The following is a 121,965-nucleotide window of genomic DNA, read 5'->3' as shown; positions in this document are numbered from 1 at the left end:
TCTCGAAATTCCCAAACTGTGTGACACAACGTTCTATTCAGTACAGTACAGTACTGAACAATACGTAACAGACATACAACAATGAAACTCCTGCCAGTTATATATTAAACACAGGCATGTGTAAGGATGCCAACTATATTTTGCTCCAACACCCCATTGCCACGAAATTACGAATGTTCTGGAATTTTTTTGAACAGATCTCGTATAATTGTATAACTGTTATAAAATAACCTGTAGAATAATCAGAAGTTCTTCCGGCTCTGTCACTGGTTTATGTGAGGCATGCTACATCAGAAATTATATTTAGGTGTCCTAATCACAATAAACAATAACCACCTCCACGATCAGATATAAGATAAGATAGATTTATATCTTACATCTCTACTTTCAATCGTTACACTAAACACTACATCTCTTACTAGTAAATACCTTAGGTCTATGTAATGTAGCATACCTATCCAATGTAACAACTTATGTAACACATATTCGTACCTTACTGTTCTATTAATATGAGGCGATAAAAACCTGGAATAATTTTTTAAAAGCTATATTTTTTCAAATTGTTTACAAAAAACCCTTATCCTCTTCAAAATACTGTCCATTACAACTAATGAATTTGTCCCACTAGTGCTTCCACTGTTTGAAACATTTTTTGTAGTTGTTTTTAGATATGGTTGACAGCTCCTCCCTCATTTTTTTTCCCCTTCAGTTCTTCAATGTTGTCAAATCAGTGTCCTTTCATGCTCCCCTTCATGCATGCAAATAAGAAAAAGTTGCACAGAGCCAGGTCAGGCAAGTAAGGTGCATGGAGCAGCTAAATACTGCCATTTTTAGCTAAAAACTAACAGAGATGGGTGTGTGTGCAGGTTTGTTGTCATGGTGGAAGAAATCTTCTGTTAAAATTTGCTGAACCAAGCCCCAAATAACTCAGTAATCTCTGACAGTTGGTCAATTGCCTGTCAACAGTCTGTGAGCACAAGTGCTCAATTTTTTTTTTTAATACTTTCATTGATTCAGGCAGTTGATAGATGTCCAGAACGAGGTTTATCATCAATCGACATGTTGCCATTTAAAAATCAAGCAAAGCACTAGTACACTTGAGTTCTGGCATAGTGTAATCTTGGTAAACTGATTTCAACATTAAAACAGTTGCAGCAGCATTTTTACTCAGCAGGAAACAGAATTTTGCAGCTGCACATTGTTCACTTAAACTTGCCATCATAAAAAATGAAACAAGACCAAAATGGTGCTAGCAAAAACAATCACTGCAGATAAACAAGCCAGGTCAGCAACACAGGTGACATTGAACTGGCAGTGAGTTGCGCTATACACATCTAGAGGCAGAAATGCATACTACACAAGCTCCACCCACGGCAATGTTATTCCAGCTCTTTTTGGGTACCCCGTCGTATGTTCATTCATATTCATACGCTTATTGCCCTCGCACTTAAAACCAGCCCAACAAGTCTGACACGCACTATGTTCTAAGCTTAAATGTTTTATTGAGTATTCATTAATGCTTAAATATTTTTCAAAGTGAGATTTATGAATGTTTTACACTCTAGTAAGCTCACTCCAACACACAAAATCCTATTGTTTGCTCGCAGTACCAGTATTGCCCAAAAATTTTGAGGTAATGATAGCAGACTCAACTTTTTCTTGTACTTTTTGTTCAATAGGTTCTTGTCAAGTTTTCTCTAAACTAGTCAAAGCATTTGGCGTAATTTGTTCTAATGGCTCTACCAAGCCTTCTATTTCTGAGATTTGATTGCATATGCTTGCAAATTCCTGTGCTGACTATTCCTCCAAATATTGCTTCTTATCATTTACTTCTTTAGATTGTCTTTACCCTGGTTCTGGACTAAATTGCTTTGTTTTTCTATTTTAGTCTGTAACTCCTTAGGTAACTATAGTAAGGTCACTTCTAAATAAGAAATTTTATCTACTCTCCTCCTCTACTGCTTCTACTTCATCTGTAATACTATTAGACAACCCATCTAATATTTTTAATTCCTCTCCTTGGATATCATTTCTTTCTGTTGTGCTTTTAATTCTTGCACTTATGTTTTTAAGTTGTACTTAAGTTATTAATTCCTCTCCTTCAGCCTTCATAAGATTTACTAATCCTTACAACTTTTCTCATTCTGTTACAATAATTTTTATAGTGTAAAACTACTTATGGATCTTTACTATTTCTTGCTGTCTCATACAGTTTTCTTTTTCTTTCTGAAGTCACTTTAATAATCCAAGGTTTCTTTGAAAAATGTGTGGTGTTACATTTAGTAATTTTCTTTGGGAAACAGTGCTCAAAAAGGGATATAAATTTATCAAGAAATATGATGCATTTATCATTAGCATTTGGCTCATTATTTACATCTCCCCAATTAACATTTCTTAAGCTTTCTCTGAAGTGCTCTATAGATACCGGGTTGAGCAACCTCACACTTTTACTTAAAGGTTTCTGAACTGTATGCCCTGTTAGGTTTTGTAAGTTAATCAGTTGTACATCATGGTCTGACAATCCATTTACCGCAGGGAAAGCATGTGCTTGTTTTACATCCTCTTTCTGTACAAATACATTATCTATTAGAGTGCTACTGTTTTGAGCTATATGCGTAGGGAAATTGACCACTGATTCTAAGTTATATGTTACTAATAACACCTTTTCTTTTTGTCTGACAGACAGCATAATAGGGAGTCAAATTTTTTTATGAAGAGCACCCAGTCTCCTAATGGGGACCTGTACACTGTTGCTAATATCAATACTACATTATCTAGCTGAAGTTCACATACACAAACCTCAAAGTGCTGATCAACACAAAATTCCCTTACTTCTACAGTTTTATATTTATACCCTTGTTTTATGAAAATGGCAATTCCTACTTTATCCATCCTAGATCTACAAGTGTAAGATGCTAAATTATACCCATTTGTACTTGACACTATCCATCCCCACAGTTACGTGGTGTTCAGGCAGACAGAGTAGTGTAAGAGAAAAAATTGGTGAGGACACTTCAAAAGAAAAAGCCAGGCATACATGGAAGAGTCATTTTTGAAAAATTTTAGTCAGATTAAGTATCACCTAACAACCTCTTGTGAAATAAGTAAAATTATTAAATCTTTGAAAAATAAATGTTCTGTTTGAGTAGGTGACATCTCTAATAAGATATTAAAACAATGTGGAGCAATTATAGCTGATGTTCTGAGTCACATATGTAATGCATCACCAACTCAAGGTATTTTCCCAGACAGGATAAAATATGCCATTGTCAGGCCTCTCTACAAAAAGGGGGACACCGCAGATGTCGATAATTATCGGCCAGTATCCTTGCTTACAGCATTTTCAAAAATCTTCGAGAAAGTAATGTACTCGAGAGTGGTCAGCCATCACAACAGTAATTGGACACTTAATAAATCACAGTTCGGAATTCAAAAATGCTGTTCCACTGAGACTGCAATATACAATTTCACTGACCATGTAATAGTCTTTAAATAGTAAAATGTCACAAATAGGAATTTTCTGTGACTTGTCCAAAGCATTTGATTCTGTGAACCGTGACATTATGTTACAGAAATTACAATTATATCGTATAAATGGAATAGCATGAGTGGTTTAAATCATACCTACAGAACAGGAAACAAAAAGTTTCTTTATATGGGTCAAGTTATTTAAATAAGTTTGCCCTTCATTTAACTGGGGTGAAATTACATTAGATATTCCACAGGGTTCAATCATGGGTCCCCATCTATTCTTGATATTTTGTGAACTACCTCCCTTCTTATCTGAAACAAGAAGCTTAACTGACATGGTTTGCTGCTGATACAAGCATCATTATTAATCCATTAATTGAAAATGATACAAATTTGGTCTTTGGAAAAGTCATTAATTGGTTTTCTGCAAATGGGCTTGCTCTAAACTCTGAAAAAAACAAAGTACATCCAATTTTCTGCTGCAAAAGGTACAGTTCCTTCAATAAATATAACACAAGTCAGTAGCCAGGGTAGAGCATACTAACTTTTTGTGTGTATATAGAGAATCTTACTTGGAAAATTCATATGTTGGATCTTCAAAAAGTGACTAGGTTCAGCAACTTTTGCACTCAGAATAATTGCTAATTTTGAGGATACAGAAATTAGTAAGCTAACATACTTTCACTCTCTGATGTCATACGAAATAATATTTTGGGATAACTCAACACTTAGACAAAAAGTATTCACTGCTCAAAAGAAAGTGGATACAATAATGTGGGCGGTTCATAGTTGCACATCTTGTAGGTATCTTTTTAAAAGATTGGGAATTCTTACTACAGTCTCACAGTACATTTACTCACTAATGAAATTTGTTCGCAACATCTTGGACCAGTTTAAAAACAACAGTGACATTCATGATTATAATACCAGAAAAAAGAAAGACTTACATTATCCTCTACTCAACCTATGTTTGGCATAGGAAGAGGTAAAATATGCTGCTATAAAAATTTTTGACAAATTACCAGACGAAATAAAATGTCTGCAGACAGCAGTAATAGTTTCAAAAATTAATTGAAATCATATCTCCTTCCATACCATAGATGAATTCTTGAATAGGAATAAATAAAGCTATAAATATAGTGTATGCATGTTGTGCCATTTAAGGGAATGGGGTAAATAATAGAAATATTAATTTTTAACACTGTAAAAAACCTGTTTCATATGTGCATTTCTTGTGCACTTGACACGTTCCCCATCGTAACGGCTACCGTACTGTGCGATTGATCAATAGAACACGCAACCAACTAACTCACCGTAGCACTTACGTGTTGTTCTACCCTTCCTGTAACGAATTTAACAAATGGTTCAAATGGCTCTAAGCACTATGGGACTTCACATCTGAGGTCATCAGTCCCCTAGACTTAGAACTACTTATACCTAAGGGCAACACACATCCATGCCAGAGGCAGGATTCGAACTTGCGACCATAGCAGCAGTGCGGTTCCGGACTGAAGTGCCTAGAACTGCTTGGCCACCAAATTTAACAACCTGGCTCTGAACTACTTCAATGTCTTCCTTCAATCCAACCCGGTACAGATCACAAACACTCAAGCAGTACTCAAGAATAGGTTGCACCAGAATCCTATATGTGGTCTCCTTTACATGTGAACCACTGTTTCCTAAATTTCTCCCAATAAACAGAAGCTGACCATTCACTTTCCCTACCACCATTCTCATATGCTCGTTCCATCTCATATTACTTTCTAGCATTACATCCAGGTATTTAAACAACTTCACTGTGTCATGCAGGACACTAGTAATACTGTAACCAAACATTACAGGTTTGATCTTCCTACTCATCTGCATTAACTTACATTTTTCTACAGTTAGGGCTAGCTGCCATTCATCAAATCAACTAGAAATTTTGTCTAAGTCATCCAGTAGGCCTGTCTTCCTACAGTCACTCAACTTCGTCACCTTACCATACAGCATGCCATCTCCAGCAAACAACCGCAGATCCCTGTACACCCTGTACGCCAAATCATTTATGCATATAGGGAACAGCAGCAGTCCTATCACACTTCCCTGGTGCACTCCTGACGATACCCTTGTCTCTGATGAACACTCACCATTGATGACAACATATTGGGTTCTAATAAATTAAAGCACCAGTTTGCTTTTGTCCTACAATATTACTTTTATTATGTTAACCGTTTTTTGGCTTACAGGGCCATAATCAGAAGCCGAAAACCGATTAACATAATAAAAGTAATATTGTAGAACAAAAGCAAACTGGTGCTTTTCATTTATTATGATGTCCTACCAAGAACCGCTGGAAGATTCTCTTAACGTACTGGGTTCTATTATTTAAGAAGTATTCGAGCCACTCGCATATCTGTGAACTTATTCCATATCCCCGTACCTTCATTAACATCCTGCAATGGAGTGCCTCGTTGAATACTTTCCCAAAATTTAGAAGTATCAAATCTGCCTGTTGCCCTTCATCCATAGTTTGCAATCATGTGAGAAAAGCACAAGCTGAGTTACAAATGAGTGATGCTTCTAAAACCATGCTGATTCATGGACATAAACTTCAGTCTCACGAAAATTTGTTATATTCAAACAGAGAATGTGTTCAAGGATTCTGCGACAAACAGAATTTAGGGACATTAGTCTGTGATTTTGCGGGTCCATTCTTTTAGCCTTCCTATTATATACTGGAGTCATCTGCACCTTTTTCCAGTCGTTTGGGAATTTGTGCCAGGTGAGAGATTCATGATAAATGCAAGCTAAGTAAGTGGCCAATGCTGTAGAGTACTTCTTGTAGTATCGAACGAATTCCATCTGGACCTGGTGGTTTATTTACTTTAAATCTTTCTGCTTTTTCCCTACGCTTGGGATGCTTATTACTATGTCGTCCATATGGGAGTCTGTCCGATGGTCAAATGATGGTATCTTTGTGCAACTCTCCTGGGTGAACGATTTCTTGAATGTGAATTTTAATACTTTGGCTTTCGTTTTGCTATTTTCAACTTCCACACCAGACTGGACAACAAAGGACTAAATGGAAGCCTTAGACCTGGGTAGCGATTTTACATAAGACCAGAATTTCCTCAGGTTCTCTGCCAGATCTTTTGCTAAGGTGTGGCGGTGCTAGCTGTTGTAAGCTTCACTCGTAGATCTTTCCGCAGATGCCCAAATCTCTACTAACCTTTGCTTGTTATCATTTGTGCGTTTTCTTTTGAACAGAGTGTGCAACATCCTCTGTAGATTAAAGTCGCCTCCAACTAGTATTGCATGATATGGATATTTACATGCTATTGACCCTAGACTTCCTTTGAATGAATGGCCCTAGAACTGTCACAGCAGAATCAGGTGGCTGGTAAAAACATACAACATTTAATTTGGTTTCACCTGCACCTGTTATATGCGACCAGATAACTTCACTGTCACACTCAACTTCGACTGCCCTACAGACAATATTTTTGCCAACTGCAATGGACTCTCGCACTCCTGTAGTCTCTAATCTGACTTTCTGATATATGTTCCACAACTCGCTAAATATCTCAAAGCTTTCCACTTTGGGTTCCAGCTAGCTCTTGGTCCCAAGAACAACTTGAATGTAAGAACTTCCCTGGAGGGCAGTAAATTTGGGAACTTTATTATGAATACTTCGACAACTTACTGATAAAATTATCACAGTCAAAGAGTCTTTATTCGGAGTGCCACGACTTCCCTTGCTGCATACTGACTGGAAGGTGTTCATGAAAGCATCTCAAACTACTGTATAGCCTAAAAAACACTCATGTGCACTCCACAAGTACTCTGCAACCCAAGTAGCTAGTTCCTTTGTAGTGCACCACTGACCTATCAAGGGGAGTCCTACAAATCCCCACATGATAACACAGGTCTAGAAATCTGCAGTCAAGACTATCACAGAGTTGACAAAGCCTTTGATTGAAACCCTCAATTTGGCTCCCAACCAAAGGACCCTGATCAACTCTGGGAACAATGCTGCAAAACTGTAAGCTCTGCTTGCACCCTGCATGTGAGGCCAGCAGTCTTAACCACCTCTGCCAGCCACCTGCGTGAAATGAGGATTGCCTCAGAAACCATGCGACAGGCATCATTGGTGGCAGCATGAGCAACAACTTGCAGATGACTGCACCCTGCACACTTGATAGCCACATGCAAAGCCACCCCCACATCTCGAATGCGCCCTCCCCGGCATATGTGCAGAGTGCACATTGGCTTTCCTTCCAGCCCTGAAGGCTATCTGTCTAAGAGGTTCCATAATGCACCTGACATTGTAGCTCCCAATAACTAACAACCCCCCCCCCCCTTTCCATGTGGCTACTTCGATCCTGCTGAAAGAGCGGCCACCTGTCCACTCACAGGGTGAATGGGTGACGTGAACGCGTTAACACCTGCCACTCTCCCTGCTGTGAGGGTGGATCCACCATGTTGGTTGCACTAGGAGGTGCATTGGAAGCAGAGCCCATGGGAAAAAAACAAGTGACACCTGTAGAGTCCCATGCGATACCCACAATCTGCATCACCTCTACACCCTAAGGCAGCAACCTGCAGATAAATTGACCATAGCCAAAACTGCATTCAGCTGTTCATGAACTGTGGCCAGCTCCTCCTGTGTCTGCACACAGCATGGACACATCCTAGCAAGACTAACTGAAGAAGTATACTATAATGACAGACAGAATTCTAGATATGAGCTATGTAGCTGGCTGTTCAGTGAGCAATAATTACACTACAGACTGAATGAATTTACACTTACAAAACTGCGAGATTAAACCTCTTAAACAGAAAAACACACATGAAATTTCATAAAAATACTACAATGAAAACACTGAAAAAGATAGACACGTCTTGCCGCTCTGTAGTCGTATGTCAGCTGAAAGCATGAGCCTGACTGAATATTAATTGTTTGTAAAATAACAACATTCTGGAATGTTCGATTAGTAGTTGCACTCTCTGTTGAAGAGGTTACTTTTGTTCTGGCCGTATGCTGGTATCAGTAATTAACTTGGGTTTGTTCTAAGTGTTGTACTTCACAGATGACCCTCTCTTCGGATCTGCACAAGAGTGTGGTTTCAATGTGACATAGTTTGGTGGAGATGCCAGGTACCTGAAAACATGTACATCACCACAGCTCCAATTAGGCAACGTAAAAGCTGTCGCCTACATGTCCAAGAACCGAAATACAAGCAGTACATCATTCCTTAGATCTGTATCCTCAGGAGACAGATGGCCTGCATAAGGCATTGTCATCCATCAATGTTTTCTGGAGATCCTGGTCAGGGCCCAACAAAAGACATCCATCAATTTTTTTCTGGAGATCCTGGTCAGGGCCCAACAAAAATCCTGAAAGGATTCAATTGAGTAGCCAAATACAGAATGATGGGAATCAATGCCCCAAAGGAAGGAGTGGTTTCATTGCTGCTCTTTCTGCAATCTCCTGACAGCTTTTAGTGGTGTTTCAGAGCAGTCATATGTTTGGCAAACGTGTACTTTTACTTGAACGGCAGAGCCCAGCAGTGGTTCAAGAACAACTAAAGAGAAGCTCAACAGCTGTGGCAAAATCCAGGCTGAATTGAAGATAACAGCAATCAGCAGCAAGTGTGCCTTGCGGAAGAACAATTCATGAACAGGGCCCAATGTCATGGGGAAATGACACTCATACATGCAGAATGCTTTGGCTTTATGTAACCTCATGAATCCTAACATAACAAGTCAACAAAATCTCCCACTTGATGAAAGGAGTTGCAGAAGATATGTACCAAGTTCTTCTGCTAAAGGATGTCACAATGTCACAGGAAGAGCAAAAATTATGGTCACATTACACTCCAAAGGGGTCAGGTGACATTCAGTGGGGTAGATGGCTGCCCCATGATGTCCTTGTGTTGTTGTGGTCTTCAGTCATGAGACTGGTTTGATGCAGATTCCACGCTACTCTATCCTGTGCGAGCTTCTTCATCTCCCAGTACTTACTGCAATACTTCTCAGTCTGCTTAGTGTATTAATCTCTTGGTCCCCCTCTACGATTTTTACCCTCCAATGCTAAATTTGTGATCCCTTGATGCCTCAGAACATGTCCTATCAACTGGTCCCTTCTTCTTGTCAAGTTGTGCCACAAACTCCTCGTCTCCAAAATTCTATTCAATACCTCCTCATTAGTTATGTGATCCACCCATCTAATCCTCAGCATTCTTCTGTAGCACCACATGTCAAAAGCTTCTATTCTCTTCTTGTCCAAACTATTTATCGTCCATGTTTCACTTCCGTACATGGCTACACTCCATACAAATACTTTCAGAAACGACTGCCTGACACTTAAATCTATACTCAATGTTAACAAATTTCTCTTCTTCAGAAACACTTTCCTTGCCATTACCGGTCTACATTTTATATCCTCTCTACTTCGACCATCATCAGTTATTTTGCTCCCCAAATAGCAAAACTCCTTTAATTGTCTCAGTTCCTAATCTAATTCCCTCAGCATCACCCAAGTTAACTAGACTACATTCCATTATCTTCGTTTTGTTTTTGTTGGTGTTCATCTTATATCCTCCTTTCAAGACACTGTCCATCTGTTCAACTGCTCTTCCAAGTCCTTTGCTGTCTCTGACAGAATTACAATGTCATCGGTGAACCTTAAAGTTTTTATTTCTTTTCCATGGATTTTAATTCCTACTCCGAATTTTTCTTTTGCTTCCTTTACTGCTTGCTCAATATACAGATTGAATAACATCAGGGACAGGCTCCAACCCTGTCTCACTCCCTTCTCAACCATTGCTTCCCTTTCATGTCCCTCGACTCTTATAACTGCCATCTGGTTTCATACAAATTGTAAATAGCCTTTTGCTCCCTGTATTTTACCCCTGCCACCTTCAGAATTTGAAAGAGAGTATTCCAGTCAACATTGTCAAAAGCTTTCTCTTAAGTCTACAAATGCTAGAAATGTAGGTTTGCCTTTTCTTAATCTTGCTTCTAAGATAAGTCTAGCTTCCTGACACTTAAATCTATACTCAGTGGGGTTGAATGGTTGAATTGCTCAGGCGGGTGGGGGGGGGGGGGGGGTGATGGCAGCCTTGTCAACATTTGTCCTGTTGCTCTTCGCACTGTGCACTGTTGATTTCAACCACAAAATGTGTGGTTATCAACACATGGGGAGGGAGGGTTTCACTGACACCCTTTATGCCATTTCCCGAGAGGGCTTCTCATGTCGATTCTGAGTAGCGTTGTGTCAAATGCTACCCATAATAAAACCATGTGATTTCAACACTGGGTAAAAGGGGGTGTGACGATCTTCCCATGATGTGATTCATTGACAATGGTGTTGACCAGAATTGTGGCTAAATTTGGTGCCACTGTGTCACCATTATAAAGCATAGTTCGGCCTGAGGCTGATGTCGCACTGCGCCACATTTTTGCACCATTACAGAGGAATGTTGTGGGCACCTTAGAGCCAAATTCTAAACTTTTGCATGGTAATGGGTGACAACTACTGTGTTTTGAAAAAGTGACCCTTTAATCAGGTTGTGCAGTGTAAACGGCTGGAGCTGCAATTCTCTTTGACAGGTATAATGACTGCCAGAGAGCATTAGTGATGTTCGCATTTAGTGTTACCAGACCTGGTATGATGTAAACAGCATCAGTTGTTCAGTGATCACTGAGAAACGCATGGAAATACCACATACCCATATGAGACATTATTATCAGCATCTGACAGTTTGAAAGGTGTCTCACTGTGAATCTCCATTTGGCTGGCTGGCTGAATCTTGCAATATCCAGATTTTTGGGGCATTTGGATGTGACAGTGGCCCAATGTTGGGCTACACACAAGTAGGAGGGCAGGCATACTTGTCGTCAGAGTTCTGGTTAACTATCACAAGGGAGGATCCCCATTTGTGCCCCAAGCACATTGTAATCCCTTCACATCTACGCCTGCCATCCAAGAACAAGTAACGGACTCCTGGCAACAGTCTGTATCATGCCAAACCATTGTCTGGGAGTAGCAGCAGCTGGAGTAGGGAATTAGTTCCATGTGTAGACTGTCGTTAAACACAACACAAATCTCAGTGTTTGGGGTGGTGGTATGATGAGGAAGCATGGACTGCTGATGAATAGTGTTTGCACTATGTTCATTGAGGAATTGCAATTGTCACTGACCATGGCAGCAACCTGGGGAGAGGTCCCACTCTTCCAATGTTTTCGAGAGGCACTGCAGTGATGTCATGGTGTGGGGAGCCATTGAGTACATCTTCAAGTACCGTATTTACTCGAATCTAAGCCGCACTTTTTTTTCTGGTTTTTGTAATCCAAAAAACTGCCTGCGGCTTAGAATCGAGTGCAAAGTAAGCGAAAGTTCTGAAAACTGTTGGTAGGTGCCGCCACAACTAACTTCTGCTGTCAAATGTATGTAGCGCTACACAGGCATGCTTTGCAGGCACAAAGATAAATACTGGCGCCAAAACCTCTGTGTCAGTAAATAAATTAAAAAAAAAAGGTGGAAGATGAGCTTTTTTTCTCTGCCCCGAGTTTCGACCACTGCATTTTCATACACTATCCAATGAAGTAAATACAAATTAAGTATTGTTCATCTTCGAATTTAGCAGCATTTCAATGTACTATGAAAATCCGACTGGCAAGACTGTTTGGGATGTTTGTCAATATGGCCAACTCTATGTTCTGAATTTTTTTCTTACCTGTGAGAAGAGATGGTTGCTAATAGGAACTTTTATGAATTGTGAAACACATGCAATATTCTCTTCACCATAAGAATAATACAAATATAAACATTTTACCATGTATTCTTTCGTGTTTGCTGTTATCTCATTTAAAACCTGTTTGCCTAATAAACTACGAAACTAGAGTGAGTCAACAGCAAATGCGGAAGAATATACATATCATAGCATGTCATGTTTATATTCGTATTATTCTGGTGCCTAATAGTGATACAGTCAGAAATGAAGCACGGCAATTGACTAGATTTTTAAATCTAAGATGACTCTAATTTCTGTGCAGAATGTAATGTACTAAAGAGGCGTCTGCAAAGATTTTCAAATGGAGAAAAATGTTCGCTAAACTCTCGTTCAGAACATCTTCTATCATACGCATTCTATTATTTGGTTCTTGTTGATCATTATCAAAGAAAGCAGCAGTGTAAGTAACAACAAATAGCAGTCTCTTGCCATTGTTTCGCTAATGAGACGATTCATTCCTCTCTCTCTCTCTCTCTCGGTGGTAGCACGCACAAAAGCAAGCCATGCCACTAGCGGCGACAGGCCGTAAACACAGAATGCAACAAACAATGCATGACACAGTACAGTAATGCATTTTCAGCTTAGAGTGACATAAACACCTATAACAAAGAGAACGGCACTTATCATATCAAAGAAAAATAAGCAATCAATTCAAACCAGACGAAGCACATGAAAAAGGAAGGGTACCCGTATAAATACGGACGGAGTGCCTGACGCATAGCAATGGCTACCTGGTATAGCTTAACTGCTAAGCTTACGACTCGAACCAAACTACTGTGGGTGTATCGTCATTCATTCGGCCTAAATTGTGTCTTATATTATAATGGACCAACATTGTTTCGATTTGGAGGTGTGCCTAAAACTTTTCTCTCCCCTTGAATTTCGAGTCTCAAATTTCAGGTGCGGCTTAGATTCGAGTAAATATGTAACTGTTGGTAGAGGTTCACGTAACTGATACTACAACAGTATGTCATGATCATCCTGTGTCCTTATCTTACTTCTCATGTGACAAAACTGTGCTATTTTTGAACAGGACAACGCTTGTCGGCACAACATGTGTGTCTATGAACTGTCGGTGAGACGTTGAGGTACTCCTGCGGCCAGCAACAACCCCAGATTTGTCCTCAAAAGAATGTGTGGAACCAACTCGGATGTCAACTCTGTCGCAGTGCCAGTACCCAGGACATCAAGGACATTTTACATCAACTGTCAACATTTGCCTCAGGAGAGGATACACCCTTGCCAATCAAATAACGGCATGCATACACAATAGAGGGAGTGCAATGTCATACTGATATGTGGGCTCACACTGCCAAGTTCTTTGTAAGTTAGACTCAATTTAATAATCTCTGAAATAAAACATCACATTCCCCATCCCATTCTGGGTGCTCCAATGTTTTTGTCAGGCAGTGTAAATTCTGATCTATAAGCCCTTACTCCGCAGAGCCACAGACACATGAAATAAACATGCTTGATAGACAGACAAACTGGCAGCAGACAATTAGCAATACTGCCACACAGTATTCATCGGACTGTTGGGTACCATAAGCGATCAGTGGTACATCACTGCAGTTTGTGATTTCCCTAAACACGCGTGATGTACAGACAGACTGCATGCTTGGCAGCGAACTGTTATGATCTGTCACTGGTGGATGGGCCCCTTAAGGTATGTGGTGAGAAAAGAATGTCTGAGCTTCAATAAATGCCAATTACATGTTACACCAGTCATCCATGATTACAACATCCTCAAAAACATGATACAAACATCGCAGGTGACTTATTTTACTCTCCCGACATGGTTTCCCAAATTAAATATAACTCTGGAGTGATAATCAACAAAAGGAAACAACAACCACACTTAGTCACTTTCTTAGTTGAGGAAATACTTCAAAAAAAACTTTAAAGAAGATTACTCTGAACAACACACAGAATTTCACTTTTTTTTCCCCAAACACACACTTTATAATTATTTAACTGACTGATAAGGTCAGTTTTGTTCATGAATCATTAAATCTTGATTACTACACAGTATTGCTTTGGATAGCATATCAAACAATGATTTAACACCTAAAAATCAAGACTAAAAGAAAAAATGAAACCACAAATGTTGTCACATCTTTAATAAAATAGATTTTATTCAGTGAAGATTCACAATAACTGGATACTACTGTACACAAAACACAAAAAAGTCACAAAAGAAACAAATACAATTTTGGTACAAAAAAGTTAGAACAGAAGATCAAAGTTGGTTTCTAAAAGTCTGTATTTATGAGCACCATTCTGGCAAGCACCATTCCTTAATTACATAATGGTTAAAAAGACATTGAACAACTAAACTGAAAACTCTGCATACTTACAAATGATAGGCAACTAGTTCATTTACATTTAGACAAGTATGGAAATGTGGAAGTTAATTGGCAGTTCAAACAGTACATAAAGTGAATGCTTTTGCACAAACTAGTCAGAATGGGCTGCTCTGCAAAAATGTACACACTTATTCTTCATATAACAGTAAACCATTTAAAATAGATAATCACACAGACAATATCTGTATCTTGGTAGCAATATTTCAGCAAAGCTACATGAGGGAGGGGGGGATTAAAAAAATCAAAACCTGTCTGTTGCTGAAATGCTAGCACAAAATAAGTCACTTCAGACTGCCAATCATTTTTAAAAACAGAAGCAGCTATAATCACAATAATTTCCTCTCTGCTATTTAATGAATTGCCCATGACTGTTCAAAATATTGATGCTGTTTTGTGAGACCAAATAATAAAGTTTCAGATGTAGACAAATAACTGCAACTTTGAAAGTATATTGTACACATTATTTATGACTCTTAGAAAAGCCCACAATCAGAGACATTCCGCACAACTGCTAAAATTTCAGATCACTATAATGTACACCAATTGGTAACACCAGGCATATCCTGTTAATATAACATGCTCCCATTACTTGTACAAGACTAGACGGCAGCAACATGCAGAATTGCTTGGACATTTTTTAATCAGGTATTATATTGAATCACAAATGAACAGAGTCAAAGGTATACCTGAAAGACGATAAATTTAATTAAAAATGTTTTATGTTTTTCTAACACATCAATCTACCACCAGGGATCCACAATATGAAAAGTATTTTTGTAATTGAATTATTAAGAGAAGCTTCTGAATTGTAACTATACTAAAAACAGAAGTGTTTTTACAGTTGTACTATTTAAATAAGGACAGGACACAACCTGTAAGTAGTTTTGTACCTATTAACACTATAAAACTGCCACAACACATTTCCATACTATATTTTTGTACAAAATCTTTGTACATCTACTTTGTTTAGTTTAGTTTCAAATAAAAACACAATTACTAGAAATATTTACATGTAAGAAGGTACCTCACAGTAATACTGGTTTCTATTGCAAGTTCTTAAAGACAGTTTGATACCGTTTGATATGTTTGCGGAACAACAGGAAGAAAGTTCCAAACAATAAACTTCAAAAAATTACTTTCTAATCACGTGTATTTTTTCTGTTTCTTATGGTAATACAAAGTCCTTGGTGGAATATCAACAATGGTAGGAGTAAGCGTAACAGTCTACCATATAGCTGTCAGTAAGTGCACACACAAGACAGAGAACATTGCTAGGCAGTCAGCATTGTTCCTACGACAGACACCATGAAAGCTTAGTACCATTGTCAGTCTTGATTATGTGCCAACTGACATCTCAACTAAATGGTGAGTTGCCTCCATTACTCCTCCCATTGATTTTGCTGGTCTACAGCTTCTCAACAGGTTTCAGTCTTAAATTTTATCTCTAAGCTCCATATTTTATAACTTTATGCTACTTGCAACACCACCGTTATCTTTTTACTTTAAGATAGTAACTGGCATCTGCTCTCTTTTTTTTTCTGACATGCAGTTTTATGTTTGTCACATAAAATTATTCTCCATATTCTTCCATAGTGTGAATTTCTCTGTTTCTCTTGTTAGTAGAAACTCAATGATTGTTTTGTATTGACACTTATCTTGTATTTAAATGAGTCATTAAAAAAATATGTGACTTTGTGTGTTATGACAGAAACAGTTTTCAGTCAGTAAAGATTCAAATATCATACTCACAAAAGCTACTGTAAGATATGGCACAAAGATATTCATTTGAAGCTTTTGGTCTACTGCTAACAATTCTTGGGTAACTTTTACTCAAAGGTTTTATCATGTTGACTCCTTTCTTCCAGAAATTTTTGAGTAAGTTCTTAAAATTACCTTCAGAAAGATGTCTTTTTATACCACAGAAGTTGCTGTGGAACACAAATATTTCTTTCTTGAATTTTAGAGAAGCTGCAGAATCTAATGTACAGAAACTATTGTTAAAATTCAGCAGTCCCGTGAAATAAAGTGGACAGTATGATTGGGCACAAATGATGAGCACTACACTAATAACAATGTTTGATTTTGATATTATGAAGTGTAAACAATGAGCACTAATGTTTTCTACCACGACTCAAAACAATGACATCCATATTTTTGTGTAACAATAATTATGTAAAAGAACACTGGATATGATCACAAAAATGAGTATTATTAAGTGCACACAAGATACCCATGGGATAATGTCTTTCCATTGTCACAGAAAGTGCAACTTATGAATGTCTGGGAGTAAAGGGTAAGTGCAAATATTTTTGCTAATATAATCAAGCAACAGAAGTGTCATCTTATGTGTTTGTTGTATGGATACTGGAAATCTACATGGAATAACAATTCACTACCTGGAGTTAAAAAATGTTCCTGCACAGTGTTTTGAGAAAGGAATAACAGTGTCACTTACCAGCAAGTCAACAAAGTAAGAATGACAAATCACCTATAATATTAAGTCAACAGTCACAAATCAGTTACTGTGACTGTTTTTCCAAAGCTCACATATGATTCATCATCTTACATAAATTGGAAGAAATAACGCACATTGGCCAATTTTCTCAAAAATCACACAGCAACAAACCCCTCCCAAATACTTCCCCATTATATACATGCACACACAAGCAAGCAGCCCTTTACAATTACCTATTCTGTAATATGCTTTACAATTAACATACTGAGATTTGGTCAACATTTACAAAAATAGTTTTGATTATAGAACGAGTTTTGTCCACCCATTCTTACTTTATGAGCTGCTTAAATTTATTCTTAGGCTCATCACAACAGATTTTTATTTTTTCAAACAACAAACAAATAAAGAGTTTACTTTAGCTGGTTTCAGTCTCTCATAAAAATTATCTTTACAGAATCGAGTGGGATACTTTATTTCACACTGGCACTGCGTGCTCTCTCTCTCTCTCTCTCTCTCTCTCTCTCTCTCTCTCTCTCTCTCTCTGAGTGTGTGTGTGTGTTTGCACTCTGTATTAATAATGGCCCATTTCCAGGTCAATAAGTGAGAGAGACTATATATTGTTCTGAGGCTTACTAGTTATGTAATATTTACAAGCATTATTCACATTTATGAAAATATAACAGCATACATTAATTTTGGCTAAGAGCCCAGAAACACACTAATACTCTAATTGTCTACCAACAGATGCAAAACTGATGGCAACAGATTTACTGGCCGAATGAAGTACATACTGCACATAGAAAAAGAGAGGAGGTGATTTCTTGTGATGTTACATGGTTCCATTACAGCAAATTGGCCTTTTATGTAAATGGTTATAGTACAATAGGCAACAATACTACCTAGAACATTTTCTGTATTTAAATGACTATTAGTATGATGTAGAATGAAACCACACATGAAATTAGACAGAATTCAATTCACTAAGCAAAAATCCAGTTTGTCGTTCCAAGAATTATGTAAATGTAGAAAAGAATAAAACGCAATTAACAACCTGTTCTAAAGCACTAAAGAATGAAGGAATTTCAAATTTAAATATAAAAAATGTTTGGGCCTATAACAGGCAGTTGGAAATCAGTAAGAGTGTCACAGGTGTAAAGAAGATTAACAAAGTTAACAGTCATTATAACTGAAGGTTATAGAATTCACTGAACTATACAGAACTATTAATAAATGAATGAAAGAAAATTATACAAGTGCCAATTGAAAACTAGATTCCAGATGAAACAACACAGGCATCACTTACGTTGGAAGGCATCACATATGATGAACGTCTCATCCACCTGGACCTCGCACAAAGCATTTATGTCCAGAACAAACGTATATGACACAAATTTAAACATTTCCTTAATACTTGTGTCTCTCCTAATCAAACTTGAAATTGTGATAGATTCTGAGTGCAAATATGTTCCTGAAATATTGTCCAAGGATGTGGTTAAATCCATTTAGTATACAAAAATACGCCCGGGACTGATGATAGCAATGATAAATATGGGAGCTGAGGGAGATATTTGTAAACATTTTAATTTAAAAATATGGGGACATAAGGATAGGCAACAACAATAGAGTGTAAAATTCAGAACTAAAAAGTGTGTTACAGATGATGTTTCTATTTCATCTGAGCTATTTTCTGTGGTCTTAAAAGAGTTTTTTAAATTACTAAACAGTGTTTGCAGAGTAAGTGACAACAAGAAGAGCTATCTGAATGACCACCAATTAGCACAAAAAAACTGATCCTTTGTTCCAACCTCAGAAAAAGTGCAACAAAAAACAGTGGTGCTCAATGGAGTTAGTAGCTCAAAATGACATGCTGGAGGGAAGCTAGAAAGGAGTGATAATGATGTCATTGATCCCGTTGCAGTATATGTCCACTCAAAGTGATTATGAACACTGAGTGTGAAGTACATCTACACCATGTCCTATTTCCCCCAGTTCATGTTAAAGAAATAAGAGTGCTTACAAGCTGTACAAACAACGCCACAATGCCACACATCACACAATCCCTCAACACAAGAAATCAAATCAACACTTTTTCATTCCAAACTGTGCTCTATTACAGCAATGAAATGTAAAACAAGATGGCATAATAAACACATATAGCAAAAAGGGCTTTCATTAAGGTCCTATTAACCAGCACAGTGTGTTTTGTACGAAGTTACAAATTTTATACTGAACAGAAAAACAGACAAGAATAGTTTTAGTGACCTTCAGGTGAATGGACAATAATTATAAAAACATTATAATAATTAAAACAGTCTATTACAGCATTGTAAGCTAAAACTATTGCAGAATCTGAATAAATAAAATATTTATTTGTACATAATCTTACGCAGCATTATTAGATGATGCATGATGGACACCATCCAGGTACATACTCAAGCTGTCAAAGACAGCAGAGAAAATATCATATCGTTACAGAGAGAAACACACATCCTGTTTCAATATGATTCACAGCAGCGAGATCCTGGTAATGTACCTCATGCAACTATGAATGAAAACAATGAAGCAACATCAACCACAATAACAACAACAGCTACAACAACCACAACAACTTAATGACATATATGAAAAAAGTAAACAGCCATCAAGACACACAGCAGGCAGATACTGTTTGTCAGTCTTGTCAATAAAACAATATCTGTCATTCCGCATAGTACATATTATCAGTATTTCTGCAGATGTTTTGATGGAGATGATATATGATGTGGCGACCCAGTCAGTGGACTGTTGCACATGAGTTTATGAACAGAGAGCTCCAGATCTTCAACTTCCCTACTACAGTTTCTGTCCATTTTATGAGTGGGGCTCTGCTGCTCTTTAGAGCAGTTCCTACTTTCTACACACTTGGCTGGTGAGGAATTACTACTCTGTTGTGGTGTGCCCTTGGCTGACATACATGTCTTTCCTGTGACAGAAGAATCATTTGTCCCCTTCTGAATGCTGTCAGTGTTGTTAGCTACATGGACATCATCATCTTTATGAACTAGAGACAGTCTATGAAGCCTGTGGACAGATTCTTTCAGTTCAGCCTCCCATGTTAATTCTTCTGTGTTGTTTCCACCTTCTACAGGGCGAGTTTGCAGCTCCTGCACACACTGCTTCAGTTTCTCCAAATCCTGAAATAGTAAACATCTATTACATACTCAATAGTTAACATAATGACAATTTATAATGATGACTTTAGTAACATGTGCAATAATGCAGCAAATTACTCCACAAACTGAGTAAACCACTTCATCAAAATAGACTTCCACTGTAACTTACAGCATATTAAGTGAGAAACAGCAATGGGAAGTAAAAACCAACAAGAGAAATACAGAATTTGTATGCAACAGAAGACCTGCTAATGATAGAATACTTATTGAAACTGAATTTACTGTTGTATTGAAAATAATGATAGTATTAATTTCCTAGATCTGTACATTAATAAGAAAACAACAAATACACCTTCAAAGTAAACCACTTCATCAAAATAGACTTCCACTGTAACTTACAGCATATTAAGTGAGAAACAGCAATGGGAAGTAAAAACCAACAAGAGAAATACAGAAACACAGCAACACATGAGCATGCCACATATAGAGCACTAATTAACAGAGCCTCTAATATAGACCACTTGATAAATATGTGAAGTATGATGAACAATCAAACAAATAGATGCAGCAAATAGCAGTGCTGAAACTTGGAAACAGCCTCATCAAAAAGAATTGCTACACAAAACTTAGAAAAGAAAAATCCACTACCTGTACACTGTTCATTAGTAACATTCCTACAAAATAGATTTTTATTCAGACTAGACATCAGCAAAATTGCTTTCACAACACAACACAAATTGCAAGAAACATCCAAACAAAATATTCACAACACATGCAGATAAACACAAATAATCAGCCATATTTGAAACTGTACATGTAAAACTTTTGTATAAGCCAAACTTGAAAAATTTTTCAAAAAAAGATACATATAAACAATTGTTTTAAATTGGAAACCCATGTTATAGACACTGGGCATCCATTCCCTGATACTACATAAAGTGGACAACAGTTATCACATGGATTTATACAAAGAACTTGAAATTTTAATCACTACATAGTACAAGGAAACAATTTGCTCAATGGCAGGTTAGAAAGTAACAGCGTAAATTTCTTTAAGAATTTCTCCAAAGGTGAATGCTGCTTCTATTAATTATTATTATTATTATTAAGCATTACAATCCATGAAGGCTTTTTGCTGCAGAATGGACAATGTTGAACCACTTTGCTCTGTCTTTACAAGTAATTTGCCACTGTCTGTCATGTCCTAGTTTTCTGAGATCGTCTTGAATATTGTCCAAGTATCTCATGCGTGGGCGTCCAAGAGGTCGTCTTCCGGTGGGAATCTCTTCAGTCACTTTCTTGATGGTCCTGTTTGGTGGTGCTCTGATGACATGCCCTATCCATTTCAGTCTTTTGGCTTTAATTTTGGCCACTATATCGGAGTCTTTATATAATTTGTAAATTTCATTGTTATTTAGCAATCTCCATTCATCACTGATCCTATCTCTTATGGGTCCAAATATTTTTCTCAAAATTTTTCGTTCAAATACTCTTAATCTGTTTTCCTCTTTTTTTGTGAGAGTCCAGGTTTCAGATCCATAGGTGAGTACTGGTATAATCAATGATTTGTATACTTGTAGTTTGGTGTTCCTAGAAATTAACTTGCTTTTGAAAACTGTCAAGAGACTATAGTAGCATTTGTTAGCCTTCTGAATTCGTGATTCTATTTCAATTTTTATGGAGTTGTCAGAGGTTACTATTGTACCAAGGTAATTAAATTCATTTGTCTGCTATTAATAGCAGAGATTTATGAAATGTTTGTCCAGTAAGAGCAAACATCTATTAATAGCAGAGATTTATGAAATGTTTGTCCAGTAAGAGCAAACATACTTTATGACTGTTTGTCCCATAAAAAATCATCTTTATACAATAAATACTGAAAATGAAATTGTATAACATGTGCCAAGATGTAAATACGATTGTACAAAAAATATCTGTACTCATAGTGTATCTATTACCTTAGCTACTGAAGAATCTTTGGCATTCTCCAGCCACTGATAAAGAGTGAAGCATGTCTCTGAGATTATTATAGGAATGTGTAATACAACAACTGTAGCCTACATAAAAGACAGCTGATGATGGCAGCATGATGCCGAAATTCTTCGTGCCAGTAAATATTGGAACAAAAATATGACAGAAGCTGAATGAGTGGTATTTAATCTCACAATCCAGTTGCCACCCTCAACCAATTCAATGCAACACAAACAAATTTAAGTACAGTGTATATTTGACCACAACAGAATCATGCCTCTTCCACTTATAATGAATCATACATAAAGATGATACTAGAGGTACTGGATGATAATAAGATGCTGATGATAGTGTAAAAATTAATCACCCTGTCCTGTACATGCTAAATGGTAATAGGTCTATTGGCAAAAGTAATTTAAGTCACATCTAGGTTAACAGAAGAATTGAATATACATACACTGTTCTACTGCAAGATGCAAATCTCCCCCTAAACTGTAGCAATGCCAACATACTAGCTTTCTGCCATTTGAAGGTTCCAGGTCTACATACCATGATAAAAAAAGAAGTTGGCCCCATACATTGATGCCTCATACATTCAGCAGCACAATTTGGAGTACAAATTTCACTGTAGTGCCTCTATTAGAACAGAAAGGGAAAAAAAATAAAAAGCAAACACACTTTGGAGTAAAAATTTTGCTGTAGTCTACAACATCAGCTTTTCTTAAATACATTGTACAGGAAGCTATCACAGTTTGAAAGTGAGATCTATTCAACAGTAATAGTAATGCAAGGATGCTCAATAATGCTGTTGTCAGTGACTGATAGAAGATCCAGGAGAAATTCTCCTTCCAGCATCCTCAAGTTCCCAAAATACACTGGCCTTAATTAGCCTTTACCACCACTCCTGTGTGACACCCCCCCCCCCCCCCCCCACCTTCCACACTCATGCCTTCAAGTAAGCCTCTCACTACCCCTGGGACATTTGTACTACACCACAGCCCACTCTACGATTTTCTAATATCTTTCTCTGACTCCAGATCCTCTGCATTTCCCTAGACTTATATCTGACTATCATCTTCATAGAACACATGCCACTGATCCTCCATCAACACACCTCTACATATTCAACATCTGCAGGATTTCTCCTAACACCTTTCCCTGATTGTCCTCCCTCTCCCACCCCATGGCTTTTTCATGCACCCACCACTCTTCCCCATCAAGATTGATACTCACCTCCAGTCTCCAAATCGGACAGAAGTGCCAGGAGAGTAGGGGCACTGATTTATACTCTACTGATAGTGACACTCATATGGAACTGGCTCTTCAACTTGTACTTAGCTCCCGCAATATAGCTGGTAGTTTTTATAGCTGACTGCTTTTCCACTTGGAATGTGGGCTTTCTTGGTGAATTGCACTAATAAATTATTCTTGGAACTAATGCTTTTCCGTTATTTTCTCTGACTCCATATTTCACTACATTTTACAGGGTGACAACTATTGAGGGGGAAAAAAACCAAACATAAATTACTTACAAACTATGGTGTGCACACATTTTATTCAACATGTATATGTCACTATAGATATTCGGGTTTAGATTACGACATGTTTGATACGCCTGCCATCATTTGTGAAATTCTGCATGACCCGCTGAAGTATGGAAACATCGATGCTGTCGATGACCACCTGAATGGCTGTTTTCAGCTCAGCAATGGTTTTGTGATTGCTGCTGTACACCTTGTCTTTAACCCATTAAGTACCAGTGTCCTATTTTGAGGACAGAGCACATATTTATTTACAAATACGCAATAAATTATTAATTTGCAACTATTACTGTTCTACGTCATTTGTTGATGCTTTTTATAACAAACGTATGCTTACCGGAAATTAAAAGCAATAAATCCTACCATTAATTGATTATTGAATACTGAGGCACACTTTTCGTTACTACAGCTATTTACTTCATCGACAATTTAGCAATATTTGAAATATGTGGCAAAGAACTTTTTGTGATTATTTATAGTCAACAATGTGTCTTTTAAACTACTTGCTTTGTTAGCTCAATTGGAGTTATATTCATTGTTTTCCATTGTTATAAAATTTGGTGTACTCGAAATAGGACACTGGGACTTGGTGTTATCACTTCAGTTATTTGTATAGCTGCACGTTCGAATATGAAACTGCTACTGCTGATGTATTTTCTTTTTAAAACGTGGCAATTTTACCAGATTTTGTTGCTGAGTTAACTAATGACCCCTCTAGACACACAAACAAACACAAAAATACACACAAAATTTAAGCTTTCGCAACCAACGGTTGCTTCATCAGGAAAGAGGGAAGGAGAGGGAAAGACGAAAAGATGTGGGTTTTAAGGGAGAGGGTAAGAAGTCATTCCAATCCCGGGAGTGAAAAGACTTACCTTAGGGGGAAAACAGGACAGGTATACACTCGCGCACACACACCCATATCCAACCGCACATACACAGGCACAAGCAGACATTTGTAAAGTCAAAGAGTTTCGACAGAGATATCCAATTTTGGTGAACTTGGGTTGGTAGACAACGATGTGCACAAAGGTTAGGTGGTTGTGTTGCCGCCAAAACACGTTCAAGGGTGGAGAAATTCAGGAAAATTTCGAAAAAACTGTGTGTAAATGTATTAAAAGGAGTGGTTTTGTGGTGGCAGATTATGAAAATGAGGCTAACAATTGTCTGATGAAGAAATAATGACGTTAAAACCTGTGGGAAGCGGCTAAAAATGATCAGTGATGTGGGAAAAACGGAAATGGAAATAAAGCGAAAGTTATTAGAACCGGCCGAAATGGTTGTTTAATAGGTGAAAGGAACTGTTTGTGAACTAGAAACGGTGGATTTTATAGCAGAGGTAGTGATGAAAGCGGAAAATGTTTTTTTGGTTATGGTTTGGAAGTGGGTTACGTATTATTGAGTATATATAGGCGGGATAAAATTGTATAGTAGATAACGGTAAAAAGGAGAAGGTGAATACAAAGTGAAATTAGTGGCAAAAACAGAGAGAGAAAATAATACGACACAAAAGATTTCGAAACGCAACAGTGACAATAACAAACGTAATTGTTGGGTTCAAATTAATGATATGGATATAATAGAAGGAAACATTCCACGTGGGAAAAATATATCTAAAAACAAAGATGATATGACTTACCAAACGAAAGCGCTGGCAGGTCGATAGACACACAAACAAACACAAACACACACACAAAATTCAAGCTTTCGCAACCAACGGTTGCTTCATCAGGGAAGAGGGAAGGAGAGGGAAAGACGAAAGGATGTGAGTTTTAAGGGAGAGGGTAAGGAGTCATTCCAATCCGGGGACCGGAAAGACTTACCTTAGGGGGAAAAAAGGACAGGTATACACTCGCACACACACCCATATCCAACCGCACATACACAGACACAAGCAGACATTTGTAAAGGCAAAGACATCTCTGTCGAAACTCTTTGCCTTTACAATTGTCTGCTTGTGTCTGTGTATAGGCTGGCCACCTCCTAGACCTAGTCCGCAGACAGATCTCCCATGCTATTTCCCCACTCACCCCCCAATCCTCCCACCGTCACAAAGGAGTGTGCCTCCTTCATCACCCATTACCATCCTGTACTGGAACAAATGAACCAAATGTCCTTCACCAGGGCTTTGATTACCTATCATAATGACCTGATGAGGGACATCCTTCCACCAACCCCTCCTAAAGTCATGGTTGGTCACCCACCCAATTTCCACAGCATCCTAGTCCATTATTATGCCACTCCCAATCCCAACCAGTTCCCACAAGGATCAAATCCCTGTCGAAGACCCAGGTGCAAGACCTGCCCAATCCACCCACTCAGCACTTTCAATTCCAAGCCAGTCACAAACTCATCCTACCCCATCAGGGGTGGGGCCACTTGTGAAAGCAGCCATGTCATTCACCAGCTCTCCTGTAATCACAGCACAGGTTTCTATATTGGTGTGACCACCAACCAGCTATTCATCAGCATGAACGGCCACTGCCAAACTGTGGCCAAGAGCAAAATAGACCACACTGTGGCACAACATGCAGCTGAATATAACATGCTTGATTTTAATGGCTGCCTCACTACCTGAGCCACCTGGATTCTCCCATCCCCGCACCACCAGCTTTTCTGAACTGCACAGATGGGAGTTATCCTTACACCACTTTCTCTGCTTCCATAATTTTTCCAGCTTCAACCTATGGTAACATACTGTCCCCACACCCACCACCCAACAGTTTCCATCTCCTCTCTCTTATCAGCTCCTCTCCATTCTCGTCTCCCAACTTCTTTGCTTGTCAACCTCTTCCAACACGCCCACCAATCTTTCATTGCTTCTCTCCTTTTTCCCCAACCTCATGACTTCCTGACGCTGCGCCTGTTGGCGTTCTAGTCCCTGCACACACTGCGTTCCTCTCTCACACTACCTGAACACTACTATGCCTTTCACTTAACTGCCCCCCCCCCCCCTCCAGATTGCTGCTTCCAACCCATGTGACAGTTGCATTCTGGCTCAAGCAGTCCTGTCAGTTTCTCTTTTTCTGATGAAGGCTGTGGCTGAAAGCTTTGTGTAAGAGTCTTAATTGTGCCTGTCTGCAACTTAACGTGCCATCTTTATGGTAAGTAGCAATCTAGCTTTCCCTACATTGCCGATACTCCGACATGGGGTTTCCATTGTTTGATACAGTAAACCTACAGTGATATGATACAATCACAACATGCTAAGGGGTTCTCCGCCTAGTAATGAAAGTCATGAGCTTAAGACCAAGATCTTCCCACAACTTACCTCCCAGTTACTAACCCTAATATCGGGTGTTCATTTTATTGTTATTAAAAAAGGGGACATTTAATTAATTTTAGAAAAATCCAAGACAAATAAGGAAAAAATGGGAGATAAATTGTACTGACAAAATTTAATGGACATAGTTTACCTTTACATCATGCACTCAGATGCTCCAATTAAATTTTTACAATTATTCTTCCACAGTAATACCACACGTTTCACTTATATGTATTTCATCAAGAAGTGCATTTTCTTTTGATATTGAGTCTTAAAAGTCAGCACATGATACACCATTAAAGCATGTTTCAAGAGTGAGCAAAGACTTCACTGTTTCAACTTTCACTCTTTTCTTTTTATTTACCTGACCACAAAGAGTTTACTAAGGAAAACCCATGTTCCACAGCAGCATTTGACCCAGGGAATTGCCAGGCACAACTCCATCAGATGAATTATGTTTTTCATGTTAATGTTTTTACTATTGAAACAGGCAAACATTTTAAACCATAATACACTAACACTTTCATTTTCTCATCCTTCACTTTTTATTAAGTTTTTTTTACACATGAAAATTCATCGAAGCGTTCATCTTCATCAACAGAAAAATTTGGTACATTACTTCTAAAGAAAGAACAATAGTACTGGATATCCTTCCACTTTAGTCACTCCTTTTCAATGACCACCCAATAATCAACAGCATTACTGTGAAATTCTTCAATAGTAATTTCACCCTCTTCTTCCCAGCTTTCTTAGCTAGCTGCTCATGTATAAAGGATGTAAGAAAACTTTCAGACTTTCTACACTGTAATTTATCCAATAATTTGTTTATTTCTTGATACACTTCCACTACTGTCCTTTCTTGTTTCTCAATACTTAATTGTTGTGGAGAAAGGTTTTAGCTGGCTAACAAGAAAATTTAGAAGAACAATAGACAGAGGGTTTTCAAAGAATTGTTTAAGGATAACAGGACACTTATCAAGGGAAGTCAAATAGGATTTTAAAGCAGGATATATCTCTCTAATCCTTTCCAAGGCTGGCAGCAGAGATAGCCATCTTGTCTTGCATCGCCTAAGTACATTTTTCACAAACTTACAGAATGATTTGAGATTCAACCCTCACTGTATATATGTAGAAATGCTGGTCTATTTTTGTTTGGGATATGTGAGCAATGAATTTCGTATGTGAATGTGTGTGTGTGTGTGTGTGTGTGTGTGTGTGTGTGTGTGTGTGTGTGTGTGTGTGTGTGTGCGTGCAGCACAGAGTATAACAGATTTCTATGACTGTCCTTTGTATACTCTGTGGCAGTACCTTAACGAAATCCTGTAATCCACAGTTCTATGTAATTATGGATGTTAAAATACAGCTTGCCCTATTCCTACATTTTTCGTATTCAGAATTACTTATATCACTGTGCGAATTCCAACAATTTTGTTCATAATTAACATTCACTGGGTAAGCAATCTGAGCCACTTTGCAAAGAATTATACACCACATGTGCTGTGCAGCTAACACCTATAATATTATTCACTGTCTTTGGTTGCAATTTATAGAACATGTTTTTTCCTGTCCTGTGATTGCCACCAAATTGGTGTTAGCGTTGTCTGCAGAAACAGCAACAATCTTTCCTCAACCTCACATTTCTTTAAAATCTCCAGCACATAATTCTGAAGTAAATCTGGAAATTCTCCAGACAAATTAACATATTAAGCACTGTCATCATGATTCTATTTTCAGGGTGAAAACACCTGAGAAGGAGAGGAAATAACTTCAAATCCAGATGATTTGATGTATCATCATTACAGAAATGAATCAAGCACTTTTCAGTTATTTAAAACCTGCTGAACTGCATTACACCTCCGAATTTAGGACTGAAGATGTTTTTTTTTAACAAATGCTGTAGTACAATCCATTGACTTACAACTATGGTTATGCATTGCCCTGTGGTAGACAAACATAGCTTCCCATTCTGCTAACTGCTTATCCATTTCAGTTACTGTTTTTAACTTTATGTAGTAGTCACTCACACTATTATTTGCACTTTTTGTTTGGACAGCCATTTAATGTTTCTTCATCTTAATATAATTCATAATGTCACTCCTTCCACAATGTCAAATAGCAAATTTTGATTTGCACACCGCATTTTCTACAATTTCTCCACTACCACTGCCCAGTGATATAAGGAAGCTCACTTTTCATATTGCTGTTAAAACTGCACTTTCATTTTGGCATAATGAAACAGTAGTGATGGCATAGGTTTAAAATTGTCACACCTCCACTATAATATTTTCAGACTGCTTAAAACAACAAATCTAAAGTACAACACAAATCACTACTACCAACTGTGCAAAACATTAACAGTGTGGTGACGAAAGCCAGTAGCAGTGGTGTAAAGTACCTCTGGACGGAAAAGACTGTTTAGAAGAGAATAACTTTTGTTGTTATTTGTAACCTAGTTTTATGTAATTGCTTTACTTGCACTATTGTTCTCTTGACTCCTTTCGAGTTAATGAGGAAGTAAAGCGCTAAAAGTCATAACAGCTTTAATTAACTGTAGAACATGGTACCCATAACAGTAAAAAAAATAAGTTTCAAACCAAGTTCTACAAGTGGCGTTTCACAGTGTGTATAGTTGCGCAGTTAACTGCAAATCAAACATCCAGTCAATTAAAATACTTTAGCCAAGTGGAATCACAAAAAAAGGAACATTTGAGCATCCTCCCAAAATACTTTCGGGATTGTATGACATTTTGGAAAAAAAATGGAACTGTACCGGGAAAACTCAGACTAATGGACATCTTACCCTAATATGTAATTTTTATCTGCAGCAGTGGGATAACGGTAAGAAAAATTGTTACACTTTTAGACAACAGTGTGCTACTTACAAGTTTTTCTGGGTGCTGAATAACCTGGAACATCTCTCTTCATTAACATTAGCTTCCAATATCAGAAGAAATTTCTAATTACTTCTATACTTTGAAGATTTTAGGTCTTGTAGTGTGTTAGCTTAATACCATAAGTAAATATGTTGTCAGAAATGAAAACCATCATCTACTGCCAGATACACAACCGCATATTGTAACGAGTCAGAGACGACAATCTACCAGACATTTGTTTTATGCAGTTATCACCCACCACCTGTAGCCAATGAGATTCTATTTGGTTTACAAATTAAAAGGCTCTGCTGTTTCTGAGTGACCTGCAGCAAATACAGCAATGTAAATATAAACAAAGGGAAAAGGGCTGTGAGGTAATGGGCGAGTTGTGGTACCCTGAATATATTCTAAGTTCGGAGTTGGCATGGCCACTCTGGGCCATTCAGCAAGCCGGGGCTCATCAGCAACCACGTGGTGCCAAACATTAGCCGGAGCAAGAGGGGTAGCCCCAGCATGTGGTCCAGGTCGACTGCATGGCTGGGAATTCCAAGTTGATGCTGTGTCGAGGAATGGGCTTTGTGTTGATGAAGGAGATTTGTATGCCAGGAGTTCCAAAGGTGGCGGACTTTGTGAAACCGTAATGGCAGGCACTTCACAGTTCATGTAGAAATTAATAATAGCCAGAGGAATCATGATACCTTAAAAAGAAACATGTACATTACCATTATTTACACGACGATTCTAATGGTGTAATCAGATTTTCAATATCTTTATTTGTTTAAAGTTTAGTATCTGGCTGTAAATTATACAAGTAACACCTGGCAACGAATTTCCAAAATCTAAATTGTTCATCTGATTTTGTTGATCGATGTGTCTTTAGAAAGCTACCGTATTTACTCGAATCTAAGCCACACTTTTTTCCGGTTTTTGTAATCCAAAAAACCGCCTGCGGCTTAGAATCGAGTGCAAAGTAAGCAAAAGTTCTGAAAAATGTTGGTAGGTGCTGCCACAACTAACTTCTGCCGTCGAATATATGTAGCGCTACACAGGCATGCTTTGCATGCACAAAGATAAATACTGGCGCCAAAATCTCTGTGTCAGTAAAAGACGAGCTTTTTTTCTCCGCCCCGAGTTTCGACCACTGCATTTTCATACATTATCCAACGAAGTAAATATAAATTCCGTATTGTTCATCTTCAAATGTAGCAGCATTTCAATGTACTACACAAATCCGACTGGCAAGACTGTTTGGGGTTTTTGTCAATATGGCCAACTCTACATTCTGAATTTTTTTCCTACCTGTGAGAAGAGAAGAGATGGTTGCTAATAGGAACTTTTATGAATTGTGAATCACATGCAGTATTCTCTTCACCATAAGAATAATACGAATACAAACATTTTGCCATGTATTCTTTCGTGTTTGCTGCTATCTCATTTAAATCCTGTCTGCCTAATAAACTACGAAACTAGAGTGAGACAACAGCAAACGCGGAAGAATATACATATCATGTCATGTTTATATTCGTATTATTCTTATGCCTAATAGTGATACAGTCAGAAATTAAGCACAGCAATTGACTAGATTTTTAAATCTAAGATGACTCAAATTTTTGTGCAGAATGTAATGTACTAAAGAGGCGTCTGCAAAGATTTTCAAACAGAGAAAAATGTTCACTAAACTCTCGTTCAGAACATCTTCTATCATACGCATTCTATTATCTGGTTCCTGTTGATCATTATCAAAGAAGGCAGCAGTGTAAGTAACAACAAACAGCAGTCTCTTGCCATTGTTTCGCTAATGAGACAATTCCTATCTTCTCTCTCTCTCTCTTTTTCCATTGTAAGCAGCGGTAGTGCGCACAAAACTCAAGCCATGCCGCGAGTGGCGACAGGCCGTAAACACTCATTATCAGAATGCGACAAACAATACATGACACAGTACAGTAATGCATTTTCAGCTTAGAGTGACAAACACCTATAACAAAGAGAACGGCACTTAACATATCAAAGAAAAATAAGCAATCAATTGAAACCAGATGAAGCACGTGAAAAAGGAAGGGTACCCGTATAAATATGGACGGAGCGCCTGACGTAGCAATGGCTACCTGGTAAAGCTTAACTTCTAAGCTTACAACTCGAACCAAACTACTGTAGCTGTATCGTCATTCATTCGATATAAATTGTGTCTCATATTAAAATGGACCACCTTTGTTTCAATTTGGAGGTGTGGACTAAAACTTTTCTATCCCCTTGAATTTCGAGTCTCAAATTTCAGGTGCGGCTTAGATTCGAGTAAATACGGTATTGGTGTAAACCTAAATTGGTCTGAATTACAGGCATGTAACTTGAATAGTACATGAATTACTGGAGGTCAAAGTGACCGATTACTATTGATCGCGTCAGGCCATAAGTACTCCACAGTGACACGAAAAAACGGTAGCAGTTTGCTTATAAATATATTTATTCATCTATGGCTTTGTTTATATCTGATATATACTATTCATGAAGAAAACGGGTCAAATATTTACCGTGTTTTAGAATGCACAGAGACATTAGGCTACTGGCCTACTTTTTCTTATATTCCTTCGATTTATGTTTATTTGATTTGCTTATGTATTTAATAATGTGTGTTAGAGTGTGTTTATGGTCCAGCCATAGGAATATTTATTTTTATTTCAAGTTATTTAAATGTAAATCCAGTATTTCGTATGTATTTTAATGTGTTTGTGAGTATGCGTTGGCTTGGAGACATGGCGGGAGTGCTCTAGCTAATCACAGCGCTCGTGAATGGGGAGACTGGATGGAAGTGAGTTCGAGTGAAGGGTCTGGGACAGTATGACGCGAGGGACGCACGGTGGCGAGAGAGACTTGGAGTGTGGAGCAGTTTGCGCATGGTCGCATGAGATAGAAATATTTTGTAGTGCTGGCCTGTGCACTTGTGAGATTTCTGTGGCTTCTGCATTGAAGACGTAGTTTGTGTTTAGAACTGAATATCTCGCGAGCTATGTTGTTGCTCATAACTAATTACGTGAAGTAGGAATCTATTGTTTCCCTGTTATTCAACTTATATTTCATTTAATTGCTGGACCAGTGGTACCTGCAGATTTTATTTAATTGCAATCTTTGATCTATACATTTCTATGTTACATTCAAAATTCACAACTGCTGAGTGATAGGAATCTTTTACCATTCGATTAATGTGTATATTCATATTGTACACTGTAGACTCAGCAGTATTTGGCATGTAACGCGGCAACTACTTATCATACCCCTAGACAATGAAACCAGCCAAAACTTTTAATATTTCAACTCTGAGTCTGAGGGTACGTAGTTGAGGGCCACCATTTTTTTTTTTTTTTTTTTTGAAAGCCCGCAGGGTGAAGCTATGATATGAATCTTACACCTTTCTTAAAAGACAAATTCCTGTTGAATTTGGTAAGTAATTGCCCAGATTATCTGCATAAGTTGGTGATATTTTATTTCTGGAAGCAGTTGAGGTTGACTTTACCCTCTTACACTGTACAACATGCACAATTAAGATAAAGAATTTTGTCAGGTACACTAACAGTAACAAGAAAAGGTTCCCAGGGCAAACTGGGGGAGGGGATCGACTGTTTGAAACCTTCAATATGATGATGTATGTTAGGATACCAGGTATCTCATCCTGCAGCCATTCAACTGGTAGGCCAACGATTTCAAGATAATTGATAAAAAAAATTGTAATTTTGTGTAATATTCTAGGGCCTTAAAATTGACAGCTAAACTCACAGTGACATTATAGCATAGAGTTTAATGTATGAGACTGGTGTGCAGAAAGTTATGGAGCTCACTCTCATCAAGTGCTTCAAAATTTTTATTTTTAAATGTTTATCAAAATGACTTTGATCAATATTTTTATTCAGTTAACTGATTTAAATGTAATTTTCTTAAATTTCAAATACTTTGTCACGTCACTTTAATCATCATCATCATCATCATCATCAACTTTTTCATCTGCTGTTATTTTTTCTTCCTATCCCTTTTTTCATTTGGAGTCTTTTTGCACACATGGTGTTAATAACTTTTTGTATTAATTTCGATTTAATTTCTTCCAATTAATCATCTTATATTTTTGCCCATTTTATTGCATTCAATATTTCTATCCCTCATTTTGCAAATTTATTTATAATCCGTTCTTTTGTTCAAATCTTCAAACATGTTATTGTGAAACAGGAACTGGTATTTTAAATGCTTCTAGGATACATCCTGCATGTCAAGAAATTTACATTTTTGACATTGTTGGACAGCCAATATAACTAGATTATTTTGTCTTTTGTTTTTTTACCCTAGATTTGCATTTTCCAAAATTAAAATACTGTGATGGATAAATAAAAATGATTAAAATCAAAAGCTCAAAGATTCGGAAGGAAAACAGAAAGATAAAAAGAAAAGATAGAACAAACGAAAAGTTAATATAATGATTAAAATGACATGACAAAGGATAAGAAATTTAAAAAAAGATACATTTCAACCAATCAACTGAATAAAAATAATGATCACAGTCATTTTGATAACTATTTAAAAATAAAAAAGTTGGAAGCACCTGGCGAGATTCAAATTCACAACCTTCCACATGCCAATCTCGCACGTTTACCACTATGCTTCAGTGCTCCTATGACTTTTTAACTGTCGATTTCAAGACCCTAGAACAGGGGCGGGCAGGAATTCTGCACGTGTGTGGTGCACATGCACGTGTGCAGTTAACAGGTGTTCTGCGTGCACACAGGGGCAAGCTGGCCACCCGCTTCTCACCCCTCCCCACCATACCGTCTCTCCGTTTCTTCCTCTGTAATGCATTTTGTTTCCTGGTCTGCTTTATTAAATGAAGGAATAAGGTTAGTAGGAGTGCTTGACAGAAATCATGGTTTGAAAGAGTACCTATTACCTACGATACGTTTTATTTAATTATCACAGTTTACAATACGTTTAATGTCTGGAACAAAATTTCTACATACAGACAAACGCAAACAGTTACGTAAATTTTCATTACTATGTTTGCTCTTAACCGAGACTTATTAATTTTCATAACAGAAAAAAAATCTCTCACAAAAGTATGTCAAGCCCAACATTGACTATCTTCATGGCTTCACGATGGAGTCGAGGAAACTCTTGCTGTGGAAAGTCGTGATAAAAATCTATTGCACGTCTTGCCAAAAGGAACTTGTCTCTCAGACGAGAATTACACTGTAGATCTATTAATTCCATTTGCAAACTGAGATGAATATCATCTACAGAAACCAGATTCTCTCGAGAACTATTCAAAACCTTGGGATAAGTAAGATATATCCCCAAATCGCTTGAGAAATTCCTCTTTTATTGCACTAAGAACGGCAACATACTGAAATTTATTATAATGGCGTTCAATATTAAACTTCCGCTCACCAGCGAGAATACTGTCACATATTATACATTTCCAATTTTCACGTTTTTCCACAGAGAACAAATGATTCTCCCATTCATTTTTAAAAGATAGCAAATCTCCAATTCTCCGTTTCCTTGATTCACTCTGCATTTTCCGGTTATTGAAATACAACGTTCACTACGTAGTGGTCGCTTCACTTCAACGTCCGCAGCTTAGCCTGGTACTACGCTGCCACAACCTGCAGGCTGTCGGCACTGTCCCGTTCGACGATTGCACGCGAGTAGCACACGTGCAGCACTGTGTGCTCACGAGCCGCGTGCAGCGTTTGTCCGCCCCTGCCCTAGAATGTTATCCAAAATTTCAAATTCACTAATGAGGGCCCAACAGAGCAAATGCCACAGTGTGATATCTGAGACCCTAACCTACATCGTCGTACAGATGGTTTCAAAAAATCGATCTGGGCACCTCTCCTTGTAAGAGGAATATCATTCTACTCAAATGAGGTGCAACAGAGAGACTATGCCAGCCCCTACAATGAATAGAAAAGTTTCATGATTCCCATAACTGGGATCTTGTTGTGCAATGTACATACTTTTGACATGACAGCCACAGAATATCAATACATTTTATTGCAACCACATCTGAGTTGCCCAAAATGTGGCACATGCCATCTCTAAGATCTTACACACACACACACACACACACACACACACACACTCTTGACTTCTTTTCACATACCACTTTATCAATGGTGTACCTCAAGCACTTTGATTCCAAAAAACCCACTGCCATCAGAGTCAAACAGCATCAGTAACAACCTTTCAGTTACACAGATCCAGTGGCGTATTTACTTATAGGCCCTCTAGGCATGGGCGTAGGAGTGGCACCTTAAGTGGGGCAGTATTTTTTGCTCTGTACTCATTTTAACCTTTTATGTTTTAATAACTGCACTTACAAACAACAAAATTTTTTAATATTGTTAAACAACTTGCTAGTAAGCCTTACGAACGAAATTCGACAATACAAGCTTTGAAATATACATAGTTTACTTGGTGACTGAATGGAAGTTTAATGTTGGGTTTCTGTCTGGTATCATCTTCATGATTGTTCAAAATATTTTGTAGTAAGCTGTCAGGATGGCAATCTACAATACAATGTTTGAAACGTTATTATTCCAAGACTGCTGTCGGCTTCTACGTAACCCTTGTGAGGTAACGGGCGAGTTGTGGCCCCCTGAAAATATTCTAATTTCAGAGTTGGCGGCCACTGCTTGAGCCGTTCGGTTAGCGAGGGCTCAGCAGGCCGGCCGCGAGGTGCCGGATATTGGCCGTTGCAAGAGAGGTAGCCCCAGCATGTGGTCCACTGGGCATGTGGCAGGGAATTCCGCTGTGATATGGACGGCACTTTGTGTCGATGAAGAAGATGTGTTGGCCGGGAGTGCCAAAGAAGGCAGTGCGGTATCGATAGCTACAAAGCCACAGTGTAGCTGCAAGTTCGCAGGTTGGCACTATGACACTGACAGATGACAGCGCCCTCTAGCCAGCGCTGTGCAGCTCTATGTGCTCCTCAGTTCAAAGTTATGCATTCATCTTCTTGTTAAAGTAAAGGTGATTTAAATTCACACTGTAGTACCGAGTGTTCTACCTCATTTGCTCCTCCTGGCTTCCTACAATTGGCCTACCCTTCAGTTTATAGCAGCAGACCCATGCGCCACCTTCCAGACGGGATACAAAAGGCAGACTGTGTGAAACCATAATGGCAGACATTTCACAGTTTGTATAGAAATTAATAGTAGTAAGTTGAATCATGATACCTCAAAAAGAAACATGTACATTACTATTATTTGCACGATGATTCTGATGGTGTAATCAGATTTTCAATATATTTATTAGCTGATGGTAAATTATACAAGTACCACCCAGCAACGAATTTCCAAAATATAAACACTACATCAGATTTTGTTGTTCGCCGTGTCTTTAGAAAGCTATTAGTATAAACCTAAATTGGTATGAATTACAGGCATGTAACTTGAATAGTACATGAGTTATTGGAGGTCACAATTGCCGATTACTATTGACTGCATCAGGCCATAAGTACTCCACAGTGACACGAAAAAACGGTAGCAGCATGCTTATAAATATATTTATTTGTCTATGTCTTTGAAACTTCCTGGCAGATTAAAACTGTGTGCCGGACTGAGACTGGAACTCGGGACCTTTGCCTTACGCGGGCAAGTGCTCTACCAACTGAGCTACCCAAGCACGATTCACGCCCCGTCCTCACAGCTTTACTTCTGCCAGTACCTCGTCTCCTACCTTCCAAACTTTACAGAAGCTCTCCTGCGAAGGCAAAGGTCCCGAGTTCGAGTCTCGGTCCGGCACACAGTTTTAATCTGCCAGGAAGTTTAATATCAGCACCCACTCGGCTGCAGAGTGAAAATCTCATTCTGGAAACAACCCCCAGGCTGTGGCTAAGCCACGTCTATGCAATATCCTTTCTTTCAGGAGTGCTAGTTCTGCATGGTTCGCAGGAGAGCTTCTGTAAAGTTTGGAAGATAGGAGACGAGGTACTGGCAGAAGTAAAGCTGTGAGGATGGGATGTAAGTCGTGCTTGGGTAGCTCAGTTGGGAGAGCATTTGCCCGCAAAAGGCAAAGGTCCCGAGTTCGAGTCTCAGTCCGGCACACAGTTTTAATCTGCCAGGAAGTTTCATATCAGCGCCCACTCCGCTGCAGAGTGAAAATCTCATTCTGTCTATGTCTTTGTTTATATCCGATGTATACTACTCATGACGAACTTGGTTGAATATTTACTGTGTTTTAGAAAGCACGGAGACATTACGCTACTGGCCTACCTTTTGTTCTATTCCTTTGATATATGTTTATTTGATCTGTTTACGTATTTAATAATGTGTGTTAGAGCGTGTTTATGGTCCAGCCGTAGGAATATTTATTTAATTTCAAGTTATTTAAATGTAAATCCAGTATTTAGAATATGTTTCATTATGTTTGTGTGGGAGTGTTGACATGAAGACATGTTGACATGAAGACATGGCACGAGCGCTCTAGCCAATCCCAGCGCTCGTGAATGGGGAGACTGGATGGAAGCAAGTTAGAGTGAAGGGTCTGGGACAGTAGGGCGCGAGGGACTCACGGAGGCGAGAGAGACTTGGAGTGTGGAGTTAAAAATTTTATGTATTTATTTATTTACTTAGTTACTGTTTCTGGCGAAAAAAGAAGAAGAAACCAAATTTCGTTTGTCTCATTTATTGTGCTGCAGCCTGCACGATATCAAAGTTCCCACTCTGTGCAATTGAATAGTACGTGGCATTGAAAATTTTATATTACACTTCTTAAATAAGCTTTTTTTCTTTGAGGAAAGGTTATTTTAATTTTATGTTGGAACAAAAGGTGCATTTGTATGTAGACATAACAGTAGTGTTCACATAAATGACAACACACCATATCAACTGCCAACAAGACTACTTAAACTTTGTAGTCTGTCTTCTCTGCCCACAGAAACCAGTAAAATGTTACAAGATTTGCAAAAATTATTTGCTTTTTAAATTAGAAAGACAGTGTCCAGAATATTTACGTCCCAACCAAAATTCCGGCAACACGAGAAACAGATGCAAAAAAGTGACTGTCCCGTTTTCTTTATGAGACGAATTCCAGCTGGCAGGTGTGCTTCTACTGTTCACTGACGACAGAGAAACCGGCGACAATGAAATTATATTATTCTGGGTTGTCATTCTTTCATAGCACATTTACGTTGAGTAATACGAGTTGGTCAGTTCATTGCTCTGTGTTTAAAGGAAAACTCTTTGTGCTTATGTGCCATGTTGAAAGTAAAAAGCTTTGTGCTTATGTGCGGTGCAGTACAATTGGAACTGGATACAGTCTTTCTTTCCTTTTACAATTTTTTTTTGTTTTGGTTTGACTGTTGGTTGACAATTTTGTAAGTACCTTAATATGAATAACAGTGAAAAAAGCAAACGAGCAAAGTTAAGTGTGGTGGCATACCGGAAATTATCGAAGGAAAGGCGAGAACGAGAAGCCAATGTTCTAAAAACGTTTGGCAGAGTAGATAAATTTTTCGCAAGAAACGTTGCTGGTTAGACTTCGAGTTCAAGTAGTACAGATTATATTTGTGGCACTGCAGCTGTTGTAAAAGAAGTAAATACAAACTAAACAAAAGTTAAAAATGAAGAAACGCAAACTGTTCCTGATTTTGAGTGTCAAGAAAAACTAAGTGTCGCGTCAGATATTACAAAAAGAAATAACATTGTTAGCATTGTTAGTGATAATCCAGCAGAATGGTGTGTCAATGAATCAACAATTGACATTCTCTTACAACATGGCATTAATTAAAGTTATAATGATGATTTTTTTTAATCCAAGAAGATCAATAGGAGATAAAACCAGATATTTGAACAAAAATGTATTTTACTGTAAACTTCTATGTGAATTGTTCAGAGGTAAGGCTGCGATTGCTACTAATGGTATTGCAGATTGGAAAAAATATTTTTAATATTTTATCTCTTCATGAGAATTCACTTGAACACAAAAATTCTGAGTTTTCACTTTTAACAAGAAAAAAGTCACTTGGAACAATAGATAACCATTTCGAGTCATATGCTGAGACAGAAAAAATGTACTGGTGCAGTGTGTTGAAAAGGGTGTTTGCAGTAGTGAAGAAGCCAACAAGTCGTGGGCTTCCCCTACGTGGACACATTGAAAGATTCCATTCATTACATAATGTTCAATTTATGATGTCTCTTGAACTTATAGCCAAGTTTGATCCTTTCCTCGCAGAGCACATTGAACGATATGGAAATCCAGGGCAGGGACATACAAGTTATCTTTATTCAACAATCTGTGATGAAATAATAGAGCTTCTTTCTGAATGAATAAAAAGAATGATCATAAGTGAAATAAAACAGGCAAAATATTTCTCTATAATAGTAGATTCTACTGTGGACATTTCACATAATTGATCAATTATCTTTCGTATTAAGACATATGAATGAGAATGGTGAACCGGTTAAACGTTTCCCTATGTTTTTAGCAAAACCGGGACTCGAGTCCAAAAACTTAGCTGAGGCCATACTAAAAGTCCTGTCTACAAATTCCACTGACATTACTGACTGTACAGGCCAGTCATATGACAACGCAAGCAATATACATATGACAATGCAAGCAATATTCAGGAATCTACACTGGTTTGCAGGCACGCATTAAAGAACGAAATCCAAAAGCCCATTATGTTCCTTATGCAGCACATTCATTGAATTTAGTCGGCACTAGTGCTGCCAGCTGTTGTAGAGAAGCATGTTCGTTCTTCAATGTAGTGCAAAACCTTTATAATTTTTTCTCTGCTTGTACACAGCGCTGGGATAAACTACTTTCTTTCACAAAACCAGGAAGCAAAACAGCAAAAAATTTATCAAAAACACGTTGGTTAGCAAGAGAGAAAGTGTATGCAAGTCTATATGAAGACTGGGAGGGTGTTATCAATGTCCTCACACATATTGCCAATAATACGTTTGAAAAACCACTTAAGCGAAATGAGGCTTCAGCTTTATTGAATCAATTCAGCAGACTACAAACAGTATTCATGATGACAGTTTGAAAGGACATACTCCAGAGATTGAATAGTGTAAATCTGAAACAGCAAAGTGTAAATATTGATACTAAAATAGTGCATGAATGATATGAATCACTTTAAGGATTTATTGCATCTATTCGTGGCATATTCGACTATTATGAAAATAAACCCATGGAGATTGTGACTGATATAGACTATGAATGCACCTATAAAAATATCACAAAAACGCAAACTTCATGATGACGAAGATGCGGACTCTGAAGAGGTTTTTCTGATGTTAAGGGAAAAATTTAGTGTAGAAACATTTCTCCCAGTACTTGACAACTTGTACACCAAATTAGTGAGGAGGAAGGGAAGTTATAGAAACCTGCTGGACTCCTTCACAGTTTTCAGTAACCTTAAGAACAGTTCACCTAATGATATTGCTGAACGTCAGCAAAGTGCCAGATTTAGAGCCTTCCTTCCCTAGTGAATGTGTAAATTTTGCGGAACTTTTGAAATCTTCTGAGATTAGTCGAAGTGAGTAAATTTTATGAAAAGAGAGGTTATAGTCCATGTTTCTGAATGTTGACATTGCTCTTAGAATATTTCTATGTATGGCCCTTACAAATTGTTCAGCAGAACGCTTGTTTTCGGCTCTTTGAAAGACTGAAATCGTACCTACATCCTACGATACCTTTCCTTTGCTAATACCGCTAGAAAGAGCTACGTGAGAGCAATGGCTGCAGTACAAAACTGTTCAGCCCTTACATGGATTAAAGATATTGTATACACTTATTATGCAGCACATCTAGCTACACAGACACTAATGGTTTACATGTTAACTATTAGATTATAAAACAAATTTGATTTTTCCACACTAATCTGTAAAATGATGTAACAGCAAATCCAGTTCTGTGTTTGTCTGTCTGTATTTAGTTATTAGTTCGTGCACCGAAATCTCTCTTTCATTTTAATTTCTTACGCTTTCCTATGGATTCACGTATTAATACCGAATATGTTTTTTTTTATCTGCTACGCATTCAAGTTATTAGGTAATAAATCAACAGTTTAATTTTAATTTTGAACGTATTACCGTAAAAATATTAATTTCTAATGTATGACACGTTCACTTCAATTTTTAGATCGTCACACAACTTTTTTATTTTCATTTTCAATGGTTACTTGTAAAAGAACATATTAAAAGTGAATGCATAACAAAAGTCCGCTGTCACCTACACACTCTGCTGAATTTTTAGGCCATAAAAGAAAAGTTATTTTCTTTGTGTTTGTTTCTGTTGTCTTTTGACAGAAGAATGTGTTAACACAACGCAGTTTTAAGTTTGTTTTATCTGCTGCCATACATCAAGTACAGTTCAAGAACCAAATTACAGTTTGATTGAGCGCGACTAGACCACTGGTGGTCCTTCAAAACAACGAATAGCACAGTACGAAAACAGCTCACAGTGCTCCCACCCAAAATGGAATTTGTGAAGTGACTGGGTAATAGTTATTATTTAAAACATGTTTTTTGTAGGGGGGGGGGGGGGGCATATAATATGGTGTGCCTAGGGCCGCAAAATTTTTAAATCCGCCACTATATAGTTCACTAATGATTATTATGAACACACCAACTGAAAGGTCGGCAGAAGAAACTGCTAACCTTCAATTTAGTAAAAGCAAGCTTGACACAGTATCTACTGTGTTTTCTAACACCACATGTTCGTGATAAGTAGTTCCAAAGGAACAACTAGAAAATGCTGTCTTCTATATAAATTATTTGTCTTACTTTACTTATGTTCCTGTCTTTGTATTTAGCCAAACATACACTATATGTGCCCAAGAACATCCCATGGCTGATTTTATTCCTGGCGTACAAGTAACATCAGTGCAGTGACTATGATGACAGCTCAAAGTAACAACTGTTAACAACAGATGAGCATTCCACCAGTCAGTTGTGAACAGGTGATGTTAAAACAGTGGATGTGCAGACCTAGTGTGTCAACACTGTTGTGTTACAAACATGGAGGTACAACAAGGATAGTCGTCATGATGTCACAAATCTAAGCTGATGACTGCCAAGTCAGTTGCCTCAAACATTAGCATCTGGTGAAAGCATTTTGATAAGGATTCACATTTCATTAATAAAGATTTCCTATCAATCCAACTTGAAAAGATTTCTGGGAGAACACTGTGGAAGAAAAGATTGGAAACTGACCAAACAGCAAAATACATTCTCAGTATTTTTGGGAAGCTAACATAGATATTTCCCTTATTAAACCTCCACGATCACGAATTGGAAAGGAGAGAGATTTCTGAATCAAGTATTCGAGACATACTCCAGAATATTTCGAAGAACAGAAAAATGTCTGAAAAACTTGGCCCCCACAGCTTGACTCTCGAACAAAAACAACAATGCACGGATGTCTGCTGTGACTTGGTTGAAATGAAAAATGATGTGGCCAATTCTTTTCTTGAAAAAATAATCACAGGTGATGAGACTTGGTGTTATCAATACGAACCTACCACAAAGTGCAGAAATTCATATGAATGTTCAACACTCTGATGACATAACTGACATTCAAGCAAATGTGATGCACAAGTTGAACAGTAACCCAAAGAAGACTTTTGGGTAAATCCGTATGAAGTGGTCCACTGATGGTTGCTTGACCATTTTTAAATATTTTAATTTTTTTTAATATGTGATTGCCGTACATTTGAGAAGTTAAAAACAGTTTTTTAAAATAATTAATCTTGCCCCTTTACTAGATGGCAGCCATTTTTATTTGCAGGCGCGTGATGATTTTTCAGTCTGGAGACATTAGCGACAATTTGAATATCTCTGCACTGCATTAAGTTACAACATTCCAATTGACATGATTGTCTATTACCCAAAATACCCTAAATTCAAAAATAACCAGTCAAAATGACCTCCAAAGTTTGGTATCAAAATTTTCAAAAATCCACTTTTTAGGCCCAAAAATAACAAACAAGGAGTGATTTATGAGAGTCTATTTTTTCGCTATAGTTAGATATCATACACTACTAACCTCATATACAGCAAGAACACTTACAAATGTTTCCGTAATTCTTTATGAATTTTTGGAATTTGAAAATTTTCATTTTTTGTAAAGTTTGGGGTTAGTTATCTCAGGTGGGACTGAATATAAAAATATGATTTTTGCATGGTTTGTAAACCTATATGATAGCAACGTACTGTAAGAATTTTTGATATCTGACTGAACAAAGATACGAATTTTTGAAAATGGGGAAATAATTCTCATTACTCTTCAACTGATCTTATGGCTGTTGCTTATTTAAATGATTTATTGTTTCACTGTAATAAAATTTAATTGTGACATATATTTAGTTAACACTATCACTCAATATTCGTTTAGTTTATAGTTAATAATGCAATATTAAGCAATAGGAGCTTTCGTTTTTGTTCTATGGTAATAAAAATGCCCATTTACATTTAGGTTTATTGTCAATAAAGATGTACATTATTGCTGGGTGTGGCATCGTTGTAATCAGTCTGTTCTGAAACCTCTGTTAAGAGTGGATGTACATACTTAATTGAGGGTGTAGAATGTAATTTGTAAATAATTTTGAGAGTTTAACTGGAATGCAGTAACACGGATGAACAGTGCTATGTTGGACAGATAGCAAGTGAGATGTGCCGTAAAAAAGTTTCAAAAAACTTGAAAAATACCAATGACTTTGATGAAGTTAGACAAACTTTGTTTAAATTTCGAGTAAGTTCTTCTGTAAAATCGCTGTGTGAGTATCATGAGAAGAAATATATTCTGAAGTACAACCACATTTTTGGAAGAAAGTGCTGTGATCCACTTAAAGTTCATAAAAAGCCCATTACTACAGGTTTGAGGAAAATAAAACTTGAACATTTGTCCTTGTTATGTGAGAGAGAAACAGCTTCCCAAGTGAAACGTAATGTGATTCCTGGAAATTCCCTGTGCAAAAATTGTTGTTGTTGTGGTCTTCAGTCCTGAGACTGGTTTGATGCAGCTCTCCATGCTACTCTATCCTGTGCAAGCTTCTTCATCTCCCAGTAACTACTGCAACCTACATCCTTAGTGTATTCATCTCTTGGTCTCCCTCTACGATTTTTACCCTCCACGCTGCCCTCCAATACTAAATTAGTGATCCCTTGATGCCTCAGAACATGTCCTACCAACCGATCCCTTCTTCTAGTCAAGTTGTGCCACAAATTTCTCTTCTCCCCAATCCTATTCAATACCTCCTCCTTAGTTATGTGATCCACCCATCTAATCTTCAGCATTCTTCTGTAGCACCACATTTCAAAAGCTTCTATTCTCTTCTTGTCCAAACTATTTATCGTCCATGTTTCACTTCCATACGTGGCTACACTCCATACAAATACTTTCAGAAACGACTTCCTAACACTTAAATCAATACTCGATGTTAACAAATTTCTCTTCTTCAGAAACGCTTTCCTTGCCATTGCCAGTCTACATTTTATATCCTCTCTACTCCGACCATCATCAGTTATTTTGCTCCCCAAATAGCAAAACTCCTTTACTACTTTAAGCCTCTCATTTCCTAGTCTAATTCCCGTAGCATCACCCGATTTAATTCGACTACATTGCATTATCCTCGTTTTGCTTTTGTTGATGTTCATCTGATATCCTCCTTTCAAGACACTATCCATTCCGTTCAACTGCTCTTCCAAGTCCTTTGCTGTCTCTGACAGAATTACAATGTCATCGGCGAACCTCAAAGTTTTTATTTCTTCTCCATGGATTTTAATACCTACTCCGAATTTTTCTTTTGTTTCCTTCACTGCTTGCTCAATACACAGATTGAATAACATCAGGGAGAGGCTACAACCCTGTCTCACTCCCTTCCCAACCACTGCTTCCCTTTCATGTCCCTCAACTCATAACTGCCACCTGGTTTCTGTACAAATTGGTAATAGCCTCTCGCTCCCTGTATTTTACCCCTGCTGCCTTCAGAATTGAAAGAGAGTATTCCAGTTAACATTGTCAAAAGCTTTCTCTAAGTCTACAAATGCTAGAAAAGTAGGTTTGCCTTTCCTTAATCTAGCTTCTAAGATAAGTTGTAGGGTCAGTATTGCCTCACGTGTTCCAATATTTCCACAGAATCCAAACTGATCTTCCCCGAGGTCGGCTTCTACTAGTTTTTCCATTCGTCTGTAAAGAATTCGCGTTAGTATTTTGCAGCCGTGACTTATTAAACTGATAGTTTGGTAATTTTCACATCTTTCAACAATTGCTTTCTTTGGGATTGGAATTATTATATTCTTCTTGAAGTCCGAGGGTATTTCGCCTGTCTCATATATCTTGCTCACTAGATGGTAGAGTTTTGTCAGGACTGGCTCTCCCAAGGCTAATGGAATGTTGTCTACTCCCGGGGCCTTGTTTCGACTCAGGTCTTTCAGTGCTCTGTCAAACTTTCACGCAGTATCATATCTCCCATTTCATCTTCGTCTACATCCTCTTCCATTTCCATAATATTGTCCTCAAGTACATCGCCCTTGTAGAGAGCCTCTATATACTCCTTCCACCTTTCTGCTTTCCCTTCTTTGCTTAGAACTGGGTTTCCATCTGAGCTCTTGATATTCATACAAGTGGTTCTCTTTTCTCCAAAGGTCTCTTTAATTTTCCTGTAGGCAGTATCTATCTTATCCCTCGTGAGATAAGCCTCTACATCCTTACATTTGTCCTCTAGCCATCCCTGCTTAGCCATTTTGCACTTCCTGTCGATCTCATTTTTGAGACGTTTGTATACTTTTTTTCCTGCTTCATTTACTGAATTTTTGTATTTTCTCCTTTCATCAATTAAATTCAGTATCTCTTCCGTTACCCAAGGATTTCTAGCAGCCCTCGTCTTTTTACCTACTTTGTTACTCAAAAATATTTTTTGTGAATCCAGAACCAGAATCATGTAACCTTGATAATGACACTTATATTCCTAATGAGGAAGCTGTTAGCATATTGGATTTTGCTTGTTCTAAGTTAGACGTATCTCCTTCTTTGAAAATAATAAAATTAAGTAGCAAAAAAAGAAAAGCAGCTATCGAAAATAAGGTACAACAAATTTCAGACAAAATTAGAAATGACTTGGAATTATGCTTTAATAATACAGATACAAACATTATTTCTAAAGAAAAAACCTACCACCAGCATCATCTGATACTGAATATTTGAGCTTAATAGAGAAATTAAATATTAAATGTTCAGTGACATCTAAAGAGGAAATAGTTAAAATTTTAAGTTTTCTCCCTGACTCATGGTCAAGAGAAAAAATAGTTCACAAATTCGATGTTTCTCATCGTTTGGTTAAACTAACCCAAAAATTAGTGAAAGAGCAAGGCATTCTTCCAGTTTTAGGAAAGAAGAATGGAGTAGGTTTAAGTGAAGAAACAATTACAAAGATCCAGCATTTTTTTTTTTAAGATTATGAAAACAGTAGAATGTGGCCAGGGTGCAAAGATAACACAAGAGTTGTTATAAATTGAGTTAAACTAACAAAGCAGAAACGACTAGTGCTGTCAAATTTAAATTAACTTTATGTAGCTTTCAAAAATTCTCATCCGGAATGCAAAATTGGAAGGTCAAAATTTTGTGACCTCCGCTCTAAGTGGGGTATTTTGACTGGATCCTCAGGGACACACTCTGTATGTGTTTGTTTATAACATCAAAATGTCAAACTGATGATTGCGGGTGCAAAACTCAGTGATCTTAACTACAAGGAGTTACTAGATTTAATGGCTGTCACACAAACAGTTATGACTGCATGATGAGTTTGTGTAATAAATGGCCTGGTAAGGAAACCGTTATTGAATTGTTTCTCGAATATGAGGAGGAAATGACGGACCGTATTACCTTCAAACAGTGGGTCACAACTGAGGGCAGAAATGATAACAGAGGTTAAATCTCAGGAAGAGTACTTGGAATCTTTAACTGATAACTTACAAAAACGCAAAAGTCACCACTATGTTTCTAAAATACAAAGTAAGCTTTTGGAGGACAAAAAAGCACAACTTCATGAAACTGAATGCATGGTGCTAGCTGATTTTGCAGAAAATTTTACATTTGTGATTCAGGATGCAATAAGAGGGTACCACTGGGTCAATGACTAGGCAACAGTGCGTCCATTTATTCTCTACTTTAAAAATGAGAAAGATGAATTTTGCAGTTCTTCAATTTGCATTTTAAGTGACTACTTGGAGCACAACACTTTGGCTGTACATGTGTTTCAAAAGTATGTAATAAATTACATAAAAGAAAATTTTCCCCAAGGTTGAGATACTGATATACTTTTCAGATGGAAGTGGTAGTCAGTATAAGAACAAAAAGAATTTTTCGAATCTGTGCAACCACAAAGTAGACTTTGGGCTGGAGGCTGAATGGCACTGTTTTGCATCTTGCCATGGTAAAAATGCATGTGATGGAGTAGGAGCTACAACAAAATGTGAAGTAAGTAAAGCCAGCCTACAAAGACCAACCACAGACCAAATTCTCACAGTACAAGGCATGTATGCCTTTTGCAAGGATAATATTAAAGGCATTACCTATTTTCTGATCAAGAAAGAAGTAGTAGTTCTGCATGTGAAAACAACACTTCAAATCAGATTTGAAAACTGTATAGCACTAAAAGGAACAAGGCATTTCCACAAATTCCTTGGCATTGCAGAAAACTTAGTTCGATGCTATTTAACATCACAAACCCAAATTTATGGCGATCATTGTGCCAGTAAAATTACAACTCTGTCTTTAACGTTGAATGATACAGTGGCATGTGTGTATGATGGACAGTGGTGGCTTGCAGAGGTTGAAAGAATAAGTTTGGAAAGCAATGATGTTTTTGTGCGTTTTTACCACCCTGCTGGCCCAAGAACATCATTCAAGAAACTAGTGACAAAGTTTGGATACCAATGAAAAGTGTTTTAAGGAAACTTTCATTGCTGGGAGGTCTTATTCTACATCACAGAAGCTGTCTGAAGAAATAAGTGTTCTTAACATTCACCACCAGGTTTAGGAACAGTTGCACCTCGAAGGATGTTAACTGAAAACATTTTTTTTTAAATATGTCAAAATAACATAAATGTTAATTTCAGTGATGTTTCCACTTTTTTGTATATAATTCAGTAGACTGGCAATGGCAAGGAAAGCGTGAAGAAGAGAAATTTTTTAACATTAAGTATAGATTTAAGTGTCAGGAAGTCGTTTCTGAAAGTATTTGTATGGAGTGTAGCCATGTATTGAAGTGAAACATGGACGATAAATAGTTTGGACAAGAAGAGAATAGAAGCTTTCGAAATGTGGTGCTATAGAAGAATGCTGAAGATTAGATGGATAGATCACATAACTAATGAGGAGGTGTTGAATAGGATTGGGGAGAAGAGAAGTGGCACAACTTGACTAGAAGAAGGGATCGGTTGGTAGGACATGTTCTGAGGCATCAAGGGATCACTAATTTACTATTGGAGGGCAGCGTGGAGGGTAATAATAGTAGAGGGAGGCCCAGAGATGAATACACTACGCAGATTCAGAAGGGTGTAGGCTGCAGTAGGCACTGGGAGATGAAGAGGCTTGCACAGGATAGAGTAGCATGGAGAGCTGCATCAAACCAGTCTCAGGACTGAAGACCACAACAACAACATCCTGCCAATATACATGAATAGGCAACAGCCATAAGATCAGTTGTAGAGTAATGTGTATTATCTCCCCATTTTCAAAAATTCACATCTTTGTTCACAGTCAGATATCAAAAATTTTTACAGTACGTTGCTATCATATAGGTGTACAAACCGCACAAATCATATTTTTATATTCAGTCCCACCCGAGATAACTAACCACAAACTTTATAAAAAATGAAAATTTTCAAATTGCCATTCAGTAAAGGTGAAACGTAAAATTTTTTTGAAAACTGTTTTGAACTTCTCGATTATAGGGCAATCACATATAAAAAATTAAAATATTTAAAAATGGTCAAGCAACCAACTTCATTTTTATTGGACAACTTCATTTGGATTGACCCTTTTCAGACAGTTGTATTAACATTCTGTGCAATGTATTCATGTGAAAGGAGACCCTGTAGAACACCTGAAGCATTAAAATCATCTTAAACTTCCTCAGTTTTTTGTTAATCCAATTTTTAAGCCTTCTAAACTGATGGGATATAATCTGCAATAACTCAAACATGTTCTTGTGGACGAGGATTCTGTTGACCCCTTCAATGCAATTTTAGAGGACAACAGAGAGCGTGCAGAAACAACTTCACTGGACCGATTATTAGTGGCACACATCGGTAGATACCAATGACAGGATATGTTTCATCAAAAACCACGTGATGCAATGCATTCAGTTTGGTGCACCTATCTTACTTCTGTGAAAACTGCCACACCACAAAGAAATAATCAGAAGAAAATTATATTCACATATTTCACATAATAATGCAAAGGAATGATCAGATGTACAGGGAGATTAAACAACACAGTGTACATTTAAAATCACAGGACTTGACGCATTCAAATTGTGAAACTCTCAGAATTAATAATTGCTCAGATTTAATTTACTGTTAAAAGCTTACTCGACAGTAAACCTCTCACAACCTCAAAATAAAATCAGGAAGGCACTGAATGTGTCTAAAAATGGTATTCCAGACAGCTTCTCTTCAGGTCAAGGACTGAGTAGTATCACACAGTAGACAAGTGTCACAAAGTGCTAGATGATGATCAATGTGCTAGACAAAGAAGACATTGTATCCATTACACAGACAATTGTTTACATTACTGACTTATCTAGTAGTATTACTTCATTAATTTTTGCCACCACTGCCTCCTAACCATGAACATTTTGATTTGTAAATGATTATGGTTATTTAACCTAACATGGCCATCAAGTATAAATAAAAATGGTCTTGCAAATACTAACAATGAGATAGAGGGGCTGGCCAGTACTTACCTCAGCTCAGTACAGCCGATAGATACACGTAAAACAGAACTGAAAATTTACATTCCTAGCTTTCGGAACTTTGTTCCTTCATCAGGGAGGAGAGAGGGGAATATCTTTGGCTTCCCTCTGATAACCATGCCTCCATCCTTGCTACCCTCCCTGTTTACCTTTCCCTGTTGCTTCATAACCTGGGTTGTGAGTAACTGAATCCACTTTCCCTTCTTCCCTTTTTTCCCCTCTCTCCTCCCTGATGAAGGAACAAAGTTCCGAAAGCTAGGAATGTAAATTTTCAGTTCTGTTTTACGTGTATCTATCGGCTGTACTGAGCTGAGGTAAGTACTGGCCAGCCCCTCTATCTCTTTGTTAGTATTTGTTTCACATCTTATATGAGATTTTCCATTAATCATCTAAAAATGGTCTTGGACTGTTTTAATATCAGTATTACCAAATATTAAAAGGTAACTAAATGCAACATCTTCACAGACACAAAATATTGCTCTGCAACTTTGATGTTATGGAATACTCAAATAACTACTTTGTAATTAAGTGATTGCCTAAACATGACAGTACTGTTCATCTTTAGATGATATCATTACATAAGTGCTTCACAGATCTGTGAGGTAAATAAAATCAAAGCTATTTAAATAATGAAATGAGGCATTTCTCTCAATACTATGTATTTACTCTTCTTGTTGACAAGTTCTTACCAAAAAAATGTCAATAGTTACAGATTATGATTTTCCTCTTTAAAGCAGATTTCTCAGGAAGGCCAGACACTGTGACATAATTTATGCACTTATTCACCAATATGCCTCTCACACCGATTAAAAGTTGATATTTTGTCAAGCACAAAATAGAAAAGATACTTTTCCGCATCATAGACACGAAAGGTGGAAATTTTGTTTTTAAATGATAATCAATATTCACATGCTTTGCCCCATTCTACACATCAGGGTTTTGCATTAACTTTTGCTACTCAAAGTTCTGTTTTTCAGTACTCTGCAGTGCATCTTTCGACACCTGTCACTGCTTCTTTCTCAACACACTCCCGTTTCCTCACGGTTGTTTTCAGGAATGACTGTCCTTGTTCAACAAAGTTCTTCTTGCAGCTCTTATTCACCTTACAGTTTTTTAGCCTTCTTTCCAGCTGAAGAATAATCTGGAAAAGCATCTAAAAATATACACAAAGGTAAATACTGCAACTTCCCATTAGTACCCCGTCTAGTAATGCTGGGGAAGCTTTTACCAGAAGTTTTATTGTTTATGTGTACAGTAAGACAGTGATAATCCAGCTCACCTGATAGTCCGGTATAGATTAAGTTTTGTAAAAGTAGTTCAGTGCTAGAAGAGCAGAGGGAAAGTAAATAATGGGGGCCTATGTTAATTGAAAAGTCATCTGTCAGCCATCCATAATTATGTATATCATATTTACGCCTACTGAACTTTTCTAAAACTTTGAGCCTTAAACTGATTTAACAGAGCAATACAGAATTCGACTTTTAAATTAATTTCTGACTGCTATGATGTGGCCCACAATAAATTCCTCTTCTGTGCAAACCTCTTTACTTGAGACTAGCACCCTATATCCTCAATTATTTGTTGAATATATTCCAATCTCTGTCTTCCTCCACAGCTTCCTAAGTAATACGAAAATTATTCCCTGATGTCTTAATACGAGGGTCACTCCAAAAGAAATGCACACTATTTTTTTTTTAAATCCATCTTTAATTCTACATGTTTGGAAGTTTTACAGTGTGTAGATAGATCCTTTAGGAACAATATTTTCATTTCTCCACATAATTTCCATCCCTCTCAACTGCATTACGCGATCTCGGAACCAGCGCCTGTATACCCGCACAGCAAAATTCTGGACTAACCCGTTGGAGCCACTGTTTGGCAGTGTGTGCAAGGGAGTTATCATCTTCAAAACCTTGTTCCACAAAGAGAGTCTTTCAGTTTCCCAAAGAGATGATAGTCACATGGAGCCATGTCAGGATTGTAAGGTGGGTGTTTCAGTGTTGTCCATCAGAGTTTTGTGATCGCTTTCATGGTGTTTTGACTGACATGTGGCCGTGCATTGTCGTGCAACAGCAAAACATCCTGCTTTTGCCAATGTGGTCGAACACGACTCAGTCGAGTTTGAAGTTTCTTCAGTGTCGTCACATATGCATCAGAATTTATGGTTGTTCCACTTGGCATGATGTCCACAAGCAAGAGTCCTTTGGAATCTAAAAACACCGTAGCCATAACTTTTCTAGCAGAAGGCGTGGTTTTGAATTTTTTTCCTGGGTGAATTTGCATGATGCCACTCCACTGATTGCCTCTTTGTCTCTGGTGAAAAATGATGGAGCCATGTTTCATCACCTGTCACAATTCTTCCAAGAAATTCATCTCCACCATTCTCATACTGTTCCAAAAGTTCACTGCATACTGTTTTTCTTGTTTCTTTGTGAGCCACTGTCAACATCCTGGGAACCCACCTGGCACAAACCTTTTTTAACGCCAACACTTTCAGTATTCTGCGAACACTTCCTCCCCCTATCCCAATGTAGCGTGACAATTCGTTCACTGTGATGCGTCTGTTATCAGTCACCAATTCGTTAACTGTCTGCAAATTGTCTGGAGTGTGTGCAGAATGAGGCCTGCCGCTGCGAGGACAATCCTCAATATTGCCGTGGCAGCTTTCATCACATAACCTGCTTGCCCACCGACTAACTGTATTGCGATCGACAGCACCATCTCCATACATCTTTTTCAACCTCTTGTGGATGTTTCCCACTGTCTCGTTTTCACAGCACAGGAATTCTATGACAGCACATTGCTTCTGACAAACATCAAGTGTAGCAGCCATCCTGAAGACATGCTGTGACGGCGCCACTCATGGGAACAGGTTGAACTAAGTTTGAAAACAAGTCGGTAGGATGTATCTACACACTGTAAAACTTTCACACATGCAGAATGAAAACTGTATTTTTATAAGAATAGTGTACATTTCTTTTGGAGTCACCCTCGTATGTTCTCAGTCCTTGTCCCTCCTTTTGGTCACTGTTTCCCATATGTTCCTTTCTTTGCCAAGTCTGGCAAGAGTCTCCTCAGTCAGCCCACCTAATTTTCAACATTCCTCTCTAGCACCACATCTCAAACACTTCAGTTCCCTTCTGATCTGATTTTGCTACAGTCCACATATCACTACCACACAATGCTGTGCTCCAAATCTATATTCTCGGAAGGTTCTTCTTCAAAATAAGACCTACGTTTGGTACCAGATGACTTCTTTTGGCCAGGAATACCCTCTTTGACTGTGATGGTCTGCTTTTTATGCCCTCTTTGCTACAGCCATCATAGGTTATTTTGCTTCCAAGGTAATAGAATTCCTTTACTTTGTCTACTTCATGACCACCAATTTTGACGTTAAGTTTCTTGCTAGTCTCATTTCTGCTACTCCTCGTTACTTTAGTCTCTCTTCTCTTTCTCTCAATCCATATTCTGCACTCTTAAGACTGTTCATTCCATTCAACAGATCTTGTAATTCTTTTTCACTTTCACTGAGCATAGAAGTGTCATCAGCAAATCGTATCACTTATATCCTGTCAGCCTGGACCTGACATATGAAAACGTAAAACTGCTACTGCTTTGGCTTGTGGTGTGGCAATGAGACAGGTATATAGTATGCAATCAGCACTGGTCACGGTTAGCACTGAAGCACTTGAGTAGTCTGCCTTGTGAAAAATTTTCCTAATTCCTGAAGTTTATTAAAAAAAAAAAAAAAAAAAAAAATAGAGACGGGCATACTTTATTGTGTCATTAGATTTTTTTGTGACTGATTTACTCAGAGTTTTAATTAGTGTTTCATCAGTTTCCTCTTGCATAAGTTATTTCATTCTTTTATTTATTTTTTTGGTTTTCTGCTCATGATGGTATGGAACTAGAGCCTTGCATTATCAAATTACATTTCTTTCTTCAATATACATCGAATGTCAAAGCATCTGGGCAAAAGGTGTTACGGCAGCTTTTATACGTTTGTTGCATCAACAACCCTCTATCTCTTTGTTAGTATTTGTTTCACATCTTATATGAGATTTTCCATTAATCATCTAAAAATGGTCTTGGACTGTTTTAATATCAGTATTACCAAATATTAAAGTGTAACTCAATGCAACATCTTCACAGACACAAAATATTGCTCTGCAACTTTGATGTTATGGAATACTCAAATAACTACTTTGTAATTAAGTGATTGCCTAAACATGACAGTACTGTTCATCTTTAGATGATATCATTACATAAGTGCTTCACAGATCTGTGAGGTAAATAAAATCAAAGCTATTTAAATAATGAAATGAGGCATTTCTCTCAATACTATGTATTTACTCTTCTTGTTGACAAGTTCTTACCAAAAAAATGTCAATAGTTACAGATTATGATTTTCCTCTTTAAAGCAGATTTCTCAGGAAGGCCAGACACTGTGACATAATTTATGCACTTATTCACCAATATGCCTCTCACACCGATTAAAAGTTGATATTTTGTCAAGCACAAAATAGAAAAGATACTTTTCCGCATCATAGACACGAAAGGTGGAAATTTTGTTTTTAAATGATAATCAATATTCACATGCTTTGCCCCATTCTACACATCAGGGTTTTGCATTAACTTTTGCTACTCAAAGTTCTGTTTTTCAGTACTCTGCAGTGCATCTTTCGACACCTGTCACTGCTTCTTTCTCAACACACTCCCGTTTCCTCACGGTTGTTTTCAGGAATGACTGTCCTTGTTCAACAAAGTTCTTCTTGCAGCTCTTATTCACCTTACAGTTTTTTAGCCTTCTTTCCAGCTGAAGAATAATCTGGAAAAGCATCTAAAAATATACACAAAGGTAAATACTGCAACTTCCCATTAGTACCCCGTCTAGTAATGCTGGGGAAGCTTTTACCAGAAGTTTTATTGTTTATGTGTACAGTAAGACAGTGATAATCCAGCTCACCTGATAGTCCGGTATAGATTAAGTTTTGTAAAAGTAGTTCAGTGCTAGAAGAGCAGAGGGAAAGTAAATAATGGGGGCCTATGTTAATTGAAAAGTCATCTGTCAGCCATCCATAATTATGTATATCATATTTACGCCTACTGAACTTTTCTAAAACTTTGAGCCTTAAACTGATTTAACAGAGCAATACAGAATTCGACTTTTAAATTAATTTCTGACTGCTATGATGTGGCCCACAATAAATTCCTCTTCTGTGCAAACCTCTTTACTTGAGACTAGCACCCTATATCCTCAATTATTTGTTGAATATATTCCAATCTCTGTCTTCCTCCACAGCTTCCTAAGTAATACGAAAATTATTCCCTGATGTCTTAATACGAGGGTCACTCCAAAAGAAATGCACACTATTTTTTTTTTAAATCCATCTTTAATTCTACATGTTTGGAAGTTTTACAGTGTGTAGATAGATCCTTTAGGAACAATATTTTCATTTCTCCACATAATTTCCATCCCTCTCAACTGCATTACGCGATCTCGGAACCAGCGCCTGTATACCCGCACAGCAAAATTCTGGACTAACCCGTTGGAGCCACTGTTTGGCAGTGTGTGCAAGGGAGTTATCATCTTCAAAACCTTGTTCCACAAAGAGAGTCTTTCAGTTTCCCAAAGAGATGATAGTCACATGGAGCCATGTCAGGATTGTAAGGTGGGTGTTTCAGTGTTGTCCATCAGAGTTTTGTGATCGCTTTCATGGTGTTTTGACCGACATGTGGCCGTGCATTGTCGTGCAACAGCAAAACATCCTGCTTTTGCCAATGTGGTCGAACACGACTCAGTCGAGTTTGAAGTTTCTTCAGTGTCGTCACATATGCATCAGAATTTATGGTTGTTCCACTTGGCATGATGTCCACAAGCAAGAGTCCTTTGGAATCTAAAAACACCGTAGCCATAACTTTTCTAGCAGAAGGCGTGGTTTTGAATTTTTTTCCTGGGTGAATTTGCATGATGCCACTCCACTGATTGCCTCTTTGTCTCTGGTGAAAAATGATGGAGCCATGTTTCATCACCTGTCACAATTCTTCCAAGAAATTCATCTCCACCATTCTCATACTGTTCCAAAAGTTCACTGCATACTGTTTTTCTTGTTTCTTTGTGAGCCACTGTCAACATCCTGGGAACCCACCTGGCACAAACCTTTTTTAACGCCAACACTTTCAGTATTCTGCGAACACTTCCTCCCCCTATCCCAATGTAGCGTGACAATTCGTTCACTGTGATGCGTCTGTTATCAGTCACCAATTCGTTAACTGTCTGCAAATTGTCTGGAGTGTGTGCAGAATGAGGCCTGCCGCTGCGAGGACAATCCTCAATATTGCCGTGGCAGCTTTCATCACATAACCTGCTTGCCCACCGACTAACTGTATTGCGATCGACAGCACCATCTCCATACATCTTTTTCAACCTCTTGTGGATGTTTCCCACTGTCTCGTTTTCACAGCACAGGAATTCTATGACAGCACATTGCTTCTGACAAACATCAAGTGTAGCAGCCATCCTGAAGACATGCTGTGACGGCGCCACTCATGGGAACAGGTTGAACTAAGTTTGAAAACAAGTCGGTAGGATGTATCTACACACTGTAAAACTTTCACACATGCAGAATGAAAACTGTATTTTTATAAGAATAGTGTACATTTCTTTTGGAGTCACCCTCGTATGTTCTCAGTCCTTGTCCCTCCTTTTGGTCACTGTTTCCCATATGTTCCTTTCTTTGCCAAGTCTGGCAAGAGTCTCCTCAGTCAGCCCACCTAATTTTCAACATTCCTCTCTAGCACCACATCTCAAACACTTCAGTTCCCTTCTGATCTGATTTTGCTACAGTCCACATATCACTACCACACAATGCTGTGCTCCAAATCTATATTCTCGGAAGGTTCTTCTTCAAAATAAGACCTACGTTTGGTACCAGATGACTTCTTTTGGCCAGGAATACCCTCTTTGACTGTGATGGTCTGCTTTTTATGCCCTCTTTGCTACAGCCATCATAGGTTATTTTGCTTCCAAGGTAATAGAATTCCTTTACTTTGTCTACTTCATGACCACCAATTTTGACGTTAAGTTTCTTGCTAGTCTCATTTCTGCTACTCCTCGTTACTTTAGTCTCTCTTCTCTTTCTCTCAATCCATATTCTGCACTCTTAAGACTGTTCATTCCATTCAACAGATCTTGTAATTCTTTTTCACTTTCACTGAGCATAGAAGTGTCATCAGCAAATCGTATCACTTATATCCTGTCAGCCTGGACCTGACATATGAAAACGTAAAACTGCTACTGCTTTGGCTTGTGGTGTGGCAATGAGACAGGTATATAGTATGCAATCAGCACTGGTCACGGTTAGCACTGAAGCACTTGAGTAGTCTGCCTTGTGAAAAATTTTCCTAATTCCTGAAGTTTACTAAAAAAAAAAAAAAAAAAAAAAAAAAAAAAAAAAAAAAAAAAATAGAGACGGGCATACTTTATTGTGTCATTAGATTTTTTTGTGACTGATTTACTCAGAGTTTTAATTAGTGTTTCATCAGTTTCCTCTTGCATAAGTTATTTCATTCTTTTATTTATTTTTTTGGTTTTCTGCTCATGATGGTATGGAACTAGAGCCTTGCATTATCAAATTACATTTCTTTCTTCAATATACATCGAATGTCAAAGCATCTGGGCAAAAGGTGTTACGGCAGCTTTTATACGTTTGTTGCATCAACAACTAACATGTGAACAGTGAACTTTACAATGGAAATATATTGCCAGAAAGATAAGAATTTTCACAAATGTTTTACCTCTTTTTCTAGAAATGAACTTGAGTTAGAAGGTGTGGAGAGCTATGAGGAGACAACACTGCCAAACTAGGTGTGTAATGAGGCTGATGAGCTCCAGCAGTGACATATGAACATTTCAGATTAAGCTAAAAAGTATGCCTAACCTCAATGGCATGGGAAGTTATTCAAAGTGCCTAGAGGTAAGGTTTGCTATAATCTGTTCATCATCATAAGAATAAACCTGATGTAAACAAAAACAAATGCAATGATTGGTCAGAAGCCAAAACACATGTACACTGGTATTGTTACGCTCTTGGAAGTAGGTCCTAGTTATGTGTTAAATATCTTATTACTAAGTTACGTTAAATGAAACTTCAAGATATTCAAATGTATTAACAGCCATCAACATTTTTCTTAATCATGCTTTAGCTACGTAGTTTTTATTTCAACAATCATGTACAGTCACAGCTTCAGCAGCGTTGTGCTCTGATTGCCGCGCTGTTAATGCGCATTATGAAAATGGCTGAGGCTGCTTCCTGTTCCGTAGTAAAACGGGTGGAACACGTGTTAAAAAGTGCTGAGAAATAGGCTGTTCTTAACTTTTTCATAAATTGATGGAGATAATTGGCTTTGAAGTTTTCTCAGCGTTGTATATAATGCAGTCGATAAACTAACTCACATAAATGTGTAGTGCAGTTGGTAACGTAATGGAATGTGAACAAATTGCGGATATTCGTGTGTTGGTTCAAATCTCCCCAGTATCATTTTCTTTTGTCTTTCAATTTGAAATACCGACATCTCATAATTATAAAGCTCATCATCATTTTTTATGAATAATGCATGTCTTGTTTCTAATTACATATTGGAGATGAAACTCCTGTTCCCATTTCAAATAAAAATTCTTAATCATCGGTGTTTTACAAAAGACTGTTCATAAAAGCTGTTTAAATTAAGAAAACGTAACATTCTAATTTTTTAAGGCAAAAATGAAAAACCAGATTCTCATTATTTGGACTATGACCATCGTTTTATACCACAGAGGTAGATAAGTATCATAGAAACATGAAAAACAATCATTTTCACAGCATCGAGCACATCATACAACTACTGCATGTTTACATTTGCTACTGTACCATTACATTATGAACCCAGCAGAACTGATCTGGAGCGAAGCTGCGGGATTTGGCCCAAGAAGTAACAAGACTGTTAAGCTGCCAGACGTACGGGAACTAATGCACGCAACTTTTTCACACATTACTGCCAAACACTGGTGGGACATAGAACAGCTCAACATAAAACAAGAAGAGAAAATGCTGCACCTGCTTGGCTTCGTGGATTCTGTTGTTGATTGTCTTGTTATCAACGTAGCAGGTGACACTTCCCAAACTGAAATGTATTTCTTGGATTCGGATAATGAAGGAGCTAAGAGATTGCCAATTCTTATGACTGTAAGTAATACCTTCAATATTTAACTATATGGTGAAATCCTTCAATAATCTCTTATGTTACACACAGCTATGCAGAAAATTTACCCTGCGGTTAAGTCAGGAATTTCATCATTCTTGTTTTTAATTGTATTTTAGCTAAAGATGATAACGTGTTGCAGTTTTCATCTAGTTGTCTAAGGAGCTTATTGTGGGAGATTTGCCATGTATTATTTCATTCTGCTCAAAAATTAAATGACTTTCGAAGCTGTATTGCTCCTCTGCTCGTCGATTTTTACATATGAACTGCAGCTGGCCACATCACTGCAGGCTAGCTGTACCAACTGAGTGGCCAGTGCTGTCCAAGTTAAATGTGCCGGTAAAGCTGTTGTCCCGTATTATCACTAAGTTGATGAGCGTGTAACGCACAGCACAAAATGTACCCTTATTATCATACTTGACAGTACTCGAGGCTGCTTGGCTGCAGTCCCACGTGAAACGGATATCAATGAGGCTGCAGCAAACGCTGAAGAATACATAGTGCAATGTTTACATCACGTTTATTCTTACGATGAATGGATTATATCTTTGAGGATATGGTCAAGACGAAAGAAACTAAACTGGAAAGTAACTCAGGGGATAATGGGTACTTTATAATATTCTACCAAAAAAATTGTATATGACGAAAGAGCAGCTCATTAGCAATGATAAAAAATATTTATCTTTGACAAGACAACATAAATTTTTGAAATAAGTCTTTCACATAACAGTCCACTTGAGCTCCATCATGCAAATCTGTCTGGCTTACAATTTTTCAAACACCAAAATGCTAGCGAACTTTTGACCATATGTCATGGGGAAATCTCAAATTAAAACCTAAACATTCACAGCACACATGGAAAGTAGAAACCTGCAATGCAAGAATGTAAGGTGCAGAAGGGGAAAAACATGTTAAAAAGTGCTCACACTGAAAAAGCTGCAGTAAAACCACAGTTATGACTGTTTACTTCATCTAGTAATAAGCTAAGGAATAAAGGTTCAAAGAAAGATTACAAAATGAAAAATAAATATAAATGAAGAACAGAAAATAAGATTAAAAAACACACAAGACTCCACAACTAAGAATTCTGACTCATTTGTCTTTGTTAGAAGAATCTTACTAAATAAAACATTGCAAGAGTAATGTTACAACAATCCAATAGCTAATTTTTTTTATGTTATGTTATACCTCCAACACTCTCCAAAGACAAAATGTGCTTACCATACACAGTTTATTACATTTAATATGGGCTGTTATTTGAACAGAATACATCAATTCTCTTAAACTGAAGAAACCATGAAGCTTAAACTACGATTTTTCAGATAATTGTCTACTGATTCAAGGGTGGGTCATTTGTTCAAGCACTGTCAGTCAGTGAGATATGCTTTGTGTCTCAGTCTACCTCTGTGTTGTTGGTATGTTCAACAGAATTTGTAATCCATTCTATACTATCTTTTGCGACACAGAAGACAATAATATACAGGGTCTCTCACCTAAACTTTTCACCACCAATATATCTGTAAGCACAACAGATACTGACAAATGGCTTTCATGGGTATGAATGTATGGCTGGGGCTCACACAACTAAATAGAGTGAGTCATTTTAAACTGTGTGCAAATATCGGTTTCAACACAAACTTATGTTTTTTTTTTTTTTTTAAATTGACACCCAATATTATTCTATTCGCAATCAATAACATGAAAAATCACAATAATAAAGGCATTGGTTGCATTGCAATACGTCAATTACATCCTGAGAAATAGGAATGCGAAGTTGAAATATGAAATGAACAGAACGTGCCACTACTGCACTTCCCATGATGCAAGTGTGGTCCGCATGTCATTCGTAATCGCGATGTGATTGATGTGTGTATCCTTACTTTCACTGTTATCATGGCGCCCTATACTAATAAGGATTCCTGTCACAAACACTGTCCATCTGTTCTAGGCATTTGACATGGTATTCACAAATGAGGGAATTTCTGACATTATATTACTGTACGGAAATGTCACCAAAACGGCACAAGTGCAGCACAGGTGTATGCCCAGCGGTACCCTAACAGACATCATCCAACACATACTACTGTCATGAATATTGTTAGAAAGCTTTGCATGACAGGGCGGTTGTCTCCATGAATGCAGATCTGGAGCAGAGGTAGCTGTCCTGGTAGCCACTGCAATAAACCCTCATGCAAGTATTTGTGAAATGGAGAGATGCATGGGAATCCTTTGAACAAGTGTGATGTGTAGTCTGCACAGTCATAGATACCACCCATACAAAATGACATCTCACTGAGGCCTCTGTGGGAACAAAATTCACAATCACCTGGAATATTGTCAATGGGTTCTGCAGCAAGGCCAAGACTTTATGAGAAGGGTGCTGTTAATCAATGAGGCCATGTTTACAAACCATTGGAATACCAACTTACACAATATGCACTACTGGTCACCAGAAAACCCCCACTGGATTTGCCGGTCTGAACATCAATGTCAGTGGAGTGTCAATGTATGGTGTGGTATTGTAGGATACCATATCATTGGCCCTTATTTCATTCATGCTACTCTTGACAGGTGACGATATGAGTGGTTCCTGAGATGCACCTTACCTAGTCCCATTCAGTATTCCAGCACGGTTGCTGGACCTCAATCCACAGATATTGGTGGTGAAAAATTTAGGTGGGACACCCTGGTATGTGTTGTTAAAAATAAATGTTCCCTACTTTGAGAGGTGTTAGTACGGATTAAAACAAGACAACATTGTCCAGTAGACATGGGCTCTAAAATGCATACTTCAACATCTCCAAGCATTTGTTCAGCAGAAGCGTTCGGTTTCATAGTATCAAAGAACAAGTGCTCATAACTCTTAAGGAACGCAATTTAGAGCCCATGTTTACTGGAAATTGTTGTCATGTTTTGGTCCATGGAATACCTTTTTTTAACATCCTGTGTATCACAAAAGATAGTTCAGAGTGGATTACTACTATTAGTGTACACAATGACAACACACAGAGGAACAATGAGATCTCAAACATACTGGCAATAATTGAAAAAGGACCTTAGTTCTTGTGTATCAAGTTACTAAGAATTTGACCCAAAAACCTACATGACACCATCTTTCCAAAAAAACTGAAAACTCTCTGGTTGAAAATGAATTTTGCAGTTCAAATGAGAATTTGTATATACTGTTCTTTGTAACCAATGGTGTTAGAGCGTGTGATCAAAATGGCTGCTCCTCAGAAAATAAGTGATCCTAAACTTTTCTGTTTTTGATATGCTGACATGACTTACATAACATGTACAACTGCTATATATAATGTAATCCTACATTATCTAATAAAATTCAATTCGTTTTAATTCAGTGGTCGTACACAATCGCTCAGTGTACTCACATAACACAGCAAGTAAGCAGAACCTATTCTAGGCGCTTAGTCCGGAACCGCGCGACTGCTACGGTCGCAGGTTCGAATCCTGCCTCGGACATGGGTGTGTGTGATGTCCTTAGGTTAGTTAGGTTTAAGTAGTTCTAAGTTCTAGGGGACTGATGACCACAGATGTTAAGTCCCATAGTGCTCAGAGCCATTTGAACCATTTAAGCAGAACCTACAGAGCATATTTGCATAGGATAAATGTTTAATATAAATCTTATCAAAAGCAAAATTCATGGGAGAAAATTGCAAAATGAGGCAGTAAGACTGGACATTCCCTACAACATACCATTTATGAAGCTTGTAAGCATTACATGTCTTTCCATGACTCACCTCATATTCCTGTTCATCAAGTGGCTCACTATCATCCCCAGCAGAAATACTTCCGACAGAACGACGGTCGCATCGGTCCAATTCTACTTCATACCCTGGCAATGGGACTAACTCAGCACCGACACCAGGTTCACGTAAGCCAAGCGCAGTGCCTGCTCTCTTGCAGTGGATTTCCTCTGAGATGCGTTCCAAGTTGCGTAATGTGTCTGCATAAGACTGCTTTGCTGTAGCCACCTACAATGTGAATGAATTTTTAAAAATTACTTTAAAGGGAGAAGTATACCAATATCTACTGTAAATATTCATGAAAAGATAAAGTTGTTATAAACTGAAAAGCTGCTTGAACATTGCAGTGCTTTATTGGGCATGATCCTATTGAGAGTGGTGCACCTGTATCTTTCACTCACATTTAAACTGACTTACCCAACCAGATATAGGAGGGGCTACACATTAATGTTGACTACCGAATATGGTGCAATTTGGCATTTTTCACATTAATAAGCCATTGCCAGAGGTGAAACAAGCAGTAGGTGAAAGAATATAATCCTAGGATCACCTGAGGATTGAACCTACGCCATTGGCTTTCTTTACCATTAGAATGATAACACCTTCTATGAGAGTAATGAAGGGAAAAGATTCCAGAACACATTATACACAAACTAATTACATTTCCAATTAAATCTCAACCTAACATCCTTACAAATATAGTCACTTTTTCATAAGAAGGCCAGAGAAACAGAACTGATGTAATTGTTAATTTTACATTGTTGAAATACTATTAGCTGATGTGTTTTCACATGTTTTCCCGGGGAATATGCTGTTTGAAGGTCTCTAGGGGATGCAGATAAATTGATCGTTGCAGCATGAATTTTCAATGGCATAACATGCGAGGATGGCAACACCACCTACTGATGAAATGTGTCTGCAGCTCTCTTGTCACTGTAAACCGAAGGTAATAGATCGGTGTGACTTGAGCAGACGTATGCATGAACTGTACTGTCAGATCAGCGAGTTTGAAAGAGAGCACATTATTGTCATGAGAGAATGTGATGCATCCATCCAGGTAATTGCTGCTTTTGTGGGACGAAGTGTGCAATGGACGTGTGCAGAATGGTTCATGGAAGGCCGTAGAACATGATGAGATGGGTCAGCCCCCCCCCCCCCCCCCTTCCCAACCTGAGAAGATCGACACCTCATAAGAATGGCAGAATGGCACTTCACGGCAGATCTGCGTCCTCCTTGGCTCTGGTGCAACAATGTAACACATTGTACACTATCAGTGGTGACAGTCCATCACCGTTTATTATGGAATAGGTTATGTGTGTGTCGTCCATTTCTTCACATACCTTTGGCAAATGTGCAGAATCCTGCTAGACAGCAATGTTGTATGGAATAACATCACTGGGGACAGGAATAGCATCTCATAGAGTTTTTGGATGAATTCAGATTATGTTTGTTTGAAAATTATGGCCACATTTTGGTTCGCCACAGATAGGGGGAGCAGGATTACAGTGACTGTATTTGCACACAATATACAGGGCCATCTTCAGCCCTTATGGTGTGGGGTGCTACTAGGTACAACCACAAACCACAGCTGGTTCATGTCCAGGGCACTATGACCAGTGTGACCTATGTGAATGACATCCTGCGACCCGTAGCCATACCCTTTCTGCAAAATGCCCCAGGCGCCATTTTTCAGCAAGATTATGCACTACCACAAGTTGCTGCAAGAACACATGCCTTCTTGGTGTCACAGGATGTCAGACTTTTGCCCTGGCCACCAGATCAGCAGACTTGCTGCCAATCAGAAATGTGTGGGATACGGTGAAATGACAGGTGCAGTGCTATGACAAAGCCATCTATCAGGGATGAACTTTGGAACCAGTAGAATGCAGCGTTAATAGCTATACCACAGGATGGCATTTACATTCATGCACACCTTACACACGCGTACACCACCATGCGTGGAACAAGTTATCTAGGCAATGCTGAACCGAGGTGACTGAAATGCTAATCATTTCTGCAGAACATACTAATACATGTCCTGTGAGCACGAACGCCCTATCTCTAGTCATTCAAGGTGTTCTGTTTTTTCTGAACATGAGTGTATAAAATTACTTTTCTTCTCTCAATCCATTGTCATCTTGAATGTCAAACGATATGTGCCCTTAAAAGATCTCTTCAAACCCAAACATTATGTACTAAAGTCTTTGCATTTTATAAGGCAATCAGAAGCTTTATATTGTAATTTTTAGTTACCAACTGCAATAAGTCCATTATTTAATTTTTAATAAAGAGTAATTAGTAGTAATTTTAGTCTAAAGCTTTTCACATTAAAAAAAAAATAAAAATAAAAAAAATAAAAAAAAGTGGCAAAATTCACAAGGCAGACAGCAAAATTATCTTTGTTTTTAACATTTGAAGGGCTTTTTATTGAAGAAAAAGGACAGATAATTCTATATGGGATCAAGGAGAAAAGAGAAAAGATCACCAATTACAAAACTCAAATTTTCTAGTCATTATAGAAATTTTTAAAACCCAACAATTACAAGGAGTTACTCCCAGCTTTTCAGATAAGGCTAGAGAATTTTCTACATAACCCACAGATGAGCTTTATACTTGAGAAATTCATCTCTAATCATTTCCACACTAATTAAACCAGAAACAGGGAATTTTAAATGCTGATAGGGATGAATGCCGATTAGAATGATATTTCGAAAACATATTCAGCACTAAAGATGGAGTTACATGTAATTCAATCTAATAATCAGACATAAGGAATAGGTTACATATAAAAAAAATTGTGACTTGATACAGACACATCATGTAAATGTCAGCCTGTAGACAGCTTTCTGTCCATCCTGATTTGCTGCTAAGTAAATTTCTGAATGTTCATTTTAAAAACCACTTGTAAACAGTTGCTCTCTCTCTCTCTCTCTCTCTCTCTCTCTCACCAGGACTGGTGAGCGATAGTCAGTTGCTTATACATGGTTTTTAAAATGAACATTCAGGATCAGGATCTATGTGTGGAAAAAGAGAATGATGGAGTTCATAAACAGTAGTTAAATAACTGACAAATTTATTTTCGTTTTAATCAGAGGACACTTTATACTTCAAAAGCTTTATCATTGTGAAGTTAATTTGTATTTTTCAAGTCCTGTAACTTAAGTAATAGATGACCGTGAAGCTTGAAGTTTTCGTCTCAGTAAGTTACAATATACAGAGCAAAGTTCTCAATTTGCATGTGAAAAAGTATAGTAAATTCTAAAAGATGTTATAACCACTGAGACAAGTTTGGATGAAAACTTATTTTATATTTAGCTTAATATCTGTAAAAACTGTTTTTCATATATGAATGTATGAATCTTTGGGATACTGTACAACTCAAGTCATTCAGAGGTACAGCAGTACACACTAGGACTATGCTGATCAACAGAAGCAGCAGGAGTACCACAGAAGGTAAAATGACATTCTGTTTATATATGTCAAACCATATATTTGTGTTTCTTCCCATTCCATTTACATACGGAATATGGAAAGAATGACTTGGTAATCATCCAATAGGAGAACTCATTGGATCTTAGAGGTGTCACACAGTATCATTAAATTAGCAGAAAACAGTTTATGCTCATGTCAGCTGCTGTCTGGTGAACAGATTTTGCTATTTTCACTTGACAGAAGATTAACATCAGAGAATCTTTTCAATACAACATTATGGACCAACAAATAAAAAAATAGAACGAAACCTGTACTAAAAATAAGTACATATGTCTCTATGCATCTGTTTCTCTTGACAACTGCCCATTTGTGTTTGTAGGCATGTGTGTCTATGTGATATTTAGTGTCTGATCTCTAAACAGATGAAAATATTCACACAATTTTGAGTGAAAGCACAAGGCAGCATGAAGAAATTAAACAGAAGAAAAGTGAGTCACAGCATCATAAAGACTGAACAAACTTATGAATTTACAGCTTTTTAATTACTAGCATGTAATGTGCTGGAGGGGAAAAAAAAAAAAAAAAAAAAAAAAAAAAAAAAAAAAAAAAAAAAAAAAAAAAAAAATATTCAAAGCAATATTTTCTATTTCTGTCTCTACACAAAAATTATTGTTTGATTTGGTAAATGGCTTTCTCCCACTGTTTACTACAATCCATTTAGCTTAAAAAGTGAATATATACTCACAAACCATTACCAACTGAAGCAAATCAACCAACATACGCTAATTAAAAATAAACTGTCTTAACAAAGTTTAGAAGTATGTACAACAATGTAGGGAAAGACAGACTGCTACTTACTGTAAAGATAACATGATAAGTTGCAGACAGGCACAATTAAAGAACACTTACACATAAGCTTTCAGCCGCAGGCTTCATCAGAAAAAAGAGAAACACACACCATTCATTCACGCAAACAAGCACACCTCACACACACGATCACCAATTCCGGCAGCTCAGACCAGAATGCAGCTAGCACATGGAATGGTAACAGCAATTTGGAGAGGGCAGGGAAGGGGAAGGGATAGCAGTGTATGGGTGGGGGAAGAGAGGAGCGCTGTCTGGTGAAATGTGCAGGGACTAGAATGCCCACAGGCACGGTGTCAGGAGGTTGTGGGGTAGGGAGGTACATACATATCCCCCCCCCCCCCATGTGTGTGTGTGTGTGTGTGTGTGTGTGTGTGTGTGTGTGTGTGTGTGTGTGTGTGTGGGGGGGGGGGGGGGGGGGGATTATTAATCTTCGACATGACACGTAAGCTTTTCATTTTCTTATAACTCTTCTCACTAAAGAACAGCATCATCTATACGATGATGACGAACGCAACTGCACGTCTGTGCTTCTTCAGACTATTTTTACAGTTCTCTCACACTACTATTGTAATAATTTTGAAGCCTTTTTTTTATCAAAGGTTTCTTTGATACATCACTGGTGCCATATTTTACATGTTCTTGCTGTTAAAGGCAGAGAGAAATTTACTTAGAAAATCATTTAATTTATAATTTACATCAATTGCCTCATGTACCTTATGTCTTACCCACTCAGTCAGCATTTGAGAGCTGTATACTGAAGTTATACATATTGATAAGAGTTAGTTGTGAGACACTTCTATGTAAAGCTATATAACATTACACTGGGCACTCACGTGGCAACTTTCTATGCCACCTAGAGAAGTCCTTCCAAACCACCCACAATCCCAAACCCCTCAACTGGTTCAGATTCCCTGTTGGCATCTTTGTGATCTGGACCGAGGGTGAGGACACCTCCTCTATTTTCCTACAGAAACTCAACACCTTCTACCCATCTGCTTCACCTGGTCCTCCTCAAACTGACAATCTACCATCCTCAATGGTGCCATCCACCTCCACATCAACAGTTTGCCACCCATTCCACACCAACAACTACCATTATAAAGTCTAGCCACCCGAGGTCATCGTTATTTGTATTGATGAGCAATCCCTCTCCAAATATGCCAAGGGTCTCCCTGAGGCCTTCATTACCCTCCCAACCTTATCCAGAAAGAGCTACCTCGTGCCTTGTCTCTACAGTCACCTGCCATCTCCTACATAACCACTGTTGGGCAAGAGAGTATTGAATAGAATTGGGGGGAAGAGGAGTTTGTGGCACAACTTGACTAGAAGAAGGGATCGGTTGGTAGGACACGTTCTGAGGCATCAAGGGATCACTAATTTAGCATTGGAGGGCAGTGTGGAGGGTAAAAATCGTAGAGGGAGACCAAGAGATTAATACACTAAGCAGATTCAGAAGGATGTAGGCTGCAGTATGTTCTGGGATATGAAACAGCTTGCACAGGATGGAGTAGAATGGAGAGCTGCATCAAACCAGTCTCAGGACTGAAGACAACAACAACAACAACAAAGTTTTTTATTGCAGCTGATTTATCTGGTCTCCTTGGTTACGAAAAAGGAAGAGCTGGTCCACAAGGATGTATAAATAAAAGTTTACTTCTCCTTTTTCACCTCTTGGTAGCAGAGTAGCCATTCCCCATTTGTTGTCATAGGCACAATCAAGAAGTCCTGTAATCTGTTCAGCTGCAACATCTGGACCCACTTGAATTTTATGAACATCAAAATCCTTAAGATCAGAAATAAGTTTTGCCTTACCTTCAGCTTTGCTCATACTAATAAATACATGATACTTTTGGGTCCTGTGACTGCACTGACTTTATAAAATCTTTTTGCCTAGCTCCTTATTTATGGTGAATGCTCATCATTTGTCACATAGAAGAAGTGACTCATGACATATATGCTTTACCACACTCAAACAGTTGGAAGGGAGGTAATATTTGATCACGCTGTGCTTCCACAACTGATTAATATACATTTATGTGTATTTATTAAGCCTTCTATATGGTCATCCTAAGTGACAAAGTGGTACAAATGTGCCAGTGAAATGATTTACAAAATTTAATTTCTCAATAAAATGTTGAACTGCATTTGTTGGAAGGCAGAAAGTACAATATACCATTTTGTTGAAGTCCCTTCGACATTTTACTGGGCGATTAAGCATTTTAAATCATGAACCTGCACTTTTCTGCAACTTTATCCCATGAGCCTGTGTGCTTAATTTGTTATACATGCACACAGCAATCTTGTTCTTTTCCTCTCACTGGTGCTTTAACCTATACTGAAGTGAATTACTTTCAACAGAAGTGATTTCATATAGTTCATATTTTTAGAACAGAGTGTGTGTGTGTGTGTGTGTGTGTGTGTGTGTGTGTATGCGCGCGCGCGCGCACACACATGCGTTTCTATTTTGGAAGAAAGATTTTTTGCCCAAAAGCTTAAATGTTTAGCAGTCTTCTCCATTGCGTATGTCTGCAACTCCTCTAAGAGGTAAGTATGTAGTTTTACATAATTTGGAAACCATAAACAATCTTAATTTTATGATATCCATCAAATATATTTTCTGCTCTTGGTGGGAAGGTAAGTAACCAAGTCCATTGCATCTTGTACTGCTGAGTGGTGAAATCACATAAATCCAAGCACAGCGGCACCAGTGAGAATGTGGGGATTTGGTGTATAACTTTGCTGCCTGCAATTTCCAAGAGGAGGAAAGCACAATACAACTGGATAGACCTATGACTGAGTCATGCACTATTACTAGAAATCTTGCATACGGCATTTCAATACTTAACTTTACAATGGCAACAAGTGGCTGTCAGAATGCCCTAATATGCAAAATCTGAATAAATGCAATTACGTTGAAGTCACACATTTTCTCAGTTAATATGACAAAAAGCTGAAACATCACTTAGTATACTGTTCTGTATTTATAGGAGTGTCAAATCTAATACAGAATAACTTGACTGCTTCTGTTTGAAATACACCCATAAATAAAACAAGGAAGGAGAGAAATGAATCCAATTTTATCTCCATTATTCTTGATGAAGCAACTAATGTGTGTAATTTCTTGTAGTTCTCCTCAGTACTATGCTATGTCATAGGTGTTAGTCACGAACATGAAAAGTTCCTAAAATTCATGAACATGTTCACAATTATGATGGAGCTGCAGTTGGTTGGTCATTTGAATGGAATGCAATCAAGAGAGGTAAACATATTTTCCACTGTAATGTTTGTTCACTGTATTACTCATCGACTGAATTCAGTGTTATCGCAAGCTCTGTTGAAAACCAAAGAATGCAGAATTTTTTTCTTTACTATGAATGGTCTTCCTACTTTTTCTTCCAAGACAACATAAAGAACCTGTGTTCTAGCTGAAGAAGTAAAGAAACAACTGCCTAAAGTGACTGCTACACTCTGGAGTTCTGTCTCTCATCTGCTGAAAACCTTATACTGTATTGCGGTCTGCTGGTTTCACTTTTCAAGATGATGATAGATCCAGATAAGCAGGATGAAGAAACCTATACTGCTGCTCATGGATTTGAAAGCATGGTGCAAGATGTCAATTTAAATTTTGCCATACATATGTTTTCAGATATTTTCTCCTCGCTAGTGCTGTATTTGACATATTGCAAGCCAGAGCTTACAACATTGCCTAATGTTTAACAAAAATGAATGAATCCGAAGAAATGTAGATGGCCAAATGTGATGGATTTGAAATATGAAATATTCATGTTTCAACATATGGATGAATTGGTAACTAAAGAAAAGCTTTTCAGCCACAAAAATGATAAAAACTATGAATGTATCCAGAATGAGATACTGGCAGAAGTAAAGCTGTGAGTACCGGGCGTGAGTCGTGCTTCGGTAGCTCAGTTGGTAGAGCACTTGCCCGCGAAAGGCAAAGGTCCCGAGTTCGAATCTCGGTCGGGCACACAGTTTTAATCTGCCAGGAAGTTTCACTATGAATGTAGTTCACACTTTCAAGAACAGTTTACAAACTTAGCTCTGTTATTAATTGGAAAAGGTCTCCTCTGGCAGTTGAGGTCAGTGTTTGATGATTGGGTGATCAATAAAGTCATCAAAAATACAATTCTATTGTAAATGCTTACTTTTATGGAAGTTCAGTACACACCACTGGCAGATATACATACATAAAAGATAATTCAACACTGTAAGTTCAGTATCCATAAATCGTAAGTAGCTTTAGTATCTATTGTAAATATTTTAAGATAACTATTTAAACCTAGACTGCTGAAAGATGAACTGTTCACAAACCTCTCACTTGCCCCATATAAAAATGAAACATTAGTATTGTTGTCAGCTTTTTCAACTAGAATGCAGACAACTACAGAGCAATGTCACGTGAAGAGTGGAGAAAAAGTCAAGATTAGGCCACTACCTGTGAAAAAGCAATGATCTAATATAAATACAAGACTTCCAATGCTCATACCAGTTCACCTCTAGCAACTTATGACAGCTATTTGTTACATGTAAGATTTAGGATATAATTCTATCTTTGTTATCTTAACTGAAGTGACCTTCCTACAATCACATCTCTTGTGATCATATCTTGAAATTTTTGTCTGTTTCACCTGCTGTCCTATTCAACAAATTAGTTTGTAACCATTAAACTCCACAAAGTACATTAGTTCTTTATCACATTACATTTTTGATGCCCATTACATTTATTTTTGGAACATATATCTAAATCGGAAACCTAAGCTCAAAATTTATAAACTGATTACAGATGCCATGGCACATCACACAATGGGTGACTACAAAAATTAATATTAATAACTGTCTCCACTAAAATGTAGATGACAATGAATAAGAATATGTCAAGTAGTTAATCTACTTACTGCTTTTTGTAAATTCTCCACACGGCACTTTTGAGTGGCCAACTGCTCCTGGCATAAAGTTTTTTCTTCGAAATATGGCCTTGAACGAGTAATGCTTCTTCTCAGCCTTTGTTCTAGTTCTTGGACCTAGAAGAAAAGAATGCAGAAATTCACAATAGATTTTAATTAACACATACTACACAAGCAATGGGAAAGGTTATGAAGTTAGAGCTTCCATAATATGCTCGTTACTTAGTACGACACCTCAGAACTTGCCCCCCCAACCCTATGATTCCGACATATGTGTGTGTTGCTCCATACACATTGCATCCTATTACACATTACAGTCCCACTTTCTTAACATATATAGTCATGGTAAGGGTGAGGCAGAGAATATGTAGGGAATACGTATAATGGGTTGATGTGCAGATCAGCCTCGGTTTGTGTTTCAAGTGGCTTTCCCACATCCCACTGAGTGAATATCAGGTTGGTTTTCATGTTCTGCCTCAGATACACACTACACAAACATATAGAACACTTTCTCAAACATGTATACAGACTTTATTCTCTACACAGACATATTGGGTACACTGCTGCTGTGCTGGTGGGGGGGTTAACAGGTGACCAAAATCTTCGTGGCTGGACACATTTTAGCCCTGCTCCTTATGACTGAGTCCAGTGCCCTAACCACCGTGCCATTTAACTTGATTACTTCTAACAGCAGTGCTTCAAAACTCCATGGATGGAAACTTGTTCTCCAATATTCATTTTACTCTTGGCATTCACTCTATCTCCATTTCCATTAGTTTCATGTTTCTTTGTTTCTCTTTTCATTTCCACAGCCTTCTTCGATCAACCTTTTCACATTACATTCTGCATCCCATCTGTCAACTTTGGCTTCCGTTTTGAATATATTTTCCTTTATTATTTTTTCTCCTTTCCCCATTCAGTCTTCCACTTCTCTACTATTCCCAACGAAATATTACTGATTTCAGAATTTAATATGATGCCTGACTGCAGTGGTAAAATTGCTGACTACTGAGATCACTCCCAATGAACTGTTATGTAGCAAAGAATTTTACAGAAGAAACACAACAGTCATTAGATGTATAAAGTTACTACCACAAATACTGTTTGATGCATGCCGGAGAAAGATAGTTTTCTAATTAAGTTGTCATACTTCACTGGTGAGTGGGTGCCAAGATAATCAAATGGTCTTCTTTCATAGAGTTTGGGACAAGCAGACATTGCCTCCTGTCAAAATTGTGAAAGTGCAAAACAAGGCACTGAGACACCTTCTGCCTTCTTTCCAATTCCCAAGTACAGTTTTGCAACTACATAATTGATTTTGTAAATGATCCTATGACTAAATAATAATGTCTGGTTGTTACATGTCAAGTACCCTTGTCCTGTGTACTGCCTACGATTTCATGCCAATAACCACACCATTGTCTTGTATTGCACTTTCTGACCTATCATGGGACTTCGACTGCCTATGTATCATTCACTCTTATAACTTTTAGGAAAGTTTCACAGCTACCAAAATTTCTTTACATTGTGCACAAAATTTTATGACAAGAAAAGAATTTTTCTTTCTTTTCTTTTCCCTGACTTCTCACCTTCTGTTCTGCTGCGTTGAAGAGTGCTGCTCTCCTCTGGTGTTCACGGCCACTCTCTGCTTTTTGTGTTTCTGCCTCCATAACCTACAAAATATTAGAGAATGCTTGCCTGTAATATTCCTGATTAAAGTCACATACAAAAAATATATTTATTTCTTTTTACCTTGATAGTTGCATGATTCAACATCTCTTGCCAAGCATTATCAAACTGCCATTCATGCTGTTTACTCAGAAACCTCTGTTCGGCAAGTGCCACTGTTTCTTTTGCAGCTTGGTGTATTTCTGCCAAACCATAATAGGGCAATTAGATACAACCCACTTAAGTGAAAGACTATAAATAGTTAGTAGATGCCCGTAATGCAATACACTATAAGCAATTTGTCACAGGATACAGGAATACTTATTCAAATCAGTTGTCACAACTGGTTACTAATATGAAAACCAAATGCTGATCTATGACTATTAAAAAAAGAATGTATAAGCTTATTGGTTGTTATACATCCAATGAGGTGAGACTATGGCAAAACTTACGAACTTGCCCCTGGAGCTTATGGGAATATTTTGCCAGTCCCTGGTTGAGGCAAGACCATATGACCATTTGAAGAGACGATTTAAGGCTTAGGGTCCCCACTGAGGTGATAAAACTCTCCTGTGTGTCCTACTTGGTTGCCATCAGTTTTTACCTCACTTGATTTAGTAGTTACTAAAATGCAATGCACCAGATCTGGACATTAACCAAATGTAGTGTCATAATGATTAGGCAATGCAATATACAACCATCATATGGAAAAGGCATAACTGTAAACATCACAACTTCTGGAACTGAAGTCATTACTTATTTCCACACGTATACAAACAATAGTGAAAAAAATTGGAATTCTGGGTGGCAAATTCTGCATTCTCAGATGGAACTTTGCTTTTATCAGTCTTCTGTGCCTGCACTGAAACAATGAGTTCAAGTTTACATTTTTCACTGTTAAGGTCAATAAGGCCGAACTGAGTGTGCTTGTATATTTGCAAGTTGTTCTAACTTCAGAATGTGACACAACTCCCTTAAACATTCCTATCCACCAAAAATTATTCCAAACATAGTGATTTTCACAAGTGTGGACTAAGGTTTCTAGAAAAGAATATGTGACTCTTGCTGCTGTATGAGTTAACTGCATAATGTTCCACTATTGTGATCACTTCTTTAAGATCTTCACCAGAATCAAAGCAATGGAAAAAGCACTCTTTCGTGTGCATGAGGATATGGAAATCACTTGGAGTTTAGTATGGGCTTCTAGTGGCAACTTCTGCCACCAAATGTAACAGCAACACCAAATGTAGTGGGACGAGGTAGAAGGCACCGATTAAGACTCGTCCGAGCTTTCCAAGTGATTTATTGTTTCCAACTACAGTGCCCCCCATTCCTCTCGGTCTGCATCACCGGGTCCTGCAATGCTGAGGACATCACTTTGCTGTCTGTGAAATGGCTTGGTGCATAATGGCTGCCACAGCGACCTGTGCACGCACTGCTGTGTGTTGGCCTTCTGTGGCAGCGGAGTTGCGGCATCGTCAGGATGCGCTAGCAGCTGACTCAGAGCGGCCTTCGCCTCTGCCACCTTAGCGATGCACACTGCAAGGCGACCTGCGGCGCGCCCGCTCGCCGGCATGGCTAAGAACGCAGCGACAACGAGCACCCGCAATCTGGCGTCCAAATCTGCAGCCCTCGCCCTGGATGTCTCTGGTGTGTGTGTTGGGAGCCAAGATGACTGCCTGCAGTAGCGAGCCGTGGAGTGGCCCGTCACTGGCTGGTTATGGACCCCGCGTCGGCCTCAGAGGGTTGAACCAGCGACCCGCTGGGGACCGGAATGCTGGCGCCCCATCTGCTGCTGTGTGTAGCCGGTGGTGTGACACGCCCCGCCATCCAGTGCTGTGTGTAGCTGGTGGTGTGACACGTCCCGCCGTCCAGTAGAGCTGTCACACTTGAATGCCCCGTGTTGGCCTCAGAAGGTCGAACCAGCGACCCGCCGTGGACTGGAACGCTGGCACCCCATCTGCTGCTGCATGTAGCCTGTGGTGTGACACGCCCTGCCGTCCAGGAGAGCTGTCACACTTGAATGCTTTGTTAGTGAACTGGCATCTATTTATATGCAGCTGTGCGCCTCTGTTTTGCTTATGCGCCGCTCCGCGTCACACAGTCATTACACCTAGGTAGGCCAGTGGGCACCTTCTGCCTGTAACTTGCGCCATGCAAACCACTGTGTTCACTCTTTTCAGGTGGTCTACGGCCCTGTGGCCTCCATTCTACTTCGCAACCACTGGTAGCATAACTTACTGTCAACAGACCTACGCCTGGCTGTAACTTGTGTGCTCCGAAATATTGCACCAAAACTGACTTTTCCTATCCCAAATGGTAGTGCCGCTACAGGTCTCCAGGGCAAATGTTCAATTAATCCCATGTGAACTAATGCCAACAATTCTTGCGTTTTCTGGGCAGTGTGTAGCCATGCATGATTGTGTAAAACATGACACTGTAATCAAGAGATTGTGTCACTTGTTTACAATAGCTCATATTCAGGTTTTTTAATGCCTCACAGTACACTTCAGACATATATATAGTCTGACATGTCCCCACATTCTTTTTTGTGACTGCTGTTTTGTCACTGCATTAGCATAGGAAACCAGATTTTGTCAGCACTCAAAATTATTCTGTCCCATAGTCTTTCTCCTTCTTCGCCACAATGAAAATGAAGTCCAGAGAAGCACTTATCAACTGACTTTTGTGGTCTCCGAAATAAGTTTTGAAACCCCCAACTGACACAGAACTTGTGTCATGAAATAGTTTAGTCACAATCTCATGAGAGATACACTGAAAAATCTAGGGAAGATGCCTGACAGTTGACATACTGTAAAAATTTGGTTTTTAGTTCATTCCTGATTACTGACAGATGGGCTCTTCTGTCATGAACATACATCATTCCACTCTCCAATGAATATCATCATTGATGTCCATCTTCATTCATAAAATTTAGTTCACAAATTATGCATAGAGATTTGCTGCCACTAAAAATCATATTACAGAATAAATTTCTCATTTTGCAGGATTTTCGATTGAACACTCATTTTGAACAAGAAGCAATGTGGATTTTCACTACCATAGTGTAATGTAGCAGAACAGCTTAACATTTAATGGAAACTATGATCAGGTTAATACTATTCAATGAATTGTGGGTGAAGCCCGATCAACAGGGATTTACATGCATTAAACGAAAGTAATAGTGCATTGAGAATGGCTAGCTCCTAGCCAAAATCTAGATCTGCATAATAAAATTTAAAAAGGACTACCGATTGCTGCAATCTATAATTTACAAGAAAACTGATTCATCGAACACATTTCCTTCACTTAAACTCTTACGCCACTGATGCACTGAGAAAATAAACTACTGACTTATTTGATTGTAATTTGTATGAGAATGTATTTATATTAAATGAAGAAGAATCATCAAGTCATGCACATTATAGAGTAAGTACAAGCATCATATATCTTGACACATGTGATTTACATCAACTTGGGTGATGATTTTGTTTTAAAGGAAGGTCTGCCTTGTTATCTGTGGACTTTCTGACTGTTCCTACCATAATGCAAATTATGATGTACTTATCCTACAAAATACTGAGTATATGATCACAAAGCTACAAAAATATTAATATTACCATTTACTGTCAAACTTATTATATGAAATGAAAAATACCCATCTTGAAATAGAAAGTTTTCCCCTTGTTGGTTCCCTCCAATCCTAGCTAATTCCAATGGAAATCCGAATTTCTTGCTGATTGTGAGCAGTTGCCTTATCCATTTCAGCTATCCACACACACTCCCCGGCCCCATCCAAACCTCCGTATGTCACTGTCCACTTCTTTATATCATAGTCCTTTGTTCCTTTAAGCTCACAACATTGCTTGATTCCTGCTCAGTGAGACTGACAGAACCATAAGGAATCGAGACCATTTTTATCACTTTTTATCACTGTATACCCAATCTTGGCTTATGATACAAATGATTTCATGATCAGCAGCTGTAAGAAATATTATTCCAAATTATTTGCTGAATGCAAATATCATGACCTCAACTGCAATGGATCTAGATATATTACCTAACTGTGGCAAATGAAAATCTGAGCCAGACCAGGACTTTGCATCGGACTAGGAAGCAGCCACGGATAGCCAAACTGTTTAAGGTGATTGTTCACTCACTCATACATTCAAGTCCTCATTCAGCACAAATGTTCATGTCACAATTGGGTACTACTTCTATACCCTGCAGCTGATGGCATGAAATTCGCATTCAGTGAATAATTTGCAATAATAATACCTTTAATTAGTACTTTATCTTATAAACTTTGGCTCCACATACACTGTATGCATCCCCAATGTTAGAACAAAATATTCTAGTTAGTAATAATCTGTATGTATGACTAAGTTTTGCCATATACCTGTACTAGTTAATAATATGATTACCTAAGAAATTTGACTTAATTGTATGACACTTAAAGCTTTATTGCGCACCAATCATTTAAAACTTTACATACTTTTTATAACTGTGTCCTGACTGAATTGCTAGTACTGGAGACTGTGTGTTAATTCAGAGAAAGACAAAGCATTTGAATAGAATGGAGAAGTGGGACACCATGTGGTGATGATTCAAATGCAAACATTTCACTATGCTTGTGAATTTGTGGAGTGGAGAAAGGACATGCAAAAACGCATTTATGAAAAAGAAATAATGATGAATGATCCATGTAATGACAATATGTTAAAACTGTTCTGTGTATATTTATGTAACATGATTACAATTTACCGTTACTTTGTTTCACAAACAGACACAGACACTTTTACCGTGTTGAGTAACATCTATCCTATTCTGGTGCGTGCATGGCTTAACAAAAGGCTTGCCCACAATTCTTATGTGCGATACTTTGTGTGTGTGTGTGTGTGTGTGTGTGTGTGTGTGTGTGTGTGGTAGCTGAATAGCTCAACATTTAATGGAAACTATGATTCTGACAATAATGAAGAATGTGACACAATGTCGCGAAGTTTATGCGATCTTATATACATAAGAGAGCTTGTACTGTAACATTGGATTACTGTATTGATGAAATTAGGCCAACGAAACACACTGAGACCAAATTAAGATGAGCTGTAAGGATACTGACCAACAAACTAAAAATATGTAAGAATCAATGTAAATGAAAGTCCAATCTATCATTCACAAAACTGGCACAGTAACTACAATTCAGGTACCTAAAGACGATTCAGCTAACTAAAGTCACAGAATCTAAGTTGGTAGCAAAAACTAATCTGTATTTATAAAATTGTCAACGAAAATGATTAGAACATTACTGTGGATACATTGTCCGTGTAATTTTATTTTATGAGTATTGCAATATCTGAACATCCTACCTGGTTCAGAAACATTGTAGAGAATTGTAAAGCCAAATTTTATAACCAATTTTGTAAAAGCAATGAAATCTTAATTATAAATTCAACCAACTTCAATTTAAACAACGCAGGATGTAATTTCGTGATTGTTAAAAGCTATGTACAGAAAAGTGGCAGTTGCTGTGCAGTCAGTCCTAGGCACCAAACCTGTGTCAGTTTTTATCTGTTTGTGACACAATAAAACAAGTTTTTAATGCATTTTGACTATTGCAGCTTCATTATTTATTTGATTCACAGGCACCTAATGTATTTGAAGAGGACCCATTTATTATTTCAGATGGAAGATAACCAACGAAAATGAGTTACACATCTGATTGAAGATGACCGATAATCAACAAATTAAGTAGTCGAATTTTAGCCACAAAAGCTGGTTATGTTTTAGCAGCCCTTAAGCACAGTAATCTACTGTGTGAACCAGAGTAATGACTGTTCTATTTTCCCCACTACTTCCCACATTACATGAAAACGGAAATTACTTTCTAAATGATGATGTGTTCTTCAGTACAAAGGCTGGTTTAATGTAGCTCTCCACATTAATCTTTGCTGTGTAAGTCTCTTCAGCTTTGCATAATCATGCACCCTAAATCCATCTGAAACTGATTACTGTATCCAATCCCTGGTCTTCCTCCACAATTTTTACCTCCATACTTAGCTCCATTACCAAACTGACAATTCTTTGAGACCCCGCTCAGTTTGTCAAGTTGTAAAATAATCTCCTTCTCTGCAATTTGATTCGGCATCTCTTCTTTAGTTATCCACTATACCCATGTAATTTTCAGCATTTATCTTTAGCAAATTTCAAACGCTTATATTCTCTTCTGGCCCGAATTGTTTATTGTTTACCCTTCACTTCTGCATGAAAGGCAAGTACCTTACGAAAAGACTGCCTGATGGTTAAATTTCTATCCATTGCAAACAAATTTCTCTTTTTCAGAAATGCTTTTCTTACAATTGCCAGTTTGTACTTTATACCCTCTCTACTTTGGCCATAGTTATTTTGCTGCCCAGCTACCAAAATTTATTTAACTACTTCTAGTGTCTCATTCTCTAATCTAATTCCTTCAGCATCACGGATTTGACTAAATTCCAATACCACAGTTTTATTTTTGTTGTTTTTCATCCCAACCTCTTTTGAAGACACAATGCACTCAAACTGCTCTAGAAGAAGAACATATTGCATGTGAGTACACTTACTTCCATTCATACTGTACACTCACTAAGATACTGACACACACGACATCAACACTACTAACTAACTTCAATGAGGGCGATGAAATACCATAGTGGAACCATAAAATGTAGTTTATCTGTAAATGTGTAATCATTAATTGGTTTAACCACCTATCTTGCAGGACTCCTCTATGGAGACTTTCCGCAAAAGTGAGTTGTCGCTGTTATTGGACGCAGTTTGTTTTGCCTCAAAACAGAATTTGATGTTTCTGAGTGGCATTTGTGTCTGCTACTCATTGTGTACTACATCACCTACTGGCATTCTGTACCCAATGGATCAGAAGGCTAGAACACATTCGTTGGCCACCGGGTCACTACATATTTTTTCATTTGAATTTTGCCTGTAAATGTGGATGAAAAGAAAATCCAAAGAGAAAGAGTATAAACAAAAGCTAACTAACAGTGCTATCCTCCCCTGAAAAATATGTAATGCTGCTAAAACTGCTGCATAGTGTACTGAAATTGAAGGTGGGATTTTTTAAAATTTAATATATTTTAAAATTATTTATTCCTTTTTGCCTGCTTAATTTGTTGCATTTTTATATTTTCTCCTTTCATCAATTAAATTCAATATATCCTGTGTTATCCATGTATTTCAACTCGGCCATGTCTTTTTCCTTATTGTATCACCTGCTTTCATTATTTCCATCTCTCAAAGCTACCCATTTGTCTTCTACTCCCTTCTCGTTTCAGTCAAATGTTGCCTGGTGCGCTCTGTCAACAATCTCTAGTTCTTTCAAATTATCCAGGTCTAATCTTGTTAATTTCCTTCCTTTCTGCAGTTTCTTGAATTTCAATCTACAGATCACAGCCAATAAATTATGTTTAGAATCCACATCTCCCATTGGAAATATCTTACAGTTAAAAATATGGTTCTGAAATTTCTGCTCACCACCGTGTAATCAACCCAGAACCGTCATGGTCTCAAAGTCCACATATACAACCTTTTTACACTATTCTTAAACTAAGTGTTCGATCTATTAAATAATGTTCTGTGCAAAAGTCTATCAGGTGGCTTCCTCTGCTATCACTTTTCACTAGTCCACATTCTGCTATTTTGTCTTCTCTGCATTTTTCTATATCAAATTTCAGTCTCTCGTCACAAATTTTCCACTCCACTACTTATCTAAATTATTTCTTTTATCTCGTGATAGGTTCTTTCAATCCCTTCATCATCCACGGAAATGGCTGACCAACTTGTACTCCTGTGGTGGGTGTTTACTTCATGTCTATATCTTGGCTATCAAAATATCCTATTCTCATAGCAGCTTACCCACATTCCTATTGTCTTCACTTAAAACTTCTGGGCTGATAGGCCGTGGTCAAAGTATAAAACTCTCCCCTGATGTTTCGTCTCCGACTGCGAGACACATTCTCGGAGGTACAGCGGCAAACTGTTCGCCTGGAAGTTTTAAGTGAAGATAATACCGGCTGTGAAAGCTTACATTGTATGTTCCTACTGTCTTATTTATTATTAGACCTACTCTCACTTTACCCCTTCTTGACTTTGTATTTATAAACCAGTATTCACCGCACCAGAAGTCTCGTATGTGGTGAGCAACCAGAGGGAAATCTAAGGATTGAGGAATTTTTCTTTCAAAATTTTAGTACCCTATGTTTCACAATTCCAGTATTGCGTTCTGTGATGAGACAGAGACTGGACCTCGCAGGTGTATACCGAATGTTATCTGATGCACCCCTGCCCACGCCTGGTTCACATGGGTAATGTTCCCATTGCATGTACTGCTGACAGTGGATGCTTTTCAAGGCATTGCTGACAATAGGATGTTTTGGGGTAACACCCTGCGAGCAAATAGGAAAGCGTCATGTGAGGGATGCAGAATGGGTCACCTGGAGGCATCCAGAACACAAGTTCTTCTCTCTATTGTCGACCAGCTCTCCACCCAGTTAAATGTGTATACTAGCTCCTTTGTTAGGGCACCATGCTCTCAGTCAATCTGCAGCAGCCCCCAACACTGTAGCTCATCTCTTTTGTTGTATCCCTTAGTAATAAGGTTAGGAGCAATATAAACTCCAAATGTGGCACTGAAGCTCTTGTCAGGTTTTTCATTCTCAGAAATTCCCTAGCTCACCCAAGCACCCACATCCTACCTCCATCCTCACTCGCCCTTCTCTGCCCAGTCCTGTTCTTCTTGTCACTACACTCACTTATTCCCATTATATCTAACTAATTTCAATCTATCAATTTTCCTTTTTGAATTCTCTACACAACCTACCCAATTAATGGATCTAACATTCCACACTCCAACCTGCAGAACATCTGTTTTGTATTTGCTGATTGTGATATCCTCCTGAGTAGTCTCCACATGGAGATCCGAATGGGGGACTATATTACCTTCAGAATATTTTACCCATCAGGATGCTATCACCTTTTACCCATACAAAAGGTCTGTATGCCATAAGGAAAAATAACAGCTGTAGTTTCCCCTCCCTTTCCAGTCATTTGCAGTACCAGCACAGCAAGATCATGTTGGCTAAATTTACATGCCCACATCAGTCAATCATCCAGACTGTTCCCCTGCAACTACTGCACAATATGCTGTCATTCTCCAGCAGCCATGTGTTTATCTAACCTCTCCACAGTTCAGTCTCCGTTGTGGTTGCACCTATGGTATGGCTATCTGTGTTGAAGTACTCAAGCCATTCCCCCATGGCAAAGTGCATCTGGTTTTTTGTGTGTGTGTGTGTGTGTGTGTGTGTGTGTGTGTGTGTGTGTGTGTAATTATTTCGATTGACTCTATAGGTTGTTACTTCTTTTCCTCCAAGCAAGTTCTTGCCATGAACATGATTTTTTTTTTAATGAAACCTGTAAGAAAAAAACGCAGTAAATGAACATTACAATCTCAACTACCTTACCATTAGCTCTTTGGAACTGGACAGCAGCTTTCTGACACTCCAGTTGTGCCTTCTTTGCAATTTCAAGAGCTTCATAGTATGGACGAGCACGTTCAATGCATGAGCCTAAATTTTTGGAAAGGAGTTTAAGGCGCCGTGTTGAATCATTGAGTAGCAATCTGAATGTGTTGTTGGCCTCCTGTAATAGAAACCACAAGAGTATTATCTTTATGTAACATATTCACTGTTGTGGGAAAATGTCTAAAAAGTAATCAACAGAAGGGAGTAACGTGATATAATGCCATGCCAATGATTCCAAGCAGACTGCTGACAGTCCTTGTGGCAGAACACGCAAACTTAACTGCTGGACTGTAGAAAGATCCAGTGCATGTTTCATGCAGAGTTCTTATTCCTGTGGCTCTCCCTCCCCCTCACAAAAGGCATGCCACATTAATAAGAGACAATGCTGACAAACGTAATGCAGGAGCTTCGTCCCAGAAATGACAACTTTAACACAGAAATACAATCTAATAATGTTACAACTGACAACAGATGTATCTTTTCGAAAAATAAATTCACGAATAGAGAAGGTAATTAATAATCTGCCAGCCAATGCACCAAAGCTTTGCCTGTTTGGAATAAGTCATTTGTTGATAGTTAAATAACTGTGTGTTGTGGCACAGCTTGTGCATCAAGATGTTATTTTCTTGTTATGTGATAACTACTTCCGTCACCTCCACAACTGACCGGTCAGTGCATGTCTGCCAGTCATGTGGAGGACATGAGTTCGATTTCCAGTATCTCAATTGGGAAGACTGGGATAGTGTGCAGCTGGTATTGTGGTATCAAATCAGGATCTATGGGCAGGAGAGAATTTATGTTGACCCCACACCCTCCATGATCCCACTGACACCGAATGACCTGACACAGGTGGAATGTGGAGTGGGTACAATGACAACAACTCCTTTGGATCAATATCACTCTTGGCTGATTTTACGTATCTGACACACACTTCTGACTCTTGCTGTCTCTCTTCCTAATTGGAGCAAGTAGTTTAGGCTACACTCATTTCAGTTTTGTCTGCTGAGTGCCAACTAAACAATCACATGATATATGCTTTGTTCAACAATCAGTGAAACAAGATTGGGAGGGACTATGTTTCTGTGTTGTCCAGTATAGTGTAGTGGTTAGAGCTACTACTAGATGTGATTAATTCTCATCTTCAGACAGTATTTATATTTGATCTTCATATGTTCTAGAAGATTCTGGCACCTTCTTGATAATATAACTATTTTTATCTCATTCTGGAAAATTAAATGTTATGTACAAATACTAGTGCTCTCTAGTCAAGAGACAATTTAGACCTGTGTCTGTTTTGTGTTGGGAACTTGTGTAATAGACCACTTTCAGTACCAAAATTTGTTATTACTGATGACTTAGCTCTCTGTTAACACTTTGTAGACCAAGCCCAAGTGTATGTTGGACCACAATTTTATGTTAAAAGAACTGCACCCAAGCACAGGTCGGTCTGCGATTTTCTTGACACGAGTCATCAGTTCCTTGAAAACTGGACTCACTGCATATAAGAACAATGTATGGAAGTCTTGCTACCTTTCCTTGACTGGTGCTGCATTCTGTTGTCAATTTCTTGAATCATTAGCGAATGTAACAGCTGCTGTTACAAATGGTTGATCCAGTAAGTTCACATTGATGTAATTTCATTTGTACACTCAGGTTTCGTAGTTTGATGTAGTTCTGCTGCAGATATCTCATGTTTGTTGTGAGAGCAAGTAATTCTGGAAGCTCAAGAGCAAGAAATTGCTCAGTAACTCAGTTCGCACTTTATTTTTCTTTTTTAAATACTTTCTGCTGTCATTATTTTAAATTTATAGCCTACCAAAGAACTAAAATAAATTGTGAATAAATCTTGAAGCTTGGTCTTTTTTAAGTACGTATTACTCTTGAAAATACATCAATCACTTATGTGCCAATAATGTTTTAGATAACGGCATAAATGGCCAGTTTCCTATGCCCAAAATTCTTCTAAGCGCCTTGTCTCCAACTCTTTCATCTAACAAGGGGAGGCCACAATGTTTGGAATGCGAATTTACTGCAAACTTTGTGCACTTGTAGTACTCATGAGGACAACAAAATGTGTAAGCAGTACCGCGTACTTCTCAAGCGTTATTGAGAAAATCGCAAGATAATTTTGGTCGTCAAATATACACTTGTGCATGGCTATTTTTACCATGAAGCGGCGGCAGCTGAGTGGTTAGTGTTCAAGCCTCATAATCGCTGGATCAAGCCCCGTTCATGAGTTTTTTTTATTTCATTTTCTTTTTATTTTCAACACAGTCATTTTCTTTACTATTTACATTACAATTGATATAATAGGAAAAATACATGTAATCTGATGAACTTTTATTAAATTTACAATGTTATTTGGCAGTCTAGAAATTTTTATTATCACAAATAATATAATATTCATAACTATAGGCTAGTAAACGACCAAAAACATAAAGTGATACTGAAAATGTACGATTGTCCACGATTTGAGAAATCCCTTATACCTGGAAGGAGCCCGAAACGACTTGTTATCTCCTAGTTTTGACCAGCACAGACAGCTTCTGAAAGATGTACAATTAATCGTCGCTTTCAACGAGAACAGGTTGCAGGATGGTATTTTTTGTAAAAACATGGAAAACATAAAGTTAAACGGCACCAGTTGCATTGAATAAAATCTATGTTTGCGCATACGCAAGGTCTTTAGAGGTTTTCCATGGAAAAACAAACCTCGGTAACATTTTCAAAAACCTCTCTTTCAGCCGATAATTTGGAAGGAAACCATGCATAGCACAGTATTTCCTTAAAAATCGATGCTGATAATTGGTCATGCAGTATCGAGTGTATTTTAATAGCATCTTCACGAGAAGCAATTTCTCGCTCTCTTTCGATTAAATACGAACAATTTTGAAGGCACAAACAAGCAAACATTTTCAGTATCTCTTTATGTGTTTGGTCATTTACTAGTTGATAGTTATGAACATTATACTATTTGTGGTAGTAAAACTTTGTTGACTGCCAAATAACATTGTAAATTTAATAAAAGTTCATCCAATTACACGTATTTTTCCCAATATATCAATTGTAATATAAATAGTAAAGAAAATGACTGTTGAGGGGGTGGGGGTGGGTGGGGGTGGGGGTTGGGGGGGGGGGTTGGGGGGGGGAATGACGAACGGGACTCGAATCCAGAAATTACGGGGCTTGGACGCTAACCACTCAGCTGCCGCCGCTTCATGGTAAAAATGGCCACGCACAGGTATATTTCTGACGACCAAAATTATCTAGCGATTTTCTCAATAACGCTTGAGAAGTACGCACTACTGCTTACACATTTTGTTGTCCTCATGGAGTACTACGAGTGTACGAAGTTTACAGCATATCCGCATTCCAAACATTGTGGCCTCCCTTGTAAGTTACATAGCTTGGTGGAAGCACCAGGTACTTCAGAACATAGACAATATTATGCTTTAAATTAAACTATGAAGAAGTCATCCTACACACAGCCAGGTGCCCAAAGAAAAGCTTTAGAAGTTATTCTACACATAGCCGAGAGCAGAAAGAGAAGCTGTATGTTGCTATTTACATCTGCATAGTTTAGTGTCTGCACAGGTGTGACAATGCCACTTCACTACATGGTTGGCACAGATATTTCATGAGTTGACAGTGGCACGGTGATAGCTGGGGAACAAAAGACCATGAGAGGGAGACTAACTCAACATCATAGTCAATCTACGGGAAGCACAGTGTCCAGATCCATGTAGGGACAAGTACTGGAAGAACTCAGTCCATGGTGGGAGCAGATGATATGCTAGTTGAGGTCTGCAGTGGTCAAACTCTGCAAGTAAGCACTGGCTCAACCAGCCTGTTGCGACCACAAGTACACACTTCCACCAGCGGGTCTGCCCGTACTGTGTGTCGTCCATGGCAGGTTTCCACACTGTCCTGCTGTGCTACCCATGCCAGCTTATCTGCCTCCACCATGATGTCCGCTGGTGGGAATACATACTCCCTATGAAAGGCCATATATGACCGAAATGCCCAGGCTTGGACCCCAACCTCTGGCGCAGAACAGAACAGGAGAGGCACCTGGAGAACCAGACAGTGGACAAACCACTAAAAGAGGCAGCACTGATGCCACTGGCCCCAAGAGAAGGTCACGGAGGCTGCGGCCATTGGGGGGGGGGGGGGGGTTTCACTGGCTCCACAATGGCAGGGGTAGCTGCGGGCTTCACTGGGGGCTACTGCTGAAGCAGGTAGCTCCAAGTGGCAGCCCTCACCCAGAACAAGGTCGTGTCCCACCCCGCCACCCAACAGACGGCAGCGGTGACATCACAATGGGATGTGGGTGCTTGGCGGGTCATCTGCTCCCTTCCAGCATCCACCACAAACAACTGCCAACCTCTGTGGCCCACCAGAACACCTGGCAGCCACCAACGCCAGTAGCTGGACGAGGCCCAAATGGAAGTATCAGGTAGAAAACACAGCAGACTATGATGGTCCATGGCATGCGACTCAGGATGTAGCAATTCCAGAAGACCCATAGCTGGCACCCATGCAAAAGTTCTGCCGGACTGCATCTGCTGACTGGTGTTGCTCAGTATGTAGCCAGAAAGCTTGACAATGTGTCATCACGAGGGCGTCTTCATCTGGATCTCAGATGTACACACGAAGAACTCGAATTCAGAGTTAGAAGTCTCGTCACAATAGTCAGATGGTGGATACTACTGTGACTGCAAATGTCCTCAAACTTCTGTGACAAATTTCCGACTGTTATATGACAGCAGTGTCGAGGGAGATCCATCAACAACAAAAATAACCTGACAATGTGAGAGCCATGGCAACTGACAGCGTGGACGACAGTTTGGCTACATGTGGGAAATTAGACAATGCATCAATCACCAATAAGCACATGCTGCCCAAAAAGGAGCTGGTAAAATCGACAAGCACCCTGTCCTAAGGATGCTCTGGGACTGCCAAGGAGAAAACAGGTGCAGCAGTGCAGTCTGATTCTGTCCACAAGCCCCACACAAGAATGTACCATATGTTCAATGTACTGATTGATCACTGGCCAGTACAAGTGACACTGTGTCAGTGCTTTCATATGAGCCATACTCCAGTGGAATATACACAGCAACTGGAGTATGTGACAATGCAATGCCATGGGAGCGGGCACGTGGCAGCATTTTCCTCCTTCACTAGTACAGTAACACCCTGAACAACACTAAGCCAATCACATAGGAGGCATAATGTACACCCCACACCTGATCCGCACTCAAAGAGATGCATTCCATCGAAGACAACCAGATTGCCAGAACAATACTCTGCAAAACTCTGTCAGGAGCTGAGGCAGTTGCAGCTTCCAATGCTGTCAACAGAAAGTCCAACTGGGGCAGCTGCACGCCATTATGCGATGAGAACACAAGAGCCTCCTGCCAATCAAATTCTGGATCAGACTCTATTGTTAGCTGACAGAATATCAGCACTGGCATGCTGCATGGTTGAGGTGTTACAAACCTCATAACAATAATTACTGAAAGAGAGGACCCACCGATGCAACTGGTGAGCAGTCATACCCGGCAGTTTGGATTGAGGGCCAAGTAATGAAACAAACAACTTGTGGTTGGTGTTGAGGTGGAACATCAGCCCCATACAAGAAGACATGGAACTTTTCAACCCTGAATATAATAACGAGTTAATAATTCTGCTGCACACTGGAAAGCGTCTTTGATGCATAAACTATGGGCTGTTCTATGCTGTCCATGGGCTGTTCTATGCTGTCCAGATTCCAATGGGGCAGGACGGCACCAAAGCCATACAGGAAATGTATCACTGGGCAGGGTTAAAGAATTAACCATTGTGAAGGAATCCAGACAGGGAACAGAGCAAAAACAATGCTGAGAGACTGAAAAGTCTGTTGACAATCCGCAAACCAGACAAACTCAATGTCCTTTGGGCAAAGCTGGCTACAAGGCTCACAGACGTACGGAGCCTGGGGAATGAAATGAGCACAATATAAAACCTTACCAAAAATGACTGGACCTCCTTCAGGTTCTCGGGTGCCGATAGGTTGACAATGACCTTGATATGGTCATCCATGGGGATGAGACCATCTTTACTAAGCAAATGACCCCAAAAAATGCACCTTCAGAGAGAAAAAACTGCACTTCTCCAGCTTGGAACTCAGGCAAATTCTCCAAGAGGTGTTGGAAAAGTAACTGAAGATTTCATATGGGCTCCTTTTGATGTCATCAAAGTAACCAATGCAACAGGGAATGTCGTTAATAAACTGCTCAAAATCCCATTGGTAAATTCCCGGTGCAGACATGATACCAAAAACACGGGATTAACTACTAAAGCCCAAATGGGGTGTTGAGGACCAGGAAAGTCCAAGAAACTGCATCCAACCGCAACTGAAGGTAAAAATCATGCAAGTCTATGTGGGAAAAAACTGTCCCCCTAACAATTTTGCTAACAAATCTGCCTGCTGTGGAATGGGATATGAATCTGCGACACATTATGCTTTGGCCATCTGTCTAAAATTGCTGCAAAGACACATGGCACCACTGAGCTTTTGTATCATCATCAAGAGTTGGCCCAGAGATTCAACAAAATGGAAGAAATGACAACCTGATCCTGTCAAAACTCCAATTTAGCCTTTTCTCTGTTGAGCATGGCAAAGGGAATGGTCTGGAGGTGACTAAATTAGGGTACCACTAAGGGCTTAAGGGAAACACATGCATCGAAATTTTCTGCTCCGCCCAGCGTATTCTCAAACAACAGGCTGTATGGTTGCATTAAGGAGTCAAAAATCACAAAAAAGTAATGGATTGTGACATTAGAAGCACTTCATTAATGATCTGGAAGACAATAACATATTTCATAACAGTGGTGGATTGACCACTAACAAGTTAAGTTGCTGTTCCATATTCTTGTAATGCGCGGAGACGGAATCTTGTCCTCACAAGGGAAAGTGCTGGTTACTAAAAGACAACCTGATGGAGCGGCTCCTGCAAATCCACACACACCATGACCCTATATGTATCAAGTTAATTAGACTGACTGTCACTCCCATGCCTAACTGAAATTTAATCAGCCGCCCATCCACTATCAACGTATGCAAAATACACTGGGGCAACATGCGCAGGGCATCAGAATCAGCCCCAGATTCCAGTTAAAAAAGCAGGGCATCTGATGACCGAGTCAAGGCCTGTCGACTGTCACAAACAGTTGCCATATGACCCATCTGCCGGCATACACCACAAACATAATCTCCATGTGGGGGCAGTCGAAGTGAACTTGCAACAAATGAAAATCAGGGGTGGACTGTTGGCTCACCCAATGAGTGGAAGGAGAATGACGAGAAGGACCCGAAAAACACTGCTGGCGGGAATGACGATGCTGCAAGTGGTGCAAACCTGTTGGACACGGCATGGGCGAGGACAGGCAGTGCCATGATCCAATGCGCTGGAATTGTCAATGGCAGCAACATACTGTGAGTTAGCAGCAGGTAAGGCTGCCTGGGATATCCCTCAAAACAACGGGCCCTTATTACCATACACATCCAACTGTGGCATGTGCAAATTACCAGAAAGGAAGTCCCTTGCCACCAGCACAAGCTCCTGCAATTCCGCAATTTGGGCAATGTTGGCTACAGAAGGATCAGATGAAGTCAACGTCCTAGCCTGAACCTCGCAATCAAGAGCTAACCTGACAATCACATGCTGAATTAGTAAGTCTGCGTAAGAGGTAGCACAATTGGGACACTCAAAACAACACTTGCACGAGAGGCCCTGCAAACTGGCGATCTAGATCGCATGTGATGCCAGTTGAACTGCAAGTGCACCACCACCATACGGATTTGATGGTCAAAATACTGTATAAGCAATCGACAAAGCTCATCAAAGGGAAGTTTCTTGGGGTCAGCACAGTGCTTCAAGTTTTTGACAGCTTCGTATAAACTTGTGCTGTTGGACAATAGCACGGTGGCCTTATCAACTAGATTGATGATATGCCACATCTGGCAGTGCAACAAGAACTGGTGCAGATAATTCTCTCACCATTCTGTTGACTTACTGAAACCAGCAAACAGTGTTGGAGCTGATGTTGGAAATGGAAAACTGGTGCTGGGCCCCACTGGCAAGCAAGGAATGAAGCAAATCCACATTCTGAGTTATCAATGTCTGCATCTGCTCCTGTTGCTGCTCCTTCAGTAGGCCCAACTGTTTTTGCCAGCACTGCAGAAATGCCAGGTCTATGGTAGCCCAAGTAAATACGAAAATGGAAACGAAAGTATAGGGGAGCTTCACAAGCATAAGAATGTCCTTCATCGCCAGAGATCCATGAGGGGGAAACAAACACACCATTCAAGTTGACCTACATGAAGCAGTGTCCAAAGCCACATAGAGATGAGCATGGGAAGAGTGGGCAACTGGTGGTAATGGCTAAGCACTCGGCATAATCCATGGCACAATACACAAGGTGAGGTCTGCGTTGGTCAAACTCTTGAGTAAGCACTAGCCCACGTGGCCTACTGTCGTCCACAGGTAAACACCTCCAACTGCAAGTCTGCTCACTGTGTCATGTGCGCCCTCACATGGCAGGTTTCCAGATTAACCTGCTGTGCTATCACTGCCAGCTTGTCTGCCTCCATCTTGATGTCTGTTGGTGGGGACACTAAATTTACTAAAATGCTGGTGAACCAGTTGCACATTTTACATCTATCTGTGTTACTGGGAGGCTTTTATAAGAAGTTTTAATGAGGAAGGAGGAATGCCAGGGTAGTTCATGCAGTTGTGCCACTGTGCCAGGGTGGCGTACTGGTTAGCACATCTGCCTAGTGAGCAGGAACCAACAAGCTCAATTAATGGGAGAAATTTCAGGTGCAAATTCAGAAAGCTTTTGGTGATCAGTCAGAACGACCAACCACATCATAATGAAACCATTGTCAAATAACAGCCAAACTTACCAGAAGCCCATGGGCAACTTGTATGATCATCAGTCTCAACACCACAGAAAACTGGGAAATGGAACGGAAAACAATTTTCTACTGTAAATATCCTGAGCATGTCACAGGTTGCTGCCGAGAAAAGGTAAGCGTGCCTACCTGTATTACAGTGCATGATGTCCACCATCAAATCAATACCACCCACGCAGGCAGCTGCAGATAAACACAGCTAATGTGCAAAACAAAGTTCATCACAGAATCTTGATCAAGAGCTTTTTCCAATGTGCCACTGTTGTTGCCAGTTGCCCATTTGATGTTTCTGTTGACTGCCTAGATATCAAAATCAGGACAAGTAAACTTTATGACTACCTATAGCAGAGGACGTTAATGACAAAAACCTTACATACAGGGTGATTCACAAAGATATGCAAATATTTTAATATGTTATTCTACAAGTAAAACTAAAGAAAAAAGTTCACATAAACATAGGTCTGCAAATGTTTAGTTATGGGTTTATGGCTCATGAAAGATTTTGCCTGAAATCTAGCAACTTCACTATATGAAACCATCGCAAAACTGTACAAGGTTAAAGTAAAGCATGATTTCCATTTATTTTGTTGTTACTGGTCTGGTGAATCTAATAAGACATGTCCCAGATGTGGAACTGCAGAAGTTTTCCAGAACATCCAGAGAAGGAAAGATTATTATACAAATAAATTTGTTTACTTTCCATTACGAAAGTAGAAACATTTATTTCACTGTTGGCAACTGTTATTGTTTTGTTCCAGTCATTTCCTAATCTTGAAATGAGTAAGTTTTCTGTATTTTTCAGCGAAAGAACATAATAACAACAGTGTATTAAGTGAAACAAGACAGTAACTGTTGTATTCTGTAGATTATTTATGTAATAGGGATGTCTTTCAAATTTACGACAGAGAAATACGCCGATATGGAGTTTATTTATGGCAAATGTGATGGTAATGCTACAGCTGCAGTAAACGAATATCGTATATGTTATCCAACTTGGAGGATTATGAATGCATGAACTATTAATGGAGTATTTCGAATGTTCCGGGAGACAGGTTCTCTGCCTAGCATTCATAATCATTACGAGCACTCGATATGTAACGACAACAATAAAATAAATGGATATCGTGCTTTACTTTAGCCTCATACAGTTTGCATTCGCTTCATATTAGCGAAGTTGCTAAATTTCAGGCAAAATCTTTTATTAGCCGTAACTCCGTAACCAAACATTTGCGGACCTATGTTTGTATGAACTTTTTTCTTTAGTTTTGCTTGTAGAATAACATATTAAAATATTTGCATATCTTCGAGAATCACCCTGTATACAACAGTTGTCAAGATGTTGGAAAGAAGACTGTGCCGTGCTGAACATTTGAACGGAAAGTATGTTCAGTGAGCAAGGACCTATGTTAATCACTGATACAGTTCAGCCTTTTGAATCTACCGTTCTTCCGGAATATAGTCACAACGTAGCTAATGGAACTTCTTGCAGGCATCACAAGCCATCTCTGACCTAGCAGCCAGAGTTCCTAATTGAACCCGTTGTTTCAACAAGTTTTTTAAACAATGATTACTCTGCGTGGTTGCTCAGTATCACTCAGTGCCGTCCACAAAACGAGTTCCTACTGTAGTACTGCATCCTAGTACTCGGACTGAAAATTATTAGTCTTTAGCAAAAGTAAGTAGAAGTAGCATGGAAGAACCTTAGAGCGTTGCATTAACAGCTGGGGGAGGGGGGTGGAGGGGAGAGGCGGGGGGGGAGGGGGGGGGGGGTGAGTTGCAGCTAGTGTGGCGAAATGTGGATCTCAATAACAGACATACCAGTGGATTGCATAGCAAGGCTAGCTGAGATCAGCAGTAAACAGTGCCACACAATAGTAACTGTATAGCAAGTGGGGCAGCATCATCACACCAGGGTGAGTCTCTCGTTTTGGTAACGAGACTAGGTGCCACGTTTTAGTGAAACAAATGGGCAACAGAAGCATATAAATAAGGCAGGGAGTACTTCTCATGACCAGAACCCAGCAGTACCACCACTGTGGTGTCACCGCCAGACACCACACTTGCTAGGTGGTAGCTTAAATCAGCCGCGGTCCAATTAGTACATGTCGGACCCGCGTGTCGCCACTGTGTGATCGCAGACCTAGCGCCACCACAAGGCAGGTCTCGAGATACGGACGAGCACTCGCCCCAGTTGTACGACGACATTGCTAGCGACAATATGGACGAGGCCTTCCTCTCATTTGCCGAGACACAGTTAGAATAGCCTTCTGCTAAGTCCATGGCTACGACCTAGCAAGGCGCCAATTGTAACAGTGCATGTATCTTACGAGTCGCATTTGTATAGTCAAGAGAGATGTATCACAAGTCCCAGACATTAAAGTTAAGTATAAAGCAGCTACGTACTTTTCTTGCTACCATTCAATAGTTATCCTGTTCCAGACTTGACGCCCGTCGGCGTGTGTGTACGCGTGCCTTTCTTTCGGCTACTACCGTGTGGCGTAACAGTCTTGTTACGTCACTACAGATTGGCGACGAGGCAACGGAAAGGGTTTTGTTCTCTCTAATTGCTTAAATTTATTTGTGTCATGGCTTCGCCAGATGTACTGTCCGAATTTTATCGCTTGCAGAATCAGCAGACGCAGGCGTTATTGGATGCCCTTGGACAGCTCGTCCAGGGTCAACGTGCCATTCAAACCGATGCGGCGGCCGCCGCTTCATCGCTACCGCAGCCACAACATGCTGTTGCACCTCAATTCCAACCCTTTGATGAAACCCACGAGACTTGGCAAGAGTGGTCCCGTCAATTCGCCTTCCATCTTGCCGCCTACAGAATTCAAGGTAATGAGCGGCAGCTGTTTTTGCTTTCTTGTGTCGGTGTGTCCACCTACCGTGTGATAGTGAAATTGTTTCCCCGACGCGACGTAGCAACTCTGTCCTACGAGGAAATTTTGTCTGCTTTAGATGCCTATTTCAAAGAAACAGTTAATGTGGTTGCAAAACGGTATACGTTTTTTCGTACAAAACGTACGGCCGGTCAAACTAATAGGGAGTGGGTAGCAACATTGCAAGGACTTACTAGGGACTGTGCCTTTGACTGTGACTGTGGCCTTTCTTATTCAGATACAATGGTGCGTGATGCAATTGCACAGAACGTTTCTGATGTTCGCATACGGGAGCACATTTTGAAACTAGTTAATCCCTCCCTTCAACAAGTGATAGACATATTGGATAGACAAGACACACTTGACTGTGCTCAGGAATATTTTGAAACTTCGCCAGCAGTGTGTAACATTAACCGGCCCGCCGGGCGAGCTGTGCGGCCCGGTCAACTGCCCTCGCGCAAACAAACGCAGCTGCCGCCGCGCTCTAAACCAGGTGTGCCGCGCCAGCCCACAAATGCAGTGAAATCATGCCCGCGGTGTGCTACTAGACATTTGCGTGACCATTGCCCGTCACGCCAAGCTATTTGCTTTTTCTGCAATAGGAAAGGACATGTTCAAAGTGTTTGCCAGAAAAAGCTCAGATCAGACAATCACAACCATTCCAGGCCCTTTGCTTCGCGCCGGTCTCGAACCAAGGACACTCAGGCTCGTGGACCTTCGCCCATGGACATTCATGTCGTTAATTCCACTTCGTCCAGTGACACTTTCTCTAACAGTGACTGTGTTCGTCCCACAAAAACTGTGCGTCGCCGTCGCCGGAAATCACGTCAATTAGCAAGTGATTCTGTCCCAGTGTCTATTCACATTGCACAAAACAGTCGCTCTTGTCGTCAGCAGGACAATAAACTTTTTGTGGACTTAGACTTTGAAGGCAAAGTGATACCATTCCAGCTCGATACAGGAGCTGCAGTTTCATTGCTCAATCACGACACGTACAAACAACTGGGCGCACCTCCGTTGCGTGCCGCAAATGTTCAGTTAAAAAGTTATTCCGGACAGACAATTCCTGTGTTAGGACAGTGCAGCCTTCTTGCAACATACAGGGGACAAACAAAACTTGTGTCATTTTACGTTCTTCGTTCTTCTACTGCAGTGAACTTGTTTGGTTTAGATTTATTTCAGTTGTTTAACATGTCTATTGTAAATCAGGTCCTATCAGTGAATCAAACTGTGCCTTCAGACAGTGTTTCTCGTCTGTGTGACGAATTTGCAGACATTTTTGCACCGGGCTTAGGTTGCGCTAAAAACTATGAAGCACATTTGGAACTGAAAGTAAACGCGCAACCGAAATTTTTCAGAGCGCGCAATGTTCCCCACGCATTGCGTGATGAGGTCGCACGAACATTGAACTATATAGAATCACAAGGTGTAAGTGAATGTGCGCAATGCCTCTTCCATTTCAGCTCTGCTTCCTCGCTTACGCCGTACAGGTGTTCCGTTTCTCTGGACGACGGAATGCGAACGCGCCTTTCGCCAGTTGATATCGGCGTTGCTTTCTAATACTTGCCTCACGCCTTTCGATCCCCGGAAACCCCTTTTGTTGATGGTAGATGCATCGGATTTCAGGATCGGTGCCGTGCTTGCGCACAAAGTTGGCTCGCATGATCGCCCTATTGCCTTTGCGTCAAAATTGCTCTCGTCTGCGCAACGACATTACTCACAGATAGAGAAAGAAGCTTTGGCTCTCGTGTTTGGTATTACTAAGTTCCATGATTTCTTGTATGGTCGTCACTTTACCATCATCACAGACCACAAACCTTTGACATCGCTTTTTCATCCGAACAAGCCTGTACCTCCACGTACAGCGCAGAAATTCATTCGCTGGTCTATTTTTCTCTCGCAGTACCGCTACGATATCTCGTATCGGTCCACTGCTCAGCACGGAAACGCCGATGCGTTGTCCCGTTTGCCTGTTGCTGAGGATAGAGCATTCGATTCTTCCGAACTTGCTTGCATGTTCATTGATTCGGAAACCGATGAAGTGGTCGAATCATTTCCGATTGATTTTCGTCGTGTAGCTACCGCCACAGCTGCTGACCCTGTCCTTGCTACTGTTTTGCGTTTTGTTGCTACGCAATGGCCTTTGTCAAAGTCTCGGATCGAGGATCCGTTGGTTCGCAGATTTTTTGCTCACAAGGAGAGCCTTTTTGTTCGACGTGGTGTTTTGTTGTTGCGTTCTGATAATGATCAGTCCCGAGTCGTGGTCCCACGTTCGTTATAGTCCTCTGTCTTACGGCTTCTTCACCAAGGACATTGGGGTATAGTGCGAACGAAACAACTTGCTCGTCAGCACTGTACTTGGTTCGGAATCGATGCTGCGATTACGAATATGTGTTCTTCTTGCATGGCGTGTGCCGAACAACAATCCGCACCGCCGCGGAAAGTCTTTGCATGGCCGAAAGCCACTTCCCCTTGGCAACGCTTGCACATTGATTTTGCTGGTCCATTCTGGAATGCTCGATGGTTGGTTCTGGTCGACGCCTTCAGTAATTTTCCTTTTGTTGTCCGGATGTCTTCCACGACGTCATCTGCCACCATCCAAGCGTTGTCTGCTATCTTTTGCATTGAAGGTCTTCCGCAGACTATTGTTTCCGACAATGGCCCACAATTCATGTCCGCAGAATTTCAGTCATTCTGCCAGGCCAATGGTATTCAACATCTGACATCCGCGCCGTTTTCGCCTCAGTCAAACGGTGCCGCTGAACGATTGGTCCGGACTTTCAAGTCACAGATGTTGAAATTGAAAGAGTCGCATTCTCGGGAGGACGCATTGTTGCTCTTTTTGTCCTCGTATCGCTCTCAGCCCCGAGATGGTCGCTCGCCGGCTGAGTTGCTCCACGGTCGTCCTCATCGCACCTTGATGTCTTTGCTGCATCCGCCGCATCAGGTTCCTGTGCAGCGGCAGACTCCTGCTTTTGCTCCAGGCGACGTTGTATTTTATCGAAACTATCGAGGTTCACGGCGTTGGCTCGCAGGGCGCATTCTTCGCTGCCTCGGCCGCGCGATGTATTTGGTTTTGGGGGCCTCTGGTGAGGTGCGTCGGCATCTCAATCAGCTGCGCCTCTGTCGTCGCACGGGTTCTGCCGCTCCCCGTCTGCTTTCAGCGACGGTGCCGTCCGGTCAGCGCCCTGGGGACCCATCTAGTGGCTCGCCTCATCCCCAGGTGTTACCGACGATGCCTTCCATTTTGCCCCATGGCGACGCGCCGTCGCAGCCGCCGCAGCAGCCACCGCTGCCTGTTCTCCCGCCGGCGCAGCCGCCGATACTCTGGCCGGCGCCGCCCGCATTCGACGCTTCGTTGCAGCCGCCAAGCGCCTCCCAGGGTCACGTGCCGCCGATCGCTTCCCGTGACCAGCTGTCCTCCGCCATGGAACTCTTGCCCGCTCCGGACCACATGACGTCATCGCGCGTCGGCTACCCCGACGCAATGGAGGTCGACCCTTCGGCCCCTCTTGTCTCTTTACGGGCGCATACACCGCATGTTGACGTGCACCCTGGACTAGGTTTTCAGGCGTTTCCTAGCTCCCCTCGGACCGAATGGCCGGGTGCGGGTGGCACAGCCTCGCCTGTTGTTAGGCTCCCCACCTCATCGCATACGTCAACATGGGGTCCTCCCCACGGCGGGCGGAAGCATTATCTTACGACCGTTCGCCGATTTGCGGGGGAGGAATGTGGTGTCACCGCCAGACACCACACTTGCTAGGTGGTAGCTTAAATCGGCCGCGGTCCAATTAGTACATGTCGGACCCGCGTGTCGCCACTGTGTGATCGCAGACCTAGCGCCACCACAAGGCAGGTCTCGAGATACGGACGAGCACTCGCCCCAGTTGTACGACGACATTGCTAGCGACAATATGGACGAGGCCTTCCTCTCATTTGCCGAGAGACAGTTAGAATAGCCTTCTGCTAAGTCCATGGCTACGACCTAGCAAGGCGCCAATTGTAACAGTGCATGTATCTTACGAGTCGCATTTGTATAGTCAAGAGAGATGTATCACAAGTCCCAGACATTAAAGTTAAGTATAAAGCAGCTACGTACTTTTCTTGCTACCATTCAATAGTTATCCTGTTCCAGACTTGACACCCGTCGGCGTGTGTGTACGCGTGCCTTTCTTTCGGCTACTACCGTGTGGGGTAACAGTCTTGTTACGTCACTACAACCACCACCAAGATTCCTGTCTGATGTTGGACAGCAATATGACTGGGCTCCACCAGCTACAGCCATGGGTTCGTGACTGGGCTGTGCCTGCGATCTACCCAAAGTCCTTCAAGGGACTTTGTGTCACCATTTTTCTGTCAATGCCTAGTGGAACTTGGTGCCACAGTACCAGCCGCCAGCCGACTTCTGTCTGAGGGCAGTGGGTTGAGCCTCGCACACAGCGAACTAGGCACACTGCCACCGAGAGGCCGTCTACTGAGTGGGACAACATTGCAGTGCAACATGATGTGCCACTGATGCCAATGGCCATGGCTTACACAGGCTGCCAGCCTCAGTAATATGATGCACCAGCTCAGCGGCACAGGCTGAAGCCGCCACCATTCAATCATCCCCAGCAAGGGTCAATGGGAAGAGGTGTGCCTGCCTCACTATGCCATGTATCAAAATCATTAAAAAGTTCTTTGCAACTGTTAATAGTGTTTGCCCATGGACCACCTTGTCTCTTTAACTGTCCCTCTAACGGTTCACTATCAACACCAGACAATTACATAAACTGTGAAGCTATTGCTGACTGTATAAAGATAATCGGTTTAATGAGGGCTTCCATGATTGGATGACTTTGCTGCTGGTAAACCTCTCAGGGGGTAAGGTAGTGGTCAACAAAATTCTTTTGTTCCTAACATTTTGAGTTGGCTGGCCTAACTTTTATGAAAATCAACATGATTGAGTGCTGGTTCCTGTACACCAATTTTGACACACCTTTGAACTCCAGGTGGAAAAGCACAAAATGATGATCCAAGATGAAACTGTAATTAAGTTTGTTAAGACCAAACAAGTTTCACTTTATTCTAAAGAATCTTCAATGGTCACTGTAATAATATAGTTTTTTTCTCTCATGATTTTGTTTTCTAGGATCATGAACAATTCACAAGCTTTAATTTACTAACACAAACAGTATTAATTCCTGTTCCATAAAATTTCGGGCATGCAGCCACATAAATTAAGCTTCCTCTTCTAATATTTTGGCTGAATACCATCCAGCCATCTTCAGAGAGAGCCAAGGTGACTAAGGTTCCAGCACTCGCTCCATCCTCAAGCGAGGTGTAAAAGGATGCTGAATGGTATTCCGCCAAAATATTACAAGAAGCAGCTGGATTTATGTGGCTGCATGCCCGAAATTTTATGGAACGTTCTTTACGCTGCAAAAACATAAAGATGCACATCAGTAAGTTTCCTTTAATTTACGTCTATGGTCACTAACTTTTTGTTAACAGATTACCGGTTTCGGTCTATAATGACCATCATCAGATCTGTTTTATAAAAACAAAGTCCTAATGTCTTGCAGTCATAGTGGCATTGTCAAATGTTAAATGCAGAATCAGCACCAGCATCATCAAATACATATAAATAGCATCATATGCACGAGTCATGTCAGTGCCACTGACTAGAATACCAAAGCAATAATTCCACACAGAAATGTGTAAAGGACGGGGTTCACACTGGCATGTACCAAAAATGTGGCATTTACCAGTTCCAATGTACTAGCTGTGATGCTCTGTACACTCCAGCTCATCATCAAAGAATTTCTCCCAGAAACTAGCAAAGCTATCATTTTCTTTTGTGTGTGCCTGGCAATGACTCAATACTTCTGCTATGTGACAAATAATTCAATTTTTTTTTGTCTACAGAAAGAGATCACTGTCAACTGTGTGTTAAATTATCATGGACAAGATAATTTTCAAAATATAATTATATTATCTTGTTAAAATCCTTCTGAGTGTACATCTCCTGCCACATTAACCTGTAAAGTACTGAAAATACTAATCTAACTGAGATTCTGGCTGTGTCCAAGTAGCCATCCTCGGAGTATAGAGTTAATTTTAATCTGTTGTGTTGATGTTTCAGTATACGATGTTTTTCCAACTGTATTACAACTCCATCAACAGCAGTTTATGCTCTGGGAGAGGATGCTGCAATACAGCCAAAATGTCAGTTACCCCAACAGTACTTTAGTATTTATATACTTTATATCTTTTACTACTTGATAGGACAGCAAAACCCAAAATGATTAATAAAAGATGTACACCAATTGTAGACACACATATATTGGTAAACATCTTGTAAAAATGGTTGTGTGATATCTAATTCAACATCACCACTATAGCACAAAAAATACAAGACATTTTGAAGTACCATATAGATAATGCTTAAAATGTATTATTTCGAAACAAATTTGTTTACTTACATCTAATTCTATTTCAAGTTTATTAATTTCATCAGTTCCATTATTCAGCTTTTCCAGTTCAATCTAGAAAGGGAGCAGAAAAAAGGAAATTATCAATTACATAAGAATTCACTCATGGTAACATGCCCACATTTCTTTATAACATACGTATTTGCATACACTGCAAAATTACAATTACTATATATGGAATAACACATTCTAAATCTTGTTGGAATGTAAACTCCTCCTTTAACGGTTATACATGACTGAACATTATGCTCATGGCAATAGGCCATCTTCAGAACACAATGTATTGTTAATTAATTTTTATTGTTATATTATAAGCTAAAACCCCCACAACAACAGTAACCAGTTGTCTCCCCACCACCACAAATGCTGTTACCTAGTTTTGTTTACATAACTTTCTCTTACCTGCAATTTTATTTTTATGTTTAGAGTGCTAACCTCCACTAATATGAGTTTAAACTGACAGCTGTGTTATTGTGGTCAATTTATTACACTGGTGCTTGAGTTCTGAGGAAATGAACTCAATGCATTACGTATTCCCTCTGTCAGTTACACTGAATTTCCTAAATCATACACAAACTGGGTGAAACATACATATCTTCTTATTATCCTATCACTTTCCAACATATTTTGCCTTTTCTTCTAACTTTCAAACTTTAATCATACAATTTTTGGTCACTACAGCTAGTTTTTCAGGACCAGAAGCATAAGAAGTTTGTATTACAGCAGTAATAGAAAACCTGTAGGTCCATCACCACTAGCCTTCCCATTTTTACTGATAATGTGACTATCAGGTCTGGGAGAAGTTGTAATGGAATATGTGACAATAGGCTTATTTTGCAACTCAACTCATTTCCCACATTCAAGTCCCGCAAAAGTGAGGGACGGCACGCATCACAGATTTCAAGACAAGGATATAACATTATTCACTGGGGCTGCAGCAGTGATGTTAATGTGTTTTGTCAAGCATGTTGATACATATACTATGAGAAGTTAGTTACAGAACAACACAGACTGATGAATTAATTAACTGTTCAAGAAAGTAAATTAATCTTTCGGAAGATACGGATCTGGTTATTAATATGTTTTAAAACTTAAAAAACATGAACGAAAATGAAGGCATAATCACAAAAATGCAAAAACATTTACAAGCTAATTTCTTCCCTCATAATGTGTGCAGGTTTATTGATCATGGAACATAACTTGCAGATAAGTGGTGTGGTGTTGACCTACCACAGAAATGGGGTCATTCCATGGTAACTCATGTTACAAAGTGATGTTTGTATTATAAGTTTTGGACAATTAACAGAAGGAAATACTTCTATCAAATATTTTTTATACCTCAAAACATACTTCATACAGAATGCTCTATAAACCTATAGCACAATAATTGTTACATTACTATATTTATAAAACCAAATCTTATAATTATTCTTGGTAAGTCATGTTACATTTGCAAGAAATAGCTTTTGCTTATGATAAAGAAAATACAAAGTCCGCTCTGTTTTATGTGAACATTTCTTGTAAGTTTTCCACACAATTCCAGAAGCTCTTGTAAGTACTTCAACAAAGATCCAAACATTTAATCTTACAACATATGGCAACTCATGTTACATTGTAACAGATCACAGTCAAACTTGAAATAACCACGGGAATTAACAACACTTGGAGTGTTCACTTTTCTGACAAGCTTGTCATTAGTATAGTATATCTCATTTTTAATTTCAGGCCACTTCCAAAACTTCCTGTCTTTCTTCATAACATCAACTTTAAACTCACCACTTTCAATTTTCGTAACATACCAGAAAAATATGAATTGTCATATTTTACCACCACCCAGTCATCTACTTGTATATCTAGTGATTTTTCTGTTCTGTTGGTGTCTTCCTCTGAAGCTGATGAAGTGGTGTGTCCTACAACTTCATTATTATAGTTCCAAGTCATGAATTTTTGAAATGTTCAAGAAAGGCTTGCAGTTCTTGATTAAAGTTGAGAGATGTAGTATTTTGCTTCTTTGGCTGAAGTCTTCACCCGTAAGAACTGCTGTCGCATTAGAAGAAGAATTCAATAATGCTTTTCTAAAATCGGTTGCATTGTTTACAACACATTTCCTACTTTTCACATGAGACCAAACGGCATTTGACAGCCACAATTCCATCCACTGGCCCCCTCCATGACAAGTTGCAAAGTGCTTCCATGTAATTCTTTTGGTATGACTCTTACTTAGAACTTTTTTAGCCTCTACAATACATCTGTTTTTAAACTGGGAAGCAGGACTATCTGATCAGATTGTAACTTCTCTAATATTTTTTGGTAGTTCTTCAAGAAGTCTATCAACATAGGGGATGACAGTGTTTCTTGTGAGGGGAATATTAACAGATATCAAAATGTAGGGGTGAGAAGTACCTGAATGCCAAACATGGCAGTAAAAATACCAACTTCATTCTGCTGCCAATGTGCACTTTGAATTTCATCTTGACTTGTAAAATTTTCAGAAAAATTGATTTGCATCATGGCAGTAAGCATCACAGAAGGCAGTGATTCCTTATCACTCTGATAGTTCTTTGATTGTTCTCTTAAAGTAGCAGTGCTCTAAAAATTTAGGTCCCATGGTAAAAATATGATCAACAAGACCTTGTAATTAACCTTCTTCCTCTACTTTCAAAATTCTGCCACACTTACCATTTCACACTGTAATCTTATACACTAGTACATAAATCAGGAAATTTAACTGCCAATAAATCTTTACATTTCATGCACTTTCCCAACCGACAATCGGCTATAGACTCTGCACATTGAAAAAATTCTGGCCAGTTACTGGTGTACTTAGGTATTTGAGGTACTATGCAATGAAGAGAGTTAATAGCACAGATGAAATTCTCGCGATATCTGCAGACACACATGTTGTGTGGAAGTTCATTGGCAAGCATGACATGTTTGGGTCTTAATTCTGCGAATTTACTTTTACCAATTACTTTGCCATTTTCGTCACAAAACATTGCATGGGCTTCTTTCAAAGAAAACATCAAGTGTCGTACTTGCAACTTACTCTTACCTTTCTCATCTTTTGGTCACAACTTCTTTGCGTCCAGGGGCCTGTCTGCTAATGTCATCCCTTTCATAGAATTTGCTTCACTGCACTTATTATTTCATTACTTATTCTTTTGTTTAGAGATTATTTCTACTTCTAATGGTGCAACAAATGTATGATACAACCTTCTAACAATACATTTTTGTTTTCTGGATAATGCTGGAAGTACACGTTTCACTTCTGATATGGGTTTTCCCAATGAAGCACTATTTTTATATGGTGTAGAGGCAGAACTACTTGGTGTAGCTGAAAATGCTTCCTTTAGCTGGTTCCTGTACTTCGCAAATCTTTCTCTAACATTCTGTTTCCTGTTTCTTGTTCTCTTTAACTTAAAACATTTTTCCTGTTCCTGGTTCTTTTTCCTGAATTTTTTCATAGTTTCCTTGTGTTTGATTTTATACTCTTCATATCTGCCTTCACTGTTCAATTTCTGCTTTCTTCTTATCTTTTCAGCTGCACTTAAAAGGCACTCTGCAAAAATTCCAAATTGTTTTAAAGTTGAAATAGTTATTCCCTATGGGATTTTATGTGGCACATGGAGATAAATATACATTAAATATGTTGAAATATATTGTTAGTTATGGTGTGTGTAATTCAAACCAATCTGATTGTTCAAAATTATAAGTAATCCTAAAAAAAATTATGGTAACTAACGTCAGATAAATAAAGGTGACTCATGTTACGTGAATTAAATATCCTATACCAGGAGAAGTCTTCCAGGTCGAAATTTATTTGAGACACGAAATTATCAGGTACACTTGTGTGAAGGACAGCATGGCATATAAGTTTCTATACTTTAATGTATTTTGTGAAAATCTTAAAAAAAATGGCATTTGGTAACTCATGGTACACATTTTGGGTTTCGTTATATAATTGTTTTTGTATTTATCATGCTTAAATTGTTTGCTCTAAATATATACCAAAAAAGTCATGCACTCTAAAGTGATATATAAACCATAAAGAATTATTATAATTTTCATGATTTTTTTCTTACCATAAAATTGATCAAATGACATGTTCCACATCATAACGGCTACCGTACCGTGCGATTGATCAATGGAACACGCAACCAACTAACTAACTAACTCTTCTGCATGAAGAAACTAAACAATATAGTCTTCAAAACAATGGCTCCCACGAGTAAACAACAGGTTTTGGGGGGGAAAATCAATCTTTGACAACAAAATTGAACGGCCAACCTACATATGTAATAGGGGAAAAACTCCAACAGAAAAATTAAATTTTAGATAATGATTACTCGTTTATATGGAATGACCCAAAGGATTATCCGACACCACAACATGAAATTATTTTCAAATACATACACAGAAGATTTAACTCTTTAAAGCTTTATTTCTGCAAGTTTTCCCTGTTCTAAACTATGGAAGAGACTAAATGCACAACCAGCACTTCTCACTATTATTATCTGGCGAGATAGATGTTTCTAATAATAACTTGGTATTATGTCAAAGTACTGTGCTAGACCAAGAAATTGATACTGCTGAAATATGTTGCTTTTTACTAATGCAAGTTAAAAATGAAACAATTTCCGAAAGCAGATAACATGCAAAATTACAGGAACCCTGGAGGCAAACAGTGCCACTATACTGAGGAACACCATCATTCACCCCGCCTCTCTCTCACACAAAAAAATACCTCACATTATCTTGATTAATTAAACAGACCACAATGTAAAAAAAATGTAACGATTATTATCATACGCTAAAGAATATTAGCACACAGACGTAATACGGATGATAAACAGTTCTAACAAACTTTGTTCTACGGGTAAAATGTATTTAAGTTAACACGATTAATTCTGCCAAGCTGCCACAGGCCGCAAAAACTATGCTTCATTCATTGTGTACGAAAGTAAATGACACACCTGTATTCGCGGATCCAGTTCTGCATCTCCACTGTCATCAGGAACATGGCAGGGTCGTTCCATGACCTACAACGAGCGCCTCTGCTATTTCTATACTCAGCCATATGAATGATTCGTCTCCCAATTATCTAATCAGTAGAATTCCATGCTTAACGAATGCTTCCGCATTCTGACAAGTGTGTGACGTATATAAATTGCATTAATCACTCAAAACAATAGAGGTATTGTTACTCTAATGTCATTAATCACTTCGCTGTCAGAGATACTACTTTCAAGTTTCTATAGATTCTATTTACAAAGAGCGCAGACAATTTCGCAGATGCCTTTGGCTATGTGCATTCTATAAATTATCTATGGTCTAGCCTTAACTGTTTTGGGATAGTATAAATTTTATTTACAGCACATGAAGAAAAAGATATTGTGAACTCTTCGTTAAGAATTTCCTCGCCAAAAAAACAGTCGCGTCTTGGGAGGAATTTCTAGTAGTTTTAAGAGGCCAGAGGCGCCAGACCTGGATGAAGACTTCAGGGCATGGGCATGACGCGCGGTAGTAGGAAGGCGTGGGGACTTCTTAAAAAACTATCAAATGATCCAACTAAGGGAAACCCGCACGTAACGTAAAACCTAACCACTTTTTATTAAATGGCAAAGCTGACCGAAAAAATATAGCACCTAGGTCTAGCCTGAAAGTAAACATGGAAAGGAAAATAACGATTAAGATTTATAATTTTCTGTGGAAGAAAGAAAAGAGGCCATAAGTGATTTGAAAACAGGAAAAGCTGCTGAACTTGCCAATATCAGGATTGAAATAATTAAAAATCTGTCCGAGAATACCATAAAGTGGTTACTGAACCTTTTTCATTGCTGCTGATGGCCTGCAAAAATTCCCAGAATGTGAAGCCACACCAAGGTCATCGCAATTCTTAAACATATGAAGGACCCAAATAACTCAAAGAATTATCGACCAATATCGTCGTCACTTTCCGCTACTGACACTTTTGGAAAGGTTAACAATGAACAGAATATGTGGATATATTGACAGTCCTTTAAATGACTGGGTCTCAACCTCACTCAATTTACTGGTGACGGTTTTGAGAGGATGCTCCCAACAGGTGTAGTGTTCATTGACCTAACTGTAGCACTCTATACTGTAAACTTGAAAACCCTCATCTCTTCAGTACCTCAACGGCAAACAGTGACAGACTAGTAGAAATTCTTAGGACACTGCTGTTTAATAGAAGATTCCTCGCCGAATTCTAACGAAAGAGAAGCTGATGTAGAAATCAGAAAAACGGGTTGCCACAAGGTAGTGCGCCGTCACCATTGCTATTTAACATACATACCATTGACAAACCTGTCAGCGGAAGAACCAAACCTTTTATTTATGGAGATGATAGAGCAACTGCATACCAACCATAATTTTGTAATGAAATTGAAAATGGCCTGGGTGAAGGCTTCACAACATTCACAAACTACTACAGATGTAATCACTTAAAACCAAATTCCAGTAAAACACAAGTGCGTTTTTCACCTGAACACCTGGGAGGCAGGGAAGGAGCTTAATACCATATGGAACAGTACATACCTGAACAACTATCCCCATCCATCCATCCTATCTCGGCCTCACTCTCGAAGGAACTTCAACATATTAGAAATATATTGAGAAAACAAAAGCTAAAATACAAATACTTAATGGCATACAGAACAAACTGACATTTGAAAGTGTGGCGCTAACTCGAACATACTCCTTTCCACAGTACTCGCTGTTCGGTCGCTGAGTATGGATGTTAAGTTCGTGAAATATATGATCACATTAGTAAAACAGAATCGATCCCAAACGATATCTGCAGGAAGATAACTGGCTTCCTGAGATCTATTAGAGTGGATCATTTATATTCATGATCGAGTATTGCCCGACCAAATGTTAAAGATCATCCCTGAGCTTGAAGGAAGGAACAAACAGATGAATGACCAGCTCCACCCACTACACAACCATCAACCCATGCCCAAAAGGCTTAAATCTAGACAAAATTTCATATGTTCAGTGCAACTAATGGAAAATTGCATAAAATCATTATTGCAAGAAGAATACCCAGAAGCCCTTTCATAGATGGAGCTCCACACCAGGGTTCCCACCTAGGCTGACAACGCTGGAAAACGTTGAACTGACTTTGCACAGGCACAGAGCGATCCAAACAACTTATGAAAAAGTGGCTCTACACAGACAATGACAAGTGTGAGTGCGAATATGAAGAGAACCCCCTGAAATATATCAAGACAGCTGTAGCTTACACTGACTGGGTGAGCGAATTATATCTTACATTTTTATTATGTAGTTCTGTATTTGACTAGTATGTTTTTATATAAACATATCTATTTTGCATTTTAAATTACATACATGGCTTTTTTCAGTTTCTATATGTCATATGACATACACATAAATAAATAAACATACAAAATCAGTAAAGCGTACATACTAACAGGTTTTTCAGCAAAATGCAGTGTTAAAATAACTATATGCATGTCATTTTTCTGTAGACAGTAATAAGTGAAATATCAGCTTGGTTTTAACGCCTTGTTAATGTGAAAGGAGAGAGTGATTATGGTACTGGAGAAAAAAATGGCTACTACCGTTTTTCAACTATGTGACTGTGTGAATCATGACATTTATTTACTTATTGCTTATGTAGCTTGACCAGATTAAGGCTTCAACACCTTCTCTGATCCAACCAGGAGAAATACATAACAAAGGCACTACAAAAAAATCCACAAAATAATAATAATAACAGTAATCATAATTGATAATAGACACTAACAGTAATTGAGATTAATAATAACAATGATAACAGTATCAAGGGCATTAAGAAGGATATAGTTTAGTTTAGCACATCTGAATCCATGTTTCGTATTATAGAGGTAGAAGGAATAGAGAAAGAGGAGACGACTTATATGACAGTGACAGTGGATATTAGGAAAGGACAGAATTAAAATAAAGAACTCTACCAAGATGAGGGAGGGAAAAGTTGTGGGAGAGTGGGGGATTGATGAGAGCGACTGCTGACTAGTATATGGGAGAGATGGTTATGTGATAGAAGGTGGGCCATTAACTGTCTTTGGAAGTTTGGAAGCAATTTAATTTCTCTAATATATTGAAGAAAATTGTTCCAAAGTCATGTACCTGATACAGAAAAGATTTAGAGAAGATGGCAGTATTACATGATGGTAACAAGAGAATTTTGCTTTGTTGAGAATGAGTATTTCTGCTGTGCTGTTCAGATAGTAGTGTAAGAGTTGAAGATATAAAAGAGGGAATACAATGACTGAGAAGATAATAGAGCAAACATAGAGTATGACAGTTTCTACACATGTTGGCATATAGGTATGATAACTGTTCTTGGGTAGGAGTGATATGGTTGTAATAGCATATGTCACAAATGTATCACACACAAAAAATCATCTCCATTTCTAGCCTGTATGAGCTTTTGTATGAAAGTCCTTGGAGAATGACATCCTATTAGTGAAGAATTTTTGTAATGAGCGAAGTGACACTGACACTTTCTTGCAAACTGCAGTTGGGTGTTCAGTCCCATCTAAGTGGTGGTCCACAATTATCCCCAAGCTCCTTACAGAAGAAGAGAAGGTTACTTCTGTGCTGTTTAGAATTAAGGATGGAAGAAATTCTCTGAACTACATGGTAATAAGTGTTTTGTGAGCGACTAAGAATGCTTGCATTTTAGATGGGTTAAGTTCCAAACCTCTTATGTTCTGCGCCCACTCAGCTAATGCAAGTAAATGAGAGTTTATGCACTGGATGGCAATGGTTATTGGACTTTCAGTTAGATATAGCTAAAGTTTGTCAGTGCATAGTTGATTTTTGCAGTGGGACGGTATAGTTGACACATCACTAACACACAATGAGAAAAGTATTGCGAGCAGTATTGATCCTCATGTGACTCCTGATTCTACATCCCTCTGCTCTTAATTTTAGTTCCAATCCTTACACACTGTTGGTGGGATGTTAGGTACGAGTGGAAACACTATATAGCACTCGAAGAAAAAAATTTGGCTTTGAGTTTCGCAATTAGAATAGCAATGTCAACATGTTGAAAGTTTTCTGAAATCCAAAAAGCACAAAGTGATTGGCTGTTGTTTGTTCATAGCTTATTGCAGTTTGTCTGTCATTTTTATAAGAGCGATCGTTGTGCTGCGATTCTGCTGGTTACAAGACTGGTACTGATATGAAAGGTTGTTTGATGCTAAATAATTAAGAAGCTGTTTGTGGACTATGTATTCTAAAGCCGTGGATAATGCTGGTGAAATGCAAATGGGCCTGTGGTTGGAAGGTTGTTTGACAAATTCCTTCTTATCTAATGGTTGTATGGGTACCTGCTTCCTGGCTGTTTGGAAGATGCTGGCGGTCTGAGAATGTTAGAAAATATTTGTTCTTTTGGGCTATAGTGACTCGACAATAGAATTTTAATCATTAGCATTGTTTTATTATCGTACTCTGCAGCTGATGAACGAATATGAACAATGAACTTCTTGAAAGTGTTAGGTGCTATCGGCTGCAGAAAATTTTTTTGGTTTGTGCCAAGCACTGGTTCTTTAATGGAGCTGACGTTTTGCACCCTTGTGCATGGGTAAAGTAAAGATTTAGACATGGCGAAATAGTCAGTTAAATCCCCAATAGGAACTAGCAATTCAGCAGTAGATTTATATCAGCCTATTTCTAGATCTCGTTGATTTTTTTCACCGGACAGTGGCTCTGTGAAAGTTTGTGAGTGGTCTTACCTGAGTTTTACATTTCTCGCAGATTGACTAAATCGGTTATGTAGTTGCTTGTAGGTGAGATGGTTATTAGAGGTAGTGCAGATTATCTCCTTAGTCTTAGAATTTTTTAGATGAGCATGTTTGCCATATATATTACAGAGGGTCTCAGTGAAATTAGATATTTCATCTTATATTGGAGTTATTTGCTGCCATTGTCTGCCAAGAAATACTGTTGCTATTTATTTTTATTTATTTATTTATTTAGCGCCCATATTATAACATTCATGATATTGGACTTCAAGGCACAGAACAGTATAAAATATTACATATTTACATCATGCACAGAATCTTATCATTGGTATCACATCTTTATACAAAACCTTTATTCTGCTTAATTTTATTATAAAATTATATACATACATACACATAGAATAAAAGCTAGCGAAGCCCCTTGGTTGATTTTACTAAAACTATTAAATACCAGTACATTAGTTAACTAGGAATAGTAACATATGGAACAATAGCTAGGTGCATAATTAGATATATACATGTACGAAAGAAGTTTGGTTTTATCTAGGAATGGTTGATAATTATGAACTGTTGTTTAGAGAATTATGAAGCAGACCTACAGATTTGAGCGAAATTCCAGGCATTCATTAATGCTGCAGAAGCTGTTCTTTATTAGTAGGTTTTTTAGTTCTTTTTTTAATGTATTAATGTTTGGTATTTTTTGATGCTATCTGGCAATGCACTGTACATAATTTTTGGTTTGTAAACAGCACTGTCCTGATATATTGATATTCTGTGCACATCCCTATGAGAGTCATCCCTGTTCCTTGTCTGATAATTGTGGATCTCACTATTCAAAGCTGAAACTTGGTGGTTTTTAATGAAGAAGATGCTTTCAGATATAAATATAGATGGTAAGGTCACGATTTTTAATTCCTTAAAGATACCTCTAAATGATGCTCTGTAAGGAACATCACTTATTAATCTTACAGTTTTTTTTGGAGCTTAAAAGACTGCTTTGCAAAAGAGGTATTTTCCCAGAACACTATACCATACTTCAGTAGACTATGCATATATGCGTAATAAGCACTTAACATATGTAACAGTACTTGCTTAATTTTTTGTTAAGCATATCTACTTGTTTTTCCCATCTTAGATGCTCATCCACCAATAATCCTAAAAATTTTATGTGATTCTTTTGCTGAATTTGGCTATCTGATAATGTGAATGTTACATTGGTCCTATTTTTGTTCCTTATGTGGTTGAAGTTCATCCATAGAGTTTTCTTGTCATTGACACTTAGACAGTTATATTTAAACCATTTTTCTGCCACTTCTGCTGTTTTGTCGATTTTTTGCTGCATCTCATAATCATTCTTCCCTTTTATAATGAAGCTGGTATCATCAGCAAATAATATGGTACCAGCTGTTGAAAACTGCTGTGGCAGATCATCAATTAAAATCAAGAATAACAGTAGTCCCAATACTGAGCCCTGGGGCACACTATAACTAACATTTTTAAATTCAGAATGGTTCACATTGCCATCCTGAGAAACTTGTACTCCTATGAGTTAAATATGACGTGAACCACTCATAGGAAATACCACAGCCACCATAATTACACAGTTTTAACAACAGTAGATTATGATTTATAAGATCAAACGCTTTGGAAATGTCCAAAACCAACCCACAGATCAGTTCCTTGTCCTCAAAAGCTTTTTAAACAAGTTTTAGGAATTCGAAGAGAGGCGTTTGTGTAGATTTGCCTTTTTGAAACCATTCTGTGCATTTACAAGAATTTTATTTATGTTCAGGAAGTCTAGCACTCTGCCTTACATTATTATTTCAATTATTTTCGAAAATGCAGATAATAATGATGACGTCAACTGTAAATTCAGACATATTCGTATACTTAAAATCTCTGGAAGTTGGCACTTACAGTTTTTTTCTTTGCACACTGCAACTAGTAGGTCACGAATATTACATTACGAGTGGACAAGCCAGGTACAGAGATCTGATCTGCGAAAATTACTGTATTTGGAGATTTGGTTGCGGACATATCGATGAACATATGACTGTCTGCCATATGGTGAGTACGCCCAAGTGGAATCAGTGCAAGATTTGAGCAGGAAAGTGTGTGAGTGAAGTTTGACACAGAAGGACTATTGTTTAGAAAATTTATATTCATACCTCTAGCTGCAAGTATGTGTTCATACAGAGCATCTAAATTTGAGAGTGCAGATTCAAATGTAGAGTCCTCAACTTTAGGCATATCCATATATCACACAAATGAGACACTTTCTGCTGAGAGGTTTAAATTCAATGAACAAGTATTTAGGCTGTTTGTCCTCGTTTATAGACATGAGAATGAGCTTAGGGAACATTTTTATGCCTATATGTACTGCCAGATAGCCCCCTCCTCTGTTACACCTGTCATGTCTCAGAAAAATGGTTCAAATGGCTCTGAGCACTATGGGACTTAACATCTGAGGTCATCAGTCCCCTAGAACTTAGAACTACTTAACCTAACTAACCTAAGGACATCACACACATCCATGCCCGAGGCATGATTCGAACCTGCGACCGTAGCGGCGGCACGGTTCCAGACTGACGCGCCAAGAACCGCTCGGCCACATCGGCTGGCTGTCTCAGAAAAATGCAACCATCTAGACTTACAGAATTGGAAGAGATACTCTTCTCTTAGACAGAAGTATGACATGAATGCTGAGATCCTAAATTATGAAGTGGAAATCAGTCAGATGGGCTGATAATGACTACACATTTGCAAGGGGGTATGATGTAGGGCTATCATGAGTCACCTCTACTATAAGATGGCAGGTAGGGGGGACTACTGTACCTGTAAAAGGGATGGCCTACCTTCTTGCAGAATGTGGGGGTGTGGGAGGGGAGGGGAGAAAAGGGCGTACGGAGGTGAAAATGGGCAGTTAGTTGTCTGAGAACAGAGGCCAGGGAAAAGAGGGATTTTTAAAAGTCAGGTACACTTGTCTGACAGCATGTGAAACCTGAAGGAGCTTAGTTTTCTAGAGATTGATAAAACATGGTGACGAAGTGAACCATGTGTGAAACTATGAGAAAATGGTGATAAAAGAGTGATTACATTGAACATAATAATGTAAAAGGAAACAGTAAGAGCAACAGAGAAGCAGTGTATCAAAGATTATGTTACTAGTGAATAAAATGATGATTACATAGTAAATTAATCACCTGAATATTCTCCTAGATATTTTCCTCGAAAAACTGAGGTTTTATGGAATTGATGTTACAGACAACCAACAGATAATATCACACCTGACCAAAACAATACAGAATTATATACTTAATAATTCAACCAATGCGAACAGGGGAGATTCTTCTGACTGTAATGAGATCACTTATGAGATTCAATAAAGCTCGATCTTAGGTCCACTATTGATTCTCATATGTGTAAAGTACCTTTGAACAAACATACAACAAGCAAAATTACTTATTTTTGCAAATGTCACTAGTATTGTAATTAGGCCTAAAATACATATGTTTTGTGAACAGTCTGGCTCTTATTTAAAAAAAGGCACAACATATTCAGTTTTGTACCTCTAGAGGTACTACACTAACAGTTAGAGTAACACACAGAGTGAGGAAATAATAACTAGTATGGAAGGTTCAAAAATGTTAAGTGTCTATATAGATAACAACTTAAACTGCAAAAAAACACTTTTGAAACTTTCAAATAATTTAGTTCAGTTACATTTGCACTTAAGATCATTGCAAATTTTGAGAACAAATAAATCATTAAGTTGACATACTCTGTGTGTTTCCATTCAGCTATGTCATATAGAATAATAATCTGGGATAACTCATCTTTAAGAACAATAGTCATCATTGTTCAAAAACGTGCTCACCATGACCACATAATAGACATCTGTTCAAGGAGATTGGCATTTTTACAACTGTTTTATAGTATATTTTTCAGTCATAAAGTTTGTTGTAAATAATTCACTTCAGATTGAAAGAAACAATGATGTACACATTTACAATATCAGAAGAAAAAATATAATGTATTATGAATATAAAGGATGTCTTTAGTGCAAAAAATGGGGTATAATGCGTCCTCCAAAATTTTTGATCCCCTGCTCAATGATATAAAAAAATCTGACACAGAGAAATTAAATTTGAAAAGAAAGTGAAAACGTTACCCCTTGACAATTCCCTCAATTGTGTAGAATAATTTCTACTTTTGTAATGTTTAACAGGTGATAGGCAGAATAACTAATTCACATCTGTATAAAAAAAACTTGCAAATAGTCATCATGTAGTCACATTTTGAATATGTAATGTCAGTGTGAAATGACTCATTCCATATCATTATGATTAAATGTTCAAATGATCAGTGGAACACAAAACTAACTAACTTAAGAAACTACCTGAGCATTATGTTAACAGAATATTCCATCGTTTTTGGTAGAACAAGATTATAATAAACGAGAAGCACCAGTTTGCTTTTGTTCTATGATATTACTTTTATTTTGTTAACTGGTTTTCAGTTTACAAAGCCATTTTCAGACTTTTACTGAGTATTGTCCCCAAAGAATTTACAGTTTTTGCAAACAACATTTGAACACGTCTAGACTGAAGCAGAAACATACAGTAAGTAACGTCTTTGACAGTGTGGTGGTAATACAATGAAAAAGTAAAAAATTGAACAGTAAATAAATAACAATGGAGCAGACAGGAAAACCTTTAACACAATAAGAACAGCATACCTACATAACACTTCCTATTAATAAACAAAACTAATAAAATAAAATAAAATAAAATTAGCACTAGACAAGGTTACATCAGGAGGTATCAAACATGGAGAGTGATACACAAACCAATTAAAAGAAGAAACAGTTATCAATGTAACTACAGAATACATAAGAAACTTATGCAATACCTATAAGGTAAACATAAATAAATAAATGCAGGAAAATGGAGGCGTTTGAAGGAACATACAGCAAATGCAATCTTTGAGAGTGTGGTGGTACTGAATTTTAATATTAACATCATATTCAAAATGGTGGATATGTAACAGTTTGCATTAAATAAATGAAAAAAGTAAAAAATGAACACTATTTGATGAGACAACTACAGGAGGTGATAAACATGGACAGTAATATAAGTACCAGTTAAAAGAAAGCCTTAACTATTGAATCTACAATCTGTATGGAATACAAAGACAACTTCGATAAAGCAAAAGAACTTAATGAATGCAAGAACATGGGAATATGTAGGAACAGACAGTGTGGGAAGTAATGAACAACAGAGATGATTATATGAAGTTTAGGAGAGGGAAAGTGTTGAGCTATGTCTGGTCATTTACGATTAGATTTGGACTGTGAGTAAGATGTTTGTTAATTTCCAGGGCTTCCAGCAGGTTGAGTTTATGGCCTTTGTCTGCTAAGTGAAGTACACGGAACACTGACTGGTAGTTGTGACCCTCACTCAGTACATGCTCAGCAAATGCAGTCAGAATTCTGCAGCCTCCACCTGGGTTCATGTTCAGCCAGCCTAGTTGCTATGTCTCTGCCTGACTGACTGATGTAAAATTCGTCACAATCAGAACAGGTGATTTTGTATACACCACTGTTGGCTAATAACTGGATCTTATTTTCGCTATTAAAAACACACTGGGCTGTCGTGTTCTTAACACAGTACAAAAACCTATACTTGCAGGCTATTCAGTGCTTTGGCTACAATCTGTGATACCTCACCTACAAATGGTAGTGTACACCATTTCTTGCAGACAGTGGATGGGGAAGCAGGTGGGGCATAGAGGAGAGGTATAATTTTCAGCTATTGTTTCCTGTACAAGATGTAGTCAATAAGAACTGGACTGCAGTCATTGGCTGTGGCAATAAATTTTATTGTATCTAACTCTGCTTTAAAATCATCTCTGGACATGGGGATAGATATGAGGTGGTGTGACATTCAGCAGAAAGCTGCATGTTTGTGAGCTACGGGATGTTGTGAGCAAAAAGATATTTTGGGTCTGTAGTTGTAGTTTTTCTATAAATTTTGAAATAATGTGTGTGTGTGTGTGGTGTCAATGGTGAGATCTAAGAAGTTTATGGATTTGTTACCAATCTCCATTGTGAAGTGAGTATTTTTATGTTGACTCTTTAGGTCTTTCAAAAATGTGTTGACTTGTCTTGTAGTACCAGTCCACGTACACAGGACATATATAAACCAGTGTTTGACATTTGCTCTCAAAGGTTTTGTTTTTAGAAAATTTTGTTGAGAATGGTCCATAAACATTTCAGCCAACAGTGGACTAAGAGGGGAACCCATAGCTAAGCCATCTAATTGTTTATAAAGAGTCCCTTGGAACAGGAAATATTTCTGTGCCAAGCATGTCTGAGTGGCCAGCCTCAAATCATTCAATTCCACAGGATTGACATTAGACTTGTGCCTCAGCTCTGTCAGAATATCAATGCATTCTACCACTGGTATGTTGAAAAAAAAAACTGCAGACATCAAAGTATACTAATTTAACACTGTGTGAGACAGATATACCTTTTAACTTTTTTACTAGTTCCACAGAGTTTGAAATACCATGCTTTGGTTTGAATTTAATCTTGCTCTTAATTAGGACATCCAGTTTACTAGCTAGTTTGTAAGATGGAGCAGTGAATTATGATGCAACTGGATGAATTGGAACATCTTGTTTATGCAGTTTAGGAAGCCCATACATTCTAGGAGGCACCAGGTTCATATTAGTTGACCGTTTTCCTTCAAACTCAGATAATATTCTTTTGCATGAACTGATTGCATATTTAACATCCTCTTTGAATTATTTAGTACGGTCTTTAGGAAGGACTTGTAAGCCTGTGGTTTTCAGGATATCATTAACTTTATCTACATAATCACATTACTTCTCTTCCAATGTTGTTTGCAAACATTATAACTTCTTTGGTGACAATACTCAGTAGATGTCTGCAGATGGACTTGTAAGCCAAAAACCGCTTAACACAATAAAAGTAATATTGTAGAACAAAAGCAAACTGGTGCTTTTCATTTATTATCTGTGCATTTAGTTCTCGATTTTCCCATAAATGAAGGAAAACTTCACTGAGATTAGTATTAGTTATCAGATGTTTGATTGACATGAATTTTATTTGATATGATTTATCTACATTTTATTGGATGGACCCAGTTTCTCTTATCTCTTTATGTTTGCACTGCATATAACAATTTCAAACAAAGAAACTGCAAATATGATAGTGACATTATATAAATTTACCTGTAGATTTCTATAAGGACTCAAATAGATACTTTTTCACATGGGCCCTACAGCACAGACATGCAAAACATTTCGTACAAATAATACTTTATATGTATCTGGCACTTTAGATTCAGTTATTAACATTATTTAAATGCAATATTTCACTCAGGTGACAACAATACATAATGTACAGATAATAAAATTTATCACTTAATTTACATACAGTATATGTCCCTATAAACACAAATATTTTACACCAAATAATCTTTAAGAAGTTATGGGATGTTTAATGGCACATCTGCAGGATGGGAAAAATGTAGCTATAAGTTGAGATTATAAATAAAGAATTACTTAAGATATTAATTAGTATAAGCGGTTGTACCGATTGTGGCGTGCAACAGCTGAACCATTAGAATAACTAGGCTGCTCAGTTGTCTTGCCTATTAGATGGCACCTTTTTTGTTCTTGTAGTGGTGCAGATCGGATGCGTATCTGCCATTGCACACCTGCATTATTACTATTACCATTTTATTGAGACGCAGTCTCACTGGGTGACTCATAGTTTCACACAGAAACAGAATTAATGTAAGCATCTATGTAATTTATTTTAGTGTAATATTTTGTGAATGCAGTGATATTATTTAATCTTGTGTTTCATTTATGTTGCAAGCTATTGTTCCAATTAAATGGCGTTTTGGCATAGCTAAAGGTTTCGTGTTACAAATGTTATGATAGGTCCAGCACGAGCCAATGCTGTGGAATTATTCAATTTATGAAGTCTGATAAATAAATATTTCGAGAAGAGTCACTCATGGTCAAACTTACAATGAATGGACCTTACACAAAAAGGCATTGTTAAGCGCCCAAAGTTTGTATTAAGCATCATTCGAACTTCATACTCTGATCACATACTTTTATCATTATCTATTATTATTTGTCTGTTGTCTGATATTCTCAAAGCAGACAGGAAAGCCTATAAATTAAAGATGTCTTTCCATAGATCTTTTCAGAAACATTTTTCTGGATCACATTAGATTAGCTTAGCTATATTCCTTGTTCCATAGTGAGGAAATCTTCAAAGATCAAGAGCATTCTATAAAAACAATAATACATAACGCTTATTTATACAAAAATTGATATGATAAGGTTCCTATAACAAATGATAATTAATGGAACAAATAAAAAAGTAAGTGTATTCCAATTTAAGAGATAGTAACAAATTTATGACAAATAAGTAAGTGTAGCATTCCTTTGTAGCTACCAAAATCAAATGGAAAGCAGTTAAAACATTTATTTTCATCGAGCACAGTACTCTACTGAAGAAGTGCAGAAGTCACATTTTTGGTAACATATATTTTATTTGATATTAATAATACATACATCAGTTGGTTCTTCTAAGAAATTCGTCATAGGAAATGGAAAATTTCATTAACTGATTCACCTCAGACTATACTTGATCTACCTTTTATTGTAGTTTTTGAACCATCTGTAAACAAAACAAATTGGTATCTGAGGCGTCACAGCAAGACGATTTGTAGTATGTATCACTTGAATTTTGAGGAGTCATCTGTTGGTTAACAGAAGAAGTATTGCTAAACAACTAGAGTTGTTATTTTTATTAATACTTTTTGTCATACAATTTCTTATCATTAGCCATTAAACAACTGCTTAAGAGCTAACCAACTTTCCTACGAATATTTATGAGGCTACCAAAAAGTTTCCACTCAAAGGCTTTACTGTCCAGCATAGGTATGCCTGTCAGACACCATCGCCATTGGTAGTCATCTAATCAATGCACCAGGTTGGAGATGCCTATTTCGTTAAGACACTGTGTCCTGCTGTGGGAAGAACTCCATAACTGCCTGCTTCATGTTCTTGTCTGAAGGGAATCGTCGACCAGTCAAGGCCTATTTTAAGTGGATGAAAGCATGGTAATTACATAGGGGAAGATTAGAACTATAGGGGTGCCTGTCACTTGACATGGCGTAACTTGCAATATTAGGATTGTGTTATATTGAATGAATGGAACTTTTTGACAGACATGCTGCCTCATACTCATTCTTCATCCTCCAGTTGATGTCTACCAGTGTTTACTCTTCAGCAGCCAACAAAAGGATAACAGCATGTTGGCGCTCTTTGGATGCATCACTATAGTTCACATTTCCGCATTTACCACTTGCACATCAGAAAGACACAAATTCTTTGGACTCTGCAACTCAATCCAACTGCCATATAGCGGCAGCTTCCAAACTGGGCAGAGCAGACTGACCAGTATAATCTGCTTCTTGTCGAGTGACCTTGTAATCTATGTGCAGAAGCGGATCTCCCAGGTTCT

At 38.6% G+C, this 121,965-nt stretch overlaps 1 protein-coding gene and 1 non-coding gene across 2 annotated transcripts; one reads left to right on the top strand and one right to left on the bottom strand.

Moving 5' to 3' along the window:
• Nucleotides 1–14,368: 14,368 nt before the first annotated feature.
• Nucleotides 14,369–107,847, bottom strand: LOC126473749 (SH3 domain-binding protein 5 homolog). The gene is made up of 8 exons (XM_050100999.1): nt 107,592–107,847; nt 102,610–102,672; nt 84,245–84,422; nt 74,817–74,935; nt 74,654–74,737; nt 73,056–73,181; nt 63,838–64,071; nt 14,369–20,245 (listed from the first exon to the last, which is right to left on the bottom strand). Exons 1-8 carry the CDS (start codon nt 107,652–107,654, stop codon nt 19,793–19,795), a joined length of 1,320 nt encoding a protein of 439 aa, XP_049956956.1. The 5' UTR covers nt 107,655–107,847; the 3' UTR covers nt 14,369–19,792.
• Trnas-cga (transfer RNA serine (anticodon CGA)) lies at nt 72,054–72,128 on the top strand. The gene has a single exon. It is a non-coding gene; the product is annotated as a tRNA-Ser (tRNA).
• Nucleotides 107,848–121,965: the final 14,118 nt, after the last annotated feature.

This window comes from Schistocerca serialis, chromosome 4 (assembly GCF_023864345.2).
Source record: "Schistocerca serialis cubense isolate TAMUIC-IGC-003099 chromosome 4, iqSchSeri2.2, whole genome shotgun sequence".
Taxonomy (NCBI): Eukaryota; Metazoa; Arthropoda; class Insecta; order Orthoptera; family Acrididae; genus Schistocerca; species Schistocerca serialis.
Note: the sequence above shows the minus strand (reverse complement) of the source record. Positions and strands in the feature narration are given on the sequence as shown.

Excerpts from the sequence above, each read along its gene's own strand:
- LOC126473749 (XM_050100999.1), bottom strand. The coding sequence starts at position 107,654 with ATGGAACGACCCTGCCATGTTCCTGATGACAGTGGAGATGCAGAACTG. Across the intron at positions 74,936-84,244 it reads CCAGTTCCAAAGAGCTAATG|AAATACACCAAGCTGCAAAA; the intron begins GTAAGGTAGTTG and ends ATGGTTTGGCAG. Across the intron at positions 74,738-74,816 it reads TGAATCATGCAACTATCAAG|GTTATGGAGGCAGAAACACA; the intron begins GTAAAAAGAAAT and ends AATATTTTGTAG.